Here is a 105,751-nt window from a genome sequence, read left to right as displayed (position 1 = left end):
GGACTCGGTGGTGCAACGGTACCACGGCTGACTCCAGATCAGAAGGTTGTGTGTTCGAATCACCTCCGGGTCAAATTCTTTTTTTATTATTTTCATCTATCTTTTTATCTACTCTTTTGTCTCTCTACAATGACTTGTCTCTTTACCTGGGATTCATCGACAGAAGGCCGAGAAAAACATGCTACCACGTGTGTACGAACGGCTACACTAAGCGGACTCGGTGGCGCAACTTTAGCACGTCTGACTCCAGATCAGAAGTATAAGTGTTCGAATCACGTCCTGGTCAAATTCTCTTTTAGATGCGGAGCATCTTATACTCGCGCCTTGTAGTGCGCCGTCGGCGCCGTCCGCGCCGTCCGCACCGCTTCTCGAACATTCGACAGCTGACGCGCGCGCATGCGCCGTCGCGCCGTCGCCCACTCTTCCACCATCTGTGCATCCCTTCCTCCTCTACACACCGCGCGCGCTTCACTCCTCCAACATCTGTGCACCCTTCCTCCTCTACACACCGCGTTCGACATCTACAATTCTCCTGATTCTCCAGTGGACGCGCAGGTGGCGTCGCGCTTCGAGAACATTCAACAGCTGACAGTGCATGCGCCGTCGTGCTGTATATATACTCAAGGTCGGCGCTCGCTCGCTCAGTTGCCGCTCGTCGGTTGGTTTGTACGGCGCGTCGACGTCCAAGGTCGCGGTGAAATGAATTCCAACGAATCCACAAACACAATGATCGACGTCCCTTCGACCAGCGCCGCCCTTTTGCATACGTGTGTACGTGTTCACTCATTTACCACCCCCTCCTACAACCACGTTAACCAATTTAGCCATCGACCCAAGTAAGTCGCAATTTAACACCCCATTTCACAACCACGTTAACCAATTTAGCCATCGACCCAAGTAAGTCGCACTTTAACACCCCGTTAACCAATTATATGGTCTGCATCCTCCTCAGCGTTCCCCCAAAGGAAGCTGCGGGCAATTTTTTTTAATATGTTCATCTATCTGTCTATCTACTTATTTGTCTGTCTGCAATGACTTGTCCTTTCACCTGTGCTTCATCGACAGAAGGCCGAGCAAAACTTGCTACCGCGTGTGTGCGAACGGCTACCCTAAGGGGACTCGGTGGCGCAACCTTGGCACGTCTGACTCCAGATCAGAAGGTTGCGTGTTCTAATCACGTCTGGGTCAAATTCTCTTTTTAATATTTTCATCTATCTGTCTGTCTACTTATTTGTCTGCCTATAATGACTTGTCTCTTTATCTGTGCTGCATCGACAGAAGGCCGAGCAAAACATGCTACCACGTGTGTGCGAACGGCTACGCTAAGTGGACTCGGTGGCGACACGGTAGCACGTCTGACTCCAGATCAGAAGGTCTCGTGTTCGAATCACGTCCGGGTCAAGTTCTCTTTTTTACTATTTTCATCTATCTGTCTATCTACTTATTTGTCTGTCTACAGTGACTCTTCTCTTTAGCTGTGCTTCATCGACAGAAGGCCAGGTAAAACAAGCTACCACGTGTTTGCGAACGGCTACCCTAAACGGACGTTGTGGCGACACGGTAGCACGTCTGACTCCAGATCAGAATGTTAAATGTTCGAATCACGTCCAAGTGAAATTCTCTTTTTTATTATTTTCATCTATCTGTCTATCTACTTATTTGTCTGTCTACAATGACTTGTCTCTTTACCTGTGCTTCATCGACATAAGGCCGGGCAAAACTTGCTACCAGGTTTATGCGAACGGCTGGGCTAAGTGGACTCGGTGGCGACATGGTAGCATGTCTGACTTCAGATCAGAAAGTTGCGTGTTCCATACACGTCCGGGTCAAGTTCTCTTTTTTTATTTTTTTCATCTATCTGTCTATCTACTTATTTGTCTGTCTGCAATGACTTGTCCTTTCACCTGCGCTTCATCGACAGAAGGCCGAGCAAAACTTGCTACCGCGTGTGTGCGAACGGCTACCCTAAGGGGACTCGGTGGCGCAACCTTGGCACGTCTGACTCCAGATCAGAAGGTTGCGTGTTCTAATCACGTCTGGGTCAAATTCTCTTTTTATTATTTTCATCTATCTGTCTATCTACTTATTTGTCTGTCTACAATGACTCTTCTCTTTAGCTGTGCTTCATCGACAGAAGGCCGAGCAAAACATGCTACCACGAGTGTGCGAACGGCTACCCTAAACGGACGTGGTGGCGACACAGTAGCACGTCTGACTCCGGATCAGAAGGTTGCGAGTTTGAGTCACGTCCAGGTCAAATTCGCTTTTTGATTATTTTCATCTATCTGTCTATGTACCTATTTGTCTGTCTACAATGACTTGTCTCTTTACCTGTGCTTCATCGAAAGCAGCCCGAGCAAAACATGCTACCGCGTGTGTGCGAATGGCTACTATAAGTGGACTCGGTGGCGACCCGGTAGCACGTCTGACTGCAGATCAGAAAGTTGCGTGTTCGAATCACGTCCGGGTCAAGTTCTCTTTTCTATTAGTTTCATCTATCTGTCTATCTGTCTATCTGTCTGTCCACAATGACTTGTCTCTTTACCTGTGCTTCATCGACAGAAGGCCGTGCAAAACATGCTACCACATGTGTGCGAACGTCTGCCCAAAGCGCACTCGGTGGCGATACGGTAGCACGTCTGACTCCAGATCACATGGTTGCGTGTTCGAATCACGTCTGGGTCAAGTTCTCTTTTCTATTAGTTTCATCTATCTGTCTATCTGTCTATCTGTCTGTCCACAATGACTTGTCTCTTTACCTGTGTTTCATCGACAGAAGGCCGAGAAAACATGCTACCGCGTGTGTGCGAACGGCTACCTTAAGCGGACTCGGTGGTGCAACTTTAGCACGTGTGACTCCAGATCAGAAGGTTGCGTGTTCTAATCACATCCGGGTGAAATTTTCTTTTTATGATTTTCATTTATCTGTTTATCTACTTATTCGTCCTTCTACTATGACTTGTCCCTTTACCTGTGCTTCGTCGACAGAAGGCCGTGCAAAACAGGCTACCGCGTGTGTGTGAACGGCGACCCTAAACGGACTCGGTGGCGCAACGGTAGCACGTCTGACTCCATATCACAAGGTTGCGTGTTCGAATCACGTCCGGGTCAAGTTCTCTTTTTTATTATTTTCATCTATCTGTCTATCTACTCTTTTGTCTCTCTACAATGACTTGTCTCTTAACCTGTGCTTCATCGACAGAAGGCCAAGCAAAACATGCTACCACGTTTGTGCGAACGGCTACCCTAAGCGGACTCGGTGGCGCATCGGTAGCACGTCTGACTCCAGATCAGAAGGTTGCGAGTTCAAATTACGTTCGGGTCAATTTTTTTTTATTATTTTGATCTATCTGTTTATCTACCTATTTGTCTGTGTACATTGACTTGTCTCTTTACCTGTGCTTCATCGACTCAAGGCCGAGCAAAACATGCTACCGCGTGTGTGCGAACAGCTAGACTAAGTGGACTCGGTGGCGACACGGTAGCATGTCTGACTCCAGATCAGAAGGTTGCGTGTTCGAATCACGTCCGGGTCAAGTTCTCTTTGTTATTTTTTTCATCTATCTGTCTATCTACTTATTTGTCTGTCTACATTGACTTGTCTCTTTACCTGTGCTTCATCGACAGAAGGCCGAACAAAACATGCTACCACGTGTGTGCGAAGGGCTACGCTATAAACGGACTCAGTGGTGCAACGGTACCACGGCTGACTCCAGATCAGAAGGTTGTGTGTTCGAATCACGTCAGTGTCAAATTCTCTTTTTTGTTATTTTTATCTGTCTATCTACTTATTTGTCATTCTACAATGACTTGTTCGTTTACCTGTGCTTCGTCGATAGACGGCCGTGCAAAACATGCTACCGCGTGTGTGCGAACGGCTACCCTAAGCGGACTAGGTGGCGCAACTTTAGCGCGTCATACTCCAGATCAGAAGGTTGCGTGTTCGAGCCTTGTGCGGGTCACACTCTCTTTTTTAATATTTTTATCTGTCTGTCTACTTATTTGTCTGTCTATAATGACTTGTCTCTTTATCTGTGCTGCATCGACAGAAGGCCGAGCAAAACATGCTACCACGTGTGTGCGAACGGCTACGCTAAGTGGACTTGGTGGTGACACGGTAGCACGTCTGACTCAAGATCAGAAGGTCTCGTGTTCGAATCACGTCCGGGTCAAGTTCTCCTTTTTACTATTTCATCTATCTGTCTATCTACTTATTTGTCTGTCTACAGTGACTCTTCTCTTTAGCTGTGCTTCATCGACAGGAGGCCAGGCAAAACATGCTACCACGTGTGTGCAACGGCTACCCTAAGCGGACTCGGTGGCGCAACCTTAGCACGTTTGACTCCAAATCAGAAGGTTGCGTGTTCTAATCGTGTCCGGGTCTCTTTTTATGAATTTCATCTATCTGTTTTTCTACCTATTGGTCCTTTTACAATGACTTGTCAATTTACCTTTGCTTCGTCGACAGAAGGCCGTGCAAAACATGCTACCGCGTATGTGCGAACGGCAACCCTGAACGGACTCGGTGGCGCAATGGTAGCGCGTCTCACTCCAGATCAGAAGGTTGCGAATTCTATTCACGTCTGGGTCAAATTCTCTTTTTATTATTTTTATCTATCTGTCTGTCTACTTATTTGTCTGCCTACAATGACTTGTCTCTTTACCTGTGCTTCATCGACTCAAGGCTGAGCAAAACATGCTACCACGTGTGTGCGAACGGCTAGACTAAGTGGACTCGGTGGCGACACGGTAGCATATCTGACTCCGGATCAGAAGGTTGCGTGTTCGAATCACGTCCGGGTCAAATTCTCTATTTTATTATTTTCACCTATCTGTCTATCTACCTATTTGTCTGTCTACAATGACTCTTTTCTTTAACTGTGCTTCATCGACAGAAGGCCGAGCAAAACATGCTACCACGTGTGTGTGAACGTCTGCCCTAAACGGACGTGGTGGCGACACGGTAGCACGTCTGACTCCAGATCAGAAGGTTGCGAGTTCGAATTACGTTCGGGTCAAATCTTTTTTATTATTTTCATCTATCTGTTTATCTACCTATTTGTCTGTCTACATTGACTTGTCTCTTTACCTGTGCTTCATCGACTCAAGGCTGAGCAAAACATGCTACCACGTGTGTGCGAACTTCTAGACTAAGTGGACTCGGTGGCGACACGGTAGCATATCTGACTCCGGATCAGAAGGTTGCGTGTTCGAATCACGTCCGGGTCAAGTTCTCTTTGTTATTTTTTTCATCTATCTGTCTATCTACTTATATGTCTGTCTACATTGACTTGTCTCTTTACCTGTGCTTCATCGACAGAAGGCCGAACAAAACATGCTACCGCGTGTGTGCGAAGCGCTATCCTATACAGGGGCTCGGTGGTGCAGCGGTACCACGGCAGACTCCAGATCAGAAGGTTGTGTGTTCGAATCACGTCCGGGACAAATTCTCTTTTTATTATTTTCATCTATCTGCCTATCTACTCTTTTGTCTGTCTACAATGACTTGTCTCTGTACCTGGGATTCATCGACAGAAGGCCGAGAAAAACATGCTACAACGTGTGTACGAACGGCTACACTAAGCGGACTCGGTGGCGAAACGGTAGCGCGTCTGACTCTAGATCAGAATGTTAAGTGTTTGAATCACGTCCAAGTGAAATTCTCTTTTTTATTATTTTCATCTATCTGTCTATCTACTTATTTGTCTGTCTACAATGACTTGTCTCTTTACCTGTGCTTCATCGACATAAGGTCGTGCAAAACATGCTACCACGTTTGTGCGAACGGCTGGACTAAGTGGACTCGGTGGCGACACGGTAGCACGTCTGACTCCAGATCAGAAGGTCTCGTGTTCGAATCACGTCCGGGTCAAGTTCTCTTTTTTACTATTTTCATCTATCTGTCTGTCTACTTATTTGTCTGTTTACAGTGACTCTTCTCTTTAGCTGTGCTTCATCGACACAAGGCCAGACAAAACATGCTACCACGTGTGTGCAACGCCTACCCTAAGCGGACTCGGTGGCGAACTGGTAGCGCGTGCGACTCCAGATCAGAAGGGTGCGTGTTCGAACCGCGTGCGGGTCAAACTCTCTCTTTTATTATTTTCATCTATCTGTCTGTCTACTTATTTGTCTGTCTACAATGATTCTTTCTTTAGCTGTGCTTCATCGACAGAAGGCCGAGCAAAACATGCTACCACGTGTTTGCGAACGGCTACCCTAAACGGATGTGGTGGCGACACGGTAGCACGTCTGACTCCAGATCAGAAGGTTGCGTGTTCTAATCACGTCCGGGTCAAATTCTCTTTTTATTATTTTCATCTATCTGTCTATGTACCGATTTGTCTGTCTGCAATGACTTGTCTCTTTACCTGTGCTTCATCGACAGAAGCCCGAGCAAAACATGCTACCGCGTGTGTGCGAATGGCTACTATAAGTGGACTCGGTGGCGACCCGGTAGCACGTCTGACTCCAGATCAGAAAGTTGCGTGTTCTAATCACGTCTGGGTCAAATTCTCTTTTTATTATTTTCATCTATCTGTCTGTCTACTTATTTGTCTGCCTACAATCACTTGTCTCTTTACCTGTGCTTCATCGACATAAGGCCGTGCAAAACATGCTACCCTGTTTGTGCGAACAGCTACCCTAAGCGGACTCGCTGCCGCAACATTAGCACGTCTGACTCCAGATCAGAAGGTTGCGTGTTCTAATCACGTCCGGATCAAATTCGTTTTTTATAAATTTCATCTATCTGTCTATCTACCTATTTGTCTGTCTACAATGACTCTTCTCTTTAGCTGTGCTTCATCGACAGAAGGCCGAGCAAAACATGCTACCACGTGTGTGTGAACGTCTACCCTAAACGGACGTGGTGGCGACACGGTAGCACGTCTGACTCCAGATCAGAAGGTTATGGGTTCGAATTACGTTCGGGTCAAATTTTTTTATTTTCATCTATCTGTTTATCTACCTATTGGTCTGTCTACATTGACTTGTCTCTTTACCTGTGCTTCATCGACAGAAGGCCGAACAAAACATGCTACCGTGTTTGTGCGAAAGGCTACCCTATCAACGGACTCAGTGGTGCAACGGTACCACGGCTGACTCCAGATCAGAAGGTTGTGTGTTCGAATCACGTCCGGGTCAAGTTCTTCTTTTTATTTTTTTCATCTATTTGTCTATCTACTTATTTGTCTTTCTACAATGACTTGTCTTTTTACCTGTGCTTCATCGACAGAAGGCCGAGCAATACATGCTACCACGTGTGTGCGAACGGCTGCCCTGAGCAAACTCGGTGGTGCAACGGTACCACGGCTGACTCCAGATCAGAAGGTTGTGTGTTCGAATCACGTCCGGGTCAAATTATCTCTTTATTAATTTCATCTGTCTGTCTATCTACTCTTTTGTCTCTCCACAATGACTTGTCTCTTTACCTGGGATTCATCGACAGAAGGCCGAGAAAAACGTGCTACCACGTGTGTACGAACGGCTACACTAAGCGGAATCGGTAGCGCAACTTTAGCACGTCTGACTCCAGATCAGAAGTATAAGTGTTCGAATCACGTCCGTGTCAAATTCTCTTTTTATTATTTTCATCTATCTGTCTATCTACTTATTTGTCTGTCTACAATGACTTGTCTCTTTACCTTTGCTTCATCGATAGAAGGCCGACCAAAACTTTTTACCGCGTGTGTGCGAACGGCAACCCTAAGCGGACTCTGTGGCGAACCGGTAGCGCGTCTGACACCAGATAAGAAAGTTGCGTGTTCGAATGACGTCTGGGTCAAATTCTCTTTTTTATATTTTCATCTGCCTATGTACCTATTTGTCTGTCTACAATGACTTGTCTGTTTACCTGTGCTTCATCGACAGAAGGCCGAGCAAAACATGCTACCGCTGGTGTGCGAACGGCTAGACTAAGTGTACTCGGTGGCGACACGGTAGCATGTCTGACTCCAGATCAGAAGGTTGCGTGTTCGAATCACGTCCGGGTCAAGTTCTCTTTGTTATTTTTTCATCTATCTGTATATCTACTTATTTGTCTGTTTACATTGACTTGTCTCTTTACCTGTGCTTCATCGACAGAAGGCCGAACAAAACATGCTACCGCGTGTGGGCGAAGGGCTACCCTATAAACGGACTCGGTGGTGCAACGGTACCACGGCTGACTCCAGATCGGAAGGTTGTGAGTTCAAATCACGTCCGGGTCAAATTCTCTTTTTATTATTTTCATCTATCTGTCTATCTACTCTTTTGTCTGTCTACAATGACTTGTCTCTTTACCTTTGCTTCATCGACAGAAGGCCGACCAAAACATTCTGTCTACCACGTGTGTGCGAACGGCTACCTTAAGCGGACTTGGTGGCGCAACGGTAGCGCGTCTGACTCCAGATCAGAAGGTTGCGTATTCGAATGACGTCCGGGTCAAATTCTCTTTTTATGAATTTCATCTATCTGTTTATCTACTTATTTGTCCTTCTGCAATGACTTGTCCCTTTACTTTTGCTTCGTCGAGAGAAGGCCGTGCAAAACATGCTACCGCGTATGTGCGAACGGCGACCCTGAACGGACTCGGTGGCGCAACAGTAGCGCGTGTGACTCCAGATCAGAAGGTTGCGTGTTCGAATCACGTACGGGTCAAATTCTCTTTTTAATATTTTCATCTATCTGTCTATCTACTTATTTGTCTGTCTACAATGACTTGTACCTTTACCTGTGCTTCATCGACAGAAGGCCGAGCAAAACATGCTACCGCGTGTGTGCGAAGGGCAACCCTATAAGCGGACTTGGTGCCGCAACGGTACCACGTCTGACTCCAGATCAGAAGGTTGTGTGTTCGAATCACGTTTGGGTCAAATTCTCTTTTTACTATTTTCTTCTATCTGACTATCTACTTGTTTGTCTCTCTACAATGACTTGTCTCTTTACCTGTGCTTCATCGACAGAAGGCCGAGCAAAACATGCTACCGCAGGTGTGCGAAGGGCTACCCTTTAGGCGGACTTGGTTGCGCAACGGTACCACGTCTGACTCCATTCAGAAGGTTGCAGGTTCAAATCACGTCTGCGTCAAATTCTCTTTTCTGTTATTTTTATCTGTCTATCTACTTATTTGTCTTTCTGCAATGACTTGTTCCTTTACCTGTGCTTCATCGACAAAAGGCCGAGCAAAACATGCTACCGCGTGTGTGCGAACGGCTACCCTAAGCGGTCTCGGTGGCGCAACTTTAGCACGTCTGACTCCAGATCAGAAGGTTGCGTGTTCTAATCACGTCCGGATCAAATTCTCTTTTTATTATTTTCATCTATCTGTCTATCTACTTATTTGTCTTTCTGCATTGACTTGTTCCTTTACCTGTGTTTCATCGACAAAAGGCGGAGCAAAACATGCTACCGCGTGTGTGCGAACGGCTACCCTAAGCGGACTCGGTGGCGCAACTTTAGCACGTCTGACTCCAGATCAGAAGGTTGCGTGTTTTAATCACGTCCGTGTCAAATTCTCTTTTTATTATTTTCATCTATCTGTCTATCTACTTATTTGTCCTTCTACAATGATTTGTTCCTTTACCTGTGCTTCATCGAGAGAAGGCCGTGCAAAACATGCTACCGCGTGTGTGCGAACGGCTACCCTAAGCGGACTCGGTGGCGCAACCTTAGCACGTCTGACTCCAAATCAGAAGGTTGCGTGTTCTAATCACGTCCGGGTCAAATTCTCTTTTTAATATTTTCATCTATCTGTCTATCTACTTATTTGTCTGTCTACAATGACTTGTCTCATTACCTTTGCTTCATCGACAAAAGGCCGAGCAAAACATGCTACCGCGTGTGTGCGAACGGCTACCCTAAGCGGTCTCGGTGGCGCAACTTTAGCACGTCTGACTCCAGATCAGAAGGTTGCGTGTTCTAATCACGTCCGGATCAAATTCTCTTTTTATTATTTTCATCTATCTGTCTATCTACTTATTTGTCTTTCTGCATTGACTTGTTCCTTTACCTGTGTTTCATCGACAGAAGGCGGAGCAAAACATGCTACCGCGTGTGTGCGAACGGCTACCCTAAGCGGACTCGGTGGCGCAACTTTAGCACGTCTGACTCCAGATCAGAAGGTTTCGTGTTTTAATCACGTCCGTGTCAAATTCTCTTCTTATTATTTTCATCTATCTGTCTATCTACTTATTTGTCCTTCTACAATGATTTGTTCCTTTACCTGTGCTTCATCGAGAGAAGGCCGTGCAAAACATGCTACCGCGTGTGTGCGAACGGCTACCCTAAGCGGACTCGGTGGCGCAACCTTAGCACGTCTGACTCCAAATCAGAAGGTTGCGTGTTCTAATCACGTCCGGGTCAAATTCTCTTTTTATTATTTTCATCTATCTGTCTATCTACTTATTTGTCTGTCTACAATGACTTGTCTCATTACCTTTGCTTCATCGATAGAAGGCCGACCAAAACATTCTACCGCGTGTGTGTGAACGGCAACCCTAAGCGGACTCTGTGGCGAACCGGTAGCGCGTCTGACACCAGATCAGAAAGTTGCGTGTTCGAATGACGTCCGGGTTAAATTCTCTTTTTTATTATTTTCATCTGTCTATCTACTTATTTGTCTGTCTACAATGACTTGTCTCTTTACCTGGGATTCATCGACAGAACACCGAAAAAAACATGCTACAACGTGTGTACGAACGGCTGCACTAAGCTGACTCGGTGGCGAAACGGTAGCGCGTCCGACTCTAGATCAGAAGGTTAAGTGTTCGAATCACGTCCAAGTGAAATTCTCTTTTTTATTATTTTCATCTATCTGTCTATCTACTTATTTGTCTGTCTACAATGACTTGTCTCTTTACCAGTGCTTCATCGACATAAGGCCGTGCAAAACATGCTACCACGTTTGTGCGAACGGCTAGACTAAGTGGACTCGGTGGCGACACGGTAGCATGTCTGACTCCACATCAGAAAGTTGCGTGTTCCAATCACGTCCGGGTCAAGTTCTCTTTTTTATTTTTTTCATCGATCTGTCTATCTACTTATTTGTCTTTCTACAATGACTTGTCTCTTTACCTGTGCTTCATCGACAGAAGGCCGAGCCATACATGCTACCACGTGTGTGCGAACGGCTGCCCTGATCAAACTCGGTGGTGCAACGGTACCACGGCTGACTCCAGATCAGAAGGTTGCGTGTTCGAATCACGTCCGGGTCAAATTCTCTTTTTAATATTTTCATCTATCTGTCTATCTACTTATTTGTCTGTCTACAATGACTTGTACCTTTACCTGTGCTTCATCGACAGAAGGCCGAGCAAAACATGCTACCGCGTGTGTGCGAAGGGCAACCCTATAAGCGGACTTGGTGCCGCAACGGTACCACGTCTGACTCCAGATCAGAAGGTTGTGTGTTCGAATCACGTTTGGGTCAAATTCTCTTTTTACTATTTTCTTCTATCTGACTATCTACTTGTTTGTCTCTCTACAATGACTTGTCTCTTTACCTGTGCTTCATCGACAGAAGGCCGAGCAAAACATGCTACCGCAGGTGTGCGAAGGGCTACCCTTTAGGCGGACTTGGTTGCGCAACGGTACCACGTCTGACTCCATTCAGAAGGTTGCAGGTTCGAATCACGTCTGCGTCAAATTCTCTTTTCTGTTATTTTTATCTGTCTATCTACTTATTTGTCTTTCTGCAATGACTTGTTCCTTTACCTGTGCTTCATCGACAAAAGGCCGAGCAAAACATGCTACCGCGTGAGTGCGAACGGCTACCCTAAGCGGTCTCGGTGGCGCAACTTTAGCACGTCTGACTCCAGATCAGAAGGTTGCGTGTTCTAATCACGTCCGGATCAAATTCTCTTTTTATTATTTTCATCTATCTGTCTATCTACTTATTTGTCTTTCTGCATTGACTGGTCTCTTCACCTGTGTTTCATCGACAGAAGGCGGAGCAAAACATGCTACCGCGTGTGTGCGAACGGCTACCCTAAGCGGACTCGGTGGCGCAACTTTAGCACGTCTGACTCCAGATCAGAAGGTTGCGTGTTTTAATCACGTCCGTGTCAAATTCTCTTTTTATTATTTTCATCTATCTGTCTATCTACTTATTTGTCTGTCTACAGTGACTCTTCTCTTTAGCTGTGCTTCATCGACAGAAGGCCAGGCAAAACATGCTACCACGTGTGTGCAACGCCTACCCTAAGCGGACTCGGTGGCGAACTGGTAGCGCGTCCGACTCCAGATCAGAAGGGTGCGTGCGTTTTCGAACCGCGTGCTGGTCAAACTCTCTCTATTATTTTCATTTATCTGTCTGTGTACTTATTTGTCTGTCTACAATGACTCTTCTCTTTAGCTGTGCTTCATCGACAGAAGGCCGAGCAAAACATGCTACCACGTGTGTGCGAACGGCTACCCTAAACGGACGTTGTGGCGACACGGTAGCACGTCTGACTCCAGATCAAAAGGTTGCGAGTTTGAATCACGTCCTGGTCAAATTCGGTTTTTGATTATTTTCATCAACCTCTCTATGTACCTATTTGTCTGTCTACAATGACTTGTCTCTTTACCTGTGCTTCATCGACAGAAGCCCGAGGAAAACATGCTACCGCGTGTGTGCGAATGGCTACTATAAGTGGACTCGGTGGCGACCCGGTAGCACGTCTGACTCCAGATCAGAAAGTTGCGTGTTCGAATCACCTCCGGGTCAAGTTCTCTTTTCTATTATTTTCATCTATCTGTCTATCTACTTATTTGTCTGTCCACAATGACTTGTCTCTTTACCTGTGCTTCATCAACAGAAGGCCGTGCAAAACATGCTACCACGTGTGTGCGAACGTGTGCCCAAAGCGCACTCGGTGGCGCAACTGTAGCGCGTCTGACTCCCGATCAGAAGGTTGCATGTTCTAATCACGTCTGGGTCAAATTCTCTTTTTATTATTTTCATCTATCTGTCTATCTACTTATTTGTCTTTCTGCAATGACTTGTTCCTTTACCTGTGCTTCATCGACAAAAGGCCGAGCAAAATTTGCTACCGCGTGTGTGCAAACGGCTACCCTAAGCGGACTCGGTGGCGCAACTTTAGCACGTCCGACTGCAGATCAGAAGGTTGCGTGTTCTAATCACGTCCGTGTCAAATTCTCTTTTTAATATTTTCATCTATCTGCCTATCTACTTATTTGTCCTTCTACAATGATTTGTTCCTTTACCTGTGCTTCGTCGAGAGAAGGCCGTGCAAAACATGCTACCGCGTGAGTGCGAACGGCTACCCTAAGCGGACTCGGTGGCGAAACCTTAGCACGTCTGACTCCAAAGCAGACGGTTGCGTGTTCTAATCACGTCCGGGTCAAATTATTTTTTTATGAATTTCATCTATCTGTCTATCTACCTATTTGTCTGTCTACAATGACTTGTCTCTTTACCTTTGATTCATCGATAGAAGGCCGACCAAAACATTCTACCGCGTGTGTGCGAACGGCAACCCTAAGCGGACTCTGTGGGGAGCCGGTAGCGCGTCTGACACCAGATCAGAAAGTTGCGTGTTCGAAAGACGTCCAGGTCAAGTTCTCTTTTTTATATTTTCATCTGTCTATGTACTTATTTGTCTGTCTACAATGACTTGCCTGTTTACCTGTGCTTCATCGACAGAAGGCCGAGCAAGACATGCTACAGCTGGTGTGCGAAGGGCTACCCTTTAGGCGGACTCGGTTGCGCAACGGTACCACGTCTGACTCCATTCAGAAGGTTGCGTGTTCGAATCACGTCCGGGTCAAGTTCTCTTTGTTATTTTTTCATCTATCTGTATATCTACTTATTTGTCTGTCTACAATGACTTGTACCTTTACCTGTGCTTCATCGACAGAAGGCCGAGCAAAACATGCTACCACGTGTGTGCGAACGGCTACCCTAAACGGACGTGGTGGCGACACGGTAGCACGTCTGACTCCAGATCAGAAGGTGGCGAGTTTGAATCACGTCCGGGTCAAATTCGCTTTTTGATTATTTTCATCTATCTGTCTATGTACCTATTTGTCTGTCTACAATGACTTGTCTCTTTACCTGTGCTTCATCGACAGAAGCCCGAGCAAAACATGCTACCGCGTGTGTGCGAATGGCTACTATAAGTGGACTCGGTGGCGACCCGGTAGCACTTCTGACTCCAGATCAGAAAGTTGCGTGTTCTAATCACGTCTGGGTCAAATTCTCTTTTTATTATTTTCATCTATCTGTCTGTCTACTTATTTGTCTGCCTACAATCACTTGTCTCTTTACCTGTGCTTCATCGACATAAGGCCGTGCAAAACATGCTACCCTGTTTGTGCGAACAGCTACCCTAAGCGGACTCGCTGCCGCAACATTAGCACGTCTGACTCCAGATCAGAAGGTTGCGTGTTCTAATCACGTCCGGATCAAATTCTTTTTTTATAAATTTCATCTATCTGTCTATCTACCTATTTGTCTGTCTACAATGACTCTTCTCTTTAGCTGTGCTTCATCGACAGAAGGCCGAGCAAAACATGCTACCACGTGTGTGTGAACGTCTACCCTAAACGGACGTGGTGGCGACACGGTAGCACGTCTGACTCCAGATCAGAAGGTTATGAGTTCGAATTACGTTCGGGTCAAATTTTTTTATTATTTTCATCTATCTGTTTATCTACCTATTGGTCTGTCTACATTGACTTGTCTCTTTGCCTGTGCTTCATCGACAGAAGGCCGAACAAAACATGCTACCATGTGTGTGCGAAAGGCTACCCTATCAACGGACTCGGTGGTGCAACGGTACCACGGCTGACTCCAGATCAGAAGGTTGTGTGTTCGAATCACGTCCGGGTCAAGTTCTTCTTTTTATTTTTTTCATCTATTTGTCTATCTACTTATTTGTCTTTCTACAATGACTTGTCTTTTTACCTGTGCTTCATCGACAGAAGGCCGAGCAATACATGCTACCACGTGTGTGCGAACGGCTACCCTGAGCAAACTCGGTGGTGCAACGGTACCACGGCTGACTCCAGATCAGAAGGTTGTGTGTTCGAATCACGTCCGGGTCAAATTATCTCTTTATTAATTTCATCTGTCTGTCTATCTACTCTTTTGTCTCTCCACAATGACTTGTCTCTTTACCTGGGATTCATCGACAGAAGGCCGAGAAAAACGTGCTACCACGTGTGTACGAACGGCTACACTAAGCGGAATCGGTAGCGCAACTTTAGCACGTCTGACTCCAGATCAGAAGTATAAGTGTTCGAATCACGTCCGTGTCAAATTCTCTTTTTATTATTTTCATCTATCTGTCTATCTACTTATTTGTCTGTCTACAATGACTTGTCTCTTTACCTTTGCTTCATCGATAGAAGGCCGACCAAAACTTTTTACCGCGTGTGTGCGAACGGCAACCCTAAGCGGACTCTGTGGCGAACCGGTAGCGCGTCTGACACCAGATAAGAAAGTTGCGTGTTCGAATGACGTCTGGGTCAAATTCTCTTTTTTATATTTTCATCTGCCTATGTACCTATTTGTCTGTCTACAATGACTTGTCTGTTTACCTGTGCTTCATCGACAGAAGGCCGAGCAAAACATGCTACCGCTGGTGTGCGAACGGCTAGACTAAGTGTACTCGGTGGCGACACGGTAGCATGTCTGACTCCAGATCAGAAGGTTGCGTGTTCGAATCACGTCCGGGTCAAGTTCTCTTTGTTATTTTTTCATCTATCTGTCTATCTACTTATTTGTCTGTCTACAATGACTTGTCTCTTTACCAGTGCTTCATCGACATAAGGCCGTGCAAAACATGCTACCACGTTTGTGCGAACGGCTAGACTAAGTGGACTCGGTGGCGACACGGTAGCATGTCTGACTCCAGATCAGAAAGTTGCGTGTTCCAATCACGTCCGGGTCAAGTTCTCTTTTTTATTTTTTTCATCTATCTGTCTATCTACTTATTTGTCTGTACAAAATGACTTGTTCCTTTACCTGTGCTTCGTCGAGAGAAGGTCGTGCAAAACATGCTACCGCGTAAGTGCGAACGGCTACCCTAAGCGGACTCGGTGGCGCAACCTTAGCACGTCTGACTCCAAATCAGACGGTTGCGTGTTCTAATCACGTCCAGGTCAAATTCTTTTTTTATGAATTTCATCTATCTGTCTATCTACCTATTTGTCTGTCTACAATGACTCTTCTCTTTAGCTGTGCTTCATCGACAGAAGGCTGAGCAAAACATGCTACCACGTGTGTGTGAACGTCTACCCTGAACGGACGTGGTCGCGACACGGTGGCACGCCTGACTCCAGATCAGAAGGTTGCGAGTTCGAATTACGTTCGGGTCAAATTTTTTCTATTATTTTCATCTATCTGTTTATCTACCTATTTGTCTGTCTACATTGACTTGTCTCTTTAGCTGTGCTTCATCGACTCAAGGCCGAGCAAAACATGCTACCGCGTGTGTGCGAACGGCTAGACTAAGTGGACTCGGTGGCGACACGGTACCACGGCTGACTCCAGATCAGAAGGTTGTGTGTTCGAATGACGTCCGGGTCAAATTCTCTTTTTATTATTTTCATCTATCTGTCTATCTACTCTTTTATCTGTCTACAATGACTTGTCTCTTTACCTGGGATTCATCGACAGAAGGCCGAGCAATACATGCTACCACGTGTGTGCGAACGGCTGCCCTGAGCAAACTCGGTGGTGCAACGGTAGGACGGCTGACTCCAGATCAGAAGTATAAGTGTTCGAATCACGTCCGTGTCAAATTGTCTTTTTATTATTTTCATCTATCTGTCTATCTACTTATTTGTCTCTCTACGATGACTTGTCTCTTTACCTTTGCGTCATCATTAGAAGGCCGACCAAAACATTCTACCACGTGTGTGCGAACGGCAACCCTAAGCGGACTCTGTGGCGAACCGGTAGCGCGTCTGACACCAGATCAGAAAGTTGCGTATTCGAATGACGTCCGGGTCAAATTCTCTTTTTTAAATTTTCATCTGTCTATGTACTTATTTGTCTGTCTACAATGACTTGTCTCTTTACCTGTGCTTCATCGACAGAAGGCTGAGCAAAACATGCTACCGCGTGTGTGCGAATGGCAACCCTATAAGCGGACAGGGTGGCGCAACGGTACCACGTCTGACTCCAGATCAGAAGATTGTGTATTCGAATCATGTTTGGGTCAAATTCTCTTTTTATTATTTTCATCTATCTGAATATCTACTTATTTGTCTGTCTACAAAGACTTGTCCCTTTACTTGGGACTCATCGACAGAAGGCCGAGCAAAACATGCTACCACGTTTGTGCGAACGGCTACCGTAAGCGGACTCTGTGGCGCAACGGTAGAGCGTCTGACTCCAGAAGAAAAGGTTGCGTGTTCGAATCACGTCTGGGTCAAATCCTCTCTTTTATTATTTTCAACTATCTGTCTATCTACTTATTTGTCTGCCTACAATGACTTGTCTCTTTACCTGTGCTTCAACGACAGAAGGCCGAGCAAAACATGCTACCGCGTGTGTGCGAACGGCTGCGCTCAGTGGACTCGGTGGCGACACAGTAGCACGTCTGACTCCTGATCAGAAGTTTGCGTGTTCGAATCACGTCCGTGTTAAGATCTCTTTTTTATTATTAGGAGCGAAGCTCCTTAAGGCGTGGGCTGTGCGTCCCCTGTATGTAGCCACCTCTCGTTCAGTTCTAAGTATTACGCTAGCCACCGCCCGATCTAAAGGGTGCCGCCATATCCATCCGTCCGTCCATCCATCCATCCATCCATCCATCCATCCGTCCTTCCGTTCGTCCGTCCGTCCATCCATCCGTCCATCCATCCGTCCGTCCGTCTGTCCGTCCGTCGAAAAAATATGCAAGATGTTATAAACTAGACGGCGGTACGTGTAGTTGATTATGAAAGATGCGAGGTGTTATAAAATAGGAATGATGCCACATATGGCGCGTATCATCGTTCGATATAGTGCGGCGACGTACGCTAGGGGGAGCGTTGCAATAAAATCGAGTGGGCAAAATGTACGGAGGATTCATGGTTTACCAGGTTTACCTCCGGAGCTTCGCCCACTCATCATCATTCACTTCGTGGATATGGCGGCATTTTTGCATCTATCTGTCTATCTACTTATTTGTGTGTGCACAATGACTTGTCTTTTTACCTGTGCTTAATCGACAGAAGCCCGAGCAAAACATGCTACCACGTGTGTGTGAACGTCTACCTTAAACGGACGTGGTGGCGACACGGTAGCACGTCTGACTCCAGATCAGAAGGTTGTGAGTTCAAATTACGTTCGGGTCAAATTTTTTTCATTATTTTCATCTATCTGTTTATCTACCTATTTTTCTGTCTACATTGACTTGTCTCTTTACCTGTGCTTCATCGACTCAAGGCCGAGCAAAACATGCTACCGCGTGTGTGCGAACGGCTAGACTAAGCGGACTCTGTGGCGAACCGGTAGCGCGTCTGACAGCAGATCAGAAAGTTGCGTGTTCGAATGACGTCCGGGTCAAATTCTCTTTTTTATTATTTTCATCTGCCTCTCTACCTATTTGTCTGTCTACAATGACTTGTATCTTTACCTGTGCTTCATCGACAGAAGGCCGAGCAAAACATGCTACCGCGTGTGTGCGAACGGCTACCTTAAGCATACTCGGTGGTGCATCTTTAGCACGTCTGACTCCAAATCAGAAGGTTGCGTGTTCTAATCACACAGGGTCAAATTCCCTTTTTATGAATTTCATCTATCTGTTTATCTACTTATTTGTCCTTCTACAATGACTTGTCCCTTTACCTTTGCTTCGTCGAAAGAAGGCCGTGCAAAACATGCTACCGCGTATGTGCGAACGGCGACCCTGAACGAACTCGGTGGCGCACCGGTAGCACGTCTGACTCCAGATCAGAAGGTTGCGTGTTCGAGTCACGTCCGGGTGAAATTCTCTTTTTAATATTTTCATCTATCTGTCTATCTACTTATTTGTCTGTCTACAATGACTTGTCTTTTTACCTTTGCTTCATCGATAGAAGGCCGACCAAAACATTCTACCACGTGTGTGCGAACGGCTACACTAAGCGGACTCGGTGGCGCAACGGTGGCGGGTCTGACTCCAGATCTGAAGGTTGCGTGTTCGAATCGCGTCTGGGTGAAATCCTCTTTTTTATTATTTTCAACTATCTCTCTATCTACTTATTTGTCTGTCTACAATGACTTGTCTCTTTACCTGTGCTTCATCGACAGAAGGCCGAGCAAAACATGCTACCGCGTGTGTGCGAACGGCTACCCTAAGCGGACTCTGAGGCGCAACGGTAGTGCGTCAGACTCCAGATCAGAAGGTTGCGTTTTCTAATCACGTCTGGGTCAAATTCTCTTTTTATGAATTTCATCTATCTGTTTATCTACTTATTTGTCTGTCTACAATGACTTGTCCCTTTATTTAGGATTCATTGACAGAAGGCCGAGCAAAACATGCTACCACGTTTGTGTGAACGGCTACCCTAAGCGGACTCGGTGGCGCAACGGTAGCGCGTCTGACTCCAGATCTGAAGATCGCGTGTTCGAATCGCGTCTGGGTCAAATCCTCTTTCTTATTATTTTCAACTATCTGTCTATCTACTTATTTCTCTGTCTACAATGACTTGTCTCTTTACCTGTGCTTCATCGACAGAAGGCCGAGCAAAACAAGCTACCGCGTGTGTGCGAATGGCTGCACTAAGTGGACTCGGTGGCGACACAGTAGCACGTCTGACTCCAGATCAGAAGTTCGCGTGTTCGAATCACGTCCGTGTTAATTTCTTTTTTTGTTATTTTCATCTATCTGCCTATCTACCTATTTGTCTGTCTACAATGACTTGTCTCTTTACCTGTGCTTCATCGACAGAAGGCCGAGCAAAACATGCTACCGCGTGTGTGCGAACGGCTACCCTAAGTGGACTCGGTGGCGAAACTTTAGCGCGTCATACTCCAGATCAAAAGGTTGCGTGTCCGAACCATGTGCGGGTCAAATTCTCTTTTTTGTTATTTTTATCTGTCTATCTACTTATTCGTCATTCTACAATGACTTGTCTCTTTACCTGTGCCTCATCGACAGAAGGCCGAGCAAAACATGCTACCGCGTGTGTGCGAACGGCTGCGCTAAGTGGACTCGGTGGCGACCCAGTAGCACGTCTGACTCCAGATCAGAAGTTCGCGTGTTCGAATCACGTCCGTCTTAATTTCTTTTTTTTATTATTTTCATCTATCTGTCTATCTACCTATTTGTCTGTCTACAATGACTTGTCTCTTTACCTGTGCTTCATTGACAGAAGGCGGAGCAAAACATGCTACCGCGTGTGTGCGAACGGCTACCCTAAGCGGACTCGGTGGCGCATCGGCAGCGCGTCTGACTCCAGATCAGAAAGTTGAGTGTTCGAATCACGTCCGGGTCAAATTCGCTTTATTAATATTTTCATCTATCTGTCTATCTACTTATTTGTCTGTCTACAATGACTTGTCCCTTTACTTGGGACTCATCGACAGAAGGCCGAGCAAAACATGCTACCACGTTTGTGCGAACGGCTACCCTAAGCGGACAGGTGGCGCAACGGTAGCGCGTCTGACTCCAGATCAGAAGGTTGCGTGTTCGGATCACGTCTGGGTCAAATTCTCTTTTTTATTATTTTCAACTATCTGTCTATCTACTTATTTGTCTGTCTACAATGACTTGTCTCGTTACCAGTGCTTCCTCGACTGAAGGCCGTGCAAAACATGCTACCGCGTGTGTGTGAATGGCTACTCAAACGGACTCGGTGGCGCAACGGTAGCGCGTCTGACTCCAGATCTTAAGGTTGCGTGTTCAAATCACGTTCGGGTCAAATTCTCTTTTTTATTATTTTCATCTATCTGTCTATCTACCTATTTGTCTGTCTACAATGACTTGTCTCTTTACCTGTGTTTCATCGACAGAAGGCCGAGCAAAACATGCTACCGCGTGTATGCGAACGGCTACCCTAAGCGGACTCTGAGGCGCAACGGTAGCGCGTCAGACTCCAGATCAGAAGGTTGCGTTTTCTAATCACGTCTGGGTCAAATTTTCTTTTTATGAATTTCATCTATCTGTTTATCTCCTTATTTGTCTGTCTACAATGACTTGTCCCTTTACTGAGGATTCATTGACAGAAGGCCGAGCAAAACATGCTACCACGTTTGTGCGAACGGCTACCCTAAGCGGACTCGGTGGCGCAACAGTAGCGCGTCTGACTCCAGATCTGAAGGTCGCGTGTTCGAATCGCGTCTGGGTCAAATCCTCTTTCTTATTATTTTCAACTATCTGTCTATCTACTTATTTGTCTGTCTACAATGACTTGTCTCTTTGCCTGTGCTTCATCGACAGAAGGCCGAGCAAAACATGCTACCGCGTGTGTGCAAACGGCTACCCTAAGTGGACTCGCTGGCGAAACTTTAGCGCGTCATACTCCAGATCAGAAGGTTGCGTGTCCGAACCATGTGCGGGTCAAATTCTCTTCTTTGTTATTTTTATCTGACTATCTACTTATTCGTCATTCTACAATGACTTGTCTCTTTACCTGTGCTTCATCGACAGAAGGCCGAGCAAAACATGCTACCGCGTGTGTGCGAACGGCTGCGCTAAGTGAACTCGGTGGCGACACAGTAGCACGTCTGACTCCAGATCAGAAGTTCGCGTGTTCGAATCACGTCCGTGTTAATTTCTTTTTTTTATTGTTTTCATCTATCTGTCTATCTACCTATTTGTCTGTCTACAATGACTTCTCTCTTTACCTGTGCTTCATTGACAGAAGGCCGAGCAAAACATTCTACCGCGTGTGTGCGAACGGCTACACTAAGCGGACTCGGTGGCGCAACGGTGGCGGGTCTGACTCCAGATCTGAAGGTTGCGTGTTCGAATCGCGTCTGGGTGAAATCCTCTTTTTTATTATTTTCAACTATCTCTCTATCTACTTATTTGTCTGTCTACAATGACTTGTCTCTTTACCTGTGTTTCATCGACAGAAGGCCGAGCTAAACATGCTACCGCGTGTGTGCGAAGAGCTACCTTAAGCAAACTCGGTGGTGCAACTTTAGCACGTCTGACTCCAGATCAGAAGGTTGCTTGTTCGAACCATGTGTGGGTCGAATTCTCTTTTTTGTTATTTTTATCTGTCTATCTACTTATTCGTCATTCTACAATGACTTGTCTCTTTACCTGTGCTTCATCGACAGAAGGCCGAGCAAAACATGCTACCGCGTGTGTGCGAACGACTCCGCTCAGTGGACTCGGTGGCGACACAGTAGCACGTCTGACTCCAGATCAGAAGTTTGCGTGTTCGAATCACGTCCGTGTTAAGTTCTTTTTTTTATTATTTTCATCTATCTGTCTATCTACTTATTTGTCTGTCTACAATGACTTGTCTCTTTACCTGTGCTTCATCGACAGAAGGCCGAGCAAAACATGCTACCGCTGGTGTGCGAAGGGCTACCCTTTAGGCGGACTCGGTTGCGCAACGGTACCACGTCTGACTCCATTCAGAAGGTTGCGTGTTCGAATCACGTCTGTGTCAAATTCTCTTTTTTGTTATTTTTATCTGTCTATCTACTTATTTGTCATTCTACAATGACTTGTTCCTTTACCTGTGCTTCGTCGATAGAAGGCCGAGCAAAACATGCTACCACGTGTGTGCGAACGGCTACACTAAGTGGACTTGGTGGCGACACGGTAGCACGTTTGACTCCAGATAAGAAGGTGTCGTGTTCGAATCACGTCCAGGTCAAGTTCTCTTTTTTACTATTTTCATCTATCTTTCTATCTACTTATTTGTCTGTCTACAGTGACTCTTCTCTTTTGCTGTGCTTCATCGACAGAAGGCCAGGCAAAACATGCTACCACGTGTGTGCAACGCCTACCCTAAGCGGACTCCGTGGCGAACTGGTAGCGCGTCCGACTCCAGATCAGACGGTTGCGTGTTCGAACCGCGTGCGGGTCAAGCTCTCTCTTTTATTATTTTCATCTATCTGTCTATCTACTTATTTGTCTGTCTACAATGACTCTTCTCTTTAGCTATGCTTCATCGACACAAGGCCGAGCAAAACATGCTACCACGTGTGTGCGAACGTCTGCCCAAAGCGCACTCGGTGGCGCAACTGTAGCGCGTCTGACTCCCGATCAGAAGGTTGCGTGTTCTAATCACGTCTGGGTCAAACTCTCTTTTTATTATTTTCATCTATCTGTCTGTCTATTTATTTGTCTGCCTACAATGACTTGTCTCTTTACCTGTGCTTCATCGACATAAGGCCATGCAAAACATGCTACCGCGTGTGTGCGAATGGCTACCCTAAGCGGACTCGGTGGCGCAACTTTAGCACGTCTGACTCCAGATCAGAAGGTTGCGTGTTCCAACCACGTCCGTGTCAAATTCTCTTTTTATTATTTTCATCTATCTGTCTATCTACTTATTTGTCCTTCTACAATGATTTGTTCCTTTACCTGTGCTTCGTCGAGAGAGGGCCGTGCAAAACATGCTACCGCGTGTGTGCGAACGGCTACCCTAAGCGGACTCGGTGGCGCAACCTTAGCACGTCTGACTCCAGATCAGAAGGTTGCGTGTTCTAATCACGTCCGTGTCAAATTCTCTGTTTGTTATTTTCATCTATCTGCCTAGCTACTTATTTGTCCGTCTACAATGACTTGTCCCTTTACTTGAGACTCATCGACAGAAGGCCGAGCAAAACATGCTACCACGTTTGTGCGAACGGCTACCCTAAGCGGACTCGGTGGCGCAACCTTAGCACGTCTGACTCCAGATCAGAAGGTTGCGTGTTCGGATCACGTCTGGGTCAAATTCTCTTTTTTATTATTTTCAACTATCTGTCTATCTACTTATTTGTCCGTCTACAATGACTTGTCTCTTTACCTGTGCTTCATCGACAGAAGGCCGAGCAAAACATGCTACCGCGTGTGTGCGAACGGCTGCGCTCAGTGGACTCGGTGGCGACACAGTAGCACGTCTGACTCCAGATCAGAAGTTTGCGTGTTCGAATCACGTCCGTGTTAAGTTCTTTTTTTTATTATTTTCATCTATCTGTCTATCTACTTATTTGTCTGTCTACAATGACTTGTCGTCTCTTTACCTGTGCTTCATCGACAGAAGGCCGAGCAAAACATGCTGCCGCTGGTGTGCGAAAGGCTACCCTTTAGGCGGACTCGGTTGCGCAACGGTACCACGGCTGACTACAGATCAGAAGGTTGTGTGTTCGAATCACGTCCGGGTCAAATTCTCTTTTTATATTTTCATCTATCTGTCTATCTATTCTTTTGTCTGTCTACAATGACTTGTCTCTTTACCTGGGATTCATCGACAGAAGGCCGAGAAAAACATGCTACCACGTGTGTACGAACGGCTGCGCTAAGTGAACTCGGTGGCGACACAGTAATACGTCTGACTCCAGATCAGAAGTTCGCGTGTTCGAATCACGTCCGTGTTAATTTCTTTCTTTATTATTTTCATCTATCTGTCTATCTACCTATTTGTCTGTCTACAATGACTTGTCTCTTTACCTGTGCCTCATTGACAGAAGGCCGAGCAAAACATGCTACCGCGTGTGTGCGAACAGCTACCCTAAGCGGACTCGGTGGCGCATCGGCAGCGCGTCTGACTCTAGATCAGAAGGTTGCGTGTTCGAATCACGTCTGGATCAAATTCTCTTTTTTATATTTTCAACTATCTGTCTATCTACTTATTTGTCTGTCTACAAAGACTTGTCTCTTTACCTGTGCTTCATCGACAGACGGCCGAGCAAAACATGCTACCGCGTGTGTGCGAACGGCTGCGCTCAGTGGACTCGGTGGCGACACAGTAGCACGTCTGACTCCAGATCAGAAGTTTGCGTGTTCTAATCACGTCTGGGTCAAATTCTCTTTTTTACTATTTTCATCTATCTTTCTATCTACTTATTTGTCTGTCTACAGTGACTCTTCTCTTTTGCTGTGCTTCATCGACAGAAGGCCAGGCAAAACATGCTACCACGTGTGTGCAACGCCTACCCTAAGCGGACTCCGTGGCGAACTGGTAGCGCGTCCGACTCCAGATCAGACGGTTGCGTGTTCGAACCGCGTGCGGGTCAAGCTCTCTCTTTTATTATTTTCATCTATCTGTCTATCTACTTATTTGTCTGTCTACAATGACTCTTCTCTTTAGCTGTGCTTAATCGACACAAGGCCGAGCAAAACATGCTACCACGTGTGTGCGAACGTCTGCCCAAAGCGCACTCGGTGGCGCAACTGTAGCGCGTCTGACTCCCGATCAGAAGGTTGCGTGTTCTAACCACGTCCGTGTCAAATTCTCTTTTTATTATTTTCATCTATCTGTCTATCTACTTATTTGTCCTTCTACAATGATTTGTTCCTTTAACTGTACTTCGTCGAGAGAAGGCCGTGCAAAATATGCTACCGCGTGTGTGCGAACGGCTACCCTAAGCGGACTCGGTGGCGCAACTTTAGCACGTCTGACTCCAGATCAGAAGGTTGCCTGTTCTAATCATGTCCAGGTCAAATTTTCTTTTTATTATTTTCATCTATCTGTCTATCTACTTATTTGTCTTTCTGCAATGACTTGTCCTTTAACCTGGGCTTCATCGACAGAAGGCCGAGCAAAACATGCTACCGCGTGTGTGCGAATGGCTACCCTAAGCGGACTCGGTGGCGCAACGGTAGCGCGTCTGACTCCAGATCAGAAGGTTGCGTGTTCGGATCACGTCTGGTTCAAATTCTCTTTTTTAATATTTTCAACTATCTGTCTATCTACTGATTTGTCTGTCTACAATGACTTGTCCCTTTACCTGTGCTTCATCGACAGAAGGCCGAGCAAAACATGCTACCGCGTGTGTGCGAACGGCTATCCTAAGCGGACTTGGTGGCGACTCTTAAGCGCGTCATACTCCAGATCAGAAGGTTGCGTGTTCGAGCCTTGTGCGGGTCAAATTCTCTTTTTTAATATTTTCATCTGTCTGTCTACTTATTTGTCTGTCTCTAATGACTTGTCTCTGTATCTGTGCTGCATCGACAGAAGGCCGAGCAAAACATGCTACCACGTGTGTGCGAACGGCTACACTAAGTGGACTCGGTGGCGACACGGTAGCACGTCTGACTCCAAATCAGAAGGTTGTGTGTTCGAACCACGTCTGGGTCAAGTTCTCTTCTTTATTATTTTTATCTATCTGGATATCTACTTATTTGTCTGTCTACAATGACTTGTCCCTTTACTTTGGATTCATTGACAGAAGGCCGAGCAAAACATGTAACCGCGTGTGTGCGAACAGCTACCCTAAGCGGACTCGGTGGCGCATCGGCAGCGCGTCTGACTCCAGATCTGAAGGTTGCGTGTTCGAACCGCGTCTGGGTCAAATCTTCTTTCTTATTATTTTGAACTATCTGTATATCTACTTATTTGTCTGTCTACAATGACTTGTCTCTTTGCCTGTGCTTCATCGACAAAAGGCCGAGCAAAACATGCTACCGCGTGTGTGCGAACAGCTACCCTAAGTGGACTCGGTGGCGAAACTTTAGCGCGTCATACTCCAGATCAGAAGGTTGCGTGTTCGAACCATGTGCGGGTCAAATTCTCTTTTTTGTTATTTTTATCTGTCTATCTACTTATTCGTCATTCTACAATGTCTTGTCTCTTTACCTGTGCTTCATCGACAGAAGGCCGAGCAAAACATGCTACCGCGTGTGTGCGAACGGCGGCGCTAAGTGGACTCGGTGGCGACACAGTAGCACGTCTGACTCCAGATCAGAAGTTCGCGTGTTAGAATCACGTCCGTGTTAATTTCTTTTTTTATTATTTTCATCTATCAGTCTATCTACTTATTTGGCTGTCTACAATGACTTGTCCCTTTACTTGGGACTCATCGACAGAAGGCCGAGCAAAACATGCTACCACGTTTGTGCGAGCGGCTACCCTAAGCGGACAGGTGGCGCAACGGTAGCGCGTCTGACTCTAGATCAGAAGGTCGCGTGTTCGAATCGCGTCTGGGTCAAATCCTCTTTCTTATTATTTTCAACTATCTGTCTATCTACTTATTTGTCTGTCTACAATGACTTGTCTTTTTGCCTGTGCTTCATCGACAGAAGGCCGAGCAAAACATGCTACCGCGTGTGTGCAAACGGCTACCCTAAGTGGACTCGCTGGCGAAACTTTAGCGCGTCATACTCCAGATCAGAAGGTTGCGTGTCCGAACCATGTGCGGGTCAAATTCTCTTCTTTGTTATTTTTATCTGACTATCTACTTATTCGTCATTCTACAATGACTTGTCTCTTTACCTGTGCTTCATCGACAGAAGGCCGAGCAAAACATGCTACCGCGTGTGTGCGAACGGCTGCGCTAAGTGAACTCGGTGGCGACACAGTAGCACGTCTGACTCCAGATCAGAAGTTCGCGTGTTCGAATCACGTCCGTGTTAATTTCTTTTTTTATTATTTTCATCTATCTGTCTATCTACCTATTTGTCTGTCTACAATGACTTCTCTCTTTACCTGTGCTTCATTGACAGAAGGCCGAGCAAAACATTCTACCGCGTGTGTGCGAACGGCTACACTAAGCGGACTCGGTGGCGCAACGGTGGCGGGTCTGACTCCAGATCTGAAGGTTGCGTGTTCGAATCGCGTCTGGGTGAAATCCTCTTTTTTATTATTTTCAACTATCTCTCTATCTACTTATTTGTCTGTCTACAATGACTTGTCTCTTTACCTGTGCTTCATCGACAGAAGGCCGAGCAAAACATGCTACCGCGTGTGTGCGAACGGCTACCCTAAGTGGACTCGGTGGCGCAACTTTAGCGCGTTATACTCCAGATCAGAAGGTTGCTTGTTCGAATCATGTGTGGGTCGAATTCTCTTTTTTCTTATTTTTATCTGTCTATCTACTTATTCGTCATTCTACAATGACTTGTCTCTTTACCTGTGCTTCATCGACAGAAGGCCGAGCAAAACATGCTACCGCGTGTGTGCGAACGACTGCGCTCAGTGGACTCGGTGGCGACACAGTAGCACGTCTGACTCCAGATCAGAAGTTTGCGTGTTCGAATCACGTCCGTGTTAAGTTCTTTTTTTTATTATTTTCATCTATCTGTCTATCTACTTATTTGTCTGTCTACAATGACTTGTCTCTTTACCTGTGCTTCATCGACAGAAGGCCGAGCAAAACATGCTACCGCTGGTGTGCGAAGGGCTACCCTTTAGGCGGACTCGGTTGCGCAACGGTACCACGTCTGACTCCATTCAGAAGGTTGCGTGTTCGAATCACGTCTGTGTCAAATTCTCTTTTTTGTTATTTTTATCTGTCTATCAACTTATTTGTCATTCTACAATGACTTGTTCCTTTACCTGTGCTTCGTCGATAGAAGGCCGAGCAAAACATGCTACCACGTGTGTGCGAACGGCTACACTAAGTGGACTTGGTGGCGACACGGTAGCACGTTTGACTCCAGATAAGAAGGTGTCGTGTTCGAATCACGTCCAGGTCAAGTTCTCTTTTTTACTATTTTCATCTATCTTTCTATCTACTTATTTGTCTGTCTACAGTGACTCTTCTCTTTTGCTGTGATTCATCGACAGAAGGCCAGGCAAAACATGCTACCACGTGTGTGCAACGCCTACCCTAAGCGGACTCCGTGGCGAACTGGTAGCGCGTCCGACTCCAGATCAGACGGTTGCGTGTTCGAACCGCGTGCGGGTCAAGCTCTCTCTTTTATTATTTTCATCTATCTGTCTATCTACTTATTTGTCTGTCTACAATGACTCTTCTCTTTAGCTATGCTTCATCGACACAAGGCCGAGCAAAACATGCTACCACGTGTGTGCGAACGTCTGCCCAATGCGCACTCGGTGGCGCAACTGTAGCGCGTCTGACTCCCGATCAGAAGGTTGCGTGTTCTAATCACGTCTGGGTCAAACTCTCTTTTTATTATTTTCATCTATCTGTCTGTCTATTTATTTGTCTGCCTACAATGACTTGTCTCTTTACCTGTGCTTCATCGACATAAGGCCATGCAAAACATGCTACCGCGTGTGTGCGAACGGCTACCCTAAGCGGACTCGGTGGCGCAACCTTAGCACGTCTGACTCCAGATCAGAAGGTTGCGTGTTCCAACCACGTCCGTGTCAAATTCTCTGTTTGTTATTTTCATCTATCTGCCTAGCTACTTATTTGTCCGTCTACAATGACTTGTCCCTTTACTTGAGACTCATCGACAGAAGGCCGAGCAAAACATGCTACCACGTTTGTGCGAACGGCTACCCTAAGCGGACTCGGTGGCGCAACCTTAGCACGTCTGACTCCAGATCAGAAGGTTGCGTGTTCGGATCACGTCTGGGTCAAATTCTCTTTTTTATTATTTTCATCTATCTGTCTATCTACTTATTTGTCTGTCTACAATGACTTGTCGTCTCTTTACCTGTGCTTCATCGACAGAAGGCCGAGCAAAACATGCTGCCGCTGGTGTGCGAAAGGCTACCCTTTAGGCGGACTCGGTTGCGCAACGGTACCACGGCTGACTACAGATCAGAAGGTTGTGTGTTCGAATCACGTCCGGGTCAAATTCTCTTTTTATTATTTTCATCTATCTGTCTATCTATTCTTTTGTCTGTCTACAATGACTTGTCTCTTTACCTGGGATTCATCGACAGAAGGCCGAGAAAAACATGCTACCACGTGTGTACGAACGGCTGCGCTAAGTGAACTCGGTGGCGACACAGTAATACGTCTGACTCCAGATCAGAAGTTCGCGTGTTCGAATCACGTTCGTGTTAATTTCTTTCTTTATTATTTTCATCTATCTGTCGATCTACCTTTTTGTCTGTCTACAATGACTTGTCTCTTTACCTGTGCCTCATTGACAGAAGGCCGAGCAAAACATGCTACCGCGTGTGTGCGAACAGCTACCCTAAGCGGACTCGGTGGCGCATCGGCAGCGCGTCTGACTCTAGATCAGAAGGTTGCGTGTTCGAATCACGTCTGGATCAAATTCTCTTTTTTATATTTTCAACTATCTGTCTATCTACTTATTTGTCTGTCTACAAAGACTTGTCTCTTTACCTGTGCTTCATCGACAGAAGGCCGAGCAAAACATGCTACCGCGTGTGTGCGAACGGCTGCGCTCAGTGGACTCGGTGGCGACACAGTAGCACGTCTGACTCCAGATCAGAAGTTTGCGTGTTCTAATCACGTCTGGGTCAAACTCTCTTTTTTACTATTTTCATCTATCTTTCTATCTACTTATTTGTCTGTCTACAGTGACTCTTCTCTTTTGCTGTGCTTCATCGACAGAAGGCCAGGCAAAACATGCTACCACGTGTGTGCAACGCCTACCCTAAGCGGACTCCGTGGCGAACTGGTAGCGCGTCCGACTCCAGATCAGACGGTTGCGTGTTCGAACCGCGTGCGGGTCAAGCTCTCTCTTTTATTATTTTCATCTATCTGTCTATCTACTTATTTGTCTGTCTACAATGACTCTTCTCTTTAGCTGTGCTTAATCGACACAAGGCCGAGCAAAACATGCTACCACGTGTGTGCGAACGTCTGCCCAAAGCGCACTCGGTGGCGCAACTGTAGCGCGTCTGACTCCCGATCAGAAGGTTGCGTGTTCTAATCACGACTGGGTCAAACTCTCTTTTTATTATTTTCATCTATCTGTCTGTCTATTTATTTGTCTGCCTACATTGACTTGTCTCTTTACCTGTGCTTCATCGACATAAGGCCATGCAAAACATGCTACCCCGTTTGTGCGAACGGCTACCCTAAGCGGACTCGCCTAGCGCAACTTTAGCACGTCTGACTCCAGATCAGAAGGTTGCCTGTTCTAATCATGTCCAGGTCAAATTTTCTTTTTATTATTTTCATCTATCTGTCTATCTACTTATTTGTCTTTCTGCAATGACTTGTCCTTTTACCTGGGCTTCATCGACAGAAGGCCGAGCAAAACATGCTACCGCGTGTGTGCGAATGGCTACCCTAAGCGGACTCGGTGGCGCAACTTTAGCACGTCTGACTCCAGATCAGAAGGTTGCGTGTTCTAACCACGTCCGTGTCAAATTCTCTTTTTATTATTTTCATCTATCTGTCTATCTACTTATTTGTCCTTCTACAATGATTTGTTCCTTTAACTGTACTTCGTCGAGAGAAGGCCGTGCAAAATATGCTACCGCGTGTGTGCGAACGGCTACCCTAAGCGGACTCGGTGGCGTAACCTTAGCACGTCTGACTCCAGATCAGAAGGTTGCGTGTTCTAATCTCGTCCGTGTCAAATTCTCTGTTTGTTATTTTCATCTATCTGCCTAGCTACTTATTTGTCCGTGTACAATGACTTGTCCCTTTACTTGAGACTCATCGACAGAAGGCCGAGCAAAACATGCTACCACGTTTGTGCGAACGGCTACCCTAAACGGACAGGTGGCGCAACGGTAGCGCGTCTGACTCCAGATCAGAAGGTTGCGTGTTCGGATCACGTCTGGTTCAAATTCTCTTTTTTAATATTTTCAACTATCTGTCTATCTACTGATTTGTCTGTCTACAATGACTTGTCCCTTTACCTGTGCTTCATCGACAGAAGGCCGAGCAAAACATGCTACCGCGTGTGTGCGAACGGCTATCCTAAGCGGACTTGGTGGCGACTCTTAAGCGCGTCATACTCCAGATCAGAAGGTTGCGTGTTCGAGCCTTGTGCGGGTCAAATTCTCTTTTTTAATATTTTTATCTGTCTGTCTACTTATTTGTCTGTCTCTAATGACTTGTCTCTGTATCTGTGCTGCATCGACAGAAGGCCGAGCAAAACATGCTACCACGTGTGTGCGAACGGCTACACTAAGTGGACTCGGTGGCGACACGGTAGCACGTCTGACTCCAAATCAGAACGTTGTGTGTTCGAAGCACGTCCGGGTCAAGTTCTCTTCTTTATTATTTTTATCTATCTGGATATCTACTTATTTGTCTGTCTACAATGACTTGTCCCTTTACTTTGGATTCATTGACAGAAGGCCGAGCAAAACATGTAACCGCGTGTGTGCGAACAGCTACCCTAAGCGGACTCGGTGGCGCATCGGCAGCGCGTCTGACTCCAGATCTGAAGGTTGCGTGTTCGAACCGCGTCTGGGTCAAATCTTCTTTCTTATTATTTTGAACTATCTGTATATCTACTTATTTGTCTGTCTACAATGACTTGTCTCTTTGCCTGTGCTTCATCGACAAAAGGCCGAGCAAAACATGCTACCGCGTGTGTGCGAACGGCTACCCTAAGTGGACTCGGTGGCGAAACTTTAGCGCGTCATACTCCAGATCAGAAGGTTGCATGTTCGAATCATGTGCGGGTCAAATTCTCTTTTTTGTTATTTTTATCTGTCTATCTACTTATTCGTCATTCTACAATGTCTTGTCTCTTTACCTGTGCTTCATCGACAGAAGGCCGAGCAAAACATGCTACCGCGTGTGTGCGAACGGCGGCGCTAAGTGGACTCGGTGGCGACACAGTAGCACGTCTGACTCCAGATCAGAAGTTCGCGTGTTAGAATCACGTCCGTGTTAATTTCTTTTTTTATTATTTTCATCTATCAGTCTATCTACTTATTTGGCTGTCTACAATGACTTGTCCCTTTACTTGGGACTCATCGACAGAAGGCCGAGCAAAACATGCTACCACGTTTGTGCGAGCGGCTACCCTAAGCGGACAGGTGGCGCAACGGTAGCGCGTCTGACTCTAGATCAGAAGGTTGCGTGTTCGAATCACGTCTGGATCAAATTCTCTTTTTTATATTTTCAACTATCTGTCTATCTACTTATTTGTCTGTCTACAACGACTTGTCTCTTTACCTGTGCTTCATCGACAGAAGGCCGAGTAAAACATGCTACCGCGTGTGTGCGAACGGCTGCGCTCATTGGACTCGGTGGCGACACAGTAGCACGTCTGACTCCAGATCATAAGTTTGCGTGTTCGAATCACGTCCGTGTTAAGTTTTTTTTATTATTTTCATCTATCTGTCTATCTACCTATTTGTCTGTCTACAATGACTTGTCTCTTTACCTGTGCTTCATCGACAGAAGGCCGAGCAAAACATGCTACCGCTGGTGTGCGAAGGGCTACCCTTTAGGCGGACTCGGCTGCGCAACGGTACCACGTCTGACTCCATTCAGAAGGTTGCGTGTTCGAATCACGTCTGCGGCAAATTCTCTTTTTTGTTATTTTTATCTGTCTATCTACTTATTTGTCATTCTACAATGACTTGTTCCTTTACCTGTGCTTTGTCGATAGAAGGCCGTGCAAAACATGCTACCGCGTGTGTGCGAACGGCTGCCCTGAGCAAACTGGGTGGTGCAACGGTACCACGGCTGACTCCAGATCGGAAGGTTGTGTGTTCGAATCACGTCCGGGTCAAATTCTCTTTTTATTATTTTCATCTATCTGTCTATTTACCTATTTGTCTGTCTACAATGACTCTTCTCTTTAGCTGTGCTTCATCGACAGAAGGCCGAGCAAAACATGCTACCACGTGTATGTGAACGTGTACCCTAAACGGACGTGGTGGCGACACGGTAGCATGTCTGACTCCAGATCAGAAAGTTGCGTGTTCCAATCACGTCCGGGTCAAGTTCTCTTTTTTATTTTTTTCATCTATATGTCTATCTACGCTTTTGTCTGTCTACAATCACTTGTCTCTTTACCTGGGATTCATCGACAGAAGGCCGAGAAAAACATGCTACCACGTGTGTACGAACGGCTACACTAAGCGGACTCGGTGGCGCAACTTTAGCAGGTTTGACTCCAGATCAGAAGTATAAGTGTTCGAATCACGTCCGTGTCAAGTTCTATTTTTTATTATCAGGAGCGAAGCTTCTTAAGGCGTGGGCTGTTCGTCCCCTGTATGTAGCCACCTCTCGTTCAGTTCTAAGTATTACGCTAGCCACCGCCCGATCTGAAGGGTACAGCCATATCCATCCGTCTATCCATCCGTCCGTCCGTCCGTCCATCCATCCGTCCATCCATCCGTCCATCCACCCATCCGTCCGTCCGTCCGTCCGTCCGTTCGTCCAAAAGATGCAAGATGTTATAAACTAGACGGCGGTACGTGTAGTTGATTATGAAAGATGCGAGGTGTTATAACATAGGAATGATGCCACATATGGCGAGTATCATCGTTCGATATAGTGCGGCGACGTACGCTAGGGGGAGCGTTGCAATAAAATCGAGTGAGCAAAATGTACGGAGGATTCATGGTTTACCAGGTTTACCTCCGGAGCTTCGCCCACTCATCATCATTCACTTCGTGGATATAGCGGCATTTTTTCAACTATCTGTCTATCTACTTATTTGTGTGTCTACAATGACTTGTCTCTTTACCTGTGCTTTATCGATAGAAGGCCGAGCAAAACATGCTACCGCTGATGTGCGAAGGGCTACCCTTTAGGCGGACTCGGTTGCGCAACGGTACCACGTCTGACTCCATTCAGAAGGTTGCGTGTTCGAATCACGTCTGCGTCAAATTCTCTTTTTGTTATTTTTATCTGTCTATCTACTTATTTGTCATTCTACAATGACTTGTCCCTTTACCTGTGCTTCGTCGATAGAAGGCCGTGCAAAACATGCTACCGCGTGTGTGCGAACGGCTACCCTAAGCGGACTTGGTGGCGCCACTTTAGCGCGTCATACTCCAGATCAGAAGGTTGCGTGTTCGAGCCTTGTGCGGGTCAAATTCTCTTTTTAATATTTTTATCTGTCTGTCTACTTATTTGTCTGTCTATAATGACTTGTCTCTTTATCTGTGCTGCATCGACAGAAGGCCGAGCAAAACATGCTACCACGTGTGTGCGAACGGCTACACTAAGTGGACTCGGTGGCGACACGGTAGCACGTCTGACTCCAGATCAGAAGGTCTCGTGTTCGAATCACGTCCGGGTCAAGTTCTCTTTTTTACTATTTTCATCTATCTGTCTATCTACTTATTTGTCTGTCTACAGTGACTCTTTTTTTTAGCTGTGCTTCATCGACAGAAGGCCAGGCAAAACATGCTACCACGTGTGTGCAACGCCTACCCTAAGCGGACTCGGTGGCGAACTGGTAGCGCGTCCGACTCCAGATCAGAAGGTTGCGTGTTCGAACCGCGTGCGGGTCAAACTCTCTCTTTTATTATTTTCATCTATCTGTCTATCTACTTATTTGTCTGCCTACAATGACTCTTCTCTTTAGCTGTGCTGCATCGACAGAAGGCCGAGCAAAACATGCTACCACGGTTGTGCGAACGGCTACCCTAAACGGACGTGGTGGCGACACGGTAGCACGTCTGACTCCAGATCAGAAGGTAGCGAGTTTGAATCACGTCCGGGTCAAATTCGCTTTTTGATTATTTTCATCTATCTGTCTATGTACCTATTTGTCCTTCTACAATGACTTGTCCCTTTACCTTTGCTTCATAGACAGAAGGCCGTGCAAAACACGCTACCGCGTATGTGCGAACGGCGACCCTGAACGGACTCGGTGGCGCAACGGTAGCGCGTCTGACTCCAGATCAGAAGGTTGCGTGTTTGAATCATGTCCGGGTCAAATTCTCTTTTTCAATATTTTCATCTATCTGTCTATCTACTTATTTGTCTGTCTACAATGACTTGTCCCTTTACCTGTGCTTCATCGACACAAGGCCGATCAAAACATGCTACCGCGTGTGTGATAACGGCTAGACTAAGTGGACTCGGTGGCGACACGGTAGCACGTCTGACTCCACATCAGAAGGTTGCGTGTTCGAACCACGTCCGGGTCAAGTTCTATTCTTTATTATTTTCATCTATCTGTCTATCTACTTATTTGTCTGTCTACAATGACTTGTCTCTTCACCTGTGCTTCATCGACAGAAGGCCGAGCAAAACATGCTACCGCGCGTGTGCGAACGGCTACCCTAAGCGGACTCGGTGGCGCAACTTTAGCGCGTCATAATCCAGATCAGAAGGTTGCGTATTCCAACCATGTGCGGGTCAAATTTTCTTTTTTGTTAATTTTATCTGTCTATCTACTCATTCGTCATTCTACAATGACTTGTCTCTTTACCTGTGCTTCATCGACAGAAGGCCGAGCAAAACATGCTACCGCGTGTGTGCGAACGGCTGCGCTAAGTGGACTCGGTGGCGACAGAGTAGCACGTCTGACTCCAGATCAGAAGGTTAAGTGTTCGAATCACGTCCAAGTCAAATTCTCCTTTTTATTATTTTCATTTATCTGTCGATCTACTCTTTTGTCTGTCTACAATGACTTGTCTCTTTACCTGTGCTTCATCGACAGCAGGCCAAGCAAAACATGCTAACACGTGTGTGCGAACGGCTACCCTAAGCGGACTCGGTGGTGCAACTTTAGCACGTCTGACTCCAGATCAGAAGGTTGCGTTTTCTAATCACGTCCGGGTCAAATTCTTTTTTTATGAATTTCATCTAGCTGTTTATCTACTTAATTGTCCTTCTACAATGACTTGTCCCTTTACCTTTGCTTCGTCGACAGAAGGCCGTGCAAAACATGCTACCGCGTATGTGCGAACGGCGACCCTGAACGGGCTCAATGGCGCAACGGTAGCGCGTCCGACTCCAGATCAGAAGGTTGCGTGTTCGAACCACGTCTGGGTCAAGTTCTCTTTTTTATTATTTTCATCTATCTGTCTATCCACTTATTTGTCTGTCTACAATGACTTGTCTCTTCACCTGTGCTTCATCGATAGAAGGCCGAGCAAAACATACTACCGCGTGTGTGCGAACGGCTGCGCTAAGTGGACTCGGTGGCGCAACGGTACCACGTCTGACTCCAGATCAGAACGTTGTGTGTTTGAATCACGTTTGGGTCATATTCTCTTTTTATTATTTTTATCTATCTGGATATCTACTTATTTGTCTGTCTACAATGACTTGTCCCTTTACTTAGGATTCATCGACAGAAGGCCGAGCAAAACATGCTACCACGTTTGTGCGAACGGCTACCCTAAGCGGACTTGGTGGCGCAACGGTAGCGCGTCTGACTCCAGATCTGAAGGTTGCGTGTTCGAATCGCGTCTGGGTCAAATCCTCTTTCTTATTATTTTCAACTATCTGTCTATCTACTTATTTGTCTGTCTACAATGACTTGTCTCTTTGCCTGTGCTTCATCGACAGAAGGCCGAGCAAAACATGCTACCGCGTGTGGCGAATGGCTACCCTAAGTGGACTCGGTGGCGCAACTTTAGCGCGTCATACCCCAGATCAGAAGGTTGCGTGTTCGAACCATGTGCGGGTCAAATTCTCTTTTTTGTTATTTTTATCTGTCTATCTACTTATTCGTCATTCTACAATGACTTGTCTCTTTACCTGTGCTTCATCGACAGAAAGCCGAGCAAAACATGCTACCGCGTGTGTGCGAACGGCTGCGCTAAGTGGACTCGGTGGCGACACAGTAGCACGTCTGACTCCAGATCAGAAGTTCGCGTGTTCGAATCACGTCCGTGTTAATTTCTTTTTTTAATATTTTCCACTATCTGTCTATCTACCTATTTGTCTGTCTACAATGACTTGTCTCTTTACCTGTGCTTCCTCGATTGAAGGTCGTGAAAAACATGCTACCGCGTATGTGTGAATGGCTACTCAAACGGACTCGGTTGCGCAACGGTAGCGCGTCTAACTCCTGATCAGAAGGTTGCGTTTTCGAATTACGTTCGGGTCAAATTCTCTTTTTTATTATTTTCATCTATCGGTCTATCTACTTATTTGTCTGTCTACAATGACTTGTCTCTTTACCTGTGCTTCATCGACAGAAGGCAGTGCAAAACATGCTACCGCGTATGTGCGAACGGCGACCCTGAACGGACTCGGTGGCGCAATGATAGCGCGTCTGACTCCAGATCAGAAGGTGCGTTCTCGAATCACGTCCGGGTCAAATTCTCTTTTTTAATATTTTCATCTGTCTGTCTATCTACTTATTTGTCTGTCTACAATGACTTGTTCCTTTACCTGTGCTTCATCGACACAAGGCCGAGCAAAACATGCTACCGCGTGTGTGCGAAGGGCAACCCTAAAAGCGGACTTGGTGGCGCAACGGTAATACGTCTGACTCCAGATCAGAAGGTTGTGTGTTCGAATCACGTTTGGGTCAAATTTTTTTTTATTATTTTCATCTATCTGAATATCTACTTATTTGTCTGTCTACAATGACTTGTCCCTTAATTTGGGAATCATCGACAGAAGGCCGAGCAAAACATGCTACCACGTTTGTGCGAACGGCTACCCTAAGCGGACTCGGTGGCGCAACGGTTGCGCGTCTGACTCCAGATCAGAAGGTTGCGTGTTCGAATCACGTTCGGGTCAAATTCTCTTTTTTATTATTTTCAACTATCTGTATATATACCCTTTTGTCGGTCTACAATAACTTGTCTCTTTACCTCTGCTTCATCGACAGAAGGCCGAGCAAAACATGCTACCGCGTGTGGGCGAACGGCTGCGCTAAGTGGACTCGGTGGCGACACAGTAGCACGTCTGACTCCAGATCAGAAGGTTAAGTGTTCGAATCACGTCCAAGTCAAATTCTCCTTTTTATTATTTTCGTTTATCTGTCGATCTACTCTTTTGTCTGTCTACAATGACTTGTCTCTTTACCTGTGCTTCATCGACAGCAGGCCAAGCAAAACATGCTAACACGTGTGTGCGAACGGCTACCCTAAGCGGACTCTGAGGCGCAACGGTAGCGCGTCAGACTCCAGATGAGAAGGTTGCGTGTTCGAATCACGTCTGGGTGAAATTCTCTTTTCTAATATTTTCATATATCTGTCTATCTACTTATTTGTCTGTCTACAATGACTTGTCCCTTTACCTGTGCTTCATCGACACAAGGCCGATCAAAACATGCTACCGCGTGTGTGAAAATGGCTACTTTAAGTGGACTCGGTGGCGACACGGTAGCACGTCTGACTCCATATCAGAAGGTTGCGTGTTCGAACCACGTCCGGGTCAAGTTCTCTTCTTTATTATTTTCATCTATCTGTCTATCTACTTATTTGTCTGTCTACAATGACTTGTCTCTTTACCTGTGCTTCCTCGACTGAAGGTCGTGCAAAACATGCTACCGCGTATGTGTGAATGGCTACTCAAACGGACTCGGTGGCGCAACGGTAGCGCGTCTGACTCCAGATCAGAAGGTTGCGTGTTCGAATCACGTTCGGGTCAAATTCTCTTTTCTAATATTTTCATCTCTCTGTCTATCTAATTATTTGTCTGTCTACAATGACTTGTCTCTTTACCTGTGTTTCATCGACAGAAGGCCGAGCAAAACATGCTACCGCGTGTGTGCGAACGGCTACCTTAAGCGGACTCGGTGGTGCAACTTTAGCACGTCTGACTCTAGATCAGAAGGTTGCGTGTTCTAATCACGTCCGGGTCAAATTCTCTTTTGATGACTTTCATCTATCTGTTTATCTACTTATTTGTCCTTCTACAATGACTTGTCCCTTTACCTTTGCTTCGTCAACAGAAGGCCGTGCGAAACATGCTAACGCGTATGTGCGAACGGCGACCCTGAACGGACTCGGTGGCGACACGGTAGCAAGTCTGACTCCATATCAGAAGGTTGCGTGTTCGAACCACGCCCGGGTCAAGTTCTCTTCTTTATTATTTTCATCTATCTGTCTATCTACTTATTTGTCTGTCTACAATGACTTGTCTCTTCACCTGTGCTTCATCGACAGAAAGCCGAGCAAAACATGCTACCGCGTGTGTGCGAAGCGCAACCCTATAAGCGGACTTGGTGGCGCAACGGTACCACGTCTGACTCCAGATCAGAAGGTTGTGTGTTCGAATCACGTTTGGGTCAAATTCTCTTTTTATTATTTTATCTATCTGGATATCTACTTATTTGTCTGTCTACAATGACTTGTCCCTTTACTTGGGATTCATCGACAGAAGGCCGAGCAAAACATGCTACCGTGTTTGTGCGAACGGCTACCCTAAGCGGACTCGGTTGCGACACAGTAGCACGTCTGACTCCAGATCAGAAGTTCGCGTGTTCGAATCACGTCCGTGTTAATTTCTTTTTTTATTATTTTCATCTATCTGTCTATCTACCTATTTGTCTGTCTACAATGACTTGTCCCTTTACCTGTGCTTCATCGACACAAGGCCGATCAAAACATGCTACCGCGTGTGTGAAAACGGCTACACTAAGTGGACTCGGTGGCGACACGGTAGCACGTCTGACTCCATATCAGAAGGTTGCGTGTTCGAACCACGTCCGGGTCAAATTCTCTTCTTTATTATTTTCATCTATCTGTCTATCTCCTTATTTGTCTGTCTACAATGACTTGTCTCTTCACCTGTGCTTCATCGACAGAAGGCCGAGCAAAACATGCTAATACGTGTGTGCGAACGGCTACCTTATGCGGACTCTGAGGCGCAACGGTAGCGCGTCAGACTCCAGATCAGAAGGTTGCGTGTTCGAATCACGTCCGGGTCAAATTCTCTTTTCTAATATTTTCATATATCTGTCTATCTACTTATTTGTCTGTCTACAATGACTTGTCCCTTTACCTGTGCTTCATCGACACAAGGCCGATCAAAACATGCTACCGCGTGTGTGAAAACGGCTTCACTAAGTGGACTCGGTGGCGACACGGTAGCACGTCTGACTCCATTTCAGAAGTTTGCGTGTTCGAACCACGTCCGGGTCAAGTTCTCTTCTTTATTATTTTCATCTATCTGTCTATCTACTTATTTGTCTGTCTACAATGACTTGTCTCTTTACATGTGTTTCATCGACAGAAGGCCGAGCAAAACATGCTGCCGCGTGTGTGCGAACGGCTACCTTAAGCGGACTCGGTGGTGCAACTTTAGCACGTCTGACTCTAGATCAGAAGGTTGCGTGTTCTAATCACGTCCGGGTCAAATTCTCTTTTTATGACTTTCATCTATCTGTTTATCTACTTATTTGTCCTTCTACAATGACTTGTCCCTTTACCTTTGCTTCGTCGACAGAAGGCCGTGCGAAACATGCTACCGCGTATGTGCGAACGGGGACCCTGAACGGACTCAGTGGCGACACGGTAGCACGTCTGACTCCATATCAGAAGGTTGCGTGTTCGAACCACGTCCGGGTCAATGTCTCTTCTTTATTATTTTCATCTATCTGTCTATCTACTTATTTGTCTGTCTACAATGACTTGTCTCTTTACCTGTGCTTCCTCGACTGAAGGTCGTGCAAAACTTGCTAACGCGTATGTGTGAATGGCTACTCAAACGGACTCGGTGGCGCAACGGTAGCGCGTCTGACTCCAGATCAGAAGGTTGCGTGTTCGAATCACGTTCGGGTCAAATTCTCTTTTCTAATATTTTCATCTATCCGTCTATCTACTTATTTGTCTGTCTGCAATGACTTGTCTCTTTACATGTGTTTCATCGACAGAAGGCCGAGCAAAACATGCTACCGCGTGTGTGTGAACGGCTACCTTAAGCGGACTCGGTGGTGCAACTTTAGCACGTCTGACTGTAGATCAGAAGGTTGCGTGTTCTAATCACGTCCGGGTCAAATTCTCTTTTTATGACTTTCATCTATCTGTTTATCTACTTATTTGTCCTTCTACAATGACTTGTCCCTTTACCTTTGCTTCGTCGACAGAAGGCCGTGCGAAACATGCTACCGCGTATGTGCGAACGGCGACCCTGAACGGACTCAGTGGCGACACGGTAGCACGTCTGACTCCATATCAGAAGGTTGCGTGTTCGAACCACGTCCGGGTCAAGTTCTCTTCTTTATTATTTTCATCTATCTGTCTATCTACTTATTTGTTTGTCTACAATGACTTGTCTCGTCACCTGTGCTTTATCGACAGAAGGCCGAGCAAAACATGCTACCGCGTGTGTGCGAAGGGCAACCCTATAAGCGGACTTGTTGGCGCAACGGTACCACGTCTGACTCCAATCTGAAGGTTGCGTGTTCGAATCGCGTCTGGTTCAAATCCTCTTTTTTATTATTTTCAACTATCTGTCTATCCACTTATTTGTCTGTCTACAATGACTTGTCTCTTTACCTGTGCTTCATCGACAGAAGGCCGAGCAAAACATGCTACCGCGTGTGTGCGAACGGCTACTCTAAGTGGACTCGGTGGCGTAACTTTAGCGCGTCATACTCCAGATCAGAAGGTTGCGTGTTCGAACCATGTGCGGGTCAAATTCTCTTTTTTGTTATTTTTATCTGTCTATCTACTTATTCGTCATTCTACAAGGACCTGTCTATTTACCTGTGCTTCATCGAAAGAAGGCCGAGCAAAACATGCTACCGCGTGTGTGCGAACGGCTGCGCTAAGTGGACTCGGTGGCGACACAGTAGCACGTCTGACTCCAGATCAGAAGTTCGCGTGTTCGAATCACGCCCGTGTTAATTTCTTCTTTTATTATTTTCATCTATTTGTCTATCTACCTATTTTACTGTTACCAATGACTTGTCTCTTTACCTGTGCTTCATCGACAGAAGGCCGAGCAAAACATGCTAACACGTGTGTGCGAACGGCTACCCTAAGCGGACTCTGAGGCGCAACGGTCGCGCGTCAGACTCCAGATCAGAAGGTTGCGTGTTCGAATCATGTTCTGGTCAAATTCTCTTTTTTAATATTTTCATCTATCTGTCTATCTACTTATTGGTCTGTCTACAATGACTTGTCTCTTTACCTGTGTTTCATCGACAGAAGGCCGAGCTAAACATGCTACCGCGTGTGTGCGAAGAGCTACCTTAAGCGGACTCGGTGGTGCAACTTTAGCACGTCTGACTCCAGATCAGAAGGTTGCGTTTTCTAATCACGTCCGGGTCAAATTCTCTTTTTATGAATTTCATCTCGCTGTTTATCTACTCATTTGTCCTTCTACAATGACTTGTCCCTTTACCTTTGCTTCGTCGACAGAAGGCCGTGCATAACATGCTACCGCGTATGTGCGAACGGCGACCCTGAACGGACTCGGTGGCGCAACGGTAGCGCGTCCGACTCCAGATCAGAAGGTTGCGTGTTCGAACCACGTCTGGGTCAAAATCTCTTTTTCATTATTTTCATCTATCTGTCTATCTACTTATTTGTCTGTCTACAATGACTTGTCTCTTCACCTGTGCTTCATCGATAGAAGGCCGAGCAAAACATGCTACCGCGTGTGTGCGAATGGCTGCGCTAAGTGGACTCGGTGGCGCAACGGTACCACGTCTGACTCCAGATCAGAACGTTGTGTGTTTGAATCACGTTTGGGTCATATTCTCTTTTTATTATTTTTATCTATCTGGATATCTACTTATTTGTCTGTCTACAATGACTTGTCCCTTTACTTAGGATTCATCGACAGAAGGCCGAGCAAAACATGCTACCACGTTTGTGCGAACGGCTACCCTAAGCGGACTCGGTGGCGCAACGGTAGCGCGTCTGACTCCAGATCTGAAGGTTGCGTGTTCGAATCGCGTCTGGGTCAAATCCTCTTTCTTATTATTTTCAACTATCTGTCTATCTACTTATTTGTCTGTCTACAATGACTTGTCTCTTTGCCTGTGCTTCATCGACAGAAGGCCGAGCAAAACCTGCTACCGCGTGTGTGCGAATGGCTACCCTAAGTGGACTCGGTGGTGGAACTTTAGCGCGTCATACCCCAGATCAGAAGGTTGCGTGTTCGAACCATGTGCGGGTCAAATTCTTCTTTTTTGTTATTTTTATCTGTCTATCTATTTATTCGTCATTCTACAATGACTTGTCTCTTTACCTGTGCTTCCTCGACTGAAGGTCGTGCAAAACATGCTACCGCGTATGTGTGAATGGCTACTCAAACGGACTCGGTGGCGCAACGGTAGCGCGTCTAACTCCAGATCAGAAGTTCGCGTGTTCGAATCACGTCCGTGTTAATTTCTTTTTTTATTAATTTCATCTATCTGTCTATCTACCTATTTGCCTGTCTACAATGACTTGTCTCTTTACATGTGCTTAATCGACAGAAAGCCGAGCAAAACATGCTACCGCGTGTGTGCGAACGGCTACCCTAAACAGACTCGGTGGCGCAACGGTAGCGCGTCTGACTCCAGATCAGAAGGTTAAGTGTTCGAAAAACGTCCAAGTCAAATTCTCTTTTTTAATATTTTCATCTATCTGTCTATCTACTATTTTGTCTGTCTACAATGACTTGTCTTCTTACCTGTTCTTCATCGACAGCAAGCCAAGCAAAACATGCTAACACGTGTGTGCGAACGGCTACCTTAAGCGGACTCTGAGGCGCAACGGTAGCGCGTCAGACTCCAGATCAGAAGTTTGCGTGTTCGAATCACGTATGGGTGAAATTCTTTCTTTTAATATTTTCCACTATCTGTCTATCTACTTATTTGTCTGTCTACAATGACTTGTCGGATTACCTGTGCTTCTTCGACTGAAGGCCGAGCAAAACCTGCTACCGCGTGTGTGCGAATGGCTACCCTAAGTGGACTCGGTGGCGGAACTTTAGCGCGTCACACCCCAGATCAGAAGGTTGCGTGTTCGAACCATGTGCGGGTCAAATTCTCTTTTTTGTTATTTTTATCTGTCTATCTACTTATTCGTCATTCTACAATGACTTGTCTCTTTACCTGTGCTTCATCGACAGAAAGCCGAGCAAAACATGCTACCGCGTGTGTGCGAACGGCTGCGCTAAGTGGACTTGGTGGCGACACAGTAGCACGTCTGAGTCCAGATCAGAAGCTCGCGTGTACGAATCACGTCCGTGTTAATTTCTTTTTTTAATATTTTCCACTATCTGTCTATCTACCTATTTGTCTGTCTACAATGACTTGTCTCTTTACCTGTGCTTCCTCGACTGAAGGTCGTGCAAAACATGCTACCACGTATCTGTGAATGGCTACTCAAACGGACTCGGTGGCGCAACGGTAGCGCGTCTAACTCCAGATCAGAAGGTTGCGTGTTCGAATCACGTTCGGGTCAAATTCTTTTTTCAAATATTTTCATCTATCTGTCTATCTACTTATTTGTCTGCCTACAATGACTTGTCTCTTCACCTATGCTTCATCGACAGAAAGCCGAGCAAAACATGCTACCGCGTGTGTGCGAAGGGCAACCCTATAAGCGGACTTGGTGGCGCAACGGTACCACGTCTGACTTCAGATCAGAAGGTTGTGTGTTTGAATCACGTTTGGGTCAAATTCTCTTTTTAGTATTTTTATCTATCTGGATATCTACTTATTTGTCTGTCTACAATGACTTGACTCTTTACCTGTGTTTCATCGACAGAAGGCCGAGCAAAACATGCTACCGCGTGTGTGCGAACGGCTACCTTAAGCGGACTCGGTGGTGCAACTTTAGCACGTCTGACTCTAGATCAGAAGGTTGCGTGTTCTAATCACGTCCGGGTCAAATTCTCTTTTTATGACTTTCATCTATCTGTTTATCTACTTATTTGTCCTTCTACAATGACTTGTCCCTTTACCTTTGCTTCGTCAACAGAAGGCCGTGCGAAACATGCTAACGCGTATGTGCGAACGGCGACCCTGAACGGACTCGGTGGCGACACGGTAGCAAGTCTGACTCCATATCAGAAGGTTGCGTGTTCGAACCACGCCCGGGTCAAGTTCTCTTCTTTATTATTTTCATCTATCTGTCTATCTACTTATTTGTCTGTCTACAATGACTTGTCTCTTCACCTGTGCTTCATCGACAGAAAGCCGAGCAAAACATGCTACCGCGTGTGTGCGAAGCGCAACCCTATAAGCGGACTTGGTGGCGCAACGGTACCACGTCTGACTCCAGATCAGAAGGTTGTGTGTTCGAATCACGTTTGGGTCAAATTCTCTTTTTATTATTTTATCTATCTCGATATCTACTTATTTGTCTGTCTACAATGACTTGTCCCTTTACTTGGGATTCATCGACAGAAGGCCGAGCAAAACATGCTACCGTGTTTGTGCGAACGGCTACCCTTAGCGGACTCGGTTGCGACACAGTAGCACGTCTGACTCCAGATCAGAAGTTCGCGTGTTCGAATCACGTCCGTGTTAATTTCTTTTTTTATTATTTTCATCTATCTGTCTATCTACCTATTTGTCTGTCTACAATGACTTGTCCCTTTACCTGTGCTTCATCGACACAAGGCCGATCAAAACATGCTACCGCGTGTGTGAAAACGGCTACACTAAGTGGACTCGGTGGCGACACGGTAGCACGTCTGACTCCATATCAGAAGGTTGCGTGTTCGAACCACGTCCGGGTCAAGTTCTCTTCTTTATTATTTTCATCTATCTGTCTATCTCCTTATTTGTCTGTCTACAATGACTTGTCTCTTCACCTGTGCTTCATCGACAGAAGGCCGAGCAAAACATGCTACCGCGTATGTGCGAAGGGCAACCCTATAAGCGGACTTGGTGGCGCAACGGTACCACGTCTGACTCCAGATCTGAAGGTTGCGTGTTCGAATCGCGTCTGGTTCAAATCCTCTTTTTTATCATTTTCAACTATCTGTCTATCCACTTATTTGTCTGTCTACAATGACTTGTCTCTTTACCTGTGCTTCATCGACAGAAGGCCGAGCAAAACATGCTACCGCGTGTGTGAAAACGGCTACACTAAGTGGACTCGGTGGCGACACGGTAGCACGTCTGACTCCATATCAGAAGGTTGCGTGTTCGAATCACGTGCAAGTCAAATTCTCTTTTTTATTATTTTCATCTATCTGTCTATCTACTCTTTTGTCTGTCTACAATGACTTGTCTTTTTACCTGTGCTTCATCGACAGCAAGCCAAGCAAAACATGCTAATACGTGTGTGCGAACGGCTACCTTATGCGGACTCTGGGGCGCAACGGTAGCGCGTCAGACTCCAGATCAGAAGGTTGCGTGTTCGAATCACGTCCGGGTCAAATTCTCTTTTCTAATATTTTCATATATCTGTCTATCTACTTATTTGTCTGTCTACAATGACTTGTCCCTTTACCTGTGCTTCATCGACACAAGGCCGATCAAAACATGCTACCGCGTGTGTGAAAACGGCTTCACTAAGTGGACTCGGTGGCGACACGGTAGCACGTCTGACTCCATTTCAGAAGTTTGCGTGTTCGAACCACGTCCGGGTCAAGTTCTCTTCTTTATTATTTTCATCTATCTGTCTATCTACTTATTTTTCTGTCAACAATGACTTGTCTCTTTACATGTGTTTCATCGACAGAAGGCCGAGCAAAACATGCTACCGCGTGTGTGCGAACGGCTACCTTAAGCGGACTCGGTGGTGCAACTTTAGCACGTCTGACTCTAGATCAGAAGGTTGCGTGTTCTAATCACGTCCGGGTCAAATTCTCTTTTTATGATTTTCATCTATCTGTTTATCTACTTATTTGTCCTTCTACAATGACTTGTCCCTTTACCTTTGCTTCGTCGACAGAAGGCCGTGCGAAACATGCTACCGCGTATGTGCGAACGGGGACCCTGAACGGACTCAGTGGCGACACGGTAGCACGTCTGACTCCATATCAGAAGGTTGCGTGTTCGAACCACGTCCGGGTCAATGTCTCTTCTTTATTATTTTCATCTATCTGTCTATCTACCCTTTTGTCTGTCTACAATGACTTGTCTCTTTACCTGTGCTTCCTCGACTGAAGGTCGTGCAAAACTTGCTAACGCGTATGTGTGAATGGCTACTCAAACGGACTCGGTGGCGCAACGGTAGCGCGTCTGACTCCAGATCAGAAGGTTGCGTGTTCGAATCACGTTCGGGTCAAATTCTCTTTTCTAATATTTTCATCTATCCGTCTATCTACTTATTTGTCTGTCTGCAATGACTTGTCTCTTTACATGTGTTTCATCGACAGAAGGCCGAGCAAAACATGCTACCGCGTGTGTGTGAACGGCTACCTTAAGCGGACTCGGTGGTGCAACTTTAGCACGTCTGACTGTAGATCAGAAGGTTGCGTGTTCTAATCACGTCCGGGTCAAATTCTCTTTTTATGACTTTCATCTATCTGTTTATCTACTTATTTGTCCTTCTACAATGACTTGTCCCTTTACCTTTGCTTCGTCGACAGAAGGCCGTGCGAAACATGCTACCGCGTATGTGCGAACGGCGACCCTGAACGGACTCAGTGGCGACACGGTAGCACGTCTGACTCCATATCAGAAGGTTGCGTGTTCGAACCACGTCCGGGTCAAGTTCTCTTCTTTATTATTTTCATCTATCTGTCTATCTACTTATTTGTTTGTCTACAATGACTTGTCTCGTCACCTGTGCTTTATCGACAGAAGGCCGAGCAAAACATGCTACCGCGTGTGTGCGAAGGGCAACCCTATAAGCGGACTTGGTGGCGCAACGGTACCACGTCTGACTCCAATCTGAAGGTTGCGTGTTCGAATCGCGTCTGGTTCAAATCCTCTTTTTTATTATTTTCAACTATCTGTCTATCCACTTATTTGTCTGTCTACAATGACTTGTCTCTTTACCTGTGCTTCATCGACAGAAGGCCGAGCAAAACATGCTACCGCGTGTGTGCGAACGGCTACTCTAAGTGGACTCGGTGGCGTAACTTTAGCGCGTCATACTCCAGATCAGAAGGTTGCGTGTTCGAACCATGTGCGGGTCAAATTCTCTTTTTTGTTATTTTTATCTGTCTATATTCTTATTCGTCATTCTACAAGGACCTGTCTATTTACCTGTGCTTCATCGAAAGAAGGCCGAGCAAAACATGCTACCGCGTGTGTGCGAACGGCTGCGCTAAGTGGACTCGGTGGCGACACAGTAGCACGTCTGACTCCAGATCAGAAGTTCGCGTGTTCGAATCACGCCCGTGTTAATTTCTTCTTTTATTATTTTCATCTATTTGTCTATCTACCTATTTTACTGTTACCAATGACTTGTCTCTTTACCTGTGCTTCATCGACAGAAGGCCGAGCAAAACATGCTAACACGTGTGTGCGAACGGCTACCCTAAGCGGACTCTGAGGCGCAACGGTCGCGCGTCAGACTCCAGATCAGAAGGTTGCGTGTTCGAATCATGTTCTGGTCAAATTCTCTTTTTTTAATATTTTCATCTATCTGTCTATCTACTTATTGGTCTGTCTACAATGACTTGTCTCTTTACCTGTGTTTCATCGACAGAAGGCCGAGCTAAACATGCTACCGCGTGTGTGCGAAGAGCTACCTTAAGCGGACTCGGTGGTGCAACTTTAGCACGTCTGACTCCAGATCAGAAGGTTGCGTTTTCTAATCACGTCCGGGTCAAATTCTCTTTTTATGAATTTCATCTCGCTGTTTATCTACTTATTTGTCCTTCTACAATGACTTGTCCCTTTACCTTTGCTTCGTCGACAGAAGGCCGTGCATAACATGCTACCGCGTATGTGCGAACGGCGACCCTGAACGGACTCGGTGGCGCAACGGTAGCGCGTCCGACTCCAGATGAGAAGGTTGCGTGTTCGAACCACGTCTGGGTCAAAATCTCTTTTTCATTATTTTCATCTATCTGTCTATCTACTTATTTGTCTGTCTACAATGACTTGTCTCTTCACCTGTGCTTCATCGATAGAAGGCCGAGCAAAACATGCTACCGCGTGTGTGCGAATGGCTGCGCTAAGTGGACTCGGTGGCGCAACGGTACCACGTCTGACTCCAGATCAGAACGTTGTGTGTTTGAATCACGTTTGGGTCATATTCTCTTTTTATTATTTTTATCTATCTGGATATCTACTTATTTGTCTGTCTACAATGACTTGTCCCTTTACTTAGGATTCATCGACAGAAGGCCGAGCAAAACATGCTACCACGTTTGTGCGAACGGCTACCCTAAGCGGACTCGGTGGCGCAACGGTAGCGCGTCTGACTCCAGATCTGAAGGTTGCGTGTTCGAATCGCGTCTGGGTCAAATCCTCTTTCTTATTATTTTCAACTATCTGTCTATCTACTTATTTGTCTGTCTACAATTCATTTTCTCTTTGCCTGTGCTTCATCGACAGAAGGCCGAGCAAAACCTGCTACCGCGTGTGTGCGAATGGCTACCCTAAGTGGACTCGGTGGCGGAACTTTAGCGCGTCATACCCCAGATCAGAAGATTGCGTGTTCGAACCACGTGCGGGTCAAATTCTTTTTTTTGTTATTTTTATCTGTCTATCTATTTATTCGTCATTCTACAATGACTTGTCTCTTTACCTGTGCTTCCTCGACTGAAGGTCGTGCAAAACATGCTACCGCGTATGTGTGAATGGCTACTCAAACGGACTCGGTGGCGCAACGGTAGCGCGTCTAACTCCAGATCAGAAGTTCGCGTGTTCGAATCACGTCCGTGTTAATTTCTTTTTTTATTAATTTCAACTATCTGTCTATCTACCTATTTGCCTGTCTACAATGACTTGTCTCTTTACATGTGCTTAATCGACAGAAAGCCGAGCAAAACATGCTACCGCGTGTGTGCGAACGGCTACCCTAAACAGACTCGGTGGCGCAACGGTAGCGCGTCTGACTCCAGATCAGAAGGTTAAGTGTTCGAAAAACGTCCAAGTCAAATTCTCTTTTTTAATATTTTCATCTATCTGTCTATCTACTCTTTTGTCTGTCTACAATGACTTGTCTTCTTACCTCTTCTTCATCGACAGCAAGCCAAGCAAAACATGCTAACACGTGTGTGCGAACGGCTACCTTAAGCGGACTCTGAGGCGCAACGGTAGCGCGTCAGATTCCAGATCAGAAGGTTGCGTGTTCGAATCAGGTATGGGTGAAATTCTTTCTTTTAATATTTTCCACTATCTGTCTATCTACTTATTTGTCTGTCTACAATGACTTGTCTCTTTACCTGTGTTTCATCGACAGAAGGCCGAGCTAAACATGCTACCGCGTGTGTGCGAAGAGCTACCTTAAGCGGACTCGGTGGTGCAACTTTAGCACGTCTGACTCCAGATCAGAAGGTTGCGTTTTCTAATCACGTCCGGGTCAAATTCTCTTTTTATGAATTTCATCTCGCTGTTTATCTACTTATTTGTCCTTCTACAATGACTTGTCCCTTTACCTTTGCTTCGTCGACAGAAGGCCGTGCATAACATGCTACCGCGTATGTGCGAACGGCGACCCTGAACGGACTCGGTGGCGCAACGGTAGCGCGTCCGACTCCAGATCAGAAGGTTGCGTGTTCGAACCACGTCTGGGTCAAAATCTCTTTTTCATTATTTTCATCTATCTGTCTATCTACTTATTTGTCTGTCTACAATGACTTGTCTCTTCACCTGTGCTTCATCGATAGAAGGCCGAGCAAAACATGCTACCGCGTGTGTGCGAATGGCTGCGCTAAGTGGACTCGGTGGCGCAACGGTACCACGTCTGACTCCAGATCAGAACGTTGTGTGTTTGAATCACGTTTGGGTCATATTCTCTTTTTATTATTTTTATCTATCTGGATATCTACTTATTTGTCTGTCTACAATGACTTGTCCCTTTACTTAGGATTCATCGACAGAAGGCCGAGCAAAACATGCTACCACGTTTGTGCGAACGGCTACCCTAAGCGAACTCGGTGGCGCAACGGTAGCGCGTCTGACTCCAGATCTGAAGGTTGCGTGTTCGAATCGCGTCTGGGTCAAATCCTCTTTCTTATTATTTTCAACTATCTGTCTATCTACTTATTTGTCTGTCTACAATGACTTGTCTCTTTGCCTGTGCTTCATCGACAGAAGGCCGAGCAAAACCTGCTACCGCGTGTGTGCGAATGGCTACCCTAAGTGGACTCGGTGGCGGAACTTTAGCGCGTCATACCCCAGATCAGAAGGTTGCGTGTTCGAACCATGTGCGGGTCAAATTCTTTTTTTTGTTATTTTTATCTGTCTATCTATTTATTCGTCATTCTACAATGACTTGTCTCTTTACCTGTGCTTCCTCGACTGAAGGTCGTGCAAAACATGCTACCGCGTATGTGTGAATGGCTACTCAAACGGACTCGGTGGCGCAACGGTAGCGCGTCTAACTCCAGATCAGAAGTTCGCGTGTTCGAATCACGTCCGTGTTAATTTCTTTTTTTATTAATTTCAACTATCTGTCTATCTACCTATTTGCCTGTCTACAATGACTTGTCTCTTTACATGTGCTTAATCGACAGAAAGCCGAGCAAAACATGCTACCGCATGTGTGCGAACGGCTACCCTAAACAGACTCGGTGGCGCAACGGTAGCGCGTCTGACTCCAGATCAGAAGGTTAAGTGTTCGAAAAACGTCCAAGTCAAATTCTCTTTTTTAATATTTTCATCTATCTGTCTATCTACTCTTTTGTCTGTCTACAATGACTTGTCTTCTTACCTCTTCTTCATCGACAGCAAGCCAAGCAAAACATGCTAACACGTGTGTGCGAACGGCTACCTTAAGCGGACTCTGAGGCGCAACGGTAGCGCGTCAGACTCCAGATCAGAAGGTTGCGTGTTCGAATCAGGTATGGGTGAAATTCTTTCTTTTAATATTTTCCACTATCTGTCTATCTACTTATTTGTCTGTCTACAATGACTTGTCGTTTTACCTGTGCTTCTTCGACTGAAGGCCGTGCAAAACATGCTACCGCGTGTGTGTGAATGGCTACTCAAACGGACTCGGTGGCGCAACGGTAGCACGTCTGACTCCAGATCAGAAGTTCGCGTGTTCGAATCACGCCCGTGTTAATTTCTTCTTTTATTATTTTCATCTATTTGTCTATCTACCTATTTTACTGTTACCAATGACTTGTCTCTTTACCTGTGCTTCATCGACAGAAGGCCGAGCAAAACATGCTAACACGTGTGTGCGAACGGCTACCCTAAGCGGACTCTGAGGCGCAACGGTAGCGCGTCAGACTCCAGATCAGAAGGATGCGTGTTCGAATCATGTTCGGGTCAAATTCTCTTTTTTGTTATTTTTATCTGTCTATCTACTTATTCGTCATTCTACAAGGACCTGTCTATTTACCTGTGCTTCATCGAAAGAAGGCCGAGCAAAACATGCTACCGCGTGTGTGCGAACGGCTGCGCTAAGTGGACTCGGTGGCGACACAGTAGCACGTCTGACTCTAGATCAGAAGTTCGCGTGTTCGAATCACGCCCGTGTTAATTTCTTCTTTTATTATTTTCATCTATTTGTCTATCTACCTATTTTACTGTTACCAATGACTTGTCTCTTTACCTGTGCTTCATCGACAGAAGGCCGAGCAAAACATGCTAACACGTGTGTGCGAACGGCTACCCTAAGCGGACTCTGAGGCGCAACGGTAGCGCGTCAGACTCCAGATCAGAAGGTTGCGTGTTCGAATCATGTTCGGGTCAAATTCTCTCTTTTAATATTTTCATCTATCTGTCTATCTACTTATTGGTCTGTCTACAATGACTTGTCTCTTTACCTGTGTTTCATCGACAGAAGGCCGAGCTAAACATGCTACCGCGTGTGTGCGAAGAGCTACCTTAAGCGGACTCGGTGGTGCAACTTTAGCACGTCTGACTCCAGATCAGAAGGTTGCGTTTTCTAATCACGTCCGGGTCAAATTCTCTTTTTATGAATTTCATCTCGCTGTTTATCTACTTATTTGTCCTTCTACAATGACTTGTCTCTTTACCTTTGCTTCGTCGACAGAAGGCCGTGCAAAACATGCTACCGCGTATGTGCGAACGGCGACCCTGAACGGACTCGGTGGCGCAACGGTAGCGCGTCCGACTCCAGATCAGAAGGTTGCGTGTTCGAACCACGTCTGGGTCAAAATCTCTTTTTCATTATTTTCATCTATCTGTCTATCTACTTATTTGTCTGTCTACAATGACTTGTCTCTTCACCTGTGCTTCATCGATAGAAGGCCGAGCAAAACATGCTACCGCGTGTGTGCGAACGGCTGCGCTAAGTGGACTCATTGGCGCAACGGTACCACGTCTGACTCCAGATCAGAACGTTGTGTGTTTGAATCACGTTTGGGTCATATTCTCTTTTTATTATTTTTATCTATCTGGATATCTACTTATTTGTCTGTCTACAATGACTTGTCCCTTTACTTAGGATTCATCGACAGAAGGCCGAGCAAAACATGCTACCACGTTTGTGCGAACGGCTACCCTAAGCGGACTCGGTGGCGCAACGGTAGCGCGTCTGACTCCAGATCCGAAGGTTGCGTGTTCGAATCGCGTCTGGGTCAAATCCTCTTTCTTATTATTTTCAACTATCTGTCTATCTACTTATTTGTCTGTCTACAATGACTTGTCTCTTTGCCTGTGCTTCATCGACAGAAGGCCGAGCAAAACCTGCTACCGCGTGTGTGCGAATGGCTACCCTAAGTGGACTCGGTGGCGGAACTTTAGCGCGTCATACCCCAGATCAGAAGGTTGCGTGTTCGAACCATGTGCGGGTCAAATTCTCTTTTTTGTTATTTTTATCTGTCTATCTACTTATTCGTCATTCTACAATGACTTGTCTCTTTACCTGTGCTTCATCGACAGAAAGCCGAGCAAAACATGCTACCGCGTGTGTGCGAACGGCTGCGCTAAGTGGACGACTTGGTGGCGACACAGTAGCACGTCTGAGTCCAGATCAGAAGCTCGCGTGTTCGAATCACGTCCGTGTTAATTTCTTTTTTTAATATTTTCCACTATCTGTCTATCTACCTATTTGTCTGTCTACAATGACTTGTCTCTTTACCTGTGCTTCCTCGACTGAAGGTCGTGCAAAACATGCTACCGCGTATGTGTGAATGGCTACTCAAACGGACTCGGTGGCGCAACGGTAGCGCGTCTAACTCCAGATCAGAAGGGTGCGTGTTCGAATCACGTTCGGGTCAAATTCTCTTTTCTAATATTTTCATCTATCTGTCTATCTACTTATTTGTCTGTCTACAATGACTTGTCTCTTTACATGTGTTTCATCGACAGAAGGCCGAGCAAAACATGCTACCGCGTGTGTGCGAACGGCTACCTTAAGCGGACTCGGTGGTGCAACTTTAGAACGTCTGACTCTAGATCAGAAGGTTGCGTGTTCTAATCACGTCCGGGTCAAATTCTCTTTTTATGACTTTCATCTATCTGTTTATCTACTTATTTGTCCTTCTACAATGACTTGTCCCTTTACCTTTGCTTCGTCGACAGAAGGCCGTGCGAAACATGCTACCGCGTATGTGCGAACGGCGACCCTGAACGGACTCAGTGGCGACACGGTAGCACGTCTGACTCCATATCAGAAGGTTGCGTGTTCGAACCACGTCCGGGTCAATGTCTCTTCTTTATTATTTTCATCTATCTGTCTATCTACTTATTTGTCTGTCTACAATGACTTGTCTCTTTACCTGTGCTTCCTCGACTGAAGGTCGTGCAAAACATGCTACCGCGTATGTGTGAATGGCTACTCAAACGGACTCGGTGGCGCAACGGTAGCGCGTCTAACTCCAGATCAGAAGGTTGCGTGTTCGAATCACGTTCGGGTCAAATTCTCTTTTCTAATATTTTCATCTATCTGTCTATCTACTTATTTGTCTGTCTACAATGACTTGTCTCTTTACATGTGTTTCATCGACAGAAGGCCGAGCAAAACATGCTACCGCGTGTGTGCGAACGGCTACCTTAAGCGGACTCGGTGGTGCAACTTTAGCACGTCTGACTCCAGATCAGAAGGTTGCGTTTTCTAATCACGTCCGGGTCAAATTCTCTTTTTATGAATTTCATCTCGCTGTTTATCTACTTATTTTTCCTTCTACAATGACTTGTCCCTTTACCTTTGCTTCGTCGACAGAAGGCCGTGCAAAACATGCTACCGCGTATGTGCGAACGGCGACCCTGAACGGACTCGGTGGCGCAACGGTAGCGCGTCCGACTCCAGATCAGAAGGTTGCGTGTTCGAACCACGTCTGGGTCAAAATCTCTTTTTCATTATTTTCATCTATCTGTCTATCTACTTATTTGTCTGTCTACAATGACTTGTCTCTTCACCTGTGCTTCATCGATAGAAGGCCGAGAAAAACATGCTACCGCGTGTGTGTGAACGGCTGCGCTAAGTGGACTCGGTGGCGCAACGGTACCTCGTCTGACTCCAGATCAGAACGTTGTGTGTTTGAATCACGTTTGGGTCATATTCTCTTTTTATTATATTTATCTATCTGGATATCTACTTATTTGTCTGTCTACAATGACTTGTCCCTTTACTTAGGATTCATCGACAGAAGGCCGAGCAAAACATGCTACCACGTTTGTGCGAACGGCTACCCTAAGCGGACTCGGTGGCGCAACGGTAGCGCGTCTGACTCCAGATCTGAAGGTTGCGTGTTCGAATCGCGTCTGGGTCAAATCCTCTTTCTTATTATTTTCAACTATCTGTCTATCTACTTATTTGTCTGTCTACAATGACTTGTTTCTTTGCCTGTGCTTCATCGACAGAAGGCCGAGCAAAACCTGCTACCGCGTGTGTGCGAATGGCTACCCTAAGTGGACTCGGTGGCGGAACTTTAGCGCGTCATACCCCAGATCAGAAGGTTGCGTGTTCGAACCATGTGCGGGTCAAATTCTCTTTTTTGTTATTTTTATCTGTCTATCTACTTATTCGTCATTCTACAATGACTTGTCTCTTTACCTGTGCTTCATCGACAGAAAGCCGAGCAAAACATGCTACCGCGTGTGTGCGAACGGCTGCGCTAAGTGGACTTGGTGGCGACACAGTAGCACGTCTGAGTCCAGATCAGAAGCTCGCGTGTACGAATCACGTCCGTGTTAATTTCTTTTTTTAATATTTTCCACTATCTGTCTATCTACCTATTTGTCTGTCTACAATGACTTGTCTCTTTACCTGTGCTTCCTCGACTGAAGGTCGTGCAAAACATGCTACCGCGTATGTGTGAATGGCTACTCAAACGGACTCGGTGGCGCAACGGTAGCGCGTCTAACTCCAGATCAGAAGGTTGCGTGTTCGAATCACGTTCGGGTCAAATTCTTTTTTCAAATATTTTCATCTATCTGTCTATCTACTTATTTGTCTGCCTACAATGACTTGTCTCTTCACCTATGCTTCATCGACAGAAAGCCGAGCAAAACATGCTACCGCGTGTGTGCGAAGGGCAACCCTATAAGCGGACTTGGTGGCGCAACGGTACCACGTCTGACTTCAGATCGGAAGGTTGTGTGTTTGAATCACGTTTGGGTCAAATTCTCTTTTTATTATTTTTATCTATCTGGATATCTACTTATTTGTCTGTCTACAATGACTTGTCCCTTTACTTTGGATTCATCGACAGAAGGCCGAGCAAAACATGCTACCATGTTTGTGCGAACGGCTACCCTAAGCGGACTCGGTTGCGACACAGTAGCACGTCTGACTCCAGATCAGAAGTTCGCGTGTTCGAATCACGTCCGTGTTAATTTCTTTTTTTATTAATTTCATCTATCTGTCTATCTACCTATTTGCCTGTCTACAATGACTTGTCTCTTTACATGTGCTTAATCGACAGAAAGCCGAACAAAACATGCTACCGCGTGTGTGCGAACGGCTACCCTAAACAGACTCGGTGGCGCAACGGTAGCGCGTCTGACTCCAGATCAGAAGGTTAAGTGTTCGAAAAACGTCCAAGTCAAATTCTCTTTTTTAATATTTTCATCTATCTGTCTATCTACTCTTTTGTCTTTCTACAATGACTTGTCTTCTTACCTGTTCTTCATCGACAGTAAGCCAAGCAAAACATGCTAACACGTGTGTGCGAACGGCTACCTTAAGCGGACTCTGAGGCGCAACGGTAGCGCGTCAGACTCCAGATCAGAAGGTTGCGTGTTCGAATCACGTATGGGTGAAATTCTTTCTTTTAATATTTTCCACTATCTGTCTATCTACTTATTTGTCTGTCTACAATGACTTGTCGTTTTACCTGTGCTTCCTCGACTGAAGGCCGTGCAAAACATGCTACCGCGTGTGTGTGAACGGCTACTCAAACGGTCTCGGTGGCGCAACGGTAGCGCGTCTGACTCCAGATCAGAAGGTTGCGTGTTCGAATCACGTTCGGGTCAAATTCTCTTATTTATTATTTTCATCTATCGGTCTATCTACTTATTTGTCTGTCTACAATGACTTGTCTCTTTACCTGTGCTTCATCGACAGAAGGCAGTGCAAAACATGCTACCGCGTATGTGCGAACGGCGACCCTGAACGGACTCGGTGGCGCAATGATAGCGCGTCTGACTCCAGATCAGAAGGTTGCGTTCTCGAATCACGTCCGGGTCAAATTCTCTTTTTTCATATTTTCATCTGTCTGTCTATCTACTTATTTGTCTGTCTACAATGACTTGTTCCTTTACCTGTGCTTCATCAACACAAGGCCGATCAAAACATGCTACCACGTGTGTGATAACGGCTAGACTAAGTGGACTCGGTGGCGACAGAGTAGCACGTCTGACTCCAGATCAGAAGGTTAAGTGTTCGAATCACGTCCAAGTCAAATTCTCCTTTTTATTATTTTCATTTATCTGTCGATCTACTCTTTTGTCTGTCTACAATGACTTGTCTCTTTACCTGTGCTTCATCGTCAGCAGGCCAAGCAAAACATGCTAACACGTGTGTGCGAACGGCTACCCTAAGCGGACTCTGAGGCGCAACGGTAGCGCGTCAGACTCCAGATGAGAAGGTTGCGTGTTCGAATCACGTCTGGGTGAAATTCTTTCTTTTATTATTTTCCACTATCTGTCTATCTACTTATTTGTCTGTCTACAATGACTTGTCTCTTTACCTGTGCTTCCTCGACTGAAGGTCGTGCAAAACATGCTACCGCGTATGTGTGAATGGTTACTCAAACGGACGCGGTGGCGCAACGGTAGCGCGTCTGACTCCAGATCAGAAGGTGGCGTGTTCGAATCACGTTCGGGTCAAATTCTCTTTTCTAATATTTTCATCTATCTGTCTATCTACTTATTTGTCTGTCTACAATGACTTGTCTCTTTACCTGTGTTTCATCGACAGAATGCCGAGCAAAACATGCTACCGCGTGTGTGCGAACGGCTACCTTAAGCGGACTCGGTGGTGCAACTTTAGCACGTCTGACTCTAGATCAGAAGGTTGCGTGTTCTAATCACGTCCGGGTCAAATTCTCTTTTTATGACTTTCATCTATCTGTTTATCTACTTACTTGTCCTTCTACAATGACTTGTCCCTTTACCTTTGCTTCATCGACAGAAGGCCGTGCGAAACATGCTACCACGTATGTGCGAACGGCGACCCTGAACGGACTCGGTGGCGACACGGTAGCACGTCTGACTCCATATCAGAAGGTTGCGTGTTCGAACCACGTCCGGGTCAAGTTCTCTTCTTTATTATTTTCATCTATCTGTCTATCTACTTATTTGTCTGTCTACAATGACTGGTCTCTTCACCTGTGCTTCATCGACAGAAAGCCGAGCAAAACATGCTACCGCGTGTGTGCGAAGGGCAACCCTATAAGCGGAATTGGTGGTGCAACGGTACCACGTCTGACTCCAGATCAGAAGGTTGTGTGTGCGAATCACGTTTGGGTCAAATTCTCTTTTTATTATTTTTATCTATCTGGATATATACTTATTTGTCTGTCTACAATGACTTGTCCCTTTACTTGGGATTCATCGACAGAAGGCCGAACAAAACATGCTACCATGTTTGTGCGAACGGCTACCCTAAGCGGACTCGGTTGCGACACAGTAGCACGTCTGACTCCAGATCAGAAGTTCGTGTGTTCGAATCACGTCCGTGTTAATTTCTTTTTTTATTATTTTCATCTATCTGTCTATCTACCTATTTGCCTGTCTACAATGACCTGTCTCTTTACCTGTGATTAATCGACAGAAAGCCGAGCAAAACATGCTACCGCGTGTGTGTGAACCGCTACCCTAAGCGGACTCGGTGGCGCAACGGTAGCGCGTCTGACTCCATATCAGAAGGTTGCGTGTTCGAACCACGTCCGGGTCAAGTTCTCTTCTTTATTAATTTCATCTATCTGTCTATCTACTTATTTGTCTGTCTACAATGACTGGTCTCTTCACCTGTGCTTCATCGACAGAAAGCCGAGCAAAACATGCTACCGCGTGTGTGCGAAGGGCAACCCTATAAGCGGACTTGGTGGCGCAACGGTACCACGTCTGACTCCAGATCAGAAGGTTGTGTGTGCGAATCACGTTTGGGTCAAATTCTCTTTTTATTAATTTTATCTATCTGTCTATCTACTCTTTTGTCTGTCTACAATGACTTGTCCCTTTACCTGTGCTTTATCGACACAAGGTCGATCAAAACATGCTACCGCGTGTGTGAAAACGGCTACACTAAGTGGACTCGGTGGCGACACGGTAGCACGTCTGACTCCATATCAGAAGGTTGCGTGTTCGAACCACGTCCGGGTCAAGTTCTCTTCTTTATTATTTTCATCTATCTGTCTATCTACTTATTTGTCTGTCTACAATGACTTGTCTCTTCACCTGTGCTTCATCGACAGAAGACCGAGCAAAACATGCTACCGCGTGTGTGCGAACGGCTACTCTAAGTGGACTCGGTGGCACAACTTTAGCGCGTCATACTCCAGATCGGAAGATTGCGTGTTCGAACCATGTGCGGGTCAAATTCTCTTTTTTGTTATTTTTATCTGTCTATCTACTTATTCTTCATTCTACAATGACTTGTCTCTTTACCTGTGCTTCATCGACAGAAGGCCGAGCAAAACATGCTACCGCGTGTGTGCGAACGGCTGCGCCAAGTGGACTCGGTGGCGACACAGTAGCACGTCTGACTTCAGATCAGAAGTTCGCGTGTTTGAATCACGTCCGTGTTAATTTTTTTATTATTTCCATCTATCTGTCTATCTACCTATTTGTCTGTCTACAATGACTTGTCTCTTTACCTGTGCTTCATCGACAGAAGGCCGAGCAAGACATGCTACCGCGTGTGTGCGAACGGCTACCCTAAACGGACTCTGAGGAGCAACGGTAGCGCGTCAGACTCCAGATCAGAAGGTTGCGTGTTCGAATCACGTCCGGGTCAAATTCTCTTTTTATGAATTTCATCTATCTGTTTATCTACTTATTTGTCCTTCTACAATGACTTGTCCTTTTACCTTTGCTTCGTCGACAGACGGCCGGGCAAAACATGCTACCGCGTATGTGCGAACGGCGACCCTGAACGGACTCGTTGGCGCAATGGTAGCGCGTCTGACTCCAGATCAGAAGGTTGCGTGTTCGAATAACGTCCGGGTCAAATTCTCTTTTCTAATATTTTCATATATCTGTCTATCTACTTATTTGTCTGTCTACAATGACTTGTCCCTTTACCTGTGCTTCATCGACACAAGGCCGATCAAAACATGCTACCGCGTGTGTGAAAACGGCTACACTAAGTGGACTCGGTGGCGACACGGTAGCACGTCTGACTCCATATCAGAAGGTTGCGTGTTCGAACCACGTCCGGGTCAAGTTCTCTTCTTTATTATTTTCATGTATCTGTCTATCTACTTATTTGTCTGTCTACAATGACTTGTCTCTTTACCTGTGCTTCCTCGACTGAAGGTCGTGCAAAAATGCTACCGCGTATGTGTGAATGGCTACTCAAACGGACTCGGTGGCGCAACTTTAGCACGTCTGACTCTAGATCAGAAGGTTGCGTGTTCTAATCACGTCCGGGTCAAATTCTCTTTTTATGACTTTCATCTATCTGTTTATCTACTTATTTGTCCTTCTACAATGACTTGTCCCTTTACCTTTGCTTCGTCGACAGAAGGCCGTGCGAAACATGCTACCGCGTGTGTGCGAACGGCTACTCTAAGTGGACTCGGTGGCGCAACTTTAGCGCGTCATACTCCAGATCAGAAGGTTGCGTGTTCGAACCATGTGCGGGTCATATTCTCTTTTTCATTATTTTCATCTATCTGTCTATCTACTTATTTGTCTGTCTACAATGACTTGTCTCTTCACCTGTGCTTCATCGACAGAAAGCCGAGCAAAACATGCTACCGTGTGTGTGCGGAGGGCGACCCTGAACGGACTCGGTGGCGACACGGTAGCACGTCTGACTCAATATCAGAAGGTTGCGTGTTCGAACCACATCCGGGTCAAGTTCTCTTCTTTATTATTTTCATGTATCTGTCTATCTACTTATTTGTCTGTCTACAATGACTTGTCTCTTTACCTGTGCTTCCTCGACTGAAGGTCGTGCAACACATGCTACCGCGTATGTGTGAATGGCTACTCAAACGGACTCGGTGGCGCAACGGTAGCGCGTCTGACTCCAGATCAGAAGGTTGCGTGTTCGAATCACGTTCGGGTCAAATACTCTTTTCTAATATTTTCATCTATCTGTCTATCTACTTATTTGTCTGTCTACAATGACTTGTCTCTTTACCTGTGTTTCATCGACAGAAGGCCGAGCAAAACATGCTACCGCGTGTGTGCGAACGGCTACCTTAAGCGGACTCGGTGGTGCAACTTTAGCACGTCTGACTCTAGATCAGAAGGTTGCGTGTTCTAATCACGTCCGGGTCAAATTCTCTTTTTATGACTTTCATCTATCTGTTTATCTACTTACTTGTCCTTCTACAATGACTTGTCCCTTTACCTTTGCTTCTTCGACAGAAGGCCGTGCGAAACATGCTACCACGTATGTGCGAACGGCTACCCTGAACGGACTCGGTGGCGACACGGTAGCACGTCTGACTCCATATCAGAAGGTTGCGTGTTCGAACCACGTCCGGGTCAAGTTCTCTTCTTTATTATTTTCATCTATCTGTCTATCTACTTATTTGTCTGTCTACAATGACTGGTCTCTTCACCTGCGCTTCATCGACAGAAAGCCGAGCAAAACATGCTACCGCGTGTGTGCGAAGGGCAACCCTATAAGCGGACTTGGTGGCGCAACGGTACCACGTCTGACTCCAGATCAGAAGGTTGTGTGTGCGAATCACGTTTGGGTCAAATTCTCTTTTTATTATTTTTATCTATCTGGATATCTACTTATTTGTCTGTCTACAATGACTTGTCCCTTTACTTGGGATTCATCGACAGAAGGCCGAACAAAACATGCTACCATGTTTGTGCGAACGGCTACCCTGAGCGGACTCGGTTGCGACACAGTAGCACGTCTGACTCCAGATCAGAAGTTCGCGTGTTCGAATCACGTCCGTGTTAATTTCTTTTTTTATTATTTTCATCTATCTGTCTATCTACCTATTTGCCTGTCTACAATGACTTGTCTCTTTACCTGTGCTTAATCGACAGAAAGCCGAGCAAAACATGCTACCGCGTGTGTGCGAACGGCTACCCTAAGCGGACTCGGTGGCGCAACAGTAGCGCGTCTGACTCCATATCAGAAGGTTGCGTGTTCGAACCACGTCCGGGTCAAGTTCTCTTCTTTATTAATTTCATCTATCTGTCTATCTACTTATTTGTCTGTCTACAATGACTGGTCTCTTCACCTGTGCTTCATCGACAGAAAGCCGAGCAAAACATGCTACCGCGTGTGTGCGAAGGGCAACCCTATAAGCGGACTTGGTGGCGCAACGGTACCACGTCTGACTCCAGATCAGAAGGTTGTGTGTGCGAATCACGTTTGGGTCAAATTCTCTTTTTATTATTTTTATCTATCTGTCTATCTACTCTTTTGTCTGTCTACAATGACTTGTCCCTTTACCTGTGCTTCATCGACACAAGACCGATCAAAACATGCTACCGCGTGTGTGAAAACGGCTACACTAAGTGGACTCGGTGGCGACACGGTAGCACGTCTGACGCCATATCAGAAGGTTGCGTGTTCGAACCACGTCCGGGTCAAGTTCTCTTCTTAATATTTTCATCTATCTGTCTATCTACTTATTTGTCTGTCTACAATGACTTGTCTCTTCACCTGTGCTTCATCGACAGAAGGCCGAGCAAAACATGCTACCGCGTGTGTGCGAACGGCTACACTAAATGGACTCGGTGGCAAAACTTTAGCGCGTCATACTCCAGATCAGAAGATTGCGTGTTCGAACCATGTGCGGGTCAAATTCTCTTTTTTGTTATTTTTATCTGTCTATCTACTTATTCGTCATTCTACAATGACTTGTCTCTTTACCTGTGCTTCATCGACAGAAGGCCGAGAAAACCTTCTACCGCGTGTGTGCGAACGGCTGCGCCAAGTGGACTCGGTGGCGACACAGTAGCACGTCTGACTTCAGATCAGAAGTTCGCGTGTTTGAATCACGTCCGTGTTAATTTTTTTATTATTTCCATCTATCTGTCTATCTACCTATTTGTCTGTCTACAATGACTTGTCTCTTTACCTGTGCTTCATCGACAGAAGGCCGAGCAAAACATGCTACCGCGTGTGTGCGAACGGCTACCCTAAGCGGACTCTGAGGAGCAACGGTAGCGCGTCAGACTCCAGATTAGAAGGTTGCGTGTTCGAATCACGTCCGGGTCAAATTCTCTTTTTATGAATTTCATCTATCTGTTTATCTACTTATTTGTCCTTCTACAATGACTTGTCCTTTTATCTTTGCTTCGTCGACAGACGGCCGTGCAAAACATGCTACCGCGTATGTGCGAACGGCGACCCTGAACGGACTCGTTGGCGCAATGGTAGCGCGTCTGACTCCAGATCAGAAGGTTGCGTGTTCGAATCATGTCCGGGTCAAATTCTCTTTTTTATATTTTCATCTATCTGTCTATCTACTTATTTGTCTGTCTACGATGACTTGTCTCTTCATTTGTGCTTCATCGACAGAAGGCCGAGCAAAACATGCTACCGCGTGTGTGCGAAGGGCAACCCTATAAGCGGACTTGGTGGCGAAACGGTACCACGTCTGACTCCAGATCAGAACGTTGTGTGTTTGAATCACGTTTGGGTCAAATTCTCTTTTTATTATTTTTATCTATCTGGATATCTACTTATTTGTCTGTCTACAAAGACTTGTCCCTTTACTTAAGAATTATCGACAGAAGGCCGAGCAAAACTTGCTACCACGTTTGTGCGAACGGCTACCCTAAGCAGACTCGGTGGCGCAACGGTAGCGCGTCTGACTCCAGATCTGAAGGTTCCGTGTTCGAATCGCGTCTGGGTCAAATCCTCTTTTTTATTATTTTCAACTATCTGTCTATCTACTTATTTGTCTGTCTAAAATGACGAGTCTCTTTACCTGTGCTTAATCGACAGAAAGCCGAGCAAAACATGCTACCGCGTGTGTGCGAACGGCTACCCTAAGCGGACTCGGTGGCGCAACGGTAGCGCGTCTGACTCCATATCAGAAGGTTGCGTGTTCTAATCACGTCCGGGTGAAGTTCTCTTCTTTATTAATTTCATCTATCTGTCTATCTACTTATTTGTCTGGCTACAATGACTGGTCTCTTCACCTGTGCTTCATCGACAGAAAGCCGAGCAAAACATGCTACCGCGTGTGTGCGAAGGGCAACCCTATAAGCGGACTCGGTGGCGCAACGGTACCACGTCTGACTCCAGATCAGAAGGTTGTGTGTGCGAATCACGTTTGGGTCAAATTCTCTTTTTATTATTTTTATCTATCTGTCTATCTACTCTTTTGTCTGTCTACAATGACTTGTCCCTTTACCTGTGCTTTATCGACACAAGGTCGATCAAAACATGCTACCGCGTGTGTGAAAACGGCTACACTAAGTGGACTCGGTGGCGACACGGTAGCACGTCTGACTCCATATCAGAAGGTTGCGTGTTCGAACCACGTCCGGGTCAAGTTCTCATCTTTATTATTTTCATCTATCTGTCTATCTACTTATTTGTCTGTCTACAATGACTTGTCTCTTCACCTGTGCTTCATCGACAGAAGGCCAAGCAAAACATGCTACCGCGTGTGTGCGAACGGCTACTCTAAGTGGACTCGGTGGCACAACTTTAGCGCGTCATACTCCAGATCAGAAGATTGCGTGTTCGAACCATGTGCGGGTCAAATTCTCTTTTTTGTTATTTTTATTTGTCTATCTACTTATTCGTCATTCTACAATGACTTGTCTCTTTACCTGTGCTTCATCGACAGAAGGCCGAGCAAAACATGCTACCGCGTGTGTGCGAACGGCTGCGCCAAGTGGACTCGGTGGCGACACAGTAGCACGTCTGACTTCAGATCAGAAGTTCGCGTGTTTGAATCACGTCCGTGTTAATTTTTTTATTATTTCCATCTATCTGTCTATCTACCTATTTGTCTGTCTACAATGACTTGTCTCTTTACCTGTGCTTCATCGACAGAAGGCCGAGCAAAACATGCTACCGCGTGTGTGCGAACGGCTACCCTAAGCGGACTCTGAGGAGCAACGGTAGCGCGTCAGACTCCAGATCAGAAGGTTGCGTGTTCGAATCACGTCCGGGTCAAATTCTATTTTTATGAATTTCATCTATCTGTTTATCTACTTATTTGTCCTTCTACAATGACTTGTCCTTTTACCTTTGCTTCGTCGACAGACGGCCGTGCAAAACATGCTACCGCGTATGTGCGAACGGCGACACTGAACGGACTCGTTGGCGCAATGGTAGCGCGTCTGACTCCAGATCAGAAGGTTGCGTGTTCGAATCACGTCCGGGTCAAATTCTCTTTTCTAATATTTTCATATATCTGTCTATCTACTTATTTGTCTGTCTACAATGACTTGTCCCTTTACCTGTGCTTCATCGACACAAGGCCGATCAAAACATGCTACCGCGTGTGTGAAAACGGCTACACTAAGTGGACTCGGTGGCGACACGGTAGCACGTCTGACTCCATATCAGAAGGTTGCATGTTCGAACCACGTCCGGGTCAAGTTCTCTTCTTTATTATTTTCATGTATCTGTCTATCTACTTATTTGTCTGTCTACAATGACTTGTCTCTTTACCTGTGCTTCCTCGACTGAAGGTCGTGCAAAAATGCTACCGCGTATGTGTGAATGGCTACTCAAACGGACTCGGTGGCGCAACTTTAGCACGTCTGACTCTAGATCAGAAGGTTGCATGTTCTAATCACGTCCGGGTCAAATTCTCTTTTTATGACTTTCGTCTATCTGTTTATCTACTTATTTGTCCTTCTACAATGACTTGTCCCTTTACCTTTGCTTCGTCGACAGAAGGCCGTGCGAAACATGCTACCGCGTGTGTGCGAACGGCTACTCTAAGTGGACTCGGTGGCGCAACTTTAGCGCGTCATACTCCAGATCAGAAGGTTGCGTGTTCGAACCATGTGCGGGTCATATTCTCTTTTTTATTATTTTCATCTATCTGTCTATCTACTTATTTGTCTGTCTACAATGACTTGTCTCTTCACCTGTGCTTCATCGACAGAAAGCCGAGCAAAACATGCTACCGTGTGTGTGCGAAGGGCGACCCTGAACGGACTCGGTGGCGACACGGTAGCACGTCTGACTCCATATCAGAAGGTTGCGTGTTCGAACCACGTCCGGGTCAAGTTCTCTTCTTTATTATTTTCATGTATCTGTCTATCTACTTATTTGTCTGTCTACAATGACTTGTCTCTTTACCTGTGCTTCCTCGACTGAAGGTCGTGCAAAACATGCTACCGCGTGTGTGCGAAGGGCAACCCTATAAGCGGACTTGGTGGCGCAACGGTACCACGTCTGACTCCAGATCAGAAGGTTGTGTGTGCGAATCACGTTTGGGTCAAATTCTCTTTTTATTATTTTTATCTATCTGGATATCTACTTATTTGTCTGTCTACAATGACTTGTCCCTTTCTTTGGGATTCATCGACAGAAGGCCGAACAAAACATGCTACCATGTTTGTGCGAACGGCTACCCTAAGCGGACTCGGTTGCGACACAGTAGCACGTCTGACTCCAGATCAGAAGTTCGCGTGTTCGAATCACGTCCGTGTTAATTTCTTTTTTTATTATTTTCATCTATCTGTCTATCTACCTATTTGCCTGTCTACAATGTCTTGTCCCTTTACCTGTGCTTCATCGACACAAGGCCGATCAAAACATGCTACCGCGTGTGTGAAAACGGCTACACTAAGTGGACTCGGTGGCGACACGGTAGCACGTCTGACTCCATATCAGAAGGTTGCGTGTTCGAACCACGTCCGGGTCAAGTTCTCTTCTTAATTATTTTCATCTATCTGTCTATCTACTTATTTGTCTGTCTACAATGACTTGTCTCTTCACCTGTGCTTCATCGACAGAAGGCCGAGAAAAACATGCTACCGCGTGTGTGCGAACGGCTACTCTAAGTGGACTCGGTGGCACAACTTTAGCGCGTCATACTCCAGATCAGAAGATTGCGTGTTCGAACCATGTGCGGGTCAAATTCTCTCTTTTGTTATTTTTATCTGTCTATCTACTTATTCGTCATTCTACAATGACTTGTCTCTTTACCTGTGCTTCATCGACAGAAGGCCGAGCGAAACATGCTACCGCGTGTGTGCGAACGGCTGCGCCAAGTGGACTCGGTGGCGACACAGTAGCACGTCTGACTTCAGATCAGAAGTTCGCGTGTTTGAATCACGTCTGTGTTAATTTTTTTATTATTTCCATCTATCTGTCTATCTACCTATTTGTCTGTCTACAATGACTTGTCTCTTTACCTGTGCTTCATCGACAGAAGGCCGAGCAAAACATGCTACCGCGTGTGTGCGAACGGCTACCCTAAGCGGACTCTGAGGAGCAACGGTAGCGCGTCAGACTCCAGATCAGAAGGTTGCGTGTTCAAATCACGTCCGGGTCAAATTCTCTTTTTATGACTTTCATCTATCTGTTTATCTACTTATTTGTCCTTCTACAATGGCTTGCCCCTTTACCTTTGCTTCGTCGACAGAAGGCCGTGCGAAACATGCTACCGCGTGTGTGCGAACGGCTACTCTAAGTGAACTCGGTGGCGCAACTTTAGCGCGTCATACTCCAGATCAGAAGGTTGCGTGTTCGAACCATGTGCGGGTCATATTCTCTTTTTTATTATTTTCATCTATCTGTCTATCTACTTATTTGTCTGTCTACATTACTTGTCTCTTCACTTGTACTTCATCGACAGAAAGCCGAGCAAAACATGCTACCGCGTGTGTGTGAACCGCTACCCTAAGCGGACTCGGTGGCGCAACGGTAGCGCGTCTGACTCCATATCAGAAGGTTGCGTGTTCGAACCACGTCCGGGTCAAGTTCTCTTCTTTATTAATTTCATCTATCTGTCTATCTACTTATTTGTCTGTCTTCAATGACTGGTCTCTTCACCTGTGCTTCATCGACAGAAAGCCGAGCAAAACATGCTACCGCGTGGGTGCGAAGGGCAACCCTATAAGCGGACTTGGTGGCGCAACGGTACCACGTCTGACTCCAGATCAGAAGGTTGTGTGTGCGAATCACGTTTGGGTCAAATTCTCTTTTTATTATTTTTATCTATCTGTCTATCTACTCTTTTGTCTGTCTACAATGACTTGTCCCTTTACCTGTGCTTTATCGACACAAGGTCGATCAAAACATGCTACCGCGTGTGTGAAAACGGCTACACTAAGTGGACTAGGTGGCGACACGGTAGCACGTCTGACTCCATATCAGAAGGTTGCGTGTTCGAACCACGTCCGGGTCAAGTTCTCTTCTTTATTATTTTCATCTATCTGTCTATCTACTTATTTGTCTGTCTACAATGACTTGTCTCTTCACCTGTGCTTCATCGACAGAAGGCCGAGCAAAACATGCTACCGCGTGTGTGCGAACGGCTACTCTAAGTGGACTCGGTGGCACAACTTTAGCGCGTCATACTCCAGATCAGAAGATTGCGTGTTCGAAGCATGTGCGGGTCAAATTCTCTTTTTTGTTATTTTTATCTGTCTATCTACTTATTCTTCATTCTACAATGACTTGTCTCTTTACCTGTGCTTCATCGACAGAAGGCCGAGCAAAACATGCTACCGCGTGTGTGGAACGGCTGCGCCAAGTGGACTCGGTGGCGACACAGTAGCACGTCTGACTTCAGATCAGAAGTTCGCGTGTTTGAATCACGTCCGTGTTAATTTTTTTATTATTTCCATCTATCTGTCTATCTACCTATTTGTCTGTCTACAATGACTTGTCTCTTTACCTGTGCTTCATCGACAGAAGGCCGAGCAAAACATGCTACCGCGTGTGTGCGAACGGCTACCCTAAGCGGACTCTGAGGAGCAACGGTAGCGCGTCAGACTCCAGATCAGAAGGTTGCGTGTTCGAATCACGTCCGGGTCAAATTCTCTTTTTATGAATTTCATCTATCTGTTTATCTACTTATTTGTCCTTCTACAATGACTTGTCCTTTTACCTTTGCTTCGTCGACAGACGGCCGGGCAAAACATGCTACCGCGTATGTGCGAACGGCGACCCTGAACGGACTCGTTGGCGCAATGGTAGCGCGTCTGACTCCAGATCAGAAGGTTGCGTGTTCGGATCACGTCCGGGTCAACTTCTCTTTTCTAATATTTTCATATATCTGTCTATCTACTTATTTGTCTGTCTACAATGACTTGTCCCTTTACCTGTGCTTCATCGACACAAGGCCGATCAAAACATGCTACCGCGTGTGTGAAAACGGCTACACTAAGTGGACTCGGTGGGTACACGGTAGCACGTCTGACTCCATATCAGAAGGTTGCGTGTTCGAACCACGTCCGGGTCAAGTTCTCTTCTTTATTATTTTCATGTATCTGTCTATCTACTTATTTGTCTGTCTACAATGACTTGTCTCTTTACCTGTGCTTCCTCGACTGAAGGTCGTGCAAAAATGCTACCGCGTATGTGTGAATGGCTACTCAAACGGACTCGGTGGCGCAACTTTAGCACGTCTGACTCTAGATCAGAAGGTTGCGTGTTCTAATCACGTCCGGGTCAAATTCTCTTTTTATGACTTTCATCTATCTGTTTATCTACTTATTTGTCCTTCTACAATGACTTGTCCCTTTACCTTTGCTTCGTCGACAGAAGGCCGTGCGAAACATGCTACCGCGTGTGTGCGAACGGCTACTCTAAGTGGACTCGGTGGCGCAACTTTAGCGCGTCATACTCCAGATCAGAAGGTTGCGTGTTCGAACCATGTGCGGGTCATATTCTCTTTTTCATTATTTTCATCTATCTGTCTATCTACTTATTTGTCTGTCTACAATGACTTGTCTCTTCACCTGTGCTTCATCGACAGAAAGCCGAGCAAAACATGCTACCGTGTGTGTGCGGAGGGCGACCCTGAACGGACTCGGTGGCGACACGGTAGCACGTCTGACTCAATATCAGAAGGTTGCGTGTTCGAACCACGTCCGGGTCAAGTTCTCTTCTTTATTATTTTCATGTATCTGTCTATCTACTTATTTGTCTGTCTACAATAACTTGTCTCTTTACCTGTGCTTCCTCGACTGAAGGTCGTGCAAAACATGCTACCGCGTATGTGTGAATGGCTACTCAAACGGACTCGGTGGCGCAACGGTAGCGCGTCTGACTCCAGATCAGAAGGTTGCGTGTTCGAATCACGTTCGGGTCTAATTCTCTTTTCTAATATTTTCATCTATCTGTCTATCTACTTATTTGTCTGTCTACAATGACTTGTCTCTTCACCTGTGCTTCATCGACAGAAAGCCGAGCAAAACATGCTACCACGTGTGTGCGAAGGGCAACCCTATAAGCGGACTTGGTGGCGCAACGGTACCACGTCTGACTCCAGATCAGAAGGTTGTGTGTGCGAATCACGTTTGGGTCAAATTCTCTTTTTATTATTTTTATCTATCTGGATATCTACTTATTTGTCTGTCTACAATGACTTGTCCCTTTACTTGGGATTCATCGACAGAAGGCCGAACAAAACATGCTACCATGTTTGTGCGAACGGCTACCCTGAGCGGACTCGGTTGCGACACAGTAGCACGTCTGACTCCAGATCAGAAGTTCGCGTGTTCGAATCACGTCCGTGTTAATTTCATTTTTTATTATTTTCATCTATCTGTCTATCTACCTATTTGCCTGTCTACAATGACTTGTCTCTTTACCTGTGCTTAATCGACAGAAAGCCGAGCAAAACATGCTACCGCGTGTGTGCGAACGGCTACCCTAAGCGGACTCGGTGGCGCAACAGTAGCGCGTCTGACTCCATATCAGAAGGTTGCGTGTTCGAACCACGTCCGGGTCAAGTTCTCTTCTTTATTAATTTCATCTATCTGTCTATCTACTTATTTGTCTGTCTACAATGACTGGTCTCTTCACCTGTGCTTCATCGACAGAAAGCCGAGCAAAACATGCTACCGCGTGTGTGCGAAGGGCAACCCTATAAGCGGACTTGGTGGCGCAACGGTACCACGTCTGACTCCAGATCAGAAGGTTGTGTGTGCGAATCAGGTTTGGGTCAAATTCTCTTTTTATTATTTTTATCTATCTGTCTATCTACTCTTTTGTCTGTCTACAATGACTTGTCCCTTTACCAGTGCTTCATCGACACAAGACCGATCAAAACATGCTACCGCGTGTGTGAAAACGGCTACACTAAGTGGACTCGGTGGCGACACGGTAGCACGTCTGACGCCATATCAGAAGGTTGCGTGTTCGAACCACGTCCGGGTCAAGTTCTCTTCTTAATTATTTTCATCTATCTGTCTATCTACTTATTTGTCTGTCTACAATGACTTGTCTCTTCACCTGTGCTTCATCGACAGAAGGCCGAGCAAAACATGCTACCGCGTGTGTGCGAACGGCTACACTAAATGGACTCGGTGGCAAAACTTTAGCGCGTCATACTCCAGATCAGAAGATTGCGTGTTCGAACCATGTGCGGGTCAAATTCTCTTTTTTGTTATTTTTATCTGTCTATCTACTTATTCGTCATTTTACAATGACTTGTCTCTTTACCTGTGCTTCATCGACAGAAGGCCGAGAAAACCTTCTACCGCGTGTGTGCGAACGGCTGCGCCAAGTGGACTCGGTGGCGACACAGTAGCACGTCTGACTTCAGATCAGAAGTTCGCGTGTTTGAATCACGTCCGTGTTAATTTTTTTATTATTTCCATCTATCTGTCTATCTACCTATTTGTCTGTCTACAATGACTTGTCTCTTTACCTGTGCTTCATCGACAGAAGGCCGAGCAAAACATGCTACCGCGTGTGTGCGAACGGCTACCCTAAGCGGACTCTGAGGAGCAACGGTAGCGCGTCAGACTCCAGATTAGAAGGTTGCGTGTTCGAATCACGTCCGGGTCAAATTCTCTTTTTATGACTTTCATCTATCTGTTTATCTACTTATTTGTCCTTCTACAATGACTTGTCCCTTTACCTTTGCTTCGTCGATAGAAGGCCGTGCGAAACATGCTACCGCGTGTGTGCGAACGGCTACTCTAAGTGGACTCGGTGGCGCAACTTTAGCGCGTCATACTCCAGATCAGAAGGTTGCGTGTTCGAACCATGTGCGGGTCATATTCTCTTTTTTATTATTTTCATCTATCTGTCTATCTACTTATTTGTCTGTCTACAATGACTTGTCTCTTCACTTGTACTTCATCGACAGAAAGCCGAGCAAAACATGCTACCGCGTGTGTGCGAAGGGCAACCCTATAAGCGGACTTGGTGGCGCAACGGTAGCGCGTCTGACTCCAGATCAGAAGGTCAAGTGTTCGAATCACGTCCAAGTCAAATTCTCTTTTTTATTATTTTCATCTATCTGTCTATCTACTCTTTTGTCTGTCTACAATGACTTGTCCCTTTACCTGTGCTTCATCGCCACAAGGCCGATCAAAACATGCTACCACGTGTGTGAAAACGGCTACACTAAGTGGATTCGGTGGCGACACGGTAGCACGTCTGACTCCATATCAGAAGGTTGCGTGTTCGAACCACGTCCGGGTCAAAATCTCTTCTTTATTATTTTCATCTATCTGTCTATCTACTTATTTGTCTGTTTACAATGACTTATCTCTTCACCTGTGCTTTATCGACAGAAGGCCGAGCAAAACATGCTACCGCGTGTGTGTGAAGGGACACCCTATGAGCGGACTTGGTGGCGCAACGGTGCCACGTCTGACTCCAATCTGAAGGTTGCGTGTTCGAATCGCGTCTGGTTCAAATCCTCTTTTTTATTATTTTCAACTATCTGTCTATCCACTTATTTGTCTGTCTACAATGACTTGTCTCTTTACCTGTGCTTCATCGACAGAAGGCCGAGCAAAACATGCTACCGCGTGTGTGCGAACGGCTACTCTAAGTGGACTCGGTGGCGCAACTTTAGCGCGTCATACTCCAGATCAGAAGGTTGCGTGTTCGAACCATGTGCGGGTCATATTCTCTTTTTTGTAATTTTTATCTGTCTATCTACTTATTCGTCATTCTACAAGGACCTGTCTCTTTACCTGTGCTTCATCGAAAGAAGGCCGAGCAAAACATGCTACCACGTGTGTGCGAACGGCTGCGCTAAGTGGACTCGGTGGTGACACAGTAGCACGTCTGACTCCAGATAAGAAGTTCGCGTGTTCGAATCACGTCCGTGTTAATTTCTTCTTTTAATATTTTCATCTATTTGTCTATCTACCTATTTTTCTGTCACCAATGACTTGTCTCTTTACCTGTGCTTCATCGACAGAAGGCCGAGCAAAACATGCTACCGCGTGCGTGCGAACGGCTACCCTAAGCGGACTCTGAGGCGCAACGGTAGCGCGTCAGACTCCAGATCAGATGGTTGCGTGTTCGAATCACGTCCGGGTCAAATTCTCTTTTTTATTATTTTCGTCTATCTGTCTATCTACTCTTTTGTCTGTCTACAATGACTTGTCTCTTTACCTGTGCTTCATCGACAGCAGGCCAAGCAAAACATGCTAACACGTGTGTGCGAACGGCTACCCTAAGCGGACTCTGAGGCGCAACGATAGCGCGTCAGACTCCAGATCAGAAGGTTGCGTGTTCGAATCACGTCTGGGTGAAATTCTTTGTTTTTTTATTTTCCACTATCTGTCTATCTACTTATTTGTCTGTCTACAATGACTTGTCTCTTTACCTGTGCTTCCTCGACTGAAGGCCGTGCAAAACATGCTACCGCGTGGGTGTGAATGGCTACTCAAACGGACTCGGTGGCGCAACGGTAGCGCGTCTGACTCCAGATCAGAAGGTTGCGTGTTCGAATCACGTTCGGGTCAAATTCTCTTTTTTACTATTTTCGTCTATCTGTCTATCTACTTATTTGTCTGTCTACAATGACTTGTCTCTTTACCTGTGTTTCATCGACAGAAGGCCGAGCAAAACATGCTACCACGTGTGTGCAAACGGCTACCTTAAGCGCACTCGGTGGTGCAACTTTAGCACGTCTGACTCCAGATCAGAAGGTTGCGTGTTCTAATCAAGTCCGGGTCAAGTTCTCTTTTTATGAATTTCATCTATTTGTTATTCTACTTATTTGTCCTTCTACAATGACTTTTCTCTTTACCTTTGCTTCGTCGACAGAAGGCCGTGCAAAACGTGCTACCGCGTATGTGCGAACGGCGACCCTGAACGGACTCGGTGGCGCAACGGTAGCGCGTCAGACTCCAGATCAGAAGGTTGCGTGTTCTAATCACATCCGGGTAAAATTCTCTTTTTATGAATTTCATCTATCTGTTTATCTACTTATTTGTCCTTCTACAATGACCTGTCCCTTTACCTTTGCTTCGTCAACAGAAGGCAGTGCAAAACATGCTACCGCGTATTGTCGAACGGCGACCCTGAACGGACTCGGTGGCGCAATGGTAGCGCGTCTGACTCCAGATCAGAAGGTTGCGTGTTCGAATCATGTCCGGGTCAAATTCTCTTTTTTATTATTTTCATCTATCTGTCTATCTACTTATTTGTCTGTCTACAATGACTTGTCTCTTCACCTGTGCTTCATCGACAGAAGGCCGAGCAACACATGCTACCGCGTGTGTGCGAAGGGCAACCCTATCAGCGGACTTGGTGGCGAAACGGTACCACGTCTGACTCCGGATCAGAACGTTGTGTGTTTGAATCACGTTTGGGTCAAATTCTCTTTTTATTATTTTTATCTATCTGGATATCTACTTATTTGTCTGTCTACAAAGACTTGTCCCTTAAGAATTATCGACAGAAGGCCGAGCAAAACTTGCTACCACGTTTGTGCGAACGGCTACCCTAAGCAGACTCGGTGGCGCAACGGTAGCGCGTCTGACTCCAGATCAGAAGGTTGTGTGTGCGAATCACATTTGGGTCAAATTCTCTTTTTATTATTTTTATCTATCTGTCTATCTACTCTTTTGTCTGTCTACAATGACTTGTCCCTTTACCTGTGCTTCATCGACACAAGGCCGATCAAAACATGCTACCGCGTGTGTGAAAACGGCTACACTAAGTGGACTCGGTGGCGACACGGTAGCACGTCTGACTCCATATCAGAAGGTTGCGTGTTCGAACCACGTCCGGGTCAAGTTCTCTTCTTAATTATTTTCATCTATCTGTCTATCTACTTATTTGTCTGTCTACAATGACTTGTCTCTTCACCTGTGCTTCATCGACAGAAGGCCGAGCAAAACATGCTACCGCGTGTGTGCGAACGGCAACTCTAAGTGGACTCGGTGGCACAACTTTAGCGCGTCATACTCCAGATCAGAAGATTGCGTGTTCGAACCATGTGCGGGTCAAATTCTCTTTTTTGTTAGTTTTATCTGTCTATCTACTTATTCGTCATTCTACAATGACTTGTCTCTTTACCTGTGCTTCATCGACAGAAGGCCGAGCAAAACATGCTACCGCGTGTGTGCGAACGGCTGCGCCAAGTGGACTCGGTGGCGACACAGTAGCACGTCTGACTTCAGATCAGAAGTTCGCGTGTTTGAATCACGTGCGTGTTAATTTTTTTATTATTTCCATCTATCTGTCTATCTACCTATTTGTCTGTCTACAATGACTTGTCTCTTTACCTGTGCTACATCGACAGAAGGCCGAGCAAAACATGCTACCGCGTGTGTGCGAACGGCTACCCTAAGCGGACTCTGAGGAGCAACGGTAGCGCGTCAGACTCCAGATCAGAAGGTTGCGTGTTCGAATCACGTCCGGGTCAAATTCTCTTTTTATGAATTTCATCTATCTGTTTATCTACTTATTTGTCCTTCTACAATGACTTGTCCTTTTACCTTTGCTTCGTCGACGGACGGCCGTGCAAAACATGCTACCGCGTATGTGCGAACGGCGACCCTGAACGGACTCGTTGGCGCAATGGTAGCGCGTCTGACTCCAGATCAGAAGGTTGCGTGTTCGAATCACGTCCGGGTCAAATTCTCTTTTCTAATATTTTCATATATCTGTCTATCTACTTATTTGTCTGTCTACAATCACTTGTCCCTTTACCTCTGCTTCATCGACACAAGGCCGATCGAAACATGCTACCGCGTGTGTGAAAACGGCTACACTAAGTGGACTCGGTGGCGACACGGTAGCACGTCTGACTCCATATGAGAAGGTTGCGTGTTCGAACCACGTCCGGGTCAAGTTCTCTTCTTTATTATTTTCATGTATCTGTCTATCTACTTATTTGTCTGTCTACAATGACTTGTCTCTTTACCTGTGCTTCCTCGACTCAAGGTCGTGCAAAAATGCTACCGCGTATGTGTGAATGGCTACTCAAACGGACTCGGTGGCGCAACTTTAGCACGTCTGACTCTAGATCAGAAGGTTGCGTGTTCTAATCACGTCCGGGTCAAATTCTCTTTTTATGACTTTCATCTATCTGTTTATCTACTTATTTGTCCTTCTACAATGACTTGTCCCTTTACCTTTGCTTCGTCGACAGAAGGCCGTGCGAAACATGCTACCGCGTGTGTGCGAACGGCTACTCTAAGTGGACTCGGTGGCGCAACTTTAGCGCGTCATACTACACATCAGAAGGTTGCGTGTTCGAACCATGTGCGGGTCATATTCTCTTTTTTATTATTTTCATCTATCTGTCTATCTACTTATTTGTCTGTCTACAATGACTTGTCTCTTCACCTGTGCTTCATCGACAGAAAGCCGAGCAAAACATGCTACCGCGTGTGTGCAAAGGGCAACCCTATAAGCGGACTTGGTGGCGCAACGGTAGCGCGTCTGACTCCAGATCAGAAGGTCAAGTGTTCGAATCACGTCCAAGTCAAATTCTCTTTTTTATTAATTTCATCTATCTGTCTATCTACTCTTTTGTCTGTCTACAATGACTTGTCCCTTTACCTGTGCTTCATCGACACAAGGCCGATCAAAACATGCTACCACGTGTGTGAAAACGGCTACACTAAGTGGACTCGGTGGCGACACGGTAGCACGTCTGACTCCATATCAGAAGGTTGCGTGTTCGAACCACGTCCGGGTCAAGTTCTCTTCTTTATTATTTTCATCTATCTGTCTATCTACTTATTTGTCTGTCTACAATGACTTATCTCTTCACCTGTGCTTTATCGACAGAAGGCCGAGCAAAACATGCTACCGCGTGTGTGCGAAGGGACACCCTATAAGCGGACTTGGTGGCGCAACGGTGCCACGTCTGACTCCAATCTGAAGGTTGCGTGTTCGAATCGCGTCTGGTTCAAATCCTCTTTTTTATTATTTTCAACTATCTGTCTATCCACTTATTTGTCTGTCTACAATGACTTGTCTCTTTACCTGTGCTTCATCGACAGAAGGCCGAGCAAAACATGCTACCGTGTGTGTGCGAACGGCTACTCTAAGTGGACTCCGTGGCGCAACTTTAGCGCGTCATACTCCAGATCAGAAGGTTGCGTGTTCGAACCATGTGCGGGTCATATTCGCTTTTTTGTTATTTTTATCTGTCTATCTACTTATTCGTCATTCTACAAGGACCTGTCTCTTTACCTGTGCTTCATCGAAAGAAGGCCGAGCAAAACATGCTACCGCGTGTGTGCGAACGGCTGCGCTAAGTGGACTCGGTGGCGACACAGTAGCACGTCTGACTCCAGATCAGAAGTTCGCGTGTTCGAATCACGTCAGTGTTAATTTCTTCTTTTATTATTTTCATCTATTTGTCTATCTACCTATTTTTCTGTCACCAATGACTTGTCTCTTTACCTGTGCTTCATCGACAGAAGGCCGAGCAAAACATGCTACCGCGTGTGTGCGAACGGCTACCCTAAGCGGACTCTGAGGCGCAACGGTAGCGCGTCAGACTCCAGATCAGAAGTTTGCGTGTTCGAATCACGTCCGGGTCAAATTCTCTTTTTTATTATTTTCGTCTATCTGTCTATCTACTCTTTTGTCTGTCTACAATGACTTGTCTCTTTACCTGTGCTTCATCGACAGCAGGCCAAGCAAAACATGCTAACACGTGTGTGCGAATGGCTACCCTAAGCGGACTCTGAGGCGCAACGATAGCGCGTCAGACTCCAGATCAGAAGGTTGCGTGTTCGAATCACGTCTGGGTGAAATTCTTTGTTTTATTATTTTCCACTATCTGTCTATCTACTTGGTTGTCTGTCTACAATGACTTGTCTCTTTACCTGTGCTTCCTCGACTGAAGGCCGTGCAAAACATGCTACCGCGTGTGTGTGAATGGCTACTCAAACGGACTCGGTGGCGCAACGGTAGCGCGTCTGACTCCAGATCAGAAGGTTGCGTGTTCGAATCACGTTCGGGTCAAATTCTCTTTTCTATTATTTTCATCTATCTGTCTATCTACTTATTTGTCTGTCTACAATGACTTGTCTATTTACCTGTGTTTCATGAAAGAAGGCCGGGCAAAACATGCTACCGCGTGTGTGCGAACGGCTACCTTAAGGGCACTCTGTGGTGCAACTTTAGCACGTCTGACTCCAGATCAAAAGGTTGCGTGTTCTAATCACGTCCGGGTCAAGTTCTCTTTTTATGAATTTCATCTATCTTTTATTCTACTTATTTGTCCTTCTACAATGACTTTTCCCTTTACCTTTGCTTCGTCGACAGAAGGCCGTGCAAAACATGCTACCGCGCATGTGCGAACGGCGACCCTGAACGGAATCGGTGGCGCAACGGTAGCGCGTCTGACTCCAGATCAGAAGGTTGCGTGTTCGAATCACGTCCGGGTCAAATTCTCTTTTTTAATATTTTCATCTATCTCTCTATCTACTTATTTGTCTGTCTACAATGACTTGTCCCTTTACCTGTGCTTCATTGACACAAAGCCGATCAAAACATGCTACCGCGTGTGTGAAAACGGCTACACTAAGTGGACTCGGTGAAGACACGGTAGCCCGTCTGACTCCATATCAGAACGTTGCGTGTTCGAACCACGTCCGGGTCAAGTTTTCTTCTTTATTATTTTCATTTATCTGTCTATCTACTTATTTGTCTGTTTACAATGACTTGTCTCTTCACCTGTGCTTCATCGACAGAAGGCCGAGCAAAACATGCTACCGCGTGTGTGAAAACGGCTACACCAAGTGGACTCGTTGGTGACACGGTAGCCCGTCTGACTCCATATCAGAACGTTGCGTGTTCGAACCACGTCCGGGTCAAGTTCTCTTCTTTATTATTTTCATCTATCTGTCTATCTACTTATTTGTCTGTCTACAATGACTTGTCTCTTCACCTGTGCTTCATCGACAGAAGACCGAGCAAAACATGCTACCGCGTGTGTGTGAAGGGCAACCCTATAAGCGGACTCGGTGGTGCAACTTTAGCATGTCTGACTCCAGATCAGAAGGTTGCGTGTTCGAACCATGTCCGCGTCAAGTTCTCTTCTTCATTATTTTCATTTATCTGTCTATCTACTTATTTGTCTGTTTACAATGACTTGACTCTTCACCTGTGCTTCATCGACAGAAGGCCGAGCAAAACATGCTACCGCGTGTGTGCGAACGGCTACTCTAAGTGGACTCGGTGGCACAACTTTAGCGCGTCATACTCCAGATCAGAAGATTGCGTGTTCGAACCATGTGCGGGTCAAATTCTCTTTTTTGTTATTTTTATCTGTATATCTACTTATTTTTCATTCTACAATGACTCTTCTCTTTACCTGTGCTTCATCGAGAGAAGGCCGAGCAAAACATGCTACCGCGTGTGTGCGAACGGCTGCGCTAAGTGGACTCGGTGGCGACTTGGTAGCACGTCTGAATCCAGATCAGAAGGTTAGGTGTTCGAATCAAGTCCAAGTCAAATTCTCTTTTTTATTATTTTCATCTATCTGTCTATCTACTCTTTTGTCTGTCTACAATGACTTCTCTCTTTACCTGTGCTTCATCGACAGCAGGCCAAGAAAAACATGCTAACACGTGTGTGCGAATGGCTACCCTAAGCGGACTCTGAGGCACAACGGTAGCGCGTCAGACTTCAGATCAGATGGTTGCGTGTTCGAATCACGTCTTGGTTAAATTCTTTCTTTTATTATTTTCCACTCTCTGTCTATCTACTTATTTGTCTGTCTACAATGACTTGTCTCTTTACGTGTGCTTCCTCGACTGAAGGCCGTGCAAAACATGCTACTGCGTGTGTGCGAACGGCTACCTTAAGAGGACTCGGTGGTGCAACTTTAGCGCGTCAGACTCCAGATCAGAAGGTTGCGTGTTCTAATCACATCCGGGTAAAATTCTCTTTTTATGAATTTCATCTATCTGTTTATCTACTTATTTGTCCTTCTACAATGACCTGTCCCTTTACCTTTGCTTCGTCAACAGAAGGCAGTGCAAAACATGCTACCGCGTATGTGCGAACGGCGACCCTGAACGGACTCGGTGGCGCAATGGTAGCGCGTCTGACTCCAGATCAGAAGGTTGCGTGTTCGAATCATGTCCGGGTCAAATTCTCTTTTTTAATATTTTCATCTATCTGTCTATCTACTTATTTGTCTGTCTACAATGACTTTTCCCTTTACTTAAGAATTATCGACAGAAGGCCGAGCAATACTTGCTACCACGTTTGTGCGAACGGCTACCCTAAGCATGCTCGGTGGCGCAACGGTAGCGCGTCTGACTCCAGATCTGAAGGTTCCGTGTTCGAATCGCGTCTGGGTCAAATCCTCTTTTTTAATATTTTCAACTATCTGTCTATCTACTTATTTGTCTGTCTAAAATGACGTGTCTCTTTACCTGTGCTTCATCGACAGAAGGCCGAGCAAAACATGCAACCACGTGTGTGCGAACGGCTACCCTAAGTGGACTCGGTTGCGCAACTTTAGCGCGTCATACTCCAGATCAGAAGGTTGCGTGTTCGAACCATGTGCGAGTCAAATTCTCTTTTTTGTTATTTTTACCTGTCTATCTACTTATTCGTCATTCTACAATGACTTGTCTCTTTACCTGTGCTTCATCGACAGAAGGCCGAGCAAAACATGCTACCGCGTGTGTGCGAACGGCTGCGCTAAGTGGACTCGGTGGCGACACAGTAGCACGTCTAACTCCAGATCAGAAGTTCGCGTGTTCGAATCACGTCCGTGTTTATTTTTTTTATTATTTTCATCTATCTCTCTATCTACCTATTTGTCTGTCTACAATGACTTGTCTCTTTACCTGTGTTCATCGACAGAAGGCCGAGCAAAACATGCTACTGCGTGTGTGTAAACGGCTACCCTAAGCGGACTCGGTGGCGCATCAGTAGCGCGTCTGACTCCAGATGAGAAGGTTAAGTGTTCGAATCACGTCCAAGTCAAATTCTCTTTTTTATTATTTTCATCTATCTGTCTATCTACTCTTTTGTCTGTCTACAATGACTTGTCTCTTTACCTGTGCTTCATCGACAGCAGGCCAAGCAAAACATGCTAACACGTGTGTGCGAACGGCTACCCTAAGCGGACTCTGAGGCGCAACGGTAGCGCGTCAGACTCCAGATCAGAAGTTTGCGTGTTCGAATCACGTCTGGGTGAAATTCTTTCTTTTAATCTTTTCCACTATCTGTCTATCTTCTTATTTGTCTGTCTACAATGACTTGTCTCTTTACCTGTGCTTCCTCGACTGAAGGCCGTGCAAAACATGCTACCGCGTGTGTGTGAATGGCTACTCAAACGGACTCGGTGGCGCAACGGTAGCGCGTCTGACTCCAGATCAGAAGGTTGCGTGCTCGAATCACGTTCGGGTCAAATTCTCTTTTCTATTATTTTCATCTATCTGTCTATATGCTTATTTGTCTGTCTACAATGACTTGTCTCTTTACCTGTGTTTCATCGAAAGAAGCCTGAGCAAAACATGCTACCGCGTGTGTGCGAACGGCTACCTTAAGGGCACTCTGTGGTGCAACTTTAGCACGTCTGACTCCAGATCAGAAGGTTGCGTGTTCTAATCACGTCCGGGTCAAGTTCACTTTTTATGAATTTCATCTATCTGTTATTCTACTTATTTGTCCTTCTACAATGACTTTTCCCTTTACCTTTGCTTCGTCGACAGAAGGCCGTGCAAAACATGCTACCGCGTATGTGCGAACGGCGACCCTGAACGGAATCGGTGGCGCAACGGTAGCGCGTCTGACTCCAGATCAGAAGGTTGCGTATTCGAATCACGTCCGGGTCAAATTCTCTTTTTTAATATTTTCATCTACCTCTCTATCTACTTATTTGTCTGTCTACAATGACTTGTCCCTTTACCTGTGCTTCATTGACACAAAGCCGATCAAAACATGCTACCGCGTGTGTGAAAACGGCTACACTAAGTGGACTCGGTGGTGACACGGTAGCCCGTCTGACTCCATATCAGAACGTTGCGTGTTCGAACCACGTCCGGGTCAAGTTTTCTTCTTTATTATTTTCATTTATCTGTCTATCTACTTATTTGTCTGTCTACAATGACTTGTGTCTTCACCTGTGCTTCATCGACAGAAGGCCGAGCAAAACATGCTACCGCGTGTGTGCGAACGGCTACCCTAAGTGGACTCGGTGGCACAACTTTAGCGCGTCATACTCCAGATCAGAAGATTGCGTGTTCGAACCATGTGCGGGTCAAATTCTCTTTTTTGTTATTTTTATCTGTCTATCTACTTATTCGTCATTCTACAATGACTTGTCTCTTTACCTGTGCTTCATCGACAGAAGGCCGAGCAAAACATGCTACCGCGTGTGTGCGAACGGCTGCGCCAAGTGGACTTCGTGGCGCAACGGTACCACGTCTGACTCCAGATCAGAAGGTTGTGTGTTTGAATCACGTTTGGGTCAAATTCTCTTTTTATTATTTTTATATATCTGGATATCTACCTACTTGTCTGTCTACAATGACTTGTCCCTTTACTTAGGATTCATCGACAGAAGGCCGAGCAAAACATGCTACCACGTTTGTGCGAACGGCTACCCTAAGCGGACTCGGTGGCGCAACGGTAGCGCGTCTGACTCCAGATCTGAAGGTTGCGTGTTCGAATCGCGTCTGGGTCAAATCCTCTTTTTCATTATTTTCAACTATCTGTCTATCTCTTATTTGTCTGTCTACAATGACTTGCCTCTTTACTTGTGTTTCATCGAAAGAAGGCCGAGCAAAACATGCTACCGCGTGTGTGCGAACGGCTACCTTAAGGGCACTCGGTGGTGCAACTTTAGCACGTCTGACTCCAGATCAGAAGGTTGCGTGTTCGAATCACGTCCGGGAATAATTCTCTTTTTTATTATTTTCATCTATCTGTCTATCTACTTATTTGTCTGTCTACAATGACTTGTCCCTTTACCTGTGCTTCATTGACACAAAGCCGATCAAAACATGCTACCGCGTGTGTGAAAACGGCTACACTAAGTGGACTCGTTGGTGACACGGTAGCCCGTCTGACTCCATATCAGAACGTTGCGTGTTCGAACCACGTCCGGGTCAAGTTCTCTTCTTTATTATTTTCATCTATCTGTCTATCTACCTATTTGTCTGTCTACAATGACTTGTCTCTTCACCTGAGCTTCATCGACAGAAGACCGAGCAAAACATGCTACCGCGTGTGTGCGAAGGGCAACCCTATAAGCGGACTCGGTGGTGCAACTTTAGCATGTCTGACTCCAGATCAGAAGGTTGCGTGTTCGAACCATGTCCGCGTCAAGTTCTCTTCTTTATTATTTTCATTTATCTGTCTATCTACTTATTTGTCTGTCTACAATGACTTGTCTCTTCACCTGTGCTTCATCGACAGAAAGCCGAGCAAAACATGCTACCTCGTGTGTGCGAACAGCTACCCTAAGTGGACTCGGTGGCACAACTTTAGTGCGTCATACTCCAGATCAGAAGAATGCGTGTTCGAACCATGTGCGGGTGAAATTCTCTTTTTTGTTATTTTTATCTGTCTATCTACTTATTCGTCATTCTACACTGACTTGTCTCTTTACCTGTGCTTCATCGACAGAAGGCCGAGCAAAACATGCTACCGCGTGTGTGCGAACGGCTGCGCCAAGTGGACTGGGTGGCGACACAGTAGCACGTCTGACTCCAGATCAGAAGTTCGCGTGTTCGAATCACGTCCGTGTTAATTTTTTTTATTATTTTCATCTATCTGTCTATCTACCTATTTGTCTGTCTACAATGACTTGTCTCTTTACCTGTGCTTAATCATTAGAAGGCCGAGCAAAACATGCTACCGCGTGTGTGCGAACGGCTACCCTAAGCGGACTCGGTGGCGCATCAGTAGCGCGTCTGACTCCAGATCAGAAGGTTAAGTGTTCGAATCACGTCTGGGTGAAATTCTTTCTTTTATTATTTTCCACTATCTGTCTATCTACTTATTTGTCTGTCTACAATGACTTGTCTCCTTACCTGTGCTTCTTCGACTGAAGGCCGTGCAAAACATGCTACCGCGTGTGTGTGAATGGCTACTCAAACGGACTCGGTGGCGCAAAGGTAGCGCGTCAGACTCGAGAACAGAAGGTTGCGTGTTCGAATCACGTTCGGGTCAAATTCTCTTTTTTATTATTTTCATCTATCTGTCTATCTACTTATTTGTCTGTCTACAATGACTTGTCTCTTTACCTGTGTTTCATCCACAGAAGGCCGAGCAAAACATGCTACCGCGTGTGTGCGAACGGCTACCTTAAGCGGACTCGGTGGTGCAACTTTAGCACGTCTGACTCCAGATCTGAAGGTTGCGTGTTCTAATCACGTCCGGATCAAATTCTCTTTTTATGAATTTCATCTATCTGTTTATCTACTTATTTGTCTGTCTACAATGACTTGTCCCTTTACTTGGGATTCATAGACAGAAGGCCGAGCAAAACATGCTACCACGTTCGTGCGAACGGCTACCCTAAGCGGACTCGGTGGCGCTACCGTAGCACGTCTGACTCCAGATCTGAAGGTTGCGTGTTTGTATCGCGTCTGGGTCAAATCCTCTTTTTTATTATTTTCAACTATATGTATATCTACTTATTTGTCTGTCTACATTGACTTGTCCCTTTACCTGTGCTTCATCGACAGAAGGCCGAGCAAAACATGCTACCGCGTGTGTGCGAACGGCTACCCTAAGCGGACTCGGTGGCGCAACTTTAGCGCGTCATACTCCAGAACAGAAGGCTGCGTGTTCGAACCATGTGCGGCTCAAATTATCTTTTTTGTTATTTTTATCTGTCTATCTACTTATTCTTCATTCTACAATGACTTGTCTCTTTACCTGTGCTTCATCGACAGCAGGCCAAGCAAAACATGCTAACACGTGTGTGCGAACGGCTACCCTAAGCGGACTCTGAGGCGCAACGGTAGCGCGTCAGACTCCAGATGAGAAGGTTGCGTGTTCGAATCACGTCTGGGTGAAATTCTTTCTTTTATTATTTTCCACTATCTGTCTATCTACATATTTGTCTGTCTACAATGACTTGTCTCTTTACCTGTGCTTCCTCGACTGAAGGCCGTGCAAAACATGCTACCGCGTGTGTGTGAATGGCTACTCAAATGGACTCGGTGGCGCAACGGTAGCGCGTCTGACTCCAGATCAGAAGGTTGCGTGTTCGAATCACGTTCGGGTCAAATTCTCTTCTTTATTATTTTCATCTATCTGTCTATCTACTTATTTATCTGTCTACAATGACTTGTCTCTTCACCTGTGCTTCATCGACAGAAGGCCGAGCAAAACATGCTACCGCGTGTGTGCGAAGGGCAACCCTATAAGCGGACTTAGTGGCGCAACGGTACTACGTCTGACTCCAGATCAGAAGGTTGTGTGTTCGAATCACGTTTGGGTAAAATGCTCTATTTATTATTTTTATCTATCTGGATATTTACTTATTTGTCTGTCTACAATGACTTGTCCCTTTACTTGGGATTCATCAGCGGAAGGCCGAGCAAAACATGCTACCACGTTTGTGTGAGCGGCTACCCTAAGCGGACTCGGTGGCGCAACCGTAGCGCGTCATACTCCAGATCAGAAGGTTGCGTGTTCGAACCATGTGCGGGTCAAATTCTCTTTTTTGTTATTTTTATCTGTCTATCTACTTATTCTTCATTCTACAATGACTTGTCTCTTTACCTGTGCTTCATCGACAGAAGGCCGAGCAAAACAGGCTACCGCGTGTGTGCGAACGGCTGCGCTAAGTGGACTCGGTGGCAACACAGTAGCACGTCTGACTCCAGATCAGAAGTTCGCGTGTTCGAATCACATCCGTGTTTATTTCTTTTTTTATTGTTTTCATCTATCTGTCTATCTACCTATTTGTCTGTCTAAAATGACTTGTCTCTTTACCTGTGCTTCATCGACAGAAGGCCAAGCAAAACATGCTAACACGTGTGTGCGAACGGCTACCCTAAGCGGACTCTGAGGCGCAACGGTAGCGCGTCAGACCCCAGATCAGAAGGTTGCGTGTACGAATCACGTCCGGGTCAAATTCTCTCTTTTAATATTTTCATCTATTTGTCTTTCTACTTATTTGTCTGTCTACAATGACTTGTCTCTTCACCTGTGCTTCATCGACAGAAGGCCGAGCAAAACATGCTACCGCGTGTGTGCGAAGGGCAACCCTATAAGCGGACTTGGTGGCACAACGGTACCACGTCTGAGTCCAGATCAGAAGTTTGTGTGTTCGAATCACGTTTGGGTCAAATTCTCTTTTTATTATTTTTATCTATCTGGATATCTACTTATTTGTCTGTCTACAATGACTTGTCTCTTTACTTGGGATTTATCGACAGAAGGTCGAGAAAAACATGCTACCACGTTTGTGCGAAAAACTACACTAAGCGGACTCGGTGGCGCAACGGTAGCGCGTCTGACTCCAGATCTGAAGGTTGCGTGTTCGAATCGCGTCTGGGTCAAATCCTCTTTTTATTATTTTCAACTATCTGTCTATCTACTTATTTTTCTGTCTACAATGACTTGTCTCTTTACCTGTGCTTCATCGACAGTAGGCCGAGCAAAACATGCTACCGCGTGTGTACGAACGGCTACCCTAAGCGGACTCAGTGGCGCAACTTTAGCGCGTCATGCTCCAGATCAGAAGGTTGCGTGTTCGAACCATGTGCGGGTCAAATTCTCTTTTTTGTTATTTTAACTGTCTATCTACTTATTCGTCATTCTACAATGACTTGTCTCTTTACCTGTGCTTCATCGACAGAAGGCCGAGCAAAACATGCTACCGCGTGTGTGCGAACGGCTGCGCTAAGTGGACTCGGTGGCGACACAGTAGCACGTCTGACTCCAGATCAGAAGTTCGCGTGTTCGAATAACGTACGTGTTAATTTCTTTTTTTATAATTTTCACCTATCTGTCTATCTACCTATTTGTCTGTCTACAATGACTTGTCCCTTTACCTGTGCTTCATCGACAGAAGGCCGAGCGAAACATGCTACCGCGTGTGTGCGAACGGCTACCCAGGCGGACTCGGTGGCGCAACGGTAGCGCATCTGACTCCAGATCAGAAGGTTAAGTGTTCGAATCACGTCCAAGGCAAATTTTCTTTTTTATTATTTTCATTTATCTGTCTATCTACTCTTTTGTCTGTCTACAATGACTTCTCTCTTTACCTGTGCTTCTTCGACAGCAGGCCAAGCAAAACATGCTAACACGTGTGGGTGAACGGCTACCCTAAGCGGACTCTGAGGCGCAACGGTAGCGCGTCAGACTCCAGATCAGAAGGTTGCGTGTTCGAATCACGTCCGGGTTAAATTCTTTCTTTTATTATTTTCCACTATCTGTCTATCTACTTATTTGTCTGTCTACAATGACTTGTCTCTTTACCTGTGCTTCCTCGACTGAAGGCCGTGCAAAACATGCTACCGCGTGTGTGTGAAAGGCTACTCAAATGGACTCGGTGGCGCAACGGTAGCGCGTCTGACTCCAGATCAGAAGGTGGCGTGTTCGAATCACGTTCGGGTTAAATTCTCTTTTTATTATTTTCATCTATCTGTCTATCTGCCTATTTGTCTGTCTACAATGACTTGTCTCTTTACCTGTGCTTCATCGACAGAAGGCCGAGCAAAACATGCTCCCGCGTGTGTGCGAACGGCTACCTTAAGCGGACTCGGTGGTGCAACTTTAGCACGTCTGACTCCAAATCAGAAGGTTGCGTGTTCTAATCACGTCTGGGTCATCTTCTCTTTTTATGAATTTCATTTATCTGTTTATCTACTTATTTATCCTTATACAATGACTTGTCCCTTTACCTTTGCTTTGTCGACAGAAGGCCGAGCAAAACTTGCTACCACGTGTGTGCGAACGGCTACCCTAAGTGGACTTGATGGCGACACGGTAGCACGTCTGACTCCAGATCAGAAGGTTGCGTGTTTGAATCACGTCCGTATCAAATTCTCTTTGTTTATTATTTTTATCTATCTGGATATTTACTTATTTGTCTGTCTACAATGACTTGTCCCTTTACTTGGGATTCATCAGCAGAAGGCCGAGCAAAACATGCTAACACGTGTGTGTGAACGGCTACCCTAAGCGGACTCTGAGGCGCAACGGTAGCGCGTCAGACTCCAGATCAGAAGGTTGCGTGTTCGAATCACGTCCGGGTTAAATTCTTTCTTTTATTATTTTCCACTATCTGTCTATCTACTTAATTGTCTGTCTACAATGACTTGTCCCTTTACCTGTGCTTCATCGACACAAGGCCGATCGAAACATGCTATGGCGTGTGTGAAAACGGCTACACTAAGTGGACTCGGTGGCGACACGGTAGCACGTCTGACTCCATATCAGAAGGTTGCGTGTTCGAACCACGTCCGGGTCAAGTTCTCTTCTTTATTATTTTCATCTATCTGTCTATCAACTTATTTGTCTGTCTACAATGACATGTCTCTTCACCTGTGCTTCATCGACAGAAGGCCGAGCAAAACATGCTACCGCGTGTGCGCGAAGGGCAACCTTATAAGCGGACTTGGTGGCGCAACGGTACCACGTCTGAGTCCAGATCAGAAATTTGTGTGTTCGAATCACGTTTGGGTCAAATTCTCTTTTTATTATTTTTATCTATCTGGATATCTACTTATTTGTCTGTCTACAATGACTTGTCTCTTTACTTGGGATTTATCGACAGAAGGCCGAGCAAAACATGCTACCACGTTTGTGCGAACAACTACCCTAAGCGGACTCGGTGGCGCAACGGTAGCGCGTCTGACTCCAGATCAGAAGGTTGCGTGTTCGAATTATGTGCGGGTCAAATTCTCTTTTTTGTTATTTTAACTGTCTATCTACTTATTCGTCATTCTACAATGACTAGTCTCTTTACCTGTGCTTCATCGACAGAAGGCCGAGCAAAACATGCTACCGCGTGTGTGCGAACGGCTGCGCTAAGTTGACTCCGTGGCGACACAGTAGCACGTCTGACTCCAGAGCAGAAGTTCGCGTGTTTGAATCACGTCCGTGTTAATTTCTTTTTTTATTATTTTCATCTATCTGTCTATCTACCTATTTGTCTGTCTACAATGACTTGTCTCTTTACCTGTGCTTCATCGACAGAAGGCCGAGCGAAACGTGCTACCGCGTGTGTGCGAACGGCTACCCTAAGCGGACTCGGTGGCGCAACGGTAGCGCGTCTGACTCCAGATCAGAAGCTTAAGTGTTCGAATCACGTCTAGGTGAAATTCTTTCTTTGATTATTTTCCACTATCTGTCTATCTACTTATTTGTCTGTCTACAATGACTTTTCCTTTTACCTGTGCTTCATCGGCGCAAGGCCGATCAAAGCAAGCTACGGCGTGTGTGCGAACGGTTACCCTAAGTGGGCTTGATGGCGACACGGTAGAACGTCTGACTCCAGATCAGAAGTTCGCGTGTTCGAATCACGTCCGTGTTAAGTTCTTCTTTTAATATTTTCATCTATCTGTCTAGCTACTTATTTCTCCGTCTACAATGACTTGTCTCTTTACCTGTGCTTCGTCGACAAAAGGCCGATCAAAACATGCTACCGTGTATGTGCGAACGGCGACCCTGAACGGACTCGGTGGCGCAACGGTAGCGCGTCTGACTCCAGATCAGAAGGTTGCATGTTCGAATCACGTCCGGGTCAAATTCTCTTTTTTAATATTTTCATCTATCTGTCTATCTACTTATTTGTCATGCTACAATGACTTGTCTCTTTACCTGTGCTTCATCGACAGAAGGCCGAGCAAAACTTGCTACCACGTGTGTGCGAACGGCTACCCTAAGTGGACTTGATGGCGACACGGTAGCACGTCTGACTCCAGATCAGAAGGTTGCGTGTTTGAATCACGTCCGGATCAAATTCTCTTTCTTTATTGTTTTCATCTATCTGTCTACCTACTTATTTGTCTGTCTACAATGACTTGTCTCTTCACCTGTGCTTCATCGATAGAAGGCCGAGCAAAACATGCTACCACTTGTGTGCGAACAGCCACCCTAAGCGGACTCGGTGGCGAACTGGTAGCGCGTCCGACTCCAGATCAGAAGGTTGCGTGTTCGAGTCACGTCCGGGTCAAATTTTCTTTTTTAATATTTTCATCTGTCTATCTACTTATTTGTCTGTCTACAATGACTTGTCTCTTTATCTGTGCTGCATCGACAGAAGGCCGAGCAAAACATGCTACCACGTGTGTGCGAACGGCTACACTAAGTGGACTCGGTGGCGAGGACTCCGCGTTCGGCTTCGGTGGGAGACGGACGTGTGATGGCTCGCTCCGTGCGAGGTGCTTCGGCGGCCGCTGCTGGCCGCGGTGTTAGGTTCCCTTCTGCACCATCGGATTACCGGTTTTTGTTGCCTACATTGCCGTCAGGTGACAGTATGGAAGAGTGTGTGTTTCTGCACGGGGATTTGGAAAAAAGACCATATCGGTTGGAAGACTTTCGGGCCCCATTGGAAGAAGTGGGACTCATCAAGGCGATCACTGGCATTGGAGCCTTCCAGATGAATCACGTCTAGCTGGTGAAGATGCGAAGCAAGGGTGACAAAGATGCATTACTCAAAACAAGTGGACTCCGAGTGAAGGGTGGCTTCTGTGCTATCATCGACCCTATCCAACATGACGTAACCGTGAAAATCCACTGGGTTGACTTTGCGGTCTCGAATGAGAGCATTCGACAAGCGTTAGGTGAGTTTGGTGAAGTTCTGGAGGTTTCCAACGACAACTGGACCGTCGCGGGCTTCGAACACGCGATATCGACGACGAGGATGGTGCAACTGAAACTGAAGGAAGGCGTGGTGCTAGAAGACTTGCCGCACCTTTTTAAGATTGGAGGGGGCACCGTCCTTCTTGTGGCCCCGGGTCGGGCACCGCTTTGCCTAAGGTGTCACATGCAAGGACATATACGACGAGACTGCCAGACTCCCCGCTGGGGTGTATGCCGAGCGTTTGGTCATGAAAGTCAAGATTGCGTCAAGAGTTATGCCAGAGTTACGAAGACCGTGCTGCCAACACAAGTAGCCCAAGATAATCTAATGGACGCCGAAGAGGCTGAGAAGGTGGCCCCTGGCAGCAACGCCGTGGGACCCGACGCCGCGGTTCAGGCAACTGGAGAAGAGACAGCCGACGCGACTACGCAAGATAGCAAAGACTCAACGAAAGAATCCGAGAAGTTGGCCGCAACAGGCGGCCAGCAGGACATTCAAGAATCGATAGAGGAAGATATGGGTACCAGTGGCGAGATCGCTACCCCAGAAGCCAGCACAAATTCTCCGGAAGCGACCACGGGACGCGGCAAGCGTTACCGAGTGGAGAGCACGGAACGCAACCTGAAACGCCCGGAGCGTCTGTGGCATCGCGTCACAGGCGCTAAGAGTAAAACATATGCCCTCGAAACCCGGTCGGCGTCATCGTCGCCGCTTCGGGGACAGGATCCAGACGCGTAAGACCCCGGTTTTCCCACTGCACGGTATCGAGACACGGTAAGCGCAGCATTGTAGTTTTCATCTTTGTCATCAACATGGCTAGCATGAATGCGCCTTTACGCATTGGTACGCTGAATGTACGTGGTCTAGGAACGCGTCGCAAACAGTACCAGTTGAAAAGCTTGATGCAAGAAAAAGACCTTGACTGGCTCGCGGTCCAGGAGACTAAAGTTAGTACTGAGGACGCGACTGATAGCTTGGTAGCAGGATTTTCATTGCGGTACAATGCGTGTGTGAGCTATGCAGTGGGAGCATCAGCCGGATGTATTATTTTTGTCAATAACTCTCTTGGTATTGTAGTGGAAGAGGTCAAACGTTGCCTACATGGGCGTTTTGTTTTGTGTGACTTTTGTTACGGGAACACTAAATGTAGAGTTATCTGTGTATACGCACCTACAAATTCGAGAGACAGATGTTTCTTTTTTCGGGAAATGCAAGCGTACTTTGAATGTCAGAAATGTGTGATTCTGTTGGGTGACTTCAATTGTGTTTTGACCCAAGAAGATTGCACGTATACTGCTAAATTAGGCGATGAAAGCGTTGGTTTGCTTAGAGACAGCCTTAATAAGTACTTTTTACATGACGTAGCTCTGTTTGCGATGGGTGGCAGTCGCCAGCACTTCACACATTTTCAAGGTTCGAGTCACGCACGACTAGATCGAGCATATGTTTGTTCTGAGATAGTACCTTTATGTCAGAACTATGACGTTTATGCTGTTTCCTTCAGTGATCATTGTTTAGTTTTGTTTGAGATAGGTAGAAAGTGCAAAAAGAAAGTTGTATGGTAAAGATGGAAACTGAATGCTAAGATAATTATGCACGAAGGGTTTGTAGATAAGACAAAGAAGGAAATCGAGAATTTTTTCAAAAATGCAGAAAGAAGTGCCACGGAAAGATGGGAATTATTTTAGCGAAAGATAAAAATGAATGCAATAGAGTGTGGTTGCTACATACAATATCAAGCTCGAAAACAGGAACGTGAGCTACGGGCAGAGCTAAATGATTTGGTGAATATTGAAGCAGAAAACCCGGGCTTATTCACACATCAACTGCAGGTTGTCAAAAACGAAATTTAATGCGTTGAAGAAGATAAATATAAAGGCGCAATTATACGAGCAAGAGCTGAGTGATACCTCGTGGGTGAAGCCCCGACAAAGCGAGCCTTGTCAGATGAAAAGGCATATGCTCGAGCTCACGACATACTAGAGATAGAATGGAATGGTAAAATATTGAAAGAACATAAAGATATTATGAAAGCTTTTGAGAACTATTATCAGGACGTGTTTGCTTATCGCGAAACAAAGGAGCCGGGTTTTGTAGATGAGTTCTTGACAGAAATGGCGACACTTAATGCTGAGGACACAAATTTATTAGAAATGTCTATTATTATAGGGGAAATTGAGAAGGCTATCGATGATCTCGGCATGGGCAAATCACCTGGTCCAGATGGCATTAATGCCGCCTTTTACAAGGCGTTCAAGGAGGATATGTCCGCCGCATTGCATGAGGTTTTTTCAGAGTCTTTAGATTGCGGAGCTCTGCCTCCGTCGTTTAATCGAGCACACACCGTGCTGATTCCTAAAGGGAAAGAGCAACATGTTTTACGCAAAGTGACAGGATACAGGCCAATCACGCTACCAAACGTAGAATATAAAGTGTTTATGAAAGTTCTGGCTAGGAGGTTGCAAGGAGTTATATACAAGTTGGTCGGGTCACATCAGACTTGCGGCATCAAGCGTAGGAGCATATTCACGAATATTCATGTTGCCAGGAACATTTTGGAGTATTGTGACGCTGCGCTTCTAAAAGTAGCTATGTTTCAAATTGATCTAGCCAAAGCTTTCGACATGGTTCCACACAATATACTCTTCATGCTAGCTGGGTACGTTGGTCTTGGTGCGATCATATGTAAAGGTATTAAATTGGCATATAAAAATTCAACCACAAATTTAATTGTAAATAGAGAACTCTCACAGCGCATACAAGTACTTTCCTCCGTGCGCCAGGGGTGTCCTTTAAGTCCTTTGCTCTTCGCTCTATTTTTGGAACCATTGTGTCAGAAAGTGATTCACCATGCAGGGATTAATGGTTTCAGGTTGCAGTTTTGTGAAGTGCGTGTTTTGGCATACGCCGACGATGTTGCCTTTTTTGCAGTTGATAGAGAGAGTGTCACTTCGTTATTAAAAATCACTCAAAGGTTTTGTAACACGAGTGGAAGTTTAATGAACAAAGAAAAAAAGCATTGGTTTATGGCATGGTAATTAGGACCTTACGCCCAGTTCTTTAAGAAATATTCAGTGGCTCACGACGCCTAGTCGTTACCTAGGGGTACCATTGGACAGGTATCAAGACAGTGAAGCATTTTGGCTTGAAAAGGCCGAAGAACTGCGCGCGACCGCCGAAGAATGGGGCGGTCGTGGCTTATCAATTTTCTCTCGGTCAGCTGTATGCAACGTGTTTCTGGCTGCTAAAATTATGTACCTTTTGCAAGTACTTAGTTGTAAGCGTAAAACGATTCACAAAGTCCACAGGATATTCGCCACGTTCATCTGGAGCTCTACGTGGGAGAGAACATCTAGAACGAACTTGTTTCGGCGAGTTAAGCAAGGAGGGCTGTCTCTGTGCCATCTGTTTCTTAACCAAGTAATATCACGTTTCCTGCTCATTATAGACCAGAGAGACTCTTTTTTACATTCTTTATTTCAAACAACGCTGTTACACCACATGCCTGACTTCTTTGTATCTTCAGACAGGCGAGAACGACACACCTTGTCACCGTTCTTGCGCGAAGTTGTGTTCTCATATCGTTTCTTAAGGGCGAGGTTTTCGATAGATTACCTAACTAATGTGAAAAGAAAGCGCCTTATGAAAGACCTAATACAGAATATTTTTCCTGTGCCCCTGTACCGTTCAAAGTATGAAAAATCATATGGTCAAGACGTACTAAAGCGAGTGAGAAACATGTGTATACCACCCAATGTGAAAACCTTCTTTTTTAAACTTCATACGGGAACCTTGCCAGTAAAAACGTGGCTTGAAGAGAGAGGGATGTATGTACCATGGGGAAGCAGCTGTCTCCTGTGTAACAAACCTGAGACCATTGAACATGTGTTTATTGATTGTAAGAACGCTATTTTCTTTTGGGACGTTTTACAGAGGACTTTAAAAAAAGATTTACCTCTTACTTCATATGGAATTCGTTTTTTGCCTTGTGATAGTTCTGTGCAAAATTTGGATGTTATATTTGTACTTGGTCTTCATTCGGTTTGGCGTAGTATGCTATCGTACAGACACTGTGATGTGAGAGTTCTATCCGTTAATGAGTGTTTCGTGGAAGCTGTTATAAAAGTGCGTGATGTGTATAAGACTACCGACTGTAATGAAGATGTAATATCTTTGTTTGACACGTTGTCACACATGACACACGTGGGATAGTGATTGTCATATTAGCTTGACCTGTAGTCAAGAAGGCAATAAAGAAGAAAAGTGGACTCGGTGGCGACACGGTAGCACGTCTGACTCCAGGTCAGAAGGTCTCGTGTTCGAATCACGTCCGGGTCAAGTTCTCTTTTTTACTATTGTGAGCGCGACAAGCGAATGACTCTTTATTCTCTTTGTAATCATCATCACCTGTACATCTTCTTCATCTAAGAATATCATCACCAGCGTAATTGAGCTCGAGCCTGGCCAAATAAACCGGTTACTCACTAGTGGTGGACTGTGCTTTTCGTTCCCTCAAGTCCTGTCGCCCGTTCTCGCTGGAGCTCCGCTCGGGTCGTCGCATACAACCCCTGCCATGGCGGCCCAAGAAAACCCTGGCCCATCCAACGTCGCCGTCTTACTGCAGCCACCGCCACCCGCTCCGCCCAACAACACTCGCCTGCGTGATCCACCTGTGTTTTCCGGTCTCCGAGGCGATGATGTCAAAGACTGGATCAAGAACTACGACCTCGTCAGCGATTAGAACAGGTGGGGCAATCCACACAAGTTGCGCAGCGTCCCATTTTACTTGTCCGATGTTGCGAAAACTTGGTTCTGGAACCACCACCCGGATCTTCCCGACAGGGACACTTTCGAGCAGCAAATTTGTCAGGTATTTGGTGCCCCTGCAGTTCGCACTGAGGCAGCTAAGGAACTCGCTCAACGCACGCAGCTGCCGGGTGAATCTTACACCTCTTATATTGACGATGTCCTTGCACTGTGCAAGCGCGTTAACACCGGCATGTCTCAAAACGACCAAATACGCCACATTATTAAAGGCATTAACACCGTCACCTTTAACGCCCTCGCCACGCAAAATCCTGCCACCACTCAGGACGTGATACCCATCTGTCAGCGACTTGACGAGCTTCAGTCTCTTCGCCTTTGCTACGATGCCACCGACGTTCGTTTGCCTGCACCCCTCGACTTGGGTGCGCTTATTCGCGACATCGTTCGTGAAGAGCTGCACGGGCGCTGCTCTTCCTGTGCTGCAGAAGTTACTTTACCTCCTGAAAAAGATAGCTTAAGAGACCTGAATAAACAAGAGATCGCCTCCGCATCGCGTTCGACGTGTTCCAACAGTCCCTGCATGCGCCAGACGCGAACGTACGCCGAAGTTGCCGCGCTCTCTGCCGCACCCACCGTTTCTGTGCCTACAACAGCAGACCATACGCCTGTGGCTTCGTTATCACCGCCAGTGCGTGCACCACCTTACTACGCACCTCAGCGCCAACCTCGAGCAGTCTGTTACTACTGCGGCTATCGAGGACATATCGCTCGGTTTCGTCGAAGGCGCCAACAAGACGAGCAACGCGGCTACGCTCCCGAAGAACATCGAAGCTTCCGTCCGACCATGAACTACTTACGGCCACCCTCCCGATCGTCCTATTACCGTTCACCGTCACCTACTTACCACATGGACATGCCTGGGAATTTCCGTACGTCTCGCCGCAGGTCGCCTTCGCCAGGTCGCCGTTCAGTGTCGCCTCTACGGCCCGCCTCCCATTCCACGAACGCCCACGCGGAAAACTCCCCAATGCAGTTTTAGGAGGGGAAACTGCATCCCTTGGACAGCTAACAATTCCTCCAGAGCGGCCATCGAATTTGATAGTAGTGTTTGTAGAAGGTGTACGTGTTGAAGCTCTTGTAGACACTGGCGCTGCCGTTTCGATTATTCGTGCTGATTTTTGTTCCCGCCTTCGAAAAGTCACCACACCTTATGGCGGCCCACCTCTACGTGCGGCGACCAACGCTCTCATTCATCCACTTGCACAGTGTACCGTTCGTGTCTGCATAGAAGGCATTCGTCATCACATTGTTTTCGCGGTATTTCGTGAGTGCACCCACGCTCTCATTCTTGGGTGGGATTTCTTGTCTTCTGCGTCCGCTTTCATATCATGTCATCAGCGCCTCCTGCATCTAAATGGCACTGACTCTTCTCCGCTTGAACAAAATGGACGCATCCGCCTTGTCACCAAGTCAGATTATGTACTTCGGCCGTACATCGAAGAAATTATAAGTGTTAATTGCACCGACATTGTGGATGGCGACGTACTAATTCTCCCTTACGGTCATACCCTACGTAGGGGCATTGTGATCACACCGGGGCTTATTCGCTTCTTCGATGGGTGTACGTACCTAACCGCCATAAATCAAACGCCCGAGTGCGTACTGCTCCCCTGTGGCTCAACAGTATCTTGCGCGGTCGACAGTGAGCCTGTTGCAATTGTTACTCTTCCGAACAACAACCACAACGATGTTCCGAAGTCGCAATCATTGCCATTCAATGCCTCTACCACACCTGTGTCGGCGACAATAAGCAATGACTTAACACCTGATCAAACTGAAGATTTGCTCGCCCTGTTAAACGGACACCGTTCTCTATTTGACGTGAACTCGCCCGCCCGAAGCATGACTACCACCGCTACTCACAGCATCCAGACTGACGGCTCTCGTATTGTACATCGGCGTCCATATCGCGTGTCTCAGGCAGAACGCAAGATCATCGAGGAAAACGTCTCAGACATGCTACGACGCAACATCATACGTCCTTCCTCGAGTCCCTGGTCATCCCCAGTTGTTCTCGTTCAAAAGAAAGATGGGACAGTGCGTTTCTGCGTCGATTACCGTGCGCTAAACAAAATAACGCGCAAGGATGTTTATCCCCTCCCTCGGATCGACGATGCACTGGATTCATTACAGGGCGCAGAGTATTTTTCCAGCCTCGACCTTAGGTCAGGCTACTGGCAGATACCAATGTCGGAGTCTGATAAAGAGAATACCGCCTTTTCAACGCCAGATGGGTTGTACGAGTTCAATGTGATGCCTTTTGGACTCTGTAATGCGCCCGCCACCTTCGAACGAATGATAGACGGCGTATTGCGTGGTTTGAAATGGAAAACATGTCTGTGCTATCTCGATGACATAGTAGTGTTTTCATCCACTTTCTCGCAGCATCGACAACGTCTTGACGAAGTCCTCACATGCCTTGCAAAAGCCAGTCTACAGCTTAACACCAAGAAATGTACCTTTCCTAGCAAGACAATCAAGGTTCTCGGCCACCTTGTCAGCAAAGAAGGAATTCGGCCCGACCCCGAGAAGCTTGCCGCTGTTCTCGATTTTCCTCGTCCACTACGTCAGAAGGACCTGCGCAGCTTTCTTGGGTTATCTTCCTACTTCCGGCGCTTCATACGTGGCTTCGCGGAACTTGCGTCTCCGCTCCATCAACTCCTCGCAAAGAACGTCCCCTTCATTTGGTCCGAAGACTGCGAAAGCGCTTTCACGGCATTGAAGCAAGCCCTCACGTCAGATCCGGTACTGTGCCACTTCGATACCACCGCACCCACCATACTTCACACCGACGCAAGTAGTCATGGTCTCGGTGCGGTACTCTTGCAGCGTGACAAAAACTCACGCGAACGCGTCGTTGCTTACGAAAGTCGTGCTCTTACCGCTCCAGAAAAGAACTACACTATCACTGAGCAGGAGTGCCTTGCTGTTGTTTGGGCAGTGCAACGATTCCGACCATATCTTCACGGCCGTCATTTTACCGTCGTGACCGACCATAACGCCCTATGCTGGCTTTTATCGCTGAAAAACTTATCGCGTCGCCTTGGTCGCTGGGCGCTTCGCTTACAGGAGTATGATTTCGATGTCACCTACAGATGTGAGAAGAAGCATCAAGATGCTGATGCTCTATCGCGCTGTCCTTTGCCCAGCGGAAGCAATTCACCATCGATACTCCAAAACAACAGCACCTCTCCAATCGCAGCGCTAAGTTCATCACCAGCCACTCAATCCGTCCTTGTTTCACAACAACGTGTCGACCCATACTGCCGCATCATTGTTGACCGCTTGACCGGCTCTACTACTCCTCCAAACGCCAGACTCCGTCGCCAACTTAAACGATTTAAGCTTGTCGGTGATGCTTTATGTCGCTCCATTTACCACAACGATGGCAACAAGTGGGTACCCGTCATCCCACGTTCTCTGCAACGTGAAGTTCTGGAAGCCTTTCATGATGATCCAACCGCTGCTCATCTAGGCTACCACAAGACTTACGACAAAATACGAAGTCGTTGTTTTTGGCCTGGCCTCTCTTCAGCCGTCGCTAAGTACGTCGCCTCCTGTGTCCATTGCCAACGGCGAAAACGACCGACAACTGCTCCGGCTGGCTTAAGGCAACCTCTTCCTTGTCCTGCCTCACCTTTTGAAGTCGTTGGAATCGACTTGTATGACCCTCTTCCTATATCATCCAATGAGAACCCCTGGATTGTCACGGCAGTCGACCACCTTACCCGCTACGCAGAAACAGCTTCTATACCATCTGGGACCGCCACTGAGATTGCCGATTTCTTTCTTCGCCCCATCTTTTTGCGTCATGGAGCTCCACGCATTCTCCTCGGTGATCGTGGCAAAGTCTTACTATCATCTATCTGTCTATCTACTTATTTGTCGGTCTACAGTGACTCTTCTCTTTAGCTGTGCTTCATCGACAGAAGGCCAGGCAAAACATGCTACCACGCGTGTGCAACGGCTACCCAAAGCGGACTCGGTGGTGAACTGGTAGCGCGTCCGACTCCAGATCGGAAGAATGCGTGTTTGAACCGCGTGCGGGTCAAATTTCTTTTTTATTATTTTCATCTATCTGTCTATCTACTTTTTTGTCTGTCTACAATGACTTGTCTCTTTACCTGTGCTTCACCGACAGAAGGCCAAGCAAAACATGCTACCACGTGTGTGCGAACGGCTAAACTAAGCGGACTCTCAGGCGCAATGGTAGTGCGTCAGACTCCAGATCAGAAGAGAGCGTGTTCGAATCACGTCTGGGTGAAATTCTTTCTTTTATCATTTTCAACTATCTGTCTATCTACTAATTTGTCTGTCTACAATGACTTGTCTCTTTACCTGTGCTTCACCGACAAAAGGCCGAGCAAAACATGCTACCGCGTGTGTGTTGTGTAAACGGCTACCCTAAGCGGACTCGGTGGCGCAACTTTAGCACGTCTGACTCCAGATCAGAAGGCTGCGTGTTCTAATCACGTCCGGGTCAAATTTTCTTTTTAATATTTTTATCTATCTGTCTATCTACTTATTTGTCTGTCTACAATGACTTGTCTTTTTACCTTTGCTTCATCGATGGAAGGCCGACCAAAACATTCTACCACGTGTGTGTGAACGGCAACCCTAAGCGGACTCTGTGGCGAACCGGTAGCACGTCTGACACCAGATCAGAAAGTTGCGTGTTCGAATAACTTTCGGGTCAAAGTCTCTTTTTTATTATTTTCATCTGTCTATCTACTTATTTGTCTGTCTACAGTGACTTGTCTCTTTACCTGTGCTTCATCGACAGAAGGCCGAGCAAAACATGCTACCGCGTGTGTGCGAACGCCTGCACTAAGGGGACTCGGTGGCGATACGGTAGCACGTCTGACTCCAGATCACGTGGTTGCGTGTTCGAACCACGTCTGGGTCAAATTCTCTTTTTTATTATTTTCGACTCTCTGTCTATCTACTTATTTGTCTGTCTACAATGATTTGTCTCTTTACCTGTGTTTCATCGACAGAAGGCCGAGCAAAACATGCTACCGCGTGTGTGCGAACGGCTACCTTAAGCGGACTCGGTGGTGCAACTTTAGGACGTCTGACTCCAGATCAAAAGGTTGCGTGTTCTAATCACATCCGGGTCAAATTCTCTTTTTATGCTTTTCATCTATCTGTTTATCTACTTATTTGTCCTTCTACATTGACTTGTCCCTTTACCTGTGCTTCGTCGACAGAAGGCCATGCAAAACATGCTACCGCGTGTTTGCGAACGGCGACCCTAAACGGACTCGGTGGCGCAACGGTAGCAGGTCTGACTCCATATCAGAAGGTTGCGTGTTCGAATCACGTCCGGGTCAAGTTCTCTTTTTTATTATTTTCATCTATCTGTCTATAACTTATTTGTCTGTCTACAATGACTTGTCTGTTTACTTGTGCTTCATCGACAGAAGGCGGAGCAAAACATGCTACCGCGTGTGTGCGAACGGCAAGCCTAAAAGCGGACTTGGTGGCGCAACGGTACCACGTCTGACTCCAGATAGGAAGGTTGTGTGTTCGAATCACGTTTGGGTCAAGTTCTCTTTTTTATTATTTTTATCTATCTGTCTATCTACTTATTTGTCTGTCTACAATGACTTGTCTTTTTACTTGTGCTTCATCGAAAGAAGGCCGAGCAAAACATGCTACCGCATGTTTGCGAAGGGCAACCCTAAGCGGACTCGGTGGCGCAACGGTAGCGCGTCTGACTCCAGATCAGAAGGTTGCGTGTTCGAATCACGCCTGGGTCAAATTCTCTTTTTTGTTATTTTTATCTGTCTATCTACTGATTTGTCATTCTACAATGACTTGTCTCTTTACCTGTGCTTCATCGACAGAAGGCCGAGCAAAACATGCTACCACGTTTGTGCGAAGGGCTACCGTATAGGCGGACTCGGTTGTGCAACGGTACCACGTCTGACTCCAGATGAGAAGGATGCGTGTTCGAATCACGTCTGGGTGAAATTCTCTTTTTTGTTATTTTTATCTGTCTATCTACTTATTTGTCATTCTACAATGACTTGTCTCTTTACCTGTGCTTCATCGACAGAAGGCCAAGCAAAACATGCTACCGCGTGTGTGCGAACGGCTACCCTAAGTGGACTTGATGGCGACACGGTAGCACGTCTGACTCCAGATCAGAAGGTTGCGTGTTCGAATCACGTCCGGGTCAAATTCTCTTTTTTTATTATTTTCATCTATATGTCTATCTACTTATTTGTCTGTCTACAATGACTTGTCTCTTCACCTGTGCTTCATCGATAGAAGGCCGAGCAAAACAAGCTACCACTTGTGTGCGAACAGCCACCCTAAGCGGACTCGGTGGCGAACTGGTACCACGTCTGACTCCAGATGAGAAGGATGCGTGTGCGAATCACGTCTAGGTGAAATTCTCTTTTTTGTTTTTTTTATCTGTCTATCTAATTATTTGCCATTCTACAATGACTTGTCTCTTTACCGGTGCTTCATCGACAGAAGGCCAAGCAAAACATGCTACCGCGAGTGTGCGAACGGCTACCCTAAGTGGACTTGATGGCGACACGGTAGCACGTCTGACTGCAGATCAGAAGGTTGCGTGTTCGAATCACGTCCGGATCAAATTCTCTTTTTTTATTATTTTCATCTATCTGTCTATCTACTTATTTGTCTCTCTACAATGACTTGTCTCTTCACCTGTGCTTCATCGATAGAAGGCCGAGCAAAACATGCTACCACTTGTGTGTGAACAGCCACCCTAAGCGGACTCGGTGGCGAACTGGTAGCGCGTCCGACTCCAGATCAGAAGGTTGCGTGTTCGAGTCACGTCCGGGTCAAATTCTCTTTTTAATTATTTTTATCGGTCTATCTACTTATTTGTCTGTCTACAATGACTTGTCTCTTTATCTGTGCTGCATCGACAGAAGGCCGAGCAAAACATGCTACCACGTGTGTGCGAACGGCTACACTAAGTGGACTCGGTGGCGAGGACTCCGCGTTCGGCTTCGGTGGGAGACGGACGTGTGATGGCTCGCTCCGTGCGAGGTGCTTCGGCGGCCGCTGCTGGCCGCGGTGTTAGGTTCTCTTCTGCACCATCGGATTACCGGTTTTTGTTGCCTACATTGCCGTCGGGTGACAGTATGGAAGAGTGTGTGTTTCTGCACGGGGATTTGGAAAAAAGACCATAACGGTTGGAAGACTTTCGGGCCCCGTTGAAAGAAGTGGGACTCATCAAGGCAATCACTGGCATTGGAGCCTTCCAGATGAATCACATCTGGCTGGTGAAGATGCGAAGCGAGGATGACAAAGATGCATTACTCAAAACAAGTGGACTCCGAGTGAAAGGTGGCTTCTGTGCTATCATCGACCCTATCCAACATGATGTAACCGTGAAAATCCACTGGGTTGACTTCGCGGTCTCGAATAAGAGCATTCGACAAGCGTTAGGTGAGTTTGGTGAAGTTCTGGAGGTTTCCAACGACTTATGGGTTGTCGCGGGCTTCGATCACGCGATATCGACGACGAGGATGGTGCAACTGAAACTGAAGGAAGGCGTGGTGCTAGAAGACTTGCCGCACCTTTTTAAGATTGGAGGGGGCACCGTCCTTCTTGTGGCCCCGGGTCGGGCACCGCTTTGCCTAAGGTGTCACATGCAAGGACATATACCACGAGACTGCCAGACTCCCCGCTGTGGTGTATGCCGAGCGTTTGATCATGAAAGTCAAGATTGCGTCAAGAGTTATGCCAGAGTTACGAAGACCGTGCTGCCAACACAAGACGCCCAAGATAATCTAATGGACGCCGAAGAGGCTGAGAAGGTGGGCCCTGGCAGCAACGCCGTGGGACCCGACGCCGCGGTTCAGGCAACTGAAGAAGAGACAGCCGACGCGACAACGCAAGATGGCTAAGACTCAACGAAAGAATCCGAGGAGTTCGCCGCAACAGGCGGCCAGCAGGACATTCAAAAATCGAAAGAGGAAGATATGGGTACCAGTGGCCAGATCGCTACGCCAGAAGCCAGCACAAATTCTCCGGAACCGACCACGGGACGCGGCAAGCGTTACCGAGTGGAGAGCACAGAACGCAACCTGAAACGCCCGGAGCGTCTGTGCAATCGCGTCACAGGCGCTAAGAGTAAAAAATATGCCCTCGAAACCCGGTCGGCGTCATCGTCGCCGCTTCGAGGACAGGATCTGTACGCGTAAGACCCCGGTTTTCCCACTGCAAGGTATACGAGACACGGTAAGCGCAGCATTGTAGTTTTCATCTTTGTCATCAACATGGCTAGCATGACTGCGCCTTTACGCATTGGTACGCTGAATGTACGTGGTCTAGGAACGCGTCGCAAACAGTACCAGTTGAAAAGCTTGATGCAAGAAAAAGCCCTTGACTGGCTCGCGGTCCAGGAGACTAAAGTTAGTACTGAGGACGCGACTGATAGCTTGGTAGCAGGATTTTCATTGCGGTACAATGCGTGTGTGAGCAATGCAGTGGGAGCATCAGCCGGATGTATTATTTTTGTCAAGAACCCTCTTGGTATTGTAGTGGAAGAGGTCAAAAGTTGCCTACAATGGCGTTTTGTTTTGTGTGACTTTTGTTACGGGAACACTAAATTTAGAGTTATCTGTGTATACGCACCTACAAATTCGAGAGACAGATGTTTGTTTTTTCGGGAAATGCAAGCGTACTTTGAATGTCAGAAATGTGTGATTC

General features: G+C 46.2%; 64 non-coding genes across 64 annotated transcripts; all 64 read left to right on the top strand.

Moving 5' to 3' along the window:
* Positions 1 to 8,355: 8,355 nt before the first annotated feature.
* TRNAW-CCA (transfer RNA tryptophan (anticodon CCA)) lies at positions 8,356 to 8,427 on the top strand. The gene has a single exon. It is a non-coding gene; the product is annotated as a tRNA-Trp (tRNA).
* A 6,317-nt stretch (positions 8,428 to 14,744) lies between these two features.
* TRNAW-CCA (transfer RNA tryptophan (anticodon CCA)) lies at positions 14,745 to 14,816 on the top strand. Its single transcript has one exon. It is a non-coding gene; the product is annotated as a tRNA-Trp (tRNA).
* Positions 14,817 to 19,471: 4,655 nt separating this feature from the next.
* TRNAW-CCA (transfer RNA tryptophan (anticodon CCA)) lies at positions 19,472 to 19,543 on the top strand. The gene has a single exon. It is a non-coding gene; the product is annotated as a tRNA-Trp (tRNA).
* A 1,205-nt stretch (positions 19,544 to 20,748) lies between these two features.
* Positions 20,749 to 20,820, top strand: TRNAW-CCA (transfer RNA tryptophan (anticodon CCA)). The gene has a single exon. It is a non-coding gene; the product is annotated as a tRNA-Trp (tRNA).
* A 355-nt stretch (positions 20,821 to 21,175) lies between these two features.
* TRNAW-CCA (transfer RNA tryptophan (anticodon CCA)) lies at positions 21,176 to 21,247 on the top strand. Its single transcript has one exon. It is a non-coding gene; the product is annotated as a tRNA-Trp (tRNA).
* Positions 21,248 to 25,651: 4,404 nt separating this feature from the next.
* On the top strand, positions 25,652 to 25,724 carry TRNAW-CCA (transfer RNA tryptophan (anticodon CCA)). Its single transcript has one exon. It is a non-coding gene; the product is annotated as a tRNA-Trp (tRNA).
* Positions 25,725 to 31,402: 5,678 nt separating this feature from the next.
* Positions 31,403 to 31,474, top strand: TRNAW-CCA (transfer RNA tryptophan (anticodon CCA)). The gene has a single exon. It is a non-coding gene; the product is annotated as a tRNA-Trp (tRNA).
* A 4,000-nt stretch (positions 31,475 to 35,474) lies between these two features.
* TRNAW-CCA (transfer RNA tryptophan (anticodon CCA)) lies at positions 35,475 to 35,546 on the top strand. The gene has a single exon. It is a non-coding gene; the product is annotated as a tRNA-Trp (tRNA).
* Positions 35,547 to 36,539: 993 nt separating this feature from the next.
* On the top strand, positions 36,540 to 36,611 carry TRNAW-CCA (transfer RNA tryptophan (anticodon CCA)). Its single transcript has one exon. It is a non-coding gene; the product is annotated as a tRNA-Trp (tRNA).
* A 355-nt stretch (positions 36,612 to 36,966) lies between these two features.
* On the top strand, positions 36,967 to 37,038 carry TRNAW-CCA (transfer RNA tryptophan (anticodon CCA)). Its single transcript has one exon. It is a non-coding gene; the product is annotated as a tRNA-Trp (tRNA).
* A 1,204-nt stretch (positions 37,039 to 38,242) lies between these two features.
* TRNAW-CCA (transfer RNA tryptophan (anticodon CCA)) lies at positions 38,243 to 38,314 on the top strand. Its single transcript has one exon. It is a non-coding gene; the product is annotated as a tRNA-Trp (tRNA).
* A 783-nt stretch (positions 38,315 to 39,097) lies between these two features.
* TRNAW-CCA (transfer RNA tryptophan (anticodon CCA)) lies at positions 39,098 to 39,169 on the top strand. Its single transcript has one exon. It is a non-coding gene; the product is annotated as a tRNA-Trp (tRNA).
* A 2,064-nt stretch (positions 39,170 to 41,233) lies between these two features.
* TRNAW-CCA (transfer RNA tryptophan (anticodon CCA)) lies at positions 41,234 to 41,305 on the top strand. Its single transcript has one exon. It is a non-coding gene; the product is annotated as a tRNA-Trp (tRNA).
* A 1,634-nt stretch (positions 41,306 to 42,939) lies between these two features.
* On the top strand, positions 42,940 to 43,011 carry TRNAW-CCA (transfer RNA tryptophan (anticodon CCA)). The gene has a single exon. It is a non-coding gene; the product is annotated as a tRNA-Trp (tRNA).
* Positions 43,012 to 43,366: 355 nt separating this feature from the next.
* TRNAW-CCA (transfer RNA tryptophan (anticodon CCA)) lies at positions 43,367 to 43,438 on the top strand. The gene has a single exon. It is a non-coding gene; the product is annotated as a tRNA-Trp (tRNA).
* A 352-nt stretch (positions 43,439 to 43,790) lies between these two features.
* TRNAW-CCA (transfer RNA tryptophan (anticodon CCA)) lies at positions 43,791 to 43,862 on the top strand. The gene has a single exon. It is a non-coding gene; the product is annotated as a tRNA-Trp (tRNA).
* Positions 43,863 to 44,853: 991 nt separating this feature from the next.
* Positions 44,854 to 44,925, top strand: TRNAW-CCA (transfer RNA tryptophan (anticodon CCA)). The gene has a single exon. It is a non-coding gene; the product is annotated as a tRNA-Trp (tRNA).
* A 2,709-nt stretch (positions 44,926 to 47,634) lies between these two features.
* On the top strand, positions 47,635 to 47,706 carry TRNAW-CCA (transfer RNA tryptophan (anticodon CCA)). Its single transcript has one exon. It is a non-coding gene; the product is annotated as a tRNA-Trp (tRNA).
* Positions 47,707 to 49,341: 1,635 nt separating this feature from the next.
* Positions 49,342 to 49,413, top strand: TRNAW-CCA (transfer RNA tryptophan (anticodon CCA)). Its single transcript has one exon. It is a non-coding gene; the product is annotated as a tRNA-Trp (tRNA).
* A 355-nt stretch (positions 49,414 to 49,768) lies between these two features.
* Positions 49,769 to 49,840, top strand: TRNAW-CCA (transfer RNA tryptophan (anticodon CCA)). Its single transcript has one exon. It is a non-coding gene; the product is annotated as a tRNA-Trp (tRNA).
* A 351-nt stretch (positions 49,841 to 50,191) lies between these two features.
* TRNAW-CCA (transfer RNA tryptophan (anticodon CCA)) lies at positions 50,192 to 50,263 on the top strand. Its single transcript has one exon. It is a non-coding gene; the product is annotated as a tRNA-Trp (tRNA).
* A 782-nt stretch (positions 50,264 to 51,045) lies between these two features.
* Positions 51,046 to 51,117, top strand: TRNAW-CCA (transfer RNA tryptophan (anticodon CCA)). The gene has a single exon. It is a non-coding gene; the product is annotated as a tRNA-Trp (tRNA).
* A 355-nt stretch (positions 51,118 to 51,472) lies between these two features.
* On the top strand, positions 51,473 to 51,544 carry TRNAW-CCA (transfer RNA tryptophan (anticodon CCA)). Its single transcript has one exon. It is a non-coding gene; the product is annotated as a tRNA-Trp (tRNA).
* A 351-nt stretch (positions 51,545 to 51,895) lies between these two features.
* On the top strand, positions 51,896 to 51,967 carry TRNAW-CCA (transfer RNA tryptophan (anticodon CCA)). Its single transcript has one exon. It is a non-coding gene; the product is annotated as a tRNA-Trp (tRNA).
* Positions 51,968 to 52,535: 568 nt separating this feature from the next.
* On the top strand, positions 52,536 to 52,607 carry TRNAW-CCA (transfer RNA tryptophan (anticodon CCA)). Its single transcript has one exon. It is a non-coding gene; the product is annotated as a tRNA-Trp (tRNA).
* Positions 52,608 to 53,598: 991 nt separating this feature from the next.
* TRNAW-CCA (transfer RNA tryptophan (anticodon CCA)) lies at positions 53,599 to 53,670 on the top strand. Its single transcript has one exon. It is a non-coding gene; the product is annotated as a tRNA-Trp (tRNA).
* A 355-nt stretch (positions 53,671 to 54,025) lies between these two features.
* On the top strand, positions 54,026 to 54,097 carry TRNAW-CCA (transfer RNA tryptophan (anticodon CCA)). The gene has a single exon. It is a non-coding gene; the product is annotated as a tRNA-Trp (tRNA).
* A 567-nt stretch (positions 54,098 to 54,664) lies between these two features.
* TRNAW-CCA (transfer RNA tryptophan (anticodon CCA)) lies at positions 54,665 to 54,736 on the top strand. The gene has a single exon. It is a non-coding gene; the product is annotated as a tRNA-Trp (tRNA).
* A 568-nt stretch (positions 54,737 to 55,304) lies between these two features.
* TRNAW-CCA (transfer RNA tryptophan (anticodon CCA)) lies at positions 55,305 to 55,376 on the top strand. The gene has a single exon. It is a non-coding gene; the product is annotated as a tRNA-Trp (tRNA).
* A 355-nt stretch (positions 55,377 to 55,731) lies between these two features.
* Positions 55,732 to 55,803, top strand: TRNAW-CCA (transfer RNA tryptophan (anticodon CCA)). Its single transcript has one exon. It is a non-coding gene; the product is annotated as a tRNA-Trp (tRNA).
* Positions 55,804 to 56,158: 355 nt separating this feature from the next.
* Positions 56,159 to 56,230, top strand: TRNAW-CCA (transfer RNA tryptophan (anticodon CCA)). Its single transcript has one exon. It is a non-coding gene; the product is annotated as a tRNA-Trp (tRNA).
* Positions 56,231 to 56,794: 564 nt separating this feature from the next.
* TRNAW-CCA (transfer RNA tryptophan (anticodon CCA)) lies at positions 56,795 to 56,866 on the top strand. Its single transcript has one exon. It is a non-coding gene; the product is annotated as a tRNA-Trp (tRNA).
* A 997-nt stretch (positions 56,867 to 57,863) lies between these two features.
* TRNAW-CCA (transfer RNA tryptophan (anticodon CCA)) lies at positions 57,864 to 57,935 on the top strand. The gene has a single exon. It is a non-coding gene; the product is annotated as a tRNA-Trp (tRNA).
* Positions 57,936 to 58,718: 783 nt separating this feature from the next.
* TRNAW-CCA (transfer RNA tryptophan (anticodon CCA)) lies at positions 58,719 to 58,790 on the top strand. The gene has a single exon. It is a non-coding gene; the product is annotated as a tRNA-Trp (tRNA).
* Positions 58,791 to 59,787: 997 nt separating this feature from the next.
* Positions 59,788 to 59,859, top strand: TRNAW-CCA (transfer RNA tryptophan (anticodon CCA)). Its single transcript has one exon. It is a non-coding gene; the product is annotated as a tRNA-Trp (tRNA).
* A 1,203-nt stretch (positions 59,860 to 61,062) lies between these two features.
* TRNAW-CCA (transfer RNA tryptophan (anticodon CCA)) lies at positions 61,063 to 61,134 on the top strand. Its single transcript has one exon. It is a non-coding gene; the product is annotated as a tRNA-Trp (tRNA).
* Positions 61,135 to 62,128: 994 nt separating this feature from the next.
* TRNAW-CCA (transfer RNA tryptophan (anticodon CCA)) lies at positions 62,129 to 62,200 on the top strand. The gene has a single exon. It is a non-coding gene; the product is annotated as a tRNA-Trp (tRNA).
* Positions 62,201 to 63,197: 997 nt separating this feature from the next.
* On the top strand, positions 63,198 to 63,269 carry TRNAW-CCA (transfer RNA tryptophan (anticodon CCA)). Its single transcript has one exon. It is a non-coding gene; the product is annotated as a tRNA-Trp (tRNA).
* Positions 63,270 to 64,470: 1,201 nt separating this feature from the next.
* Positions 64,471 to 64,542, top strand: TRNAW-CCA (transfer RNA tryptophan (anticodon CCA)). Its single transcript has one exon. It is a non-coding gene; the product is annotated as a tRNA-Trp (tRNA).
* Positions 64,543 to 64,898: 356 nt separating this feature from the next.
* Positions 64,899 to 64,970, top strand: TRNAW-CCA (transfer RNA tryptophan (anticodon CCA)). The gene has a single exon. It is a non-coding gene; the product is annotated as a tRNA-Trp (tRNA).
* Positions 64,971 to 66,387: 1,417 nt separating this feature from the next.
* TRNAW-CCA (transfer RNA tryptophan (anticodon CCA)) lies at positions 66,388 to 66,459 on the top strand. Its single transcript has one exon. It is a non-coding gene; the product is annotated as a tRNA-Trp (tRNA).
* A 2,482-nt stretch (positions 66,460 to 68,941) lies between these two features.
* Positions 68,942 to 69,013, top strand: TRNAW-CCA (transfer RNA tryptophan (anticodon CCA)). The gene has a single exon. It is a non-coding gene; the product is annotated as a tRNA-Trp (tRNA).
* Positions 69,014 to 70,215: 1,202 nt separating this feature from the next.
* TRNAW-CCA (transfer RNA tryptophan (anticodon CCA)) lies at positions 70,216 to 70,287 on the top strand. The gene has a single exon. It is a non-coding gene; the product is annotated as a tRNA-Trp (tRNA).
* A 994-nt stretch (positions 70,288 to 71,281) lies between these two features.
* On the top strand, positions 71,282 to 71,353 carry TRNAW-CCA (transfer RNA tryptophan (anticodon CCA)). The gene has a single exon. It is a non-coding gene; the product is annotated as a tRNA-Trp (tRNA).
* Positions 71,354 to 71,923: 570 nt separating this feature from the next.
* Positions 71,924 to 71,995, top strand: TRNAW-CCA (transfer RNA tryptophan (anticodon CCA)). The gene has a single exon. It is a non-coding gene; the product is annotated as a tRNA-Trp (tRNA).
* A 1,418-nt stretch (positions 71,996 to 73,413) lies between these two features.
* On the top strand, positions 73,414 to 73,485 carry TRNAW-CCA (transfer RNA tryptophan (anticodon CCA)). Its single transcript has one exon. It is a non-coding gene; the product is annotated as a tRNA-Trp (tRNA).
* A 1,421-nt stretch (positions 73,486 to 74,906) lies between these two features.
* Positions 74,907 to 74,978, top strand: TRNAW-CCA (transfer RNA tryptophan (anticodon CCA)). The gene has a single exon. It is a non-coding gene; the product is annotated as a tRNA-Trp (tRNA).
* A 568-nt stretch (positions 74,979 to 75,546) lies between these two features.
* TRNAW-CCA (transfer RNA tryptophan (anticodon CCA)) lies at positions 75,547 to 75,618 on the top strand. The gene has a single exon. It is a non-coding gene; the product is annotated as a tRNA-Trp (tRNA).
* A 352-nt stretch (positions 75,619 to 75,970) lies between these two features.
* Positions 75,971 to 76,042, top strand: TRNAW-CCA (transfer RNA tryptophan (anticodon CCA)). The gene has a single exon. It is a non-coding gene; the product is annotated as a tRNA-Trp (tRNA).
* Positions 76,043 to 77,029: 987 nt separating this feature from the next.
* Positions 77,030 to 77,101, top strand: TRNAW-CCA (transfer RNA tryptophan (anticodon CCA)). The gene has a single exon. It is a non-coding gene; the product is annotated as a tRNA-Trp (tRNA).
* Positions 77,102 to 77,884: 783 nt separating this feature from the next.
* On the top strand, positions 77,885 to 77,956 carry TRNAW-CCA (transfer RNA tryptophan (anticodon CCA)). Its single transcript has one exon. It is a non-coding gene; the product is annotated as a tRNA-Trp (tRNA).
* Positions 77,957 to 79,377: 1,421 nt separating this feature from the next.
* On the top strand, positions 79,378 to 79,449 carry TRNAW-CCA (transfer RNA tryptophan (anticodon CCA)). Its single transcript has one exon. It is a non-coding gene; the product is annotated as a tRNA-Trp (tRNA).
* Positions 79,450 to 79,803: 354 nt separating this feature from the next.
* On the top strand, positions 79,804 to 79,875 carry TRNAW-CCA (transfer RNA tryptophan (anticodon CCA)). The gene has a single exon. It is a non-coding gene; the product is annotated as a tRNA-Trp (tRNA).
* Positions 79,876 to 81,512: 1,637 nt separating this feature from the next.
* Positions 81,513 to 81,584, top strand: TRNAW-CCA (transfer RNA tryptophan (anticodon CCA)). The gene has a single exon. It is a non-coding gene; the product is annotated as a tRNA-Trp (tRNA).
* A 1,202-nt stretch (positions 81,585 to 82,786) lies between these two features.
* On the top strand, positions 82,787 to 82,858 carry TRNAW-CCA (transfer RNA tryptophan (anticodon CCA)). Its single transcript has one exon. It is a non-coding gene; the product is annotated as a tRNA-Trp (tRNA).
* Positions 82,859 to 83,213: 355 nt separating this feature from the next.
* Positions 83,214 to 83,285, top strand: TRNAW-CCA (transfer RNA tryptophan (anticodon CCA)). Its single transcript has one exon. It is a non-coding gene; the product is annotated as a tRNA-Trp (tRNA).
* A 779-nt stretch (positions 83,286 to 84,064) lies between these two features.
* TRNAW-CCA (transfer RNA tryptophan (anticodon CCA)) lies at positions 84,065 to 84,136 on the top strand. The gene has a single exon. It is a non-coding gene; the product is annotated as a tRNA-Trp (tRNA).
* A 2,482-nt stretch (positions 84,137 to 86,618) lies between these two features.
* On the top strand, positions 86,619 to 86,690 carry TRNAW-CCA (transfer RNA tryptophan (anticodon CCA)). The gene has a single exon. It is a non-coding gene; the product is annotated as a tRNA-Trp (tRNA).
* Positions 86,691 to 87,899: 1,209 nt separating this feature from the next.
* TRNAW-CCA (transfer RNA tryptophan (anticodon CCA)) lies at positions 87,900 to 87,971 on the top strand. Its single transcript has one exon. It is a non-coding gene; the product is annotated as a tRNA-Trp (tRNA).
* A 562-nt stretch (positions 87,972 to 88,533) lies between these two features.
* On the top strand, positions 88,534 to 88,605 carry TRNAW-CCA (transfer RNA tryptophan (anticodon CCA)). The gene has a single exon. It is a non-coding gene; the product is annotated as a tRNA-Trp (tRNA).
* A 355-nt stretch (positions 88,606 to 88,960) lies between these two features.
* Positions 88,961 to 89,032, top strand: TRNAW-CCA (transfer RNA tryptophan (anticodon CCA)). The gene has a single exon. It is a non-coding gene; the product is annotated as a tRNA-Trp (tRNA).
* Positions 89,033 to 90,244: 1,212 nt separating this feature from the next.
* TRNAW-CCA (transfer RNA tryptophan (anticodon CCA)) lies at positions 90,245 to 90,316 on the top strand. The gene has a single exon. It is a non-coding gene; the product is annotated as a tRNA-Trp (tRNA).
* A 777-nt stretch (positions 90,317 to 91,093) lies between these two features.
* On the top strand, positions 91,094 to 91,165 carry TRNAW-CCA (transfer RNA tryptophan (anticodon CCA)). Its single transcript has one exon. It is a non-coding gene; the product is annotated as a tRNA-Trp (tRNA).
* Positions 91,166 to 102,741: 11,576 nt separating this feature from the next.
* TRNAW-CCA (transfer RNA tryptophan (anticodon CCA)) lies at positions 102,742 to 102,813 on the top strand. Its single transcript has one exon. It is a non-coding gene; the product is annotated as a tRNA-Trp (tRNA).
* The last annotated feature ends 2,938 nt before the right edge of the window (positions 102,814 to 105,751 follow it).

The sequence above is a fragment of the Rhipicephalus microplus genome, chromosome 5 (assembly GCF_043290135.1).
Source record: "Rhipicephalus microplus isolate Deutch F79 chromosome 5, USDA_Rmic, whole genome shotgun sequence".
NCBI classification, from domain to species: Eukaryota; Metazoa; Arthropoda; class Arachnida; order Ixodida; family Ixodidae; genus Rhipicephalus; species Rhipicephalus microplus.
Note: the sequence above shows the minus strand (reverse complement) of the source record. Positions and strands in the feature narration are given on the sequence as shown.